General features: G+C 44.6%; 1 protein-coding gene across 2 annotated transcripts; it reads right to left on the bottom strand.

Moving 5' to 3' along the window:
* Positions 1-25,537: 25,537 nt before the first annotated feature.
* On the bottom strand, positions 25,538-106,389 carry PELI2 (pellino E3 ubiquitin protein ligase family member 2). Of its 2 annotated transcripts, none has more exons than XM_075104249.1 (6): positions 106,151-106,389; positions 79,855-79,984; positions 43,499-43,600; positions 35,293-35,490; positions 34,432-34,620; positions 25,538-31,485 (listed from the first exon to the last, which is right to left on the bottom strand). In XM_075104249.1, the coding sequence occupies exons 1-6, from the start codon at positions 106,225-106,227 to the stop codon at positions 30,919-30,921; spliced, it is 1,263 nt and encodes a 420-aa protein (XP_074960350.1). In that variant the 5' UTR covers positions 106,228-106,389; the 3' UTR covers positions 25,538-30,918. The 2 variants fall into 2 exon arrangements, with proteins under 2 accessions (XP_074960350.1, XP_074960351.1); XM_075104250.1 differs by lacking the exon at positions 106,151-106,389 and adding an exon at positions 62,793-62,881 and having other exon boundaries at positions 79,845-79,928.
* Between the last annotated feature and the right edge of the window lie 37,790 nt (positions 106,390-144,179).

Raw genomic sequence — 144,179 nt, forward strand, 5'->3', positions numbered from 1 at the left:
TCCATACCCTGCTAATAAGGGACCATGACAGGGGGCCCAGGGGTTGAGGTGCACGGATGCTTTGCTTGCAAAATGTTTTAGGAAAAAAAGAAGCTGGGAAAGTTTCTTACCAAGGGCATAAATCAGGCTCATGTGCCCTCGGGAGCAGGTCTCTGCTACCTCACCCCTCGGAGAGGGGAGCAGTGATTTTTAATGCGGGTGGCTGGGGTTTTGGTCTTCCCTGAGCTCACAAAAGGCCTTTTCCATGCAGAAAGAGGCAGCTTTGCACATTTCCAGCATCTTTAATAAATAGTGACAATAAAACCAGCGGAGACGGGGGTAATGGACTGTGTCAATGTGCAAACACGTCTTCGGGGCATTTCTAAGCAAGTGGCTTTAGCTTAGTGGCCCTAATTGTGGGGGAGAAGCAGGTGGGTGCATCGCACTCCCCAGGCGATTCAAAATGTGTATTATTCCCAGCCCTAGCCCAAACACTGAGCTCCTTTCTTCCATTTCAATGCAGATTTGGGCAGTCTGAGAAAGCGGGCATGTGTGGCTCAGGGGAAGAGCATAGCACCTCCCAAGCTATTACTCCCAGAGGGTTTGGGGAAGGGTTTTATCCCTGTTTGTGGATATTTTCCTTTCTGAAAGAGAACAAAACCGCAAGACCACTTTTTCCCTCTCGCAGTGCTGGGCTACATCCAAGCCAGCGTTGGGAGATGGTGTTGGTGAAAATCCAGGCCATTGAGATGAGGATCTGCCCCTGAAGTCTTTGAATTTTACACAGACAAAATAAATTAATCGGGAAGAGAAAGAATTACCCAGCAAACTCCCTTGACCTGTTGTACCAATTTAAAGCAATGTTAATGTTGATTTATTGATTTGGAAAAGTACTTACATTTATAAAAGCAGCAAGGGCTTGTCTAAAGCGCCAATAATGTAACACAGACCTGCTGTCTGTAATCCTGCAAGTCCCTTATCAGCGTGTAAAATTCATCATGTGAGAAGGATGCAAAGGGAAAAAAAACAGTCAACTTTATTTTTCCTGAAAAAAAAAATAGGCTAAGCCACGTTTCCAGAAAAGGCCAAGGTACTGTGTAACGAGCCAACTCTCCTGCAAAGAGCCAAGGAGTTAACTAGGCTGGGAATCAAAGCAGCGATCAGATGGAGCAGCAAGATCACTGGCACATCTGAGGCTCCGGGATCAGTTACTTGAACAACACCGTAGATCCCTCAAATACCCCCAGAAGCAAAAAAACAGTTCCCCCAGGGATTCAGCCAAGCAGCTGGAAACAGAGAGTATTTCCCAGGCGTTGCCAGCAGGAGAGGTGGGAGCAAGGAGCAATTTATAGGGGCCTCTTGGTATTGTATGAGGGATGGTGCTTTAGGGCTGGCTGAATAAAAGCGCAGAGGATCTGTGAATAGACTTGGAACGACCTTCCCCAAATCCAGGAGTTTTATGTGTGTATTTAATGGCAGAATTTGGTTTCTGAAAAGCCCAAAGGTGTTAGGTCAGAGCTGCTCAGCAAAAAGATGGTTTTCAGTAAGAAGGGCTTTTTGGACATGGGTTTACTCTGGGCAGTTCGGCAAAGCGTGATGCCAAGTGAAAAAAGGTTTCAGGAGGAAAAAGCCGAGAGATGCTGGATGCCAAGAGCCTGGCAGTGGCCATGGACAGACATCCCTGGGGACACCACGGGACAGGGCCGGACGTGGCTTTTTTCCCCAGGTCACCGCAGCTCCCTCTGCTTGGTGGCTTGTCCAGGAGAGATTCATCAATGGGACAGAGGCAGGAGGAAAATCCCCTTACACGGCAAAGGCAAACCAACAGCCTGCTCCAGGCTTGCTGTTAGGGGAAATGTGGGAATAAAGACATTTTTCAGAATAGAAGGCAGAAAATAAATAATTTCTCGTGGATCCAGCACAACCCAGGTCAAATAGGCAGTGTAGAAAGGACTTCCTTTTCCAAGAATATCCATATAAACTCCCCACAGTTTGGTCAAACTCCTTACCAGCTTTTCAAAGTAAGGGGGAAATTGAGCTTCTTGCACAAATTCTGCCCCTGGGATTATTCCAGGCTGGACAAACCCAGGGAGGATAGAAAAGCAAGAAAATCAGTCAATTTTCTCAGCATGGACATCCCCCCTCTGCATCCCATGGAGCTCCTGGATGGAGCCCCTGTGTCCCCCCCATGCCCAAATACATCCCTGGAGGATGGGGTACTCTGTCTGCGGTGGAAAAGAGGGAGGTTGCTCTCTCGGCAGACAAATTATCCACAAATTGTCCAGGCCACAGAGGTTGTTTCAGTTGCTAAATGATTAAAGCGTCTAATCTCTGGAGCGGCGAGGATGAATATGGTTTAAAAATACAGGATCTTTGGGGAAGGGAGGGGGATCCTCCAGCATCTCTCTGGGGGATGGGGCATAGGAGCCCTCCAAAAGAGCCCCAGATAAGTAAGACATCATTAATAAATCAATGACAGGGAAATGAAAATAAAAGTAGATGAATCAGCGAGCTGATCAGGTCACAGATGAAAAATAGCACATCTGCTGCCGCTTCCAGTGCATTAACAAATAAGGCCACTGGCTCAGGCACACTAATGCTTGGAATAATGAAGCTTCAAGAACGATTAGAGCATAAATCACTTTTTTAAAACGTAGCTGGTCCCTCCCCGACCATCGGGAGACATATTTGCTGTATCCCACGCGTTCCCGGCAGCTGCCGGCTGGTGCAGGAGGCAGCACCGCCGCCCCGTTCTGCTCCCGGTTGCTGTAGGGTTGATTCCCACCAGCTGAACGCGCTGAGCCGCAGCTGATCCATACGTTAAATCCACGCCAGTGAATGCCTGCAACCTCCGCACCAACCCGCTCGCCGGCTGGACGGGACGCAAGTGCCTTCCCCTCTTCCTTTCCTACTTGCACTGATCTGGGGTTTTATTTGGATTGAACAGGGCAGCGACAACAGGCTGCAAAATAATCACAGCACGGTTTGGGTTGGGAGGGACCTTGAGAGGCCATCCAGTCCAACCCCCTACCGTGAGCAGGGACATCTTCAGCTCGATCAGGTTGCTCAGAGCCCCGTCCAACCTGGCCTTGGATGTTAATTGCTCCATGTTATCAGCTTGGATTTTGGAAAGGGAGATGAAACAACTTTTCCCTGGTTACACAGAAAAGCAGAGAGCTGGGAGCAGCCCCAGCATTAACCCACAGGGTTTCACTGGGGACACTGGGTTTGGGTGCAGGGACATGAGGGCAAAAAATTCCAGGTGGACCCACACCACGTCTCGCACATCGTGAGCTGACAGCGAACAGTCACAGCTCATGAACTCTGACATTTTTCATTCTTCTCCCTATTCATATTTCCCTGTCTCCCCACTATCGATCACAGTGACACAGCCCAGCACGGCACCCCAAAGGCTCCCGCTCATACATCAGCCACCCTGGCAGAAACCAGACTCCAAGGGCATTTTGGGGACACAACCTGGAGATGCCGGCACTGTCCAGATACCCACACCAATAAGCACATATGTGGCTGAGGGGTCTCCTCTTGGCTGCTCCCCAATTTCTCCCTAAGCACCCCCACCTCCTCCATCCCCTTCCCCGGACACTGTGGTCACCCACACATAAATGAGGCGATCTATAAGCTAATCAAGCTACTTCGCCTCCAGGCTTGATAGAGAGACAGATCATTATTGGTATTTCTATTTTTAAATACCCGAGAAATGCCTGGATATTAGTGCAATAGGGTCATCTGTGTCCCCGGCTTCACTGTGTCATGACCCCCCCTTACCAATGGTCGGGGTGTGTAAAGAGAGGCACAGCCTGTACGTGGAAATTCAGCACCCAAAATGTCGACGGGAAGAGGCAGGTCTTCCGTCCCGAGGACAACTGGCCTGGACAACTGCTCAGGCTGTAAAACAAAAAAAAACATAAAAGGGAGAAAAGAGAAAAAGAGAAGCCCCAGGCTCCTGACATGGGGACTACGGGCTGGACCACCAACCTGCATCGCCCTCCATCCCACCTGGGGACAAGCTGGGGCTGACCCTGGGGCTCATCCTGACACCGAGCTCCTCCGCTCAGCCCCAGAGCAACGTTCCCCCAAATGATTATTATTCCGCAGCGGCGGCCGCACCGCCTGCCTGTAAAAACAAGAGCAATCAGAGCTTGCTCTTGCAGCCTCGTTAAATCACATTTAAACGAGGGCAGCGCTCTGCTCGGGGGTCGGGGGGGAGCCGCGCTCCGCAGCCATGCGCGGGATTATTGTACGACAAGATTACAGAGCCATTACGATTTTATACGCCGCCGCTATCCAATTACTTAAGTACAAATGCCTCTCCCGCATGCCGAGCGAGCCAGCCCGCTCGCTTCCGCGCTCAGTTGCTACCCCCTGCTCCCACCAGCAAATACAATTCTCCACTCTGATTGCTGCGTGTCGAAAGCAAACTGGAATTATCAATTTACAGGGAAGGCTGGAAGGGCCAATATTGCTGCCGCGTGTCGGCGGCGATGGGAGGAAGCCGGGCTGCGGGTTTGCAAGAGGGTGGTTTAAGATCAGCGAGGAGCTGCTGGGGAATATCAGGAAGTTTCTGATTCTGAATGAAGAGCTCTGCTCTCGCTGCGAGATATTCTATTTATTCCAGCAGCAGCTGCTTCTGTTTGTATTCATACTAAAAGGCAAAGGACCAGCCAGCTACATACATTCATTAGGAAAAGTGTTGTGAAGGAGCCTGCTCAGGCTGCGATTACCTGTTTGCAAGTGATATTAATCACTGAAGCAAAAACTAATTATGTGGTTCACTAGTTTTCCCTTTCCTTCAATGGCTCTGCCGTGAAACCCCGGACCTGATGGGCAGGGAGATGTGCTTTGCCATCGTGATGGCAAAAAATGCCTCCTCCTTCCAAAAAGGAAAGGTACAAGTGATTTAAGACAGGCCTGGAAGAGCTGCAGGAGCATCGCAGGGTTTGCATGGCAAACCCAAACCTCATCTGTGATCGACCGGGAGATTTGCACCCGGAGCCAAACGGCGTTTGCACATCATGAGCCTCCGAGGTGGAGCCCCCCGTCGGTGTGAGACATCGGGGCTGGGCAACCGGGTTTGGTGGGGCGAGGGGGAAGCCCTAGCTGACCCCTGCGCCCCTTCCCCACCACTGGGTCCCCTTAGGGGGGGACCCCTGAAACATCCTCCCTGCATCCTCCACACGAATCAACGCGGGCACAGCTCACACATACCCCAAGGCAACAGCCCTGGTGGCCCTGCAGCAGCCGGGTGCATGCTTACATTTCTGGAGGAGAAGAACTAAAATTAATGTTTTTTTAAAGGTAACTACAGACACCCATCCCAGGGTGACGTGACCACACTTCTGAATTTTTTAACGGTGCATTTTCATGTTGGGAAGTGTTTAAAAATGCAGATTTCAACCTTAAAAAAGCACCTTGGCCATGCTTTCAAAAAATGTCTGTCCTTAGAGTCCAAAAGGCTCCTTTGCTTGCCTGGTGTGGCAGGGCAGGGTGCTGGCAGTGGAGCTGGGGGAGGCTGAAGTGGGGCCCCAGCAAAGCAAGGGAAAGGGAAAGGGTAAAAAAGGAAAGGGAAAAAAGGGAAAGGGAAAAAAGGGAAAGGGAAAAAAGGAAAAGGGAAAAAAGAAAAAGGAAAAAAGGGAAAGGAGAAAAGGAAAAGGAAATAAGAAAGAGGAGAAAATGGAGAGGGGAAAAGGAAAAAAATTAAAAGATCCAAACATTTTGCAATGTTGGAAACAAGGCAAGGATGGGAGCAGCAACAGGGAGCACGGGGGCCGAGCACGAGCAGCACACCTCATGTCACCTCTACGCGCTCGCCAAGGAGCAAACTGAGAGCGCTGCTGATTAAGTGGGTTAATTCCCACCCCTAAATGATTATTTTATCGCAGCAGCTCTCCTCGGCGAGGCGCGGGCCCTGCCTCCGCCGGCTGCTCCCCAACCCGCCTGTGCCAGTGACAGCCTTCTCCCGAAGAGCTCCCAATCTAGGTCAGAGCCGCGTTTCAAACGTCTTTCAATATTAAACAAAACTAAGGCGCTGCAAATAACACATCTGGGGGGGCGGTTCTGCTCCCATCCGTCAGCTGTGTGGGGAAGGCAGCCTTGAAAAAAACCTGGATAAAAGATTGCAGCGCTACCAGGGTCTCAAATCTGGCAGAACCCGAAGCTATAACAACCTGCCCTGCTAATATTTGAAGGCACTTGCAAGATATATTGCTCAACCTTGTGCCATGTGGTGGTGGGTTTGTGTCAATGCTGGAGAAACCCAAGAGTTTGCTTTCTGCTTGAGCTCCATGGGTTGAACGAGGGGTCTGTGTCTTCCCGAGCGAGGGGTGGTGCAGAGTCACCGCCCCGTGCGAAGCTTTATGCTGCTGCTTTTTCATCACACAAGTGCGATGGGTCCAGCGCTGCCAAACCTCCAGGCCTCACAGGTGGGATGAACCCCCATGTCTCCAGGGAGCACACGGGATTTCGGGAGCATTGACCATGCGGAAAAGCAGCGGTTCCCTGAATCCATGAGCGATTGCTCTGAAATTGCCATTGAGGGGCTGCTGGCGAGCGTGGTCGGGGTCTCTGCGGTTGGGGTTTGCGAAGGAGATGGCGCTTGGTTCCGCTGCTGCCTGGCTGCGCCGCTCCATGCCCACTCTCTCCCATTCCAGCTGTGAAAGCGCCTGTCAAAAGGGGTTTCAGACCCGATAAATCCAACCTCAATTTAGTGCCTGTTCCACTCCACAGGGAGAAGGACGCCCCTGTCCAGAAAAATGCACTCGCTGATTTTCATCCTTTTGATTTATAGAGCTTCTAGTTTAAGAGATGTTCCTCTCCTCTCCAAACGAAGCAGACACTGACAGCTCCATCCATCACCCAGGCTGTCAGAGGCCCAGTGCTTTAAATAAGCTATTAAAGTGAGATCTAGCTGGTTAACAGTCATAACAGACCAGAAATCAGAGACTTTACTTACTTGGGCGCTCGGTGAAATTAATTTCCTTTTAATGATCGGGGACTGGAAGGAGAGATCACTCCAGTCTGGGAGATGCAAAGATATTTCTGACCCCGGAGGTGGCTGGAGCATCAGCTATAAGCATCTGCTTGGGCTTGCTCTGGAGGGGGAATCTGCCTCCGTTACTGATGGCGAAGCCTTATTACCGGTCTCAGCCACCCACGGAGCGTGGCTTGGCGGCAGCACCTTCCCTGGCAGCCCTTGGGGACCCCTCCGCGACCTGCCGGGGATGCGCTAGGATGGGAAACAGGTACAAATTGAAATGGGACACGTACAACAACAACTTTAAATAACTTCTGTTATCTATTAACGTTACCTGTTCTGCTTTTTGTTTCCCTAATGTAGATGTTCATTACTTATGAGTGTAGCAGCAGTTGTTAAAAATGAAAGTTTTCTTATATAATTAACCCTTGAACTTGTTTTAGTAAGCCTTAAATTTAGTGTTAAAATAATTAGTGCTGTTATCTGAAGTTTATGGCATGTGTATGACTAAAGAAACTTGATCTAAGTATGATTATCTAAGGAAAAATCCTACAAAAGATTGAAATTGAACATAGTAACTGTAATGATCTAAAACAAAGTCTATTACTGTATGATGAAACCGGCAAAATAATGCTAGGGGCTCCTAAAAGTCAGCAGAAGATCAATAAAGCTACTCCTACGTCATAGCCTGGGAATTTAGAAATTGTATTTTGACCTTAATTCACGGTGGAGCCGTGCAAAACATATTTAATGAACAGGTTACAGTACTTCTTAATTAAAAATTAAAACTCTTCCTGCTGGGCTGGGGCCATGGTGGGGACAGGCCCCAGAGTGCTCTGCCCAGCAAATCCCCAAAGCAACCAACATCAGCGACAACATAACGTGTTCTTCAGCGCTTTGTTTTCCTCCCAGCTCCCTGCAGGAAAATCCCAGCACTTTGTCTTTTTTAGTGAGCTTGGTGTCCTTGTCATCTTTTCCCTTTCGATTTCCACCAGCCCATTTCATCCCCTCCCACCCCACCATCTGTCTTGTCCACCTTCGCTCCTTAATCCAATCTCCCTGCTCGTATCACCTTGCCTCCGTGCCGCGGCTGATTTATTTCGGAGCAGCCAGTTTCTGCGCCGGGTGGGTCGGGACACCTGGAAATTGCTCGGATTTAATTTCCAGACCCGGGAGGGGAGCCGGGGGGGGTTTGCTGGAGATGTCCATCAGGAATAGCTCCATGGGCCCCACCAAGACAGACCACGAGGGGAAAATTGGGACCCCAATCATGTTCCTGTGCTTTTCCCTCTGGATAATGAATGGCCACTGATGCCTTGGGGAAAAACTGCTCTAAACCCCCTGCTTGGCTTTAAGCTGCCCACCAAACCAAACTGCTCTGCCTTTATGGCATTTTTTATCTCAGGCTGACCGGTAAGTGTTGGTTCCCAGCCATTAAAACACTGCTTTTCAGCAGCAGAGACAGGTTGCTCGCTGCTCAGTGAATACTTAATTCCTCCAGAGCAGCAAAGCCCCATCTGAGCTGGTCCATTGGCCACAAGTGCACTGGCGTGATGGGGCAGGGGTGCCATCACCCCCACAGCTAAATGCACGAGTAGTGCTGAGCCCCCAGCCCAACCCCCCTGAGGTTTGGTTTCATGGGCACAGACCCACAAAAGCTCTTGTCTTTATATCCACAGGTGAATATTAGGCTCCGCAGCTTCCGTTCGCAGCCCAGCAGAAGGTGGAGGGCATGGCGCTGTGGGATGCTGCCTCCTTCTTGGACTACACATGGGGGAAAGCCCTTGTGTCCCCTCCCCGGGGGCCCACCATGCTGCCGCAGGGATGGGCGAGCACGCCGGGCTGCGGAGGTGATGCTAATACAGATTTATTAAGCTCAGAAGAGGCTATTTTTGGCAACCAGCAAGGGCTGCGTTATCTCCCAGTTGCTCTCTTGCATTGCCATCAGGGCATGGCCACCCTCCTGCCACTCCCCGCACTTGTGGGGATGAGGCCATGGTGACCACGGATGGGGCTGGTGCCTGAGCCCTGCTTGGGGGGGATTTCTGCCTTCAGATGAAGCATCAGTGCAGTGAGCAGAGACCCTGGGGAAGGACGTGGCCAAGGGACCCCTGCTGCACACTGACCCCATAGGACAAGGTACAGCTGTGCCACAGCCAGGGACCATCTCTCGCCCTCAAAGCAGCCTCCATCTCCATCAAACCACCTGCAACTAAAGGCTTACACCACCAAAGAGCGGCTGGGATGTGCCCGGCGGAGAAGGCCCTGGGGGTGCTGGCTGACAGCCGGCTGGGCATGAGCCAGCAGTGCCCAGGTGGCCAAGGAGGCCACCAGCCCCCGGGCTTGTGTCAGCACTGGTGTGGCCAGCAGGAGCCGGGCAGGGATGGGGCCCCTGTGCTCGGCCCTGGGGAGGCCCCACCTCGAATGCTGGGCTCAGGTTTGGGCCCCTCGGGACAAGAAGGGCCTGGAGGGGCTGGAGCGTGTCCAGAGAAGGGCAGCGGGGCTGGGGCAGGGTCTGGAGCACAAGTGTGCTGGGGGGCGGCTGAGGGGGCTGGGGGGGTTTAGCCTGGAGAAGGGGAGGCTGAGGGGAGCCCTTCTCGCTCTCTGCAGCTGCCTGAGAGGGGCTGGAGTGAGGGGGGGGCTGGTCTCTGCTCCCAAGTCACCAGTGACAGGATGAGAGGAAACGGCCTCAAGCTGCGTCAGGGGAGGTTTAGATGGATATTAGGGAAAATGACTTTACTGAGGCAGCGGTCAGGCCCTGGCACAGGCTGCCCAGAGAGGTGGGGGAGTCACCATCCCTGGGGGGGTTCAAAAACCGTGTAGATGTGGCACTTGGGGCCATGGTTTAGGAGGGCTGGGGGTGTTGGGTTGGTGGTTGGACCTGATGATCCTGGAGGTCTTTTCCAACCTTAATGATTCTGTGATTCTAATATTGCACCAAAAACAGAGCCTGCCCAGAGCTGCTCACCTCCAAGAGCCTTCCCTCTGTGGGCAACAGGCTGGAGCAGCAGCTGCTTCATGATCAGTTGGAGTTAAATGCATAAATCATTCCTCGGGATCCTCTCTCTCATGCAGGCAGGAGTGGTCCAGGTGCCTGCAGTCCCACCTGCTTGGGCAAAGCTAAACACCCCGATCCCTGCAAAAAGGGGTGGTGAAACGAAGCACCGGGCAGAATGTGGGAGAGAGGAAATTGCCAGGGGTGCAGCAGTAAATTCACCCTCCCTTTGCCCCGCGTTGGGAAACAACATTTGTTAACATGGGAATTGGCTCCCCCTCGGCACTGATTACATTTGTTAGCTATTCCACGCTTGCTCAGCGGCTGGTTTTGCAGAGAGTGAGGGAAGTCGCTTCCTTGCCGGAATTAAACGAGACGCGGGGGCCCTCGCCCGCCTTGAAATTAGTTTGCAAACAGGGATTTTGCTGTCATTTGCTCTCATCCAGTAATGCTTCTGGGCAAAGAGTCAAGCCCAGACCTGCTGTCTCACACCAGCGTCCCAGTCCCTTTAATAACTCAAAATCCAGTTTTCCTCCCTCTGCTCCCACCACGGCTTATTCCCGTCTCCTTCGCGACCAATGTCATCCTGCAGTCACATGCAGCCAGATCAGGGAGCTTGTCAGGATCAAAGCCAGCCTGCAGAGAAAAGAGAAAAAGGTTGGTTTAATTCAGATCGGTTCCCGGATCAGGTTTGCAGTGCGGCCCCGGGAAGGTTTGCGCCAGCACGAGGCGGCTGGTGCTGGGCAGCAGCACAGGGCAAGGACAGCTCTGCTAGGCTTAGTTCAAAGCAACTGCAAAAATACAGCTTGATTTACTCTAGTGGTAAAGCTCGCCCAAGATTAAGGAAGAAATAAGACCTGAGGATGATCCAAATCTACCAATATCTCTCATTATAACTATGGAAATCTAATTACAGGTGGGCAGGAGTATCATGGGTGTCTGGACCCCATCCTGCCCTTTCCCATCTCCCTGGGGCCTTCTGCTGGGTGAGACACGGAGCGAGCTGTTCTCAGGGGCTCCTTCTTGCTCTGATGTTTGCTCCATCAAAAAGAAAATAATAATAATAATTAAAAAATAATCAAGGTCACAGCATAAGGCCAAATAGCTCCTTTTGGGTGAGGAGACAGGGCGAAGAGAGGGGTCATGTGTGGCAGTGGGAAGCACGCCCGGCACCGAGGGAAGCTCAGCCAGACAGTGATGAATGGGCAGGACAATGAAAAGATACAGCCATATTTATTACCACTGGTCATTTCTGACAGCAGAATGTTAATAAGAATACTAATAGTCAATATTTCTTCAGGAGAGGCTTCATCCATTTTTAGCAGCTTGCTGGAGCACAGTAGATGAGTTTCTTACGGGCTGTTTCTTGCGGCTGCTGACATGATGTGATGAAATCTTTGCTCCTCGAGCTACGGTACAGCGCAGTGGCACAACTTTATTGGGCTTTCAGAAATCCAATTTTACTGTGTCCAATATTGTGAGTTGATTAAACCTGATTTGAATTGACAAACATCCGGGAGGGTGGGTGGTATCTTACTGTGAAAGAAGGGAGAGAGTTTAATAAACAGGCTTGGGAGATAAAAATCTACTTTTATTCCAATAAAACTCCCGTGTCAGGAAGCTGATGGTAGCGTGAAGGGTAAGAGAAAGAGGAAAAAAAAAAAAAAGACGTCTCCAAGCCAGTGAAGACTGAAAGATACTGAGAGTACAAGAGATTAAAATGGAAAAGCAGACACGAAGGTGATATCTGGGCACAGGATACGCAGGCAGAGTTTGGGGAGGCGGTGCAGAGCAGGGGGTGCTGCAGGAAAGCCCCCTCCAGCACTGACTAAAGCAGCATGGCAGTATTTCATGTGCTGAGGGAAGGGCTGAACCTGCGAGGGAAGAGCCTCTGTTGAACTCAGGACAAGATCAACGTTTCCTTCCACCTGCAAAAAGCCAGCTGGGCTCAAAACTGGGCTGCTTTTTTTGGTTTAAGGTGATGGACCATAGCACCCAGGGCACAGCTGATGCTGTGGAAGAGCCTGGGATGGCAAAAGGGGAACACAGGTGCCCTCTGCTCCTGTCCTACACCTTCACCCAGCCTTGGTCAGGGTTGGGATGCAGCTCTTGGGGTGCTGGGCATCAAATCCCCCCCCAAACCCCAGCTCATCTCTCACCTCCTTCCCAGTGCAGCTGTCTGGCATCACAAAATCATGCATCCCCCCCTGGACACGCCCTTCCTGGTCCCCAGGAGAGGATGGGGTTCCTGGCCATCCCTCACAGCAATCCCCATACCCCCGCATCAGCCCTGAAAGCCCTCAGTCCTGCAGGTTAAACCACCTGAGCTGGGAAGATCCCAGCTGGCTCCTGCCTTACATTTTTACTCCCGTTCTGATAAACCCAGAAATCCTTCACCGCTCGGAGCTTTGCCTGCATATTAACCGGCAGCAGTTGGTGCGCTATAAATTCCCTGCATCCCTCTCCGGTAGAGCTGTTCAGCGCTGTCAGAGCCATACATAAAACCTTCCTCCATGATTTAGATAGCGGGGGGAGATTAAACACAAACTGAGTGCTCTGCGATAGAGCTGCCCGAAAGCTGCGGGGTCCAGGCGAGCCCCTGCTCTGCATCACTTGCACCTTGAAAACCACTGCGAGGATGGGATATTGGGAGTGTGCTCTGCCGAGCCACGGCGAGAGGCTGAAACCATGAAATGCCATCCCTGGAGGTGAGGAGGAGCAGATCAGAGCCCCAGCTCCTGCCAGAGCCTGGCATTGAGCAGGTTTTATAGCCCTGCAAAAATATATTGTCCTGTCCTCTGCAACCGCAGGAGTCCTTATTATTCAGCCTGCATCCATGCCGATGGCTCTCTCCTAGGCAGCTAAAGATCACAGCCGGGGCTGCTTGAGTGGGTCGCTGGGGCTTTTTTTGTAAGGAGTATGTTGTCAAAACCTACAGACTTTTTGCGAAAGGTTTAAAAGAATTTTACAGCCAGGGAGTGAAGCTATAAGCTGTTATTCTCATTCATCCTAGAGAGACAATGTGCAGAGACTGAATCAGTGTCCGAGATGATGCTCACGGCTGTTTGAACAAAAGCAGAGTGCAGACTTCAACCAGTATCTCCCATCAGGCCAGGAAATATTTGGCTTTCCCCAAATTTCTCTGCCTCAACATCTGGTTTGAACAAAGAAGAGGCATTGGGCTGTTCCCACCCCCAATCTCCAGGATTTGGGAACCCTACTCAAGTCCCCCAGTGCTAAGGAAGCATTTTGTGGGTGCGTGGCCATCCCATCCCCCTGGGACCTGGTAGACAGGCACATCTGCCCCCACCCAGTAACCCCAGCACATCCCAGCCCGGCTGCTTGCAATCCCACCTCTGCCCAAATTTTAATTAAATGGGAACATTAAGTACCTTGCATCAACTGCAAAAATCCTGGGTACATTGGATTTCGGTCTCTCTTGAAAAAGATTGCAGCTTTGGCACAAGCAGATAAGGCAAAGCTCAGTATTTGTTGTAAAACTTGCTTTTTGAGCTGCAGCCAGCCCTCGCTGCATGGCTCCCCACCATCGCTGGCTCCCCTCCAGCCCAGCGGCTGCATCTGGGCAACTACCAAGGAACCCAGCGTCACATCGTGCTGCATCTTCTCATTTCCTAAGTGTTACGTTAGCACGTGCCGTCTGTATAAGGCACCCAAACACCCACCTGGGCAGTGGGTGACACCCATCACCATTCCTTTACTGCCTCTGGCTGAAGAACTCACATGTCAGGCGAGGACAGGGATGCAGAGGCACAGGGACAGCGCTGCTCAGCATCCCTGGCCCCTCTGTGGTCTGAGCTTTTTTTTTTTTCTTTGCCTTTGACAGCCGAAGCGAAATAGCAACATTATTCTGGGAGCTGGGGGTCATTTATGCAGCCTTGACTCTGAGTTCGGAGAGGTGTGATCAGTGCAAGCACTTTTCATCGCCACCCTTCCCACCTTTCCCCTTGGCTGGGCAGGAGCCGGCCCACACACCCAAACGGGTGGACCAACCCCTGGGGAAAGAGATTATGGATGTGGGCTCCATCCCAACTTCACGCTTGTTTTATTGTCCTCGTGGCTATCATAACCTAAACATGCGAAAGGGTCAGCCTGTCCCTCCTTTTCCATCCTCCCCCACCCTTTTCCCTCAACATCATATTTTCCCTCCATCACTTCCAGCTCTCTCCCCTTCTCCCACAAAACCAGGAGCATTTCCAAAGCCATCAGCCCAGGAGGTCGTCCCCAATGTCACGGTATCGGCGCGCATCTCATCGCAATGTGTGCACCCCCTGCAAGTGCAAATCCACCCGTGGCCGGGGCTCAGGGTGCCCACGCCAATGTGAAACAGGAGCAGTTATTGCTGGCACCTAAAAGCCACAGCCATGGCAAGGTTAAATGTACATGTGCAAACCGTCCCTGTCTCATTGGTGCTGCGGGTCTTGGAGTTACAGAAATAGGGATAACATGGGGGCACCACACAAAAAAAAATCTCACTTGGGCTTATGCATTGCTAAAGCATCTCTGAACACGCGTGGGCAGTCCGGGGCTGTCCCAAGCCGCTGGCCGAGGGAATAGCTCCCCAGAAACCAGCACAGATATTTAACAGCCCCAGATCTAAGTGTGGCTTTTAAGCACTTTCAAAATAAAACCATTTTATGCTAGGATGACTCAGAGCAATGGCCTGACTCCAGGGCAAACAGTCAGCAAAAGACATTTTCAACCCAACTTTTCAGAGTAAGCAGGCTCACCTCAGCAGCCCGTAGCTGAGGCTCGGAAATCTCAAAACTACTTGATATTAGATTTTGAGACACACACCCTCCCCATTTTCTATAAGATGACAGTTGAGCAAAACCTTTAATTTCTCAGGGATAAAGTTATATGTCAGTATAATTTTGCTGCTTTAAGCATTGCATTTTGGAGGGTCGATACTCAAATCCCTGGCAGGGAAGGGAAAATTAAATGACTCCCCCCAAATTTTAACCACAAATGCTCCAGATCTCGGGTTTTTCATCTCATCTGAGAACCAGCCCCCATCCAACCACATCAGTTTTCCTGGGAAAGCTGCACCTTTCCATGCACCGGTGAGCCAGCAGCCCCTGCTCCTTCGCAGCGACCTCAGAGCCCTGCAGCACACAGAGATTTTGCTCTGCCAGGGAGAATAAGGAGGGAAATGACACAATTAACAGCTCTTTGGCAAGAAGGACCTGTGCTTATTTAAGGAACCGAAAAGCATCCCTGGCTCCAGCACGGGCCACTGCTTGTCTGTGGCCAAAATCCCTGCCCTGATAAGCAGCGATCCCCTTTCCCCCCAGCATCCCCCTCTCTGCAGAGTCCCACCCGCACAGGAGGTCACTTGGTTCATTTTTTGTTTATTCCCTTATTCCATTTTCCTGTCCCCAGATCCCTCAGCATTTTAAAGCCAAATCAAAGCCCCGTTTTGGGGTTGTTTGTTTTTTTTTTAATTACTCATAATTAAGTGATTCTTGGCAGGGAAGACCATGGAAACAGCGTTATCCCACAGACAGGAATTCAGCTAGGAATTTCCTCTTAGCCTCCTAACCCTAAATACATCTGGAAAAATGTATAATCACTTTATTTATTACAGCAAGTATCTCCTTGCAAATACAGCCCTCTCACAGCACCCTGGGACCTGTATCACAACAGCCCCCAGCAAGACCTGGAGCTGCGCCTTCGTTTTGTTACTTTTTTTGAGCTCCACTTTTCCTCCTGCCCAAGTCACTGGGAAAAACCCTCCGGATTTTTTTGGGGGTGGGGGTGTATTTTCCACTGCATTGGCTGGTGCTAGACAGGGGGAGCATCATCTGCACCATCATGGGGCTGTACGTTGCAGGAGCTGAACATCTGCTGAAAGCTCAGTGGTTTTGGCCACTGTCTCCATGGTGCTGATGCTCTCCTGAGTTACAGCGCGGCCGTGACAAAGCCCTCGTTGTCAAAGCAAAGTGGCTTTGGTGAGGGGAGGAAAGCAGTGAATCTCTGAAGAAAATCTCTAGGTTCATCTCTTCTGTGCGGGCCGACGGGGACCTGCAGAACTGGGGATGCTCGAATGCTGCATCTGAGTTTTGCTTTTGAGGGGTGCAGTGACTCCGGCCAGGCAACGCCGCTCTGATGACCTTGCAGCACCTCGCGCGCTGCGGTGCAGGGGCTGGGGCTGCCCGGTTTCTCTCTAGGTGGCTGCAATGGCATGTGGTGACAGCGACAGGGCAGGGTGCGTTGGCACCAGGCTCAAGGGTGCACGGTGGGTGCAGCAGCCACGCAGCGTCAGGGCTGGTCCCCCACAGCGACTCGACAGGACTGTGTGTCCCTGTAGCTCATGGAGCCGCTCAAAGATGCCCCAGCACGAGCTCTGCAAACCGGCACAGCGTACTGAGAGGGGAGAAGCACAAAGTCACTGGGTGTCCCATGCAGAAGCCAAGGAGTCCCCATGGACTCAAACAGCCACAAGCGCTCCCGCCCATTTACACCCACCCTTGGCCCCAACATTTGGTCTCTGCACACACTACACGTTCATACGCTCATGGTAGAGGTTCAGCCTTAAAAAAAGTTACGACTTTAAGAGTTCACGAGCGATGCCTCTAGCTGTATTTCTACCAGCAGCTTAATCCTGGGGGAGTTTTGTCCTGTTTTCAGCTGGGAGTGAGTTTGTTTTCTTCATAGTAGCTAGTATGGGGCTATGTTTTGGATTGTGCTGGAAACAGTGGTGATAATGCGGAGACGTGTATGACGACAAGCATCATACACATGGATGATACCTGCAACTGCATGCCACTCTAGCCCTAGGACATGTGCTGGACCCAAAAACCAGAGATATGCAGGGAGACAGGGAAATCCAGCCTGTTCATCAATCTCCTCCAGCCCTTCCTTTTTATTAAGACCTGCCTACAGTATTGGGTCTCTAAAGCACCAAACCCTTTGAAAGCAGCATCATCCTTCCCCCGAGCTCCAAAGGGAACATAAACCCCAAGATTGCTTTTTTCTCCCATCTCGCAGCATTTAAGGAAGAGCACGTGTGTCTCTTGGGGTAGGTAAGGATGCAGCCGAGGCTAAAACAGCCCCAAAGTCCAAGCTCAGGACTATTACCCAGAAATGTTCAAAGGACAAATGGAGCAGGTTTAATGGGGTGGGCTGCTTCCCAAATCCCCAGTGCATCTCAGGGAAACATCACCCTCCTGCTTAAACCCACAAAACTAAAGAAACCATGTTCACATAACTCCAACATGCCCCACCAGGCTGGGTTGCTTTGAGCTCGTCACACTCACAGCACTGCACTTGAGTTTAGCTCCACTTTTTCAAATAAGCTCAAGGAAAAGCCTGTATCCAGGACTGTCAGCTCTAAATATTCATAAGTCATGAGACTGGCTTCAAAGTCGGCAGATTTTTTAGAAACTCACTCGTATATTGCTATTATTCAAAATTGTCTTAATTTTTTTTTTAATGCTCTATATTTGGCTTTCTTTTGATGTGTCTTCTCTTTGGGTTTGTGTTTCTCCCTGCAACCATATGGGCTTTAAAAAAGAAAGAGAAGAAAAGAAAAGATAGCTGCAATTCTGATACATTCACACAGCTCCAGATGTTAATCCTTAAAACAAAGCAGATGGGGGGGGAACAGGATGAAACCACAATAGCTTGTGGGAAGCTCCAGGAATCTGCCTCCAGACCCAAAATCCCATCTGGTACCCGGGGCACCTCAGAGGTCCATGTCCTATGCTCAAGAGCGGTGGCACGGACCAAGACGGGACATGTGCCAGGTACCTTATTGCTCTGCTGGATTTCCATTTAGATTTGCTAGAAAGGCAGGAGATGGCCATAAACCTGCAGGTAAAATCCTAGAAAAAAGCACTTTTAGGCAATTGGGATGGCTGTTGAATGAGTCAGTGCCGCTCCTGTGAGCTGGATGGGGAGACAGGGTGAATCCTCATTTCTCATGGCCGCATCCTGCACCCAGGATGGGGCAGAAGGAAAATAAACTCTCTGGTTCTTGTCTGTGCTGAGGATATTAGAGGAAAACCCCATGCAGTGACCTGGCGAGCACCCCCGGAGAGTGTACCAGTGCACCCCAGCAGCACCTAGCCCTGCCCACAGGCTTCTCCCTCCCCGACCAGCGCTTGTAGCACTCCCCAGGTCTGAGCGACAACGGAGATAATCCCAGCCACCGTGCCAGGTGTCTGCCTCATCCTGCCGCTGCACGGCAAAATGCTTTGCATAATCCGATTAAATAAAATTGATGCGTTGCTCAGCGTGGCGCGGGGCCAGTGGGAGCACCCAGCTAATCACCGGGGAATAAAAGCTACCAGGACTTTGATCTCTGCTGTAGTATTCTCCAAGGAGCAGCGTTACCTTGTAAATCCTGGAGTACATAGTTTGATGTTATTGCTAGGGAAGGAAAGAAGGAAAAAAAAAAAGAGAAAAATAGGGAAGTATAAAGCAAACGGCTGGGTGCAGAATGCTTGTGCATTAACAGACTGGGTGAAGGAGGGCATTTCTTACTGGTACTAGTGGAAACAGCTGTCAGTCATCCCCACACATCACAGCTCCGCCATGGTAAAAACCAGAGGCGAGAAACCTCCCGGAGCCAAGCAGCAGCTGACACAGTGCAGCTAATAATATCTAATTAATTGTGGATAGCAAGGAAATTGTAGAAAAATAGAAAGACGGTTTAGCCTGGCTCCAGGATCAAATACCACAAGGGGGATAACTACCAGCTGTCTGTCCCAGGTGGAAACCCACCTGCATTTGTGCAGGATTCACCTCAAAGAATAAAGAAATGCAAAACCAACTGGTTCCACTGGGTGGTTGTGTAGGAAATAAGTATCAAACACACACACTCTCATTCTTAATGAGATAATGCTCAGGTTTACTAACAGCCCAGCATGCTGTAGGGAATGCAGAGAGGCTTCCAGGAGGCTTTTGCCTTCAAACAACATGACATTTGAAAGCAGGACTGCAAAATATCAATAAACACAGGCTAAGTGGCTTACGGCGTGGTCAATACCGGACTCTGGCTTGGGGGAGCTCCCCGGGGCGCAGTGGGGATCAGCGCTGAGCCTGGGGACCTTGCTATTAATGAGCTGGAAATCCATCTGAACACCTCTGCTGATTGCATGCAGAGTGTCAAGTAACAAGGAAAGCAAGATGGATATTGGAGCACACGGGCTTGTTTGGCAAGCTGAGCGCAGCCCCGGGAGTGGGGCCGATGGCAGCGGCGGGCTGTGGGGTGGGGGGAGGTTCCTGGCCCCAGGGGGTGGGATCCACAGCCAGGAGAGCCCCAATCCCACCCGGTTCAGCTCAGCGAAACCAGCAACACCCTGTACTTACCAGCTGCCTGCAGCCTTGCAGGTATGAACGTGGTGGTTGCAAGATGGGATATGATCTTACATTTCTGTATCCCACTGAGGAACTCAATGGGAAAGTGCATGCACAGATCGAGCAGAGAAACTTCAAAAAGCACAGAAAAGCACAAAAATGGTTTTAAAGCCAGAGAAAATACAACGTAGAAAGGCTTATAAGGATCTCATCCTGCTTAAGCTTATGGGAAAGAAGACTGACAGTGGCTTGACTATGTCCGTGCACCTGAACAAGAAGAAAAACCTGAAAGTTAAAGGCCTTGTAACCTGTTTTGAAAGAGGATGGTTGAAAAGCAGGGCCAGACTTGATGAAATCAGGAGGTACACATCATTCGTGGGGAGGGTTGAGTAACAGCAGGACAGCCTCCAAGGGAAATTCAGGGATATTCCTCTCCAAATGGCTCAAAAATGATGAGACACAATCTTGGGAGAGAGGGATTGGTCGGACGCCAGCTCAAACCACGCTGGCATCCAGCAGCCTAGGCTGGGTTTTTGATTCCTCGTGTCTTGGACCTGTGCATCCAAGGCAGCCCCTAAGCCCTGATCCCCCCAGCGCTGGGGTCCCAAGTGGTACTCTGAGGAGGGAGGTTTGGGGAGCACCACCACAGCAGGAACGCGCAGCATCGTACGTAGCATAGGCTCTCAGCAGCCATCTCCTCATCCATCTGCTTTCGGACACACCAAGGCATTGTCTAAACGTGCTCTGCCCCACAAACCTCTAGAGCCACCGAAACCCCAGCAAAAACCTGATGATGGTGCCTCATCCCACCTGGGCTCCCATGCGTGTGTCCATCTCCCCTCACTCCCTCCACCTGCAGCACCCGGCCGTGCCCGGCCACCAGCGCCGGGACAGTTACTGCCCTTCCCTTTCCGTACGGCCCTTCGACACAGCCCGCAGGTTGTTTTTTTGGGGAAACCAGTAGATCACCAGAAACATAGAGAGCAATAGCTTGAGGGTGATGGTGCTTTGGGTTTACACCCCGCAGGGCCTCAGGACAGCTCAAAAGGAAAGAAGGAGGCAGCTCAACATCGGTGCATAATCCTACAGCAATACTCTGTCAACAGGAACAAAAACACAGCAGAAACTGCTGATTTAGTAGAAAAAGCACTTAAACCTTTGAGACACACGAGCCAGCCCTGTTATACCCCAGTACAGCTTCACCAGCAGGTGAAGATGTGAGATTTCAACCCTCATCACATCCCTCTTGAAAGAAGAGTTTATACAAGCCCCGGGGCTGGAGCTATTAGTGCTGCTTGGTGCTGTGCAGCTCGGGGTCCCGAAGGAATCCTGTGCTTCGGGCAGGCCTGGCAGAGCGAACGCTGGGCTACAGCATCCATCGGCTACTCCGGCTTCCCATTGCAAATTTATTCTTTGCTTCAAAACTAAGATATTTGGTTTGTTTTTTTTTTTCCCAGAGAAATCCATCAGTGTGAGCATGTCTTCAGTTCAGAAGGGCAGGACTGGGTTGCTTTTGATCCTTGCTTGTAGAGCACAGGAGATCCAGACACAGACAGGGCTGCCGTACACACAGTGACAATGATGCTTTATCCTCCCAGGCTAAACACAGCCGTATTTCGGAGAACTCCTGCCAAAACCCCAAATCTGTTTCCAAAAAACTTTCCTTAAAAAACCCCAGAAGCCAGATCCAGAGAAGTGCAGCGCAGGAGTTTCACCAGCCTCTGCAGGGCATTGGTCTACATTTGCTGAGATGAGGGGCCGTGGCCCTGTTTCCTTGCAGGCTCTGTGATTATTAATTGCAGGCCTTGGATACAAAATATGCCAAGTCCTTCAAATCCACAAACAGCGTCTGGGTTCTCTTCCCAGGCAGTCTGGCATCATGAGTCACTTGAAAAGACTTCAGGCTTTCGAGGAAATTTCTGGTGTATTCGCTGGCGCACGTGGTGTTTCCAGTAACCAGAACTGTGAGGTCATTGGCTTGAACCTCTGAATATTTCTGGAAATGTCACCTTAAAGATGTTTTCCAGTATTTTAATTGATTTTGTTGCTCAGGACAAAGTTTAAAACGCTGAGAGCTGCTGCAGAACAACCCCCTCCCACCACATCTCTTTGTGAGTGGATGGAGGAGTGATTACGCTCATTGCAGAGTTTATTCAGACCAAACTGGTTGAGGTTTTCCAAGTGGGGAAAACTTTTATCCAGATCAGATATTTTTTTCTATTTAAAGCAATCTACAGCAGTGCAGCATTGCGTTTGTGAGCAAAGACCAACAAAACATTACCTCTCCTGGAAACTGGACGAGACAATGCTTCGGCTGAAGACAAGCAAGTTGCTCCTTTGCCTTAAATCCAACAGGCATCCACTGAGGCCTCTTGACTGTAGGGCTATGAATTATTTAAATTTTATATTAAATCTCCTCTTCCTCCACCTGGAAATTCTATCCAAGGGAAAAAAATAGGTTTGGATATTTGTGTGCTTCCGTATGCTGGAAGTCCCGTGCAGAGAGCTGCTTGGCATGCACTTTCTGACCCGATGGCTTGCAGCAAGTCCGCCCTACCCAGGACACACCAGACCTCCTGCTGCCCAGTTAAACCCTGCACGGACAGACCAAACCTGAGGTTTCTCAGGTTCCCCGCGTGTCCCTTGCCTGTCTGCCCAGGCAGCAGGCCCCTGCCGCTCCACACGCGCCCGAGCCCTTTCTGCATGTGCTGCACACATGCACGTCCCTGCCTGGGGAACCTCACCTTGGGGAGGCGCGGGGGCTGTGGATCACCGCAGCCGTGGCGAGGCAGAACATCTGGCCCACACGTGTGTCGGGGAGGAAAGATTTCTCCTCGTACGTCAGGGACCGCCCGTAAAACTCCCTGTTCTCCCCGCTGGAGGCTCCTGGCTGTCTAGACTTGCTCAGTTACATGCACTCAAATCCCCAGCCGCTCCTGATCTGGCTCGAAGTGACCCTCCTGGCTCTCCTCCCGAGGAGGGGCCGACTCTCCGTGCCAGAACCGCTTTCCCCAGCCAAGGCAAAGGCAGAAGGATCTTGATCTGAAGGGCGCAGCCAGGAGACTGCGGTGGTTTATCCTGATGGGAAGGGAGGGGAGGCAGAAAACAAACCTTACCGCAGGGACAGCGCTCCTGGGAGCCCATGGAGGGTGAGGAAGAAGAGACAGGTGAAGGAAGACATGGGTTTCTGCAGGGAACACTCCCATTAAAGAAAAGAATTTATTTTCTGTTTGCAGGGAGGGGGGATGAAACCGTTTTGTCAGAAGCCAGACTACTTTCACAAAACCTTCAAATCATTGCTTTAACCCTCCAAGCAGAGCTGGGTAGCTTTTCTTTAGCTAGGAAAGGGGAAATGCAAAGCGTCCAAGCCAAGGGTTCAGCAGGGGAAAGCCAGACACCAGACCTGCCCTCCCCCTTGACGTGCTGCCTTCCCCTGGGCCCCGTTCATTTTTCGGCTTGAGGTGCCCACACAGCCCCCGCAGCGCAGCAGGGCTGTGGCAGCACTCTACACACCTTTTTACGTGGACCTGAAGATTTCAGCGGAGGTCAAGGTTCCCAAACAGGACAAGAAAATGCGTGTGTACGTGGGGGAGAAGCAGAAAAGCAGTTTTCCCAGGACTGTGAAGCAGGATAGAGGCGAGCCCAGGGCTGGGGACACACCAGCCTTCTGGAACCCACACAGGCAGGGCTTGCTGAATCCCACCTAATGCGGGAAGAGACTCCCCTTTGTACAGCCACTGCTTGGACAAAAGCTCAGCCCAGTCCTTGCCTGGACCCTCTCATCGGGGAATTACTCTGGCCCCATTCCCCCTTCCTCCACCCCTTCCCTTGCTCCTCACTTCTATCTAATCAGAGAGAAGTAAAGAGGGGAGGGGATGCGCCACAGACCTGAGATTAGCCAGCTGTTACTCATTGCTCTCCCCAGCCCGCTGAGCTGGATTTGTGGTCTTAGCTTGACAGGCAATTTGGCCCAAATCCCACACGGCCCTCAAGGCCGAGGCCCGGCCCAGGCTCCTCTCCTTGCTAAGGCACCTGGCTGGGCAGCGGCTCGCAGAGCCGCAGCTGGGTGTCAGCAGCCTGGGAGCTGCCTGCGGCACAGCTCCCTCGCCTTCGCAAGGCGACGCACAGAAGGACCACAGCGAAACCATCCGTGATGAACGCCACCAGCGGCCCTTTGCTGGTCGGTGGGCTCAGCCTGCCCCACACCCACCACAGCCCCATCCACACTCCACAGTTTAACCCCAGAATGAGGAGGGGGTCAGAGTTGCTCCTCTAGAAAGGGCAGCAACAGCACCCCAGCGCCCCACCGTAATCTGAGGGAGCCCAAGTTTAGTTTTAGACTTAAGTATAGCCTTTTCTTCCCTTCCCCACCATCCTCTGCTGCTCTGGCAGAGGACAATTTCTACCCTAAGCAGCCAATTCCCTGCCCAGTTCCAAGACCAGTGCCCTGCCTCTGCTTCCCAGGGCCCCTGCCTCTGCTTCAGCTCGAGTTTTAAGAATATGGCATTTGAGGCAAATACTCCACAAAAGGTATTTCTTTACATATATAATTACATACATGCATATATATAATTTTAAGCACTGATGTAATTGGGGTTCTACCAAATTCCCTGCTGCTGTTAAGTATTTCCTCACGATGAGCCTGCCTTCAGCCATGAGTTTTCAGTGAGTTAAAAAGAAATATTGGGCTCAGACACCTATGTCACCCTTTGCTCTGCCTTAGTTTTACATGAAAGAGATTTCTTAAGTTCCTCCTAAAAATATGCATCCATACAGCGACACCCTGAGAGGGAAAGGAAAGCAGGAGTCTCACATGCTCTGGAGACCTCTCACAAAGATCACTTCACACACTGCAGTAAGAAGTAGTTCTACAGCCGGGTAGTACGGGGACAGGAATACACGCTCTCTTCAGCAGGGGGTGAAAAAAGACCACAGCATCTTTGATCAGATATTGGAAGAATAAGGAGAAAAGGAACAAGGGAAACAGAATCATTAGGATGGCGTTTGGTCCTGTTGTCTTGTATAAAATGAACTGAGAACAGACTGAAGGGTGGAGGTTTAAATTAAAAAAACAAATTTGTGGTGTTGCCTGGTAGAACTGATACAAAATCCACCATTTGTGTAACAAGCCCACCAAAGGTCACTGCTGAGGGGTGCTACGGGGCTGCTTCAGGGTCTGAGCGGTGAGGCTGCTCTTCCCGGGCCTTCGCGGGACACCACCAACCGCCTCAGCTCTGAACGTTCCCCGTTCCTGCCCCGATGCCCATCTCCTGTAGGGATTAGCGGAAGCCTCTCCCCCACCAAAGCCCCCAGCAGAACTACTTCTCTTAGGTCGCCTCCAACTGTTTTAAACAAACTGGGATCATCCCTGCTTTTGGGCAGGCGTGAGCGGCTGTTCTTAACCCAGGCACTGCTCTTCTTCAAGCAGAGAATCCCTACTTGGAAACGCACCTTGCCGGAGACCAGTGTGACCGCATCCATCCAGCGCCACTCTGAGCGCATTTAAGGTGGCCCGAGTCGAAGCTGGTCCCTGCACCGGCAGCGACGGTCCCAGAGGAAAGCGGTTTTGCTCTTCTGTTGGGAGGGGAACACAGTCACACACAAATAATCCAAAGCTTCTCCCATTCGCCCGGGAGCATCTCCCTGGGAAGTATTTAGCACTCTTCAGTGACAAGGAAGCCCAATAGCCAGCTGGCAGACGGCCACATCGACAGGAAGTTGCAGATATCCTTATTTCCCTTTCCTATGCTCACACCAACATTTCTTTTTAATACTACTTACCAAAAAAGACAATTAATTTTAGCTCACTTAAAAAAAAAATAAAAGCTTATGTACTCACAGGAACTGAATACAAAAAGGGACAAATGCACGGATGCAAACAGAACGCTGAATTACCATTATGGAAATTAATTTTAAGAGTCAGAAAGCATATTATTCCTGGAAATTGCTTTTATTTAGCAATTATGTTAACACCGCAAGAAGGCAGTTGGCATTGAAAACAAACAGTTCAATTTAAAAATCAGGGAGGTGAATTAACTGAAATTTCAGGGCACTCACAGCTGAATGCACTCCACTACCTCGAATACTTAAGAATCCTCAAAAGCTTAGGTTTTTGTTTGTTGAGGAGTAGAAGGAAGGGGATAAAAGGGTAAGAGAAACTGTTTATTTTGGAAGTTATTTATATGTTTTTGCGAATCAAAGTGAAACGCTGACAACCAGCCAGCAGGGAAAAAACCTGAAGGAGTCAGTGACAATACTGAGATAATATTTTAATTTTTCTTTTTTCCTTTCCTGTAAAATGGCTTGTACTTCCACAGGTACAACAGCAAAGAAATTTCAGTCCATTTCACACGGTGCATAAAAGACCAATTTTACAAATATACCCAGAAGTTTTAACAGCTATCACTGTTTAAAGGTAAACATCACTTCTCCATCGTACGAGACTTTTCCCTATGGTTGTGCCACGCGAAGGAGCCTCCCGGGGCTCTCCATCACGGAGTCGGTCCTAGAGGAAAGCGACACCCATCCCTGATCACCAGGACACTCACGGAAGGGAGCTCCAGCGGGCTCGAAGACTGGTTTGCCCCCAGGAAAGTATAAATTCAGCCCATTAGAAGGAACTCTTGACAGCCACCGGTCTCATCTGTAGTTTGGTTGTCCAAGCAACTCCTATTTCTGTTCCACTGCCAATAAATTAAAACTCTGATCAACGCAGAAAGTAAAGCTCTGTCTTTACAGCCTGTCCAGGCTGACGCTACTGTTCACGCCCGACGTGTCTGCTGCTGTCAGTGGGACACGGTTTGCACAGGGCCTGCAGAACTACTGTGACTTCATCCTAGAAACTATCCCCTCTCCACCCCCTGCCCCCCAAAAACCCAGCCTTACCTTCTAAGTTTTTCCTTTTAATTCACAACACCAAGTGTGAAGAGCTCTTATAAAAATCAGAATGAGAAAAATCTGTGAAAGACATTTGCAACTCCAATTTATATTTTCCTTGAAGAGATAAGCAAGCCTGAAGGAATCTTTTTAATCCTCTTCCTTGTTTGTTTTCTTTCCAAGCTATGTTTACTTGTTTAGCTGCAACTACATGGATAAATAGAAAATGAGAGGAGCCAAGAACTCACAAGAGGCTAAAAACTGAGCAAATAAGGCGGAATCCTTGGCCAGAGTACTACAGACTAGCTGGGCTCTCCTCACCTATTTGGCTCAAGCACCTAACAGACTTCTGCTCCTACCTGTTCTGATCAACAGCTCTACTTGTCGATTCCACTTCGCATCCAATGCGGCACGTTAACAGTCTCGGGGAAGCCAAGGCTGAACCACCCGTGACAGAGCGCTCCTTTGCAAAGAACAGACAAGCACAGCTCATTTCAAAAGCGTATTTTTGCAGCGCAGCTTTAAGCAAGAGCAGGAGCCAAGCCAGGTCAGTTTTCCTACCACACTAAAAATGCATTTAAATGCCTCCATCAGTTCTCCTGATGGCTGGATCACTACGAACAGTTCCCTGACCCCAGAAGTCTCAGGACCATGCGCTGGATGAACAGAAACATGGCAGCCTTGGAGATGCTTGCTGCTACTTCCAGAAGAATGAAAAAAATGGTGGGCAAAGCAATCAGCTACTGTACAAGCACTAAGGGGAGAGTTACCCAGTCAAACCCCCTTTCTTTTGGGTGGTGTGTGGGGTTAAAAAATAAGGGAGTCCTATTCAGTGACTACTGCAGTTTCTCGCAATGCTACACTCAGCACCTCTGCTCCCCTGTTGGGCTCTGGAGCACAACCCTCAAATTTGAGGAACTGCCAATAAAACCCCGGAGCTTCCTAACAAACTGAGGAGAATCCTTTTCAGAGCATAAACCAGGTCTGACACTGGGAACAGCTAGAATCACATTCCTGATCGGTTCCCAGCACGCCCTTACTTCAAGGTGGGTCTGTCCCTGCTGGAGCCAGCCCGACAATGTCATTTGTCTCTTCTGAGCCCCATTCCCACCCTCACAAAGAAACAAACTGCCTTAATTACTCTACCTGTACAGTACTCTTAGTGTACCCTGAGGCACAAAGTGACCACACTTGAAAAAATTCATGATTAAAGCACAGTATCATGCTAACTCTTTTGTACAACTTGGACCACGATTGAAATCAGAGCAACGCTTACCACCCAGTCATCAAGACTTCAGCACTCGATCAAAGAAGCTGCCAGGAAAACAGAAAGTGTTACAGCTCCAGTATGCATGGATATGACAGACTTTTTTTTTTTTTTTTTAACATCAGACTAGAAAAATACTTTTAGCTATAAGTTATGCACTCAAATCCGGTTTTGAAGCATTCAAATAGAATCAACAGCAACAGGTGAAAAAAAATCCTTACAGAATACATTGCCAGCATTTGAAATGTTATGCAAGAAATATCATAACGCTAAAACCATGAAATAAACTTTCAAAACAAAGTTTGAGGGTGCTTCTTAAGTTTACTCACTCCAAACAGAACCGGTCTTACTTATCCAGAAAAAACTTTCCCCTACCAAGTTACCAGACAGTGAAGGTATGTGTTTACTGAGATGAGGGAAGGAGAAAAGGGTTAAGCAGCCACATGGCCCATCGTTTGATCAGAGCAGCAGATGTGGCAGTAGTGTTTGGGATAAATAATGCTACAAACTCTTCTGCCTTCCCAGTAAATGAAGCTCTGTGGGACTCGCCCTAGATTTGAATACTGGTTAATGGCAAAGTAGCTAGATCCATGCGAAGGAACTGTGGAAGTTTGTTTCCCAGATAAGAGGAGAGTTTTCCTTCCTGCAGTATTTCTTGTCTTATACAGAATTGCTGACAGTGAAAGAAACAAAAGCCTTGCTCAAAACACAGTCTTTTCAAACAGACACTTCCCTTGGATACAAGCCATTAGCTGGTCTTCAACTTTGTGCAAGCCAAACACACCCATGCAGATGATGGTGTGCTAGTGCTTCCAGTGAGGATTCCTCTAACGCTGTACATTCACTTTGCACAGGGTGTAGCTACACGAAGCTGTAAAGCAGCAATTGAACTGCAACAGTGAAGGAAGGAAGTAAAGCAGCTCAGTAACGGAGATGCCTGGGAACCTGCGTGCTCCCAATCCGTTTACGCTCAGAGGGACACTAGGCACACATGCCCTGATCAGCTCAGCTCAGTAAAGCAGTTGCCACCCAGACCTGCGAAGCTGCCGTACACAGCACTCAAGACCTCTGGCCACCAGCCTTAACACACAGCTCACAGCCGTAATGCAACAGGGAACATTCCCTGGGAGTGTGTTTCCATAGCATCTCTTGTGAGAAACAAAGTTAAATATTTCACAGAGTCCACTACGAAGGAGGTGGAGGTGAGACTGCCTCTCACAGATGAGGTATTTACTAAATAGAAATAATGCTGCAGTATGCGTATGGGACCTGAGGAACTTGTACTGAATTAAACAAGGAAGAGGCACCTTCATGTTTATGATGGAAACCATGACAAGGAATTGAAGGCCAAAGGCGTTTCTCCCCAGACTGGTTGGGCTGCCGTTCTCAATGAAGATTAGCCACAAGCTTGTCTTGTGGGAGTAAGGACTTGGAATACGGAATCACAAGAGGATCTCATTGCAAAGGCACTAGGAGGAAGCATACAGTTTTACGTTAACAAGATTCATCCTATTTCCAATCACTGAGTGGGACAAAAGCTGTACAGTTTGGGATTTTTTAGAGAAAATGCTGCAGAAATTTTTTTGTTTTAAAAAGCAAAAGCGTAAAAAGAACATTAAAGCTATTTTAAAATTATTAAAATGCTGGACATTTTTACAGCAAAAAATTATATTAAAACCAGCAGCAGACAAAGTACGTCCCGTCACCATTGGCAAGGGACACGTAAAATGTTTATAAGGTTAACTATAAAACAATTTTACAACCAAAATATGAACAGGCCAATTCAAGTATATATATACAGAATATATTAAAATCATATAAATTATATATTTATACAAAGGGCAAAAATATAGCAAAAAGCTATAATTGATTAAACAGAACTGAGCTTGAATGATCGATTTCATCTAGAGATGTTATTATTTTCTCCCAAATTTTTTCTTTTTTTAAAACCTGGATAGATTGATACCTCAGATACCAAGAGCACAGAAAGCAAGAGAAGAAAAAACCCCCCCCCAACAAATCAAAGAGTTATCATTCTGTAAGTAATGAAACTAACAGTGGGTGGGGTACCTCTCATGAAATTCTGATTTAATTATTTCCATAGTAAACATTTATCAGCTCTCTTAAGTCAGGAATTTCAAGTGATCCACTTCAGATGTACCACCCTGGTACGTATATCTGATTACATTTGAATGTTGTTTGATTTGCAAACATTTGGAAAAAAACCAGATACAAACACATCTCAGTCTGCAAAAAAGGTGACAGATGGCAGCAAGTTGAAAACTGAATAAAAATGCTCAGCTGAACTAGGAACAATGCTCTCCTTACAGCGTTTTGACTAGTAAGTGAGCTTAAAAAAATAACTTATTTTTAATTACTGTTTTAATTTCAAAACATAACAGCGTATAACCACAATCCATTGAAGCACTTGAGAATCTAAACAGTCCCATCCATGGGCTTATATTTAAACACGAGCTAAGTGCTTTCCCGAATTCAGGCCTATGTAAATAAGTTCTGTTTAAGTTGTACCTAAACCTTCTGCCTTGCTGCGGCACTACCCCTTCATTAATGCAGTTTTTAAAGGCTCACTACATCTCAGTTAACCCAATGGTTCTGGGCATGCAAGGAGCAGTTAGAGCAAGCTAAGTTAAGCAGAAACAAAAAGGCCAGACTACACAGACAGAGAACCTTGGCTTAAAAACCAGAACTAAGTATGTAAAAAAAGTAAACCAGATGCAGGTTAAATGGGGGAGGGGAGGGAGGGGAGAAAGGAAAAAAAAAAAATCAGCCATATACCATACATAATGAACAGTGGATATCTACTACACTGAAAGGAAATCAATGGAAACAGAATTTCCTCAGTTTCAAGTAATCCTTGATGCCTTTTTGGCCAGCTGTGTTATATTATAATAGATATTGTAATAGCTGTTACAGTCTACAATTTCGGCAGCTAATTTTTCTCTTACATACCCAATTATGTCTAGTGAACATTCACCTATGGTTGTCCACACATTCTATATTAGCTCCTTGAGAAACTGTTCAAGTTAAATTATATTGCAAATTAAAGACAGTTACATTCTGTATGTTCTTTCTAGATTTGAAAAATAGGTTTTAAAGGCTTGTCAAAGTTTAGAAGAAAAAACCTTTCCATTAAAAAAATCTTAGCTTAAAAAAAAAAAATCATTAAGACACCTTTTTTCTGATTCAGGGTACTAATAAAAAGGATTACAAATGTACTACAATTTGACCAAGACGACTTCATGAATATGCTGCTTTTGAGCATGCAACACCACTGATATCTGTCAAGTTCCAGGTATCAATGTATCCCAATTCCATCACAGTCCCTAACAATTTCCTTGTCAGTTCCCCATCCCCAACTCTACCACCCTATTAATAACATTATAGAAAAAGGTAAAATCTAGAGTTAGTGGCAAAATCTTCACAGTAAATTGTTAAAGAAAATGTTATTGTGGTCATTGCAAAGTGATATCAGTCAACTGGACCCTGAAAAATTAGCTTGATGCAGTTGTGTTCCCCAGACAGTTGTGTTGCACAAAAAGGGCAGGCAGCATGAAATGCATGAGTACCATGAGGCAGTGGGATTTGAGACCAGTATTTTGCAGATTTCTCAGAGCACACATGTCCACAAGGGGTGAAAGCATGAGTTGGAGGACCAGCATCCACATAAAAGCCCGCTTCACAACCAAGCCAGAGAGGCACATAGGGGCCAATGGTTCTGCACATAGGGCACTCCCGCTCATTGGCTTCTGTGTCACTGCGATGTCCCCAGTTGTGATAGCCGTGAACATGACCACAGCTGAGGTACGCCCAAGGCTGCTTCTCTTCTACCACATCTTTACGGTTGATGCTGGGAAATGCTAAAGTGTTTAACCCAACAGGACACTGTGGTCTAGCAGCGTTTATCTCCTGTCGCAGAGCTTCAATGTGTTTCTGAGTTGGAGTGTGAAACAGTCCATCTGCCGTTCTCCACAGAAGGGTGGCTCCACACAGGTCAATGAGAGAGCCATCTTGTAGGATGTTGGTCTCATTTTCTACCTAGTGGTAGAACACAAGGATAAGCAGTTCAGCCTGAGAGCTTTTACAGACAAATGAGTTAGTTCTGTAAACATGTCTTTCTCACCAAATCGCTACCCTCCCTACCATGCTTCCTAATTTTGTCTTATTGGTTTCCTTCGGGCCCCCCATTTGTCTGAAACCCTCTCTTGTCTCTTATCCTATGTTTAATATTATAACAAGCATTGGTCTCTTATTCCACGCTTGTACAGGAGGCTCTACATTTGCAACTGTTACATGCTATGGCAATACTAATTAATATACACGGTCTTCCTGCCTGTAATTCTCTGGGAAATTTATTACATTAGTAATCACCAACTTCTTCACAAATACACCCTGCCTCTGAGCATGCTACTTTTTCTCTCTAATATTGATTCTCTGTGTGCCTTTGTCATGCTGAAGGTAAGTCATGATAGACTGAAGAGGAAACTTGCCATTCCCTAAGGGCGGCGTTAGCAGATTGGTCCCCTGGCGTTCTTTGCCCATGTAGACTGGCAGAGGCTGCTCCCGCAGCAAAAGATCCTTTTTGGACTAAAAACTGCCACCCAGGACAGACCAGCTGTCCTGCCACTCAGATACCATTGGTTTTGGCTTGCAGCAAGTGTAAAGCATTTCGCAGAAGCATGAACTCCCACAGTGTACCTCATCAACAGTGAGACTCTTCCACAGATGCATGAAGGATAAATGGTGAACGCAATACTAGCTACACGCACACGGATTTGCACAGATTATCATTACAGCAGAGTGAATTACCAGTTGCATTTCTCAAGTGACAAGTTCTGCAACTGAAGCCACACAGGCTCAACTTCCGAACAATTAACCACCCCGACTAGGTTAGGTTCTTTATTTAATGAGGTACTCCATGCAACTACAGCCCCAGCGCGCACTGCCTAAAGGCTTCTCTGATCTGACTAAAAGCAGGTACTTACAACATTTTCAAGGGATTATGCCAAAAAAACTTTCTACTTTGCTGAAATATTCTTTAACATCACAAACATACAAGCAATTTGTGCTATTGCTACCAGTCCAGTAGTGATAAATAGATATTAAAAAGGTTCTTTATGGAATGAAAGAGGAGAAACAGACCTACTGCCTGGCTTTATACATAGGAAGTGTGTAGAAAATGCCACTAGGGCAAAACAAATTCCCTGGACATTAAGTAGGTCACATGAAATCATTGCGTCTGCTAAGAGTACTATGAATGACAACCAATTTGGCATTTGCATTTTAATCCAGGTTAAATTCACAGATTAACTGTGGATCATCCTTGCACAGAACACCTAGATGGTGCAATACAGACTACAGATAAAAGGTCACCAGTGTAAAGTACTTGCAGCAGAAAAATTCAGCGGGTCAGATAGAGATGATAGAAGCCTTGATGTGATGCACTTTTCAGATAATTCCTTTAAAAACAGCAAAGCAAAAGCTTCCTCATATGCAGCGTGTTCAATTAATTATACAGTGTGCATTTGGTTTTATGAACCAAATCAAGGAATATGGATCACATCAATACCAGCGTGTCATGTAATTTTATTTAAATAAGAATTTGAGTAATTTTGGATGCAGAGAAGGTAATCTATTTGTTGTAGTACTGCCTTGCTTCAACAGCACTAAAAAGGTGTTTTGCTAACCAGGTACAAAGGGCACAATTGCAACATCATTTGTCCCAGTCCCCAAGGCGATGTTTGCCTGCCACCATTGAAGTGACAAAGCAATTTATGTACTGCAGGCTGTCTACCGAAAGCAGAACAAAATATTCAAACTCCATTTTCCTAACTCCTTTAAGCAGTCAGTATTCTGCAAAGCCAATGGCAAAGCTGGAAAGTCAGTTCAGTACGAGTGTGTGGGATACCTCTGTTACACCATCAAGCTACTGGGAACCCAAGGTAGCTGCAAGCAAAGCAACTTCTGCATGGAGAAGGATAATCCCCCCTCTACGCACACACCCTTTCTCAGTCTTTAAATTCTAGCAGCTGGGTGATAAAGGTGATGGGGCATCTTCAATTGCCAAAGGATGCCCCCGAACATCCTCTCACATCCCGAATCCTAACAAAGAGCAGGAGTGAACCACAAAGGCTTTTCCAGCGCTGCAGGCAGCACAGCATCTAACCTACCCAGAGACAAAGAGGACTTCTGGGAAGGCGCATCTGCCTGAGTGGGAACATGGCTGTCCCTGTACTTCGCTGGACTACTTCTACATGGTGGTGTTTGACTGTTTTTTTTTTTTTTGCTTTGAGGGCCAAGGGGAAGAAGGAAGAGTGATGGTGGCGTTCTCCTTCCTAGGCTCCACAAACCTTGGGAGGGGGAAAGAATGAGTGAGCTATGTGAATTCCCTTCCATCTTCTATGGAGAAGTGGACACATTCTTTCATGGGAACCTCTCTCCTGACTATGCATGCCACAGGTCCCTGTGGCAGCTGAAATCTCACTTTTGGTAAAAGGCAAAGCCCATCCTGCTTCATGGGATGAAACAGGAATACACTTAGCAGGGCTTCTCTTATCTTCCTAGCAGCAGGTAAATCAAACAGAAGCTGCATTATCCAAGCTTGTTTTGCATGCAAGTGGACTCTTCCTTTTAAGATAGTACTGCAAAAGACAGCTCCCCACGCAGTAACTTCCAGGTGTCCCCATGTCCCAGGAGAACATTTCAGAGATGGAGATTCAAGAGCAGTGTTTATTTAGCTTTTACACTCTGTGCTGTTTCAGTTGGAGAAGCGACATTAGCAGAAAACTTAGTGCTCTCCTGTATAAGCAGAAACAGAATAGCAATACAGAATCTACTCTAACTCACACCTACTTAGACTATTTCAGTGCCTACTACCCAGGGACAACGGCATTACTCTGCAGTCACCCTATGACTGCCTCTGTTCAAAGCCAGGAAAACAAGTACCCCTTGTTTGGTTTTAATTACCAGTTACTTTCAACTTACCAGCTTCCCCCTTTGTTGAGCCGATCTGGTTTCCCGCAGAGTGTACACATCACCACAGACTGAGATTTCCCGCCAAACTCCAGGTTTAGATTCCTCAGTGAACCCTCCCTTTGGATGCATGACCAGCACCCCATTAGTTGTCAATCCATCCATGTGGCCATCAGGATTTTTCCACTTTGCTGCTTTTTCCTGCATGTGACAACCACCCCAGGAAAGAGTGAGTTTGTCTAAAAGTTTATGGACTAAAGTTTTACACACTGAAGTTCTACTAGCACTGTCTAAAACTCAACATTTCTTCACCAGCCAGCAGTGTTTAGACTTAGACTTACTTAAAAAAAAAAGGCGTTTTTAAGACTACCTTGTGTCAGAATGGTAGCATCTATCTTAAGTATTATTATTTTTAACTCAGTTGAGTGCCTCTGACTGCAAGTCAGGTAAGAGTTAAGGCCTCAAAGGTCAGTAGCATACTCCTAACTACCATAATGGAATACCACTGCAGTGGGCACATCCTTTTCCACAACGCAGCTGATGCGCTCCTTGGTGCTCAGCACTCAGAACTGCGACAGCGGCTTATTCACAGTGAGTATCAAGAAATATCAAACCAACCTAAAGAAAATCCACTAACAGTTACTAAAGTAGAGCTTCGTTGTTAAATACAATTATGACTGTGAGCCCAGGGTGGTAGTAAGTCTGGCACGTAAAATTGCAGTTTCTACTTAACACTGCAGCTGGGGCACTGGAGTAATAAAGTCTAACAACAGTATAAGTTATCAACTAGTAAAAGGGAATTTGGGGGCTTGAAAATAACAGAGAATGAAAAACAGAACTTGCTCGTACATAACAATCACCAGTAGTACTTACACCAAGAAATATATTTTTAGAAGAGTCAAATCCAGCTGCAAAAATCCTTGCTGTGTATGGTGGGCTTCTGTCACAAACAATCCTGCATGCAAACCGGGATATGGTGCTTTGCGTAATCTGGGTTTCATCATTATTTTGACTTCCAGAAATGGTATCTGTTACTACAAAGTCTATGGGGCTTTCTGTTGACCTCCCAACCTGCAAAAAAAATTAAGATAATGGTAAAATTAGAAAGAGCCATAGATATATCAAGCATTATGGACACAATTTTGCTAAGTTCATGTTGATGACATCAGTAAACTATCATCTACTGAATTTTTGGATGGCAAGATACAACCAGAGACTAATCTGTATTTTCACATTTGTCCTAGGCACAAGTAGATCTGCACTGGTTTTGGCTGGGGTAGAGTTAATTTTCTCCACAGTAGCTAGTATGGGACTGTGTTTTGGATTTGTGCTGGAAACAGCCTTGATAACACAGGGATGTTTTAGTTGCTGCTGAGCAGGGCTTGCACAGAGCCAAGGCCTTTTCTGCCCCTCACCCCACCCCACCAGTGAGGGGCTGGGGGGGCACGAGGGGTTGGGAGGGGACACAGCTGGGACAGCTGACCCCACGGACGTCCCACACCATATGGCGTCATGCTCAGCACATAGAGCTGGGGGAAGAAGAGGGAAAGGCGGGGGACCATCAGAGCGATGGCGTTTGTCTTCCCAAGTCACCACTACGTGTGACGGAGCCCTGCTTTCCTGGGGATGGCTGAACACCCGCCTGCCCAGGGGAAGGGGTGAACGAATTCCTTGTTTTGCTTTCCTTCCGCACGCAGCTTTTCCTTTCCCTGTTAAACTGTCTTTATCTCAACCCCCGAGTTTTCTCACTTCTACCCTTCCTGTTCTCCCCCATCCCGCTGCAGGGAGCGAGTGAGCGGCTGGATGGGGCCGAGCTGCCGGCTGGGGTTAAACCACAACATCATCACTGATGTGGCAAGACAAATTTTCACTTGCTACAACTGATGTACATGCTTGCCCAACACGGCTGCAATGAATTGTTTGCTAGAGTATTGCCAACAGCATGCAAGTACTATCACCTTGGTATTTCATAATCCAACCACAGCAAATTACTTACCACTATATTCTGCCAATTAAGAAAATGCTAGCTTGAAATGACAAGTTTTATTCACATATCTAGTTCCAAGTTAATTTGCCATGTAAATAAAGGACTTTTTTTAGACCCAGAACATGGCTATTTTGATACATTATAATAAAAAAGCTACACACCTTCATGTTTTCAGAGTTTGTAGTTCCAGAATAGAAGAGTTTTCAGGTAAAACCCACAATATTATTAAATTTATTCCTAATCATGCATGTGTATGACTAAAGAAAAAAAACTGTCTTCAGCAGAAACAAACCACAGCTGATCAGTAGACAAGAATATTTTTCTTATCATCTGTGAATTTTGATTCTAAACTTGGAGATATCTAGGCATCTGGAACAGAAACCTTCATTACAAAATGGACAGAGGGATCTGACTGACAACCAAACATACAGCAAGACTTTATCAATACTTCTACAGGCAAATGTGTTACAACAACTTTGAGTATCACTGGGAAAGTGGAGCTGAGGAACAAGGAGTGGAACAGAATATTAATTTTATAGACACCTCGTGATCAAAACAAGAAAATTAAGAATATTCTTCACATGAAACTACCTTCAATATCAGGAATCTACATTTATATAAAATAACCTTCCCACTAAACGTGACCTCGCCCCCCAAGAAGTTACATTCGGCTTAGATTCTTGTTCTTCAAAGCCAGCTATGGGAAGACATGTATGGTTCCATCATTAACAAACATCTCTGCAAACTAAATTAGCTGTAAAGAAATGTTGTTTAAGAGTTAAGAGAAGTGATATTATCAACACTTAACCCTCGTCACAACTGAACCAACAGCAACAAGTACAGGGATCTCTCCCGTAATTCTCTTCTGCTTCCAGTTCTACTTGCAGTGTTAAACTCAAACATGTGTCCACATTCATGTCCTAAGTGACGCATCCAGTTCCCTTCTCCATATCCTGGGTCTCAGTGTGAGCATATGTGCTGGTGTTGGCTGAGAAGGGGTTAATTCTCCTCACTGGGGGGTTTGGCTGCCTTTCCAGCTTCCCGCGCCGCGTGGCGGGGGGGGGCTGGGAGGGGCAGGGCCATGGTGGGGGCGGCTGACCCCGACTGGCCAATGGCAGGTTCATTCCATACCACGTGACACCATGACCAGGATATTGGGGGGGGGCAGTGGCAGCGCGGGGGCGTCGGGTCGGCGGGCGGCTGCGGCGCGTGCGGTTTGTTTCGGCGGTTCGTTCCCCCTCTCCCCTCCCTTCCCCCTCCCCCGGGGCTTTGCGCCTCTCGTTGTTCTCCTTTACGTTGCATTTCTACTGTTGTTTCTTTTAATTTTAATTATGAAACTGTTCTTATCCCAACCCACGAGCGTTACCCTTCTGATTCTCTCCCCCATCTACCGGTGGGGGAGTGAGCGAGCGGCTGTGTGGGGCTGAGCTGCCGCTAAACCACGACAGCATAACATGTGATGAGCTTACCGCAGAAGCACCAAGGAAATACCAAAAGGCCAAAAGTATGCACTTTGATTTTTTACAGAAAGTGACTACTAGAATACCCAAGACAGAGCTTAGAAACTGTTTAATATAATATGGGACATTCTAATTTATATAATTTGACTTGTTTAAGCTAAAACTTTAAGAATATAGCTTTTTCTTATTAGAGGATTATTTCTAACAGGCTTCTATTTCCCATCCAGTGCAATTCCTGCTAAGACTCAGCACCAGCCAGCAGCAGGAAGCTTATTCATAACTTGTGACTATTATCTATATGTATGTGAAGTCTCTTAAAAGGATAATCAATAATGAACGTGAAATAAATTTGTTCATAATGAGTTTTTGCCTGTTGCAGTCTCTCAAACAGATTAGTCTCTCAAAGCTTTATAGACGCAATTAGAGAAAAACCTGCCTTTTTTTCCCTTAAAGGATGACAAAACATTCAAGTGCTTGCTTCTGGTCTTCCTCACATCATTCCCACCAGTCAACACGAAATCCAAATATGATTGGATATAAGCATTAAAGTCTATATACAAAACTTATGTGTTTTTTTAAAACCTCTGAAATGATGTGTAGTATTTTAAGCAAAGTAATTATTTAAATATCTCATTTGTGTCACAAGTAAGTCTATACAATGTCCAGTATTTTAAGTGTTTGTTTTTCTTTTGGTCATGTGTCCCCACCCTTGAAAAAGCCTTCCAGAGAGTCATCCCAGGTATCACGCTACATTGCAACACTAGAAGTTATTTTAAGAAGTGCCCTTCAAAAAACGGCAATTTCTTCATGCTCCATATCAATTTGAAATTTTGTGTTCAAGATCATCAGAAAAGCCCCATGGGAATAAATGAAGAACTTGATGCTACCAACACTTACCCACCAAAACTTTTAGCTTATGTGATGTTGCAGTCAGGCTGCAGTCACTACAGACCTAGCTCCATTATTCAAAGCTACTTTATTAGTCATTTTTCTTCCATTTTCCTCTACAGCACAGAAGACTATTCTTTTTAATAATTTTAGGCTATATTTTGGGACTTTTCTTGTTAACCATGTCATACTCAATATTAGTTCCCTAAGTTACTAAGTTACTTAATAACAAACCATAAATCTTCCAACTGATGCATAAGACAGCTTCTGCTGTCTACACTATAGGTTATTGTTAAAGCTGTGTAAAAGCCAGGCAGTCAATCAATTTGCTAGTGTCTACCGTCAGTCAGAGAAGTGCCATTAAAAATGCTCACTCCTGAGACAACACAAAACCAGATAACCTGCCAGCAGATAATGTAATAACTGCAGATTCTTGGACTTCAACAGAATTTCACTCTGATGATAGGGAGAATTGGACCATTCATCTTCTGAAGGCCTGTTCTTCGGGGGGGGGGGGGGGGGGGGAATATAAGTTCTTCATATTGAATGTACCTGATTCTTGTATAAACTTGTAGTTATTTAGGGTACTGGCTACACATTCTGTTTCCTTGTAGTGGTACAAACAGGTATAATCAACCCATTCTCATCCAATCAAACCACAAAGGGACAGGTTCCACTCCAACTGCTGCACAATCAACAGAATGGTTACTAAACTCTGAAAAAAAAAAATCTTAATTTTAGCTGCATATAGATGCTGCAGCATATAGGCTTTAGGAGATGCCAGACGGAACAGGTTAGTACATTCTTTTTGTTATTCATGAAGAAATCTGATCTGTATGCCACTAAGACAAAGCTATATAGTAGCATTCACACACAAATTTCACTACAGAATTACATTAAGGAAATAAAAAACAAGAAAACACACACACAACACAGCAGGACAAGTACAGCGGGGTGGGGGAAGCCTATTCCCAAAACCAGGTACAGAACATCAAGAACAGAATCATACGAGATGCCCAGGACAACCTTCCAAAGCAGCTGGACACCTGCAGGTTTCAAATCCCTGTAGCAGGAGGTTGTGAAGCCGTTTTGTTAAAGTGATCCAGCAGGAGATGTTTGTCAAGTAACTGAGCAGGATATAAGGAAGCAGGGAAGACAACAGCACTCATTTCTGCATTGTTTCCAGCTTTCAAGAAACAAGAATATTCCTGGTTATCGCTTTAAGTAATAATATCAAACACACTTAAAAGAGTATGCTTACTTGTAAATAACTCTTCATGTTATCTTCAGAGAAGAGCTAGTAGAACAGGGAGTAGGACTACTCCTATATGAAACTTCATCATGCATCCATTGAATGTGCATATAACCTGCGTGGTGAACAAGTGATGTGTGTCTGCATGGGGAGGGGAAATAGAGTATGTGCCTGGGGATTTAAACCACTTATTAATTCCTAAGTTATACGCACGAAAACATGGTAATTTTCATTTTATTATGGAAAATGTCAAGAAAATTAGAATTTAGACAGCCTGAACACTGCTCTTCAATGCATTCTGAATTTCTTTACTGACCCTTGTATAGTCTCCCCACATTTTTCCATGTGTGCCTCACTTCTGATAAATGTCTGCTCATGCTTCTGCTTGATTATAACCTTGGAAAACATAAAACAAGAAGCTCTTCTGGGTTTGCAATCTTCAAAAAAGATCTTCAAAAAAGATCTCCAGTTTGTATTCTACAGTTTTTCCAGAAACAAATCACCAACATTCTCACATTTTTCTTTGAAGAGAAGGACTGACAACAGTATCTCAGTGGAAGAAGGAAAAAGGTGGCAGCTTTTTTACAAACTGTGAATCTCCCTCATTTTCAGAGGAAATCAGCACTAACCCAATGGATTCAGTCCTCACAGGTTATAAACGGTACCGTGACCAAGAAAACAAAGGCCTCTGCCCTCCCTTTTCCCTATTTCAGATCCCACTGACTAAGGTGTTACTAACAACTGCCATTCTAAGCTTCTCACATTCCTTGCTCTGGTTGCCTCAGTGAGGTCATGCAGTGCTACTATCCCATTTTACAGAGGGGAAGATTGAGATTAAAAAAAAAAGGCGCTAAGTGATTTGCCCAAGATAATACATGTTATCAGCATTCAAGGAGGGGCCTCAAGATAATCTTGTTGTCCAGGCATTATCTTTTCCTTTTCAGGTTCCACATCCTTGGCAGTGTTCTACAAAAGCCAGGAAAACACATTTGAAAGGAAACAGCAAACTCCAAGGACTCTCTATTCAAGCATTACTTGATCAACAGTAAGGTTTTACTCTGTGGATCAATAAAGACAATGTGCAATTTCCCATCATGTACCACAGGGCAGCAGAAAACAGCCCTCAAGTAACTCCCCTGACTGCCTACAATCAGATTACTGAGAATAATTAAAACCTAACGGCTTATCTAAATAACGGCAACCTCTTCAGCTGCTGTCTGGCATCACTTGAGCAGCAAAATATTGCTGCAGTCTACCAGACTATTACTTTTCCCATTCTCATGGCTACCAGACCCTCTAGGCCAACGCTTGCAGTGCGATTCTCAGAAGACAGCTATGGAGTGTGGAACATGAACCAGGACACAGTGCTTGAAGTGAAGCTAAGATCACATCACAGCATGACAGTCTACACATCGAGACAGAAGAAACAGACTGCACTGAAAAGAGGAATTTTAACAATATGGAAGCCATAACCCTGACACATTAGCCATCTGAGGGGACACCAGGACTGAGGCACTCTACCAACACAAGATTCAGCTCAAAAGGTTTTATTGTTATTAAGATGGAATAGTTTGACCTGTTACAAGCCAAACTAGTCACGTAACTACAAATGTATGGCAGATAATTGCCTGAACCACAGGCAGCCTCTCATCACAGGTGTATTAGTACCTGGGCCAAAATTAGGGCTCTTGGGACATTTCACCAGGCACCCGAGAGCTGCTGGAAGGAGAAAGCATGATCTGTGCTTGTAAAACACCAGTAAGAAACATGCACACCAGTGCCAGCTGTAGAAATGCAGCAGGTCTCTGGGTCAGGCAGCGCAGTCCGAGCTGCCTCAGTGTACTACCCTGTGCAAATTCCTCCTCTACCGAGCATCAGTGGATCCTGAAGGGGAGCAGGAGAAGATACGTTGTTCGCTGGGCTATGCGGTGCTTAACCAGCCTATTCCTCACTGAGCCAAAACCCTGCTTTAGATCAAAGCATCCTTAATTAGCTCCCTTAACCTACTGCCTTAGACAAGGGTCACTTGAACTGCAGCCTGTGGAGCACTGCTTTGCCTATGCTGGATCTCCTCACCTCTGGCTGTTAGATTTCGTTAGAGTGACAGCTAAGCAGCTCAGCCTACCTAATTCTTTATCAACATCCCACCCAAGTGAAAGCTGTAACTAGTACTAGGGTATTATGCAATCAAGAAAAGTGCTGTCTACACAATATGACCAGAAAAGCAGCTGTTCTGCAACTCCTCTTTATTCATTTTTTAGTGTACACAAGTGGAAAAATTCCAGCTTTTGAAAGTGGTTTTTCAAAATTTACATACAGAAAGATTCACTGGAGCTACTCAAGACACAAGAGCATCTTGCAGAGATAAACACGTATCGCACAGTAACCTAAAAGGATGGGTTACATTTTCCTCTTAAGAGTTAACACAGAAAAACTTATTTCAGTTCACTCTGGCTACATGATCCTTTCCTGACTACCTATTCATGTAGCACCACATGAACAAGACTGTTTTTTAATCAATCCTTATTTGGACCTAATCATTCCAAAGTCATACAAGGAAAAGTTTTATGTAGAGCAAAACCCAGGAGCCACACGAAGCAGAAACATTTTCATCTTGACAGAGCCATTTCCTCTTCTGTCAACAACACTCAGCTACTGACCCTTCTAAATATGAAAGGCTGAATGAGGAGGGATAAATATTCACGATAAGATGCTCTAATTACAGAGGTCACTCACAAGACAGACCCAATTAGTCTACATCAGAAAAGGTTGTGCATGTTTGTTTTCCTCTGAGCTTGAGGTTTAAGTTTGTACTGAATTTCTGTTCTCTTATTAAGGTATAAAAATAAGCATTGCACAAGAAAATAAATTAGGTTAGCAGAATGTTAGATGATGCAAAAAACCAAACATATACATGGGAGAGTGAAAACCTATTGGATAGAAGGTAGCTTAGAGAAACTTGTCACAGCCCCCACACCGTTTGATACATTTGTACGCCCTTGAGGAACAGTTCTCTCTCATTCTATGACCAGTTTCTTTCCTTCAGTGCACAGCTCCCATACTCCCCTCCCTACCTTCCCTTTTATCTTCCTCCTTCCCCACCCCATGTCCTACCACTATCCACTTTCTTTTTTACCAGCCACGTGATTAACTGGAAGGTGGGGGGTGAATTCTTGTGTGTTCTGTCTGGGTTCATGAATAAGCACATTTCTTTCTAGTACTATTTGTACAGTTGCTACACTGTCCTTGCAGAAAAAGCAAAGCACAGTGAATGCACAGATTAATTTTATTTATTAACAGAAATTAACAGATGCTGGCGCCAGTTTGAGAAGAGCAGACAAAGCAAAATTTCAAATGCTCCCATATTAAAGCAACGGGGTTCAACCACAAAAATTCCACAGATCACAGCGAACACCCAGAAAAATACAATGCAGAACTGTGATTCCATATGTTGTTTTTAAAAAGCAATGCATATATTGCATAGAGTCTTACCTGAAACATGTCTGTATCTTTATCATGAGTATACTCCACTACAACAGTCTGGTTTCTGGATAATGTGTAAGAGATGCTGTGCTGACCTTTACAGCTGATCGCCTGTTGAATAAAAAATATGTCTATTATACACAGCTTCCACATAAATATTATAATCAAATTCATTTCACTACATACACCTTTACTGTGATCAGGAAAAGCAGTATATTGTAACATTTTATTACAAGGCTGGGGAAACACATACAAGAGGATTTTTTTGTTTGTTTTTAATGGAAAACCCCAAGCTGCACCTGCCAGCTCGGAAGTACCCAATACCTACCAATTTCATAGCTTAACACTCCAAACACATGGTTCTCTCTCTGAAATTATACTAACTTCCTAACCCTCAGAGGAACTTGTACCCCAGCAGAGACCTGGGGTTTCAGGCTCTTTGGTTTATTTGCTTTTTTTTTAAAGCCAATAAGCAATGCAATTGATTTCCAGTTAAAAGTGCCAGGATTTCAGAGGCAGGGATATCATTACAGTTGAGGAGATTTCTAGTTATATCAAATAAAGCCCAGCAGGTTTATATCAATTGTGACAAAGACAGAGCACTTTCAACCTGTTTTTCTTCATTAAAGGGTACTTCTTACTACCTGCCAAAGGAAACTGATTCTCTATAGATATGGATGTGGCAAAAACTAAACAGCATTTCAGTATTTAAAACAAGGCTAGAAAAGGACACTCGTCTATCTCGGTTGTATCTGACTAGGACCAAATTCTTTACTTTTTAAGACTTTCCAGGGCTACATCTCTAGGTTGCCTCTTTCAAGAAGGTTTTACTGGACCAGCAACTACTTCACAGAAAGGAACAGAGGCATCACCCCAACACAGGAGTAGTCCCAACTCAGAAAGAGAGAGCTTTCCTTGACAAACACAGAGCACAGCTGCCCTAGCAGAGAGCCATAAGAAGGGGCAGGGCCCAGCAACACTTTCAAACCTGAGACTCAACACACAAATTTTTGTGGCACTGATGATCATTTCTCAAGCTTGAAGACTAATGCTCACTTCAAATGATGAAGCACTGTCAAAGTGTAACTGTACTAGCTGTGCAACGTAAATGCATAAATGCACTAGTAAAAGCTTTGCAACACAGAGAAACAACTGAGAAGCTAAACCTATTGGCTAACAGAAAATACTCGTAAATATAAGGCCCATGTAACCACACGATTATGAAAGGTAATGACTGTTACAGCTCAGAAAACACTTGCAGGCACTTCAAGTATTGGATTAATAGGTTAATTAAAGCTTTCCCCAGTTTGCTGCTAAGGGGGGTAATTTTCTAGAGGAGGTTCCCCCACTAGCTCCATTCCTTCATGCTGTTCTTCGCCTACAAAATTCACAGATGGGGATGGTTAAACTAAGCAACTAAATATATTCTACTCATCTGTCTGTCATCTCTCACAAAAGTCTAAATGATCTCAAAGCTACAGATCAATTATTAAACAAATCATTAAAAATCTTACTGAATGTTAGAAGGACTAAACACACCTACATGCATACTAAAAGCCTACTAAGGGTTAGCAAAAGCATTACACACAGAATTATTGAAAAAACATAACAGAAGAATTCTTTTTTGTAAGCCACCTGCATTTACAGCAACAGATTAGGGACTACTTTTACAACATGCCTCTTGCTGAAAGCTCTTAGCAGCTCCAACACCTGCTCAAGATTTAGGCCTAGGTGATAATACCTGGAGGCAAAGGATTGGGCAAGATGACCTTTCCCAGTCCCTTCCAGTACTTTTTTTTTTCCTGCAGTGAAGCTTTTAATGAAACTTCAAGCCATAAAGTCAAGTTTCCCTGATTTTGTTCCAACAGTTGTAACAGCTGAAAAGTGAGGTAAAAAAATCTTTGGTAATCAGCGGTACACAGATTCTGATTTTCCCAGTTGAAGTTTGTAGTGTTTTGTAATAACCATTATGCTGGCACACAGTAGGTTGCAAGAAAAAACATCATCTTGAGATGCAATTCAAATGAAGTCCCTAACACTTTGTGACCGATGGGACACTGAACTGTAGGTCTAAAATGTATATCAAGACCTTTTCCTCCATGCGTGTTTGACAACTAACAAGGGGATCTTGAGCCTTGAGCAGGTCTCAGGTGTTCCTAGAACACAAATGGAATAAAAGTGATGAACAGGAGACCCTTACCCCTTGAGTTTTAAGCATAACATGGCAAAAATTAATTTAAGATTCCTATTATCAGATATCATAATTTCAAACTTAATAAAGTAATAGCTTTCACGCACAAAATTTTCATTTGTTTCCACAAGTGAGTTGCAGCCGAGGTCAGAATGGAGGACAGGTCCATCAGCAACTGTTAACACGATGGTCCTGGCTTCAGCTCCAGCCAGCGTGCACAGCACTGACCACCAGCAACCGGGTACAGTTCCTGGCACAGATGTGTGCCCTAAGCTTATGCTCTTGTCAGACAAGATACTGCATCAAATGGGAACTTTGATGAGACCCAAAACTGAAAGTTTTAAGGTCTGACAGAAAAACCAAGGGGGGGGGGGGGGGAATATAAGAACTGCCAGAATTACTTCATAAGGTCATGTCCTATGCCTCCAGAATTTAGGGCTTAGATATGTTAATAAACCCCATTAGGTTGACCAGGATCAGTGTCTCCTCTGAAATATTAGGGTAGGGACATAATCTTTCTTTTCTGTGTGTGCTCCTTTCCCCTCCCAGCTTTTCTTCCTCATCTGATTTCCCCTCCCCTTTGTTTTCCACTATTTAAACCCAGTTATTTTCAGTATGAAATGCTGCATTTCATTTCCTGGAATTGTGTAATAATTTTTCAAAAATGCTAAGAACATTATGAAAAATGTTTCAGCTTGTGTGCTTTCTCAGTCTGCTCAGCACCAACAGTTCCTCCAATTCAAAGATATTTTATAGGCATTTTAATTGCTGATCTCAAAGCAGTTGGCCACTTCCAAGTAAGAAAAAAGTAACAGTGTTTCAGAAACTACACAAAACAGAAGATGTTTGAACTATTCACAGTGACTGTAAGTGAAAGGTAAGTATGTTAATGAAACAGTATTTAAGCGGAATGCAGCCACAGGCAAAATGAGGGCTTTTGACAGCTTGAGGAGCTACAGAACCACACAAGTCCCAGAAAAGTCTGGAGATTGATTGCCCCAACCCCCTTAAAACTGGTTTGTAGCAACCAAAATAGCAAGTTTGTCTTTTGACTGCTTTTATCATTCACATTTACAGACCTTTCTTCTGTCAGTAGGATTTCCCCCAAAAAAACCCTTGTTGCTGTGTTGGGGTTTAACCCCAGTCGGCAGCTAAGCACCACACAGCCGCTCACTCACCCTAACCCTGCCCGGGTGGGACGGGGCAGAGAATTGCAGGTGGGAATTAAAACCCGTGGGTTGAAATAAAGACAGTTTAATCGGACAGCAAAGGAAGAGAAAAAAATAGTGATAATAATGATAAAAGAACATACAAAACAAGTGATGCACAGTACAATTGCTCACCACCCACTGACCGATGCCCAGCCTGTCCCCGAGCAGCGATCGCTGCCTGCCCACCTCCAGCTCCCCTCCAGTCAATACACTGGGCATGACATCATACGATATGGAATATCCCTTCGGCCAGTTGGGGTCAGCTGTCCTGGCTGTGCCCCCTCTCCCGGCTCGTTGTGCACCCAGCAGAGCATGGGAAGCTGAAGAGTCCTTGACTGGTGGAAGCACTACTTAGCAACAACTGAAACATCAGTGTGTTACCAATGCTATTCTCATACTAGATCCAAACCGCAGCACTGTACCAGCTACTGGGAAGAGAATTAACTCTATCCCAGCCAAAACCAGGACATGCTGTCACATAACTGCACTGCTGCAGCAAACGAAATTGTGAGAAAAGCCCTGACTCTCAGGAGATGTTCGGCAGCATCACAAGTTGTAGCAGATGACTTCGGAGTTTCAGACTGGATACCACCACATCCACCTCCCAGGCAGGAACTAAAACATGAAAAAAAACCCAAAAAACGGGCACTAAATCATACCTCTATCTCTTCACCCTCACCTCAAGGCTGCCAGGATCCACCAGAGCAACAGTGCTTATTGTCAAAGCTTGTAGTCAGAGTCCACCAAACTTGAGTGTGTGGGCCAACTTCAGCTTAATTTGAGAGCAGTTTTCTCATACCTCTTAGGTTCTTGAAAGTTTAATGAAAGTCAGCAGTTGAGCACAGGAAAAAAAAGCCACTAAAATAGTTCCCGACAGAAACAAATGCTGGAAAAACCTCACTGATGTATATAGCCTGAGCCTGCCAAACAAATTGGAAACATGTGGCTCCAGACTGGCCATACCATATGCCACCTCTTGTCCAGTAGGAACGCTGGTGGGGAGATACAGGCTAGATTAATTCAGCCACCTACACAGTTTGTTTTATATAGTTAACTGTCTCAGGCTGGTAATGTCAAGTAATTCCCTTTGGAAGAAACAGCAAAGTGGAGACTAACTGAAAAAAAATCCTGTGGAGGAATAGAGGGGACAAACAACTGCAGCAAGAGAGGTTTGGTTTTTTTTCCAGAATAATTCCACTGCTAGTGACTATGTCCACACTGGGGCTGAGGGGTTTTAAAACCTCCAAATGCAAGCAACAAGGGAACCTGAGGTACCATATTCCACTTGGCACGAATGGACAGACCTCCCCGGCACCTTCCCAAGTCAGAGCTCACGTTTGCACAGTAATCCATCTATGTCCATAGAACTTTCTCATCGGAGGACAGTGTGCAGCAGCTCCAAGGCCTCACTATATGTTGAGCCCATTTACCTTAGGAGGAAGGCTCCCCTCCTCCCCATCACTCAAAGTCACAGCTACCCCCACTGCATGCCACTCTCACTGCCTTGAGATGTGCATACCAGTGATTTAAGGTCATCAAAACTGCCATGTTAGAGACTGAGAAGCCTCATTATCTCACCCCCATGGTAACACGGCCTAAGCATTTTATAGTTTAAAAAAAAAACAAACCCCACACAAAAAAACCCCAACCAAACAAAAACAAAACCAGAAAAACAATTTACTAGTAGCTCCTCAAGTTTTCAGATATATCCTTCCCGCTGGCTGGAATTACACTTGGCCTTGTTTTTTCCCCTGCCTCCCTTACACACACTTTTCATTCTTGCTCCTTTCTCTTCGTTTTGAAACAAAACCTCGTTCCAGCACTATGCACTCACAATCAAAGCAGCAGCTAAAGGCTACGGCTTACAAATCTGTCAGGTCTCAGAGGAACTAAGATCAAACAGAGACTGCCTTCCCAGCAGCAATGCTGCCAAGTCAGCCAGTGCCTGGAACATCCCAGCCCACCTGAATTCTTTGCTCTCCACTCACTCCCCTGGAAAGGTAGCTGCTACCAGTTTTACCACCATTTCAGGAGATGAGAAAGTAGAATTCCCTCACCCCACATATAAAAACACCTTGCAGGCAAGGGGAACAAGAATACACAAAGGTTTCATTTGAAACCCAGTATGTCTTCGCACTCTGCTTTTTTAACAAAGATACCGAAAAAAGGAGGGAACACAAAACTTAAAAATAAGTCTTGAGCAGATTGGGCGTCGGCCCAACCGACTGGCAGCGATGCACATCATCGTATTTGCCAACGTACAGCATCACTCGGGAGCGGGCACTGCGCTGGGTGACACCACTCCACTGAGAGTGCCAAACCACAGGTAGCATAGGTGGCTACTGTCCTGGAAACCAGCAGAAAGGTCAGTACATCTGACACTTTAGCTGTTTCCTGTTGCACAATGACAGATTAGTGTCAAACGCATCTCCAGAAATGCTGTTATCGACCAGCAAGCTACAAGGATGCGAAATGGCTGCAGACCACCCATTCTGCAAAAGCGTACAAAAAAGCCTGTAAAATAATTTGCCCTAAGATGGAATTCTTTATCAAGAGGTTACCTACGCTAGTGAGATTTCTCCAAGTGGAACAAGAAAACCCACATTTTCCTTGCACTCCTTTCTTACAGGCTATTCTGAGAGCTCTGAAAGCCCCTGTTTTGCACATAGTTATGAACTAGTGTATATTCTTAAAAGTTATCTTCTATAATAAGCACACCATTGTTTTGACCACCAACAGACAGAAGGGTATAGCAAACATTCTTCTGGCTGAAGGCTCAAACCTGAAGAAAAGGCTTGTGATGTACATGTAGGTTGGGGTTTTTTTTCCTTCCCTAAAAGTTATGCTAATTGTTTTAGTGAGGGATCCTACATTTATGTACTACACAGACTTTACATCTACGCTCAGCCAGATGCGCCCTATCTAGGAGCATCTTTGGGTGTGTTGCAGCTCTCTCCCTCACACAGACGCTGATAAAGTTGCTCATTTACCTTGGTCATCTTCAGCCCAAGAGTGCAAGAACAAGACAGGAGCTCGTGGCACACTTACATTAACTTAACACTGTTAGGTCAAACCTTCTGTATAAGAAGCATGCCAGTGAGCTAAAGAAGCAGATCCCAATATTCATACAACTCTAGGCCGCTGCTTACATGCTTGCACAGAGCACTTCTGGAAATGAAGGTTTTGCTGCTTTCTTCTGGTCCATTCACAGTGTTTCCAAGAAAAATCCCCAAACTCTGCCTTTGGAAATTTAAACTTCAAGGTCACTTGTGCATAGCTAGCTCCCCAAAGATCATGGGAGGGACTTACCATTATTATGGTTACCAACACTTCTGCACTATAGCAGTAGTGAAGGCTAAAATCCATTAAAGAGGCAGATGTCTCACAGGAAAGGTTGCTCCAATAGCAAGGAGTTTTAGTTTAGTTAATTAGGTTGGATTAGGACAATAAAATGATTTATGGGAACACTTTAGATTTCTTTGTTGGTAGTCAAGCTGACCAACACCACACTGCCGTGTTTAAATTAATGACAGAAGCGCCTTCATGAGTTAAATGCTTTCTTACTTGGCCGTCAGCCTCCAATTTCTTTTATAAAAAAAGAATACAAGCAACACTCAGGAATGTCAGACAAAAGATCTTGCAACTTAAGAGAAAAAGGAAGCTTTAGCTAGTGAGGAAGGAATCCTTTTAAAGCAAAGAACACAGCACGTTTCCACTGGATGCTTAGACAGACTGACTGCCAGACATTAGGTTACCATAAGAAAACAGAACAAAAGCTCATGATGATGACATGCTGACATTTTGCCTGCATCAGAAAAGTGTGCCCACTTACGAAGTTTCCCAGCAGATTATAACAAATGTCAATTCATATAACATTAACTAAAGACTGCTTGCAATTTTAATCTGTCTCTACTTAAACCTAATAGTAATTGACCAGAACTACTGCTTCTGTAACACTAGATTTCACTTACACCAAAAATTTACACTGACCTCTGGCTACTGATACAGCTATTATATACAATTTTCCTCTAGCCTTTTGTGAAGAAAATAAAGGCACATTATCATGGGAACCTTACAGGCTTCATGTGCCTACAAGAGGGGCTGAAATGACTGCACCAACCAGAATCACAGGCCCAGCTGTTGAACAAGCGCTTCCTGCACAGCTCTGTACAAACCCATCCTTCAGTGTTCTTCTTTCCTTGCCTCATAAACAAGTGTCTACATTAGAACTGCAACAACATTTTTTGAATACTGATGCTAAGTCCTTGTCTGTCTCTAATATTTCAGCTGTCAATATTCTCTTGACAACTAAGTACGTGTTAGGGAATGGTCAAAGAATACCAAGACCAAGAGTCAGCAAATGCAGGTAAAGAAATACGTCACCATAAAGAAATTAATTAAATTTTGTACGCAGCACTTGGTGAGCATTCCTGACAAAAATGTTGAGTACATATATTGACGTTATGACTAACTACAGGCAAATTATTTTTTTTAATTCAATACGTGGTAAACTGAATAGAACAATGCTTGCCTTCTGAAAAAAACGCTATTTAACTGTAAAAACATTACAAATCCCTTACTGGCTTCAGATAGTTTTGTTCATTTGTTAAAAGATACCAGCACTAACAAACAGACTGGGGGAAGTTAAAACCACATATGTAACAAGCAATTGGCCAACAAATATTTGACATTTAAAGAAACAGTTTAAAACTATGTGTGTGTGGCACTGCCTGCAATGCCAGCCATACTAAACTAGTTGATGCACGTAACTTCCAGACCACCTCTCTTCAATCTGCTGACTGTGAATACCCTCCCCAAAACTCACGGTACATGGGCTTAGTGCCTGTGCAGGAACAATTTCAGCAGCCTAGTTTATTTACACTTCAAGATTTTATGGCTTTCAAAGCATTCACAAGTTTGTTCTTATGGACCCTTTTGTGCTGAGCTTGGAGATTTGAGGGGGAGGGGGCAGAAGGGACAACACATTTGTCCCTTGCATACATCAAAGCCATCTGCTACAAGTGCACCTCAGGTTCTGTGCTACTACTCAAGCAATTTACCATTTATCACTCAACAGGCAGACGTTAAACAATTTTATCCATTTGCTGAATTTGTGTTGGTGTGCAATTTTAGACAACCAGCCGCTATAGTGCGCCCCACCCTTTCTCCAGAAGGACCATCAAAATATGCCATTCCGGTAACTCTCCATTTTGGGTACTGTAACAAGTCGGCCACAATCTAAAAGTATTTCTAGATAAGCTACTGTAAAGCTAGGCAGGGCTTGGGAGGCCGCATATTGGTATTCCAGGGAATAACACAGACCAGGCTACTCCTTAGACAAAAGTGAGTATTCGAAACACATCTTCAAAACACATGGTGGGTGTTCACTAAATGGTGCAGATTAAAGTTAGGTGGCCAAAACCATCATTGTTGCAGCCAGTTACTAGACCCAAGCCCTACCTAGGACTCCTGACCAGCTCTGGTAAAGCAACCCGTTGTTGTTCCACTTAATATCTAAAGCAGCTCAAAATTATTAAAAGCAGCTCATAATAGGTGCCAGTTTATCATAACAGGCACAGCTATATGATACAATAGCTCAGGAATTGTTTTGTAAGTCACAAACATTTGGTGGCTGTGAATCAACACTTTACCTAACCTATGAATCATTTTCCTCCCAATCTCACCTTTTAGCTTTTCTAACCCTTAAAACCTTTATTTTCCCCTTCCATTTTCTTCCATCCATGTTCAATAACATTATATTGCAAGTGATCTTTCATCTACCTTTGAAATAAAGCCTGTAGTTTTCCTCCTTTTGTCAGCTTGCTAAATTTCCTCCCCCAAGCAGACTAGAGCTAGAGACAGCTCAGAGGCATAACACAAAGCTGCGGCGGTGTCAGATACATCAACTACCCACAGAATAAATCATTCACCCCAAACTCCTGAATGCTCCTTTGGGCAAATTGCTGCCTGCATATTGCTGCTACACTTTCTATGGTAACTGCTCTGGAGCTGCTTGCTGCAGTCCTGCGTTGAGTACACATTCCACCTGCTTTGGAAACCCAGGAGGCATGTTTATTATCACTGTCCTGTGCTGAGCTTCCCCTGTTTGATATGTGACCTTAACTGGTCTTTGGACAATTGTTTCAGGCTGTCAATATGTGCATTTTCCTCTAAATTTTGCAGTTCATGTATTGGTACTCAACAATAATTTATCCATACTTTATAAAAAAAGAAAAGAAAGAGAAAAATAAGTCATACTACAACTTATTTGCTCCACCAGGGATTCTCTTCTCATTAACTCAGCTAATCACTATGGAGTATCTAGAGATCCACCCACTGTATTACAGGTTAGATTTCCATGTACCTGTCGATACAAACTACAACCAAACGATTAAGATACTTTTTGGAAGACACATCTGTTCCTGTTTCAGCTTCAACCCACCATGCAGTCCTATCACTATCTAGAAGAAAAATGCATACGGGCATGAATTTGCAAAGTGTTTTTGAAGATAATTTTATAGCCATTTGTAAAAAGGAATCAAAACAGCACAGAAAAGGAGGACCAAAAAGTTGAACATACTCCTGCTGGGATACTGCTTTGCACCAAGACCTCTTACAATAAACACACTGAGCATTTGAGGTCCCCTATCTGCAACAAACGGAACAAAGGAAGAGCTAAGCACTTGAGCTCTGCTGAGAGCTGCTGGTCCTGCTCACGCTGCAAGGGCTTGGGTAGTACTATGGCTTACTACCTTTGTATAATGGAGCTGGTTCTCATCACCTCCACAGTAAAGAAGCCTAAGAAACCTTGTTTAAAAGCAAGAGAAGCTGAAGTGACTAGCAGTCTACTAAACGAGACTTTGCACCAGAGACGGTTCAGCTACAGCCACTTGAGGGAGAGAGGGACTAAATGGTTGACTGGAAAAAAGCCTACTATGTCGAGAGCTGTGTTGAATTATGATGCTCGCTGTACTAAGACTGTGTACCAAAGATCAGTAGGACCTTCCCCGATGTGTGACCCTCTGAAAGCAAAACTTCTGACCCCAGAACTCCTGGCATTAGATCACTAAGGCTAGGATTTCTTCTGGAAGATTACAAGCCTATAAATTTAAACATGAAGGCATAAACATGATTTTGCCACTGCAGCTGGAGCACATCCCCCAAAACTCTTGATACTCCCACAAAAATATCAGTAATTAGAGAAGGATGCAACAGTGTTTGTAGCTGAACATTCTGGTGCCAACAGTCTACAATTCATTTATATACACCAGGAACAAAAGCAGCAGATGCCTGGCTGCACTTATGTATTTGGATACGCCAAGCACACAAAATAGCCACAAATTAGAATCCTTAACTAAAAAAAAAAAAAAAACCAGACAAAAAAATACAGTGATAAAGTCCCCTCAAGGGCCTCTATCAATACACAGACTGAAAGATTTGTATACTCGGCGCATCAGTAGTGAATGTTTCTGTGAATCAAAGCACCCATGAGCACCAATCTAAGCCTGCCTGCCAAAGGAGAGCACGTAATAACAAGACGAGAAGCTGCATATCATTCTGTAGCTTCCAGAAACCATAAATTCAATCTGACACAAATCAATTTTACATTAAGACAGCCAAAGACTCTCCAGACAGTTACCTTAACAGACCTGTTAAGCAGCTGCACAAAAAAACAATCTCTCAAGAGAAAAAAGTGAACTTCCTCTTGCCAAAAAGCCATTTAGTGCTTATATAAAGCCCAACAAGGGACAGAAGCTGCTTTCTAGACTTCCCACTATAGCTAAAGTATTGTCCTGATAGAAAGCACTCGTTGACAGAACACACCCAAAAGCAATCAGGTTCTTTTTTTATTGGCCTGTGACTGCAGATCTCAGAATTTGCAGAAACCTACAGGAATTGCAACAAGCCATCGCAACAAATTGGACTTGAAGCATTTTCCTTCCCAGAGACTACCAACAAAAAAATTCCTGCAGAACAGTTCAGCTGGGACTTGAACCAAGTTGGACAAATATTACTGACAGTAGCTCTTGGGAATAGCAAGTTAAGCCCACCTTCTGACCAGAGCATCCTTACTGCAGGATATCTCAGGGGCAGGAAGCACAGAAGGGTACATTTGTAGGGTCTGTCTCCTGTATGAAGGCGATAGGTCTGACGAGCAGGCTCGCGGTATGCTAATACTCAGAAGTAGCAGCATGCAAGCTAACAGTACACACCTCACACGTGGGAAATGATCACTTTTAGTCTTCTGAGAGTCCTACAAGTCTACAGTAAACAAAAGCATTTTAGCCTTTCTGCTTATCATTTATACTTATCACCAAGCCTCTTCCTGTGTAAAGTTCAGAACTTACATTCCTTATACACAACTTAGTATATTTAAAAATACACACACACTGTTTCAACTCTGCTTAACTGAGCTACTCAAGTGATTTAAGTCAACAAGATGACACACTAAACAGCAGCCAAAACGCAATCCTAATTTATGTGCTGTACAGGAGTTGAAAAATCAACTTGCTAACAAGTGGGAAGCAATAAGCTTTCTTCACTTTATATGCAGTTGCCAAGCTCATTTCAAACTATAACTGACTGGAAGCCCCTCCAGTGCTGCCTCTGAATCTGTACAGAACTGCAAAAAGTCTGGCCTTGATTCTCAGAGTCTTTTTTTTTTTTTTTTAAATTATCCAGGAAGAAAAAGACAGACCATCTCTTCATGCAGGAGACCACGTGCCTCCAGGAGTACGCACTAACTAGTCCTGCCGCTCGACCTGGCAAATTGAGAAGGAGAGTGAGAAAAGAGCAAGCGTGTATTCCATTCTTAGTCACCCACCTAAACTATGTAACAGAGCATTAACAATCAAATCCAGGGTTCATTTATCAGAATTTTTCCCCCTGGCTGTCACTCCAAAAATTTTACAGTCCAAGCTAACAGCTAGGTTCACAAAATACATTCCATACTAGTACAGGGAGGTTCAACTGAAAGCCAGGTATTCAACGTCAGCATCTTTGTCTATTTACTACTTCAGTGTGGAATACCAGACCGGGGAAGATTTCAATATCAACGGTACACTAAAGCGAGTACAAAAGAACTGTGTGAGAGCACTTAAGCCAAGATATAGGTCGTGCCTGCCACTAAATAGCTCTGATACCAGAGCGGAGCCAAACAGAACTTTTATAGGTCAGTCGGACACAAACAGTTCCTGCTGCAAATGTGCCGCACCCTCAGCCCCTGCCCGCAGAGCTCTATCTACCTGATCACTGAGTTAAATTTCAAAACCCAGGATGTGAAAGAGGGAGCACAGGGCAATTAACACCCAGAAAAACCCACACCTGTAGACGGACATTTGACAGTGTAGCCACATCTGTTTCAATTCTATCACAAAAAGACCACCACAGGCCATTCCTATTCTGAGTTGGCAGCAAAATCCCTCCCTCTATAGCTTCGGAATGGAATAAATTTAGCTTACACTAGATTGCACTGAAGGATATTCTGCAGCACAATTCCCAGTGTTCAGAGAAAGTAATTAGAGGATTAGTTGCCTGTATTGGTCTCAGTTCCTGTTATTGTCATTGTGTTCTCAAATTCAAATCTTCTGTCTTTTTTCAGTGAGATTGATGCAGACAAATGAGAGGAAGGAAAATTTATGTCCCCAAAATTCAAGTCTGTCGTGCCAGCTTAAAAATCCAAGCCACAAAGATTTGTTCTGAAATTTATAATACTGGAATTTGGTTTTAGTAGGCTGTGCTAGATGCGCTCGTATCCAGAAGTTACCACTTATCTCTTTGACAATTAATTTAAATTTAAAGCAAGTTTTACAGCCAGCTTGCTTTATATTTGTATACAACATTAGATAAGAGAATGGCTCATCAAAAGCTATGCAATTCATGCAACATGATTTCACCACTGATATGACCTGTTTGCATCCCTCCCCCAAACACATGTACAGGCTCTCCCAGAAATAAGCAATGCAGAACTCCATCCTGCATTAACAACCATTTTTTCCCCCAATATGTACCTTCAGTAATGAGGCCCGATTTATCTGAACATATGGTCAAAAAGACTTTTTTTTACAAGGTACAGCACAAGACTAGAGTTGCAGTAGCAAAATTACGGGATTCGTTATTATTTCTATTAAAAATACAGACTAGTATCCCGTCATTACGGGATTTGGGGTTTTATATTGAATGAAGCAAACTCTGAGAAGCCATATTAAATAATGACACAAATTACTTAGCAGACCCACCGCAGAAACAAGGCACGGTTTTAACTAGGGCTACAGAATACCAAGTGCATGTGAGGGTAAAGCAGCCTACATTTATGCAAAGAATATAGACGGCTTATGAAATTACATACAGCAAAAAGCACTTCAAGTACCTTTCTCTTCACCCCAGCATGCCTGGGTACAAGTTCTTTACGTAAAAATTCATCATGCTTCTCAGTATTAACTGATTTAAATAATGTTTTTAATTTGGTATCTTAAAACTATTTGATTTCTTAAATCAGTTGATGAAACCAGGATTTAACAAGTTGGAAAATCTTCGCTGCGTTGAACTCTTCTCCTGGTAGAGCTTCAAATCTCAGCCTTGAGACAGTTAAGAGTATCTAGCACTCAGTACTATTAGGCTGCCCACAATAAAGATGATTAATGAGTTCAAGATTATTGCTTACATTTAAGAATCCATAAATTTACATACATGTTTGAGAGTTATAATAGCAATATTTGACATGTTTCAGAGTCTAACCACTTCACCAGCCACAGTTTTACACCCCACCAATATTTCGTTTCTTAACCTCTCTTGCACTGCAGCACAACACACATGCAACACGAGGAGCCTGCAAGACTCCCCTGTACCACACCACACAGCATTCAAGTTACAGCTCTGAACTTCCAAAAGATTTTGCCCCAAGTTTAACGTTTTTGACTGCTGGTGAGACATTCCATGTTCTCCCTTGCAGGCAGCACATGAGCTGGAGATTGCCAGTTAAAGCATTGGTACAGACACCTACACATTTTGCATCCAGCTGAAGAGATTGCTTACTCACTCTTTGCAACCCATGACCACAACTGTTGCCAACATAACAGCTTGGGTATAACTTCCCAAGCCTGTTTCGATCTGTGAGCTGAGCTAGCTGATACCCACCATTTAATGTATTTTTGACAAACTAAGCAGTTTTAAGTACAACTTCTTTCATCCACACAACTGGGTCTGAAGCTTAGTCTGTTGACTACTCACATTACCCATTACCCATTTTCAAGCTCATTTGGCACATGAAATGAACATACACTAACTGCTGTGTATTACAAACCAACATTCATAGAAGGTTCTGAGCTTTGATGAACCCAGCATAAAAATGAGGCTGCAGATAAAAACAAAAGCCTCCCTTCTGCAAGCCCTCTGCCAAGAAGCCCCATTCCCACTTTCCAGAGAGCTGCTGCGTAAAAGCATTCCCAGAATCATCTAAACAATTTGCACTGTCCCTTTCTTCTGCACCCACCTTCACCCCCAGACTTACCTGCCCTTTATGTTCTCTTGACCAAATATATAATGATGGTTGTTGCATGATTTGGAAAATATATATATCACATGATAGATATATATACACACACACACACATAGAGAGAGTATATATTTACAACATTGAAATCACATGGCTTTGGGTCAAATTTTAGTCAAATTCCAGTACACTGGATGTACAAATGGCAAGTGAAGTCAACTGCATATGAGTGAATTAGGAAGCCGCTATCTACAAATGATCAGATTATCTAATGCAGCAGTAGAAAAATCATGAATAGGCAATGACCGTGAAGATTAAATTGCAAAAACTGATCAGCCACCTCTCTGCTGAGCAAAAAAAGTAATTTAAGAAGAGTTAATGTGGGAATCTGCACTGAAACAAATTGATTCTTTCACAAGGTATGAACTTAAAGCTAAAAAAACCAGCAGGAAGCCTAATTAATGACAACAGATGAAAATGGCAATCCAGATCACATGCCAGATAAAAAAAAATAAGAACTTACATATTTTCAGAGCCAATAAAATAAATGGAAATCCAAAGGAAAATATCATCTTTTCAAAGTCAATATAGCTAAAGAATGTATTCAAATTCACATTTAATATAATTATAACTGAAAAAGCTTATCAGTTTTTTTAACAACCACCCAACAAGCTAGTACAGATTCAATGATCCTTAAAAAACAAGAACTAAATAACAGTGTTGCTGGAGAAATGCAGACCACACAGAGCGCAATGCCAACACAAAAATTCTTTTTATGTACAAATTGTACACAAATAGTTAGCTTTACTTCAAGAATTACTTTCAGAAAGCTGTAGTGGAACCCCTGTTTGGTTCTGTAAACATGTCAGAAAGGGTGTGAGTCTGTCTCAGTAACTGAATGCACTCCCCACCTGCAGCACAACTTTGAACAACTTACTGTCTCAGCATGTCTTGTCCTATCAAAACATTAATTTTTGCACTGACTCTCCCATGCTTTATTAAATCACTGGGATAATGGCATTCATTAACAGAAAGCCTAGTAAGAGAGGTAATACGTACAAAACATTTCACAACTAAACAGTTTTTTTAGCTACATTAATCTATCCTGCTGTATCAACCTCTTATTATTATAGCTATTATATACAAGCAGTAATTTAGAACACCTTTTAAAATATTTAATTTTGGCCTTTTAGTTTCTCTACATGGCAACTGATTTAAAACTATTTTCACTCAAGAGATTCGCCCTCTGACTGTTAAGTCAGTGAGTAGGGATAACAGAGGGATTTAAAATGATAGTGAAAGCTATAAACCAAAATTTACCATTGATAAACCACTTCTTTACAGCACAAGCAGTATCATTCCAAATTTACAATCCCACAGATTAAATACGAACTTCAGCCTGAGGATTTTTTGGTACCGGATTTTGCTATTGAGCTTCTATGAGAGTAGCAAATAATCTCTTAAATCCCAACTCTGTTAAAGACAGACGGCATCTGCTTTGTCTAATGAAGCACCAGAATCAAAAAGCCCCGACAGCTGAGGAAGTTTCTTGACATCCACAAAGACATGGGCTTTTACCTCCTTCCCTGCAATATGATGCCTCTGCAGACAGAGCTGAAGCTACAAATCACATAAGGGCAATAAAGCTGGCATCTTCCTTTAATCTCCCAAGACTAACACTTCCCAGGTTTCTTAGCCACATTGTTTACACAGATACCACACTCTCTCTCTAGGCACTGTCATTTTCTACACCTAATAAACAAAGTCTCAATTTTTGCATTTACTCACAAACAGCCCTGCTTTGTTTCTACAACATCCATTACCCTCCACATCCAGTTGCCTGTACTGCAAGCAGTGGCTACTATAACATACAAGAACATTTTCCATCATCCTCCAAGCACCATGGCTTCCTGTGACACAACCTACCTCACCCCATCCCCCCCCCCCCCCCCCCCCCCCCCCTTTAAAGAAAACAGTGAACACCTACTTCAGAATAACCAAACACCTTTGGGTACTTAAAGTGCCCTTTCGGAGAAATTAATATGAAGTAATTCAGAGTTAAAAATCTTAATTATAATTTTATCAGCTCCAATTGTCCCCATAACAGATATCTTCCAGTATCATTCAGTTGTCCCCATATTGGTTTTTAAGTACACCGTGTCTGGCTAAGATCTTTCAGTCTGCTCTATGCTAATTTGATTTCACCAAGATATTAAAAGTCATCTTTCTTACTAGCTTACTCCAATAGTTAACTATTAACCTAAAAAGCTTTCCATTTGAGTTGGTTTGGCTTCAGCTTCTAGCTCTCATTATTGATTCTCCTGCTAGAACAGAATGCCCTTTTAGTACCCTGTATTTTCACGGCCGCAGGATGCACACTAACAGAGCTCAATGGCCTCTGAGCAGCAAAGCAGACTGTTCTTCAAGGGTCTTCAGCTTTCATGCAGCAGCAAGTTAAAATTGCTAGGCAGTTGCTGCAGTTCAGAAGCAAATTTGTGAGCCACTTTCTGCCATGGAAATGGCAGTTTCTGGAGTAGCTGTAGTGAGTAACTTGTAGAACAGCTACTTTAAGCTGACAGTTTTCATTTGATGCTATACAAGTCAGAGCCTCTCTATTCCCTCCTTCAAATCAGTTTTGCAACTCCTGTTCGCATTCTCTTTAGTTTTTCAAAATCCTTCTGAAAACTTGACAGCAGAACCACACACAATATTTCATTAAGCTGCCTCATCAACACAGACTACACATTCCCTTTCCTACTCCTTCCCTCTTCATCCAAGCCAAAAATTCTATTACTCCTTTTTACTGATTGTAGAAAACTCTGGTTTCCAAGATACACTCCCTGTTGCAATAGCTATAGACCCTACTGAAGCCCTCCAAATATTTAGCTTTGTTAGTATTTTGGATATAGTTGGATTACAAATAACACTTTTTTTAATATAAAAACCTATATCACCAAGCCAACACTATGCAGCCACCTTTATTTTATTTATCCTTCTGACAGTTGAACTGCTACGCATTTTGGCAAATTAAGTTTGTGGGTTTTGTTTTATGGAAAGTGGGGGGTGTTGTTGCTTTTTTAAAAGTTTTCTTTCATATGACACATTTAATGCAGCAAATTGCTTACCTCTATGGCATCCCAGTAGTAATCAGCTCAGGAATTTAAATTTCCTAAATATTTTCTTGGGATTTAAATGAATTAATAGCCAGCTGATAATGGTTAAGATAATACCATATATTGCTCCTTCCCACTTCTCTCTTCTTGACTTTTCATACCAGAATATTATTTAATTAAAAAAAATATCTTAACTTGTGTATTTTCCTCATTCTTTATCACCAATCAACTGTTGTACCATCCTCGTGCACAATTCTCAACTCACAGCATCACACAATACCCTGGGGCACTAGCAGTAATTTTAGCCCTCTCAGTTAAAAACAAGTAAGCTTCCTCACATTCACCATAGTAACAGCACAGAGACTGTTACCGCCAGGCAGCTGAACCACAATAACGTGGTTAGCATTATATGCAACGGGGTATCGATACTGTTAATCAGATGAGCTTGCCTGCCAAGGTCCTGTATAAACCAGTGGATTGACAAAAGCATGTTACGCACACAGCAATGTTCGCTAGCCCTGTATTCCCATCCTGTACACAGAGTTACAAGGAATTCAACTCTAGTCCCTAATCATCCAGTTTACTTTTTCACGCTCTTAGCGGACCATTAAGACTCTTCAGGAATTCCCCCACTGCTCTAATACCAGCAATTACCAAGCCAGCATGCACTCTCACTCTCGCTGGCCACTTAGGATTCTTGGAAACACACCCATTTTAAAGTGTTTTTTCCTAGTACTTACTCAATAGACCAGGACTCACTTTATAACCCTCCAGCAAATAGACACACACTGTTCTGCTTTTCTCCCCAAATACAGGCAACAAATGTGTGTGAACAGGGATGAAAAGGCACTGAAGAGGCGTTGTGCAAGCTTTATCATGCCCACCTACCTTTGGGAAGGAAACGCAGCCAGGCTCTTGTGTTCCCAAACTTAGAGAATGCCTCATGGCTTTCACTGTAGGGCAGACGCTGTAAGGGGCCCAATCTAACTTAAATGGATGAGGAACTAGATCATGGCATTTATGCTGTGCTCCTGCCCTCTTCCTCAACAAACAGGAGGATAAGTAGGTGAGAATACCACATTCCCCCTTTCCACTTCTCTGTACACTTTCTGCAAGTGTCCTTTATTACATCAGCACTTCATTTACACAAATTATCAGCGAGTTACAGAAATGCCAAAGAGAGCTTCTTCTCAAGTGATGAGTTACAGAGATCCCTTGCATTGTATGTAGGAAGGCAAGGAATTTCTTTGGACTAGAACCTACCAAATGAGTTTCTCACATGTGCTACTTAAGACACCATAGACAGCTCTCCTCGGTACTCTAAATTGTCTTCAACCCAGATGACAATCCCACTTGCAAAAAATTAGTGTGATCTTTCATATAGTCCTATCTCCCATTGAAATGAAACAAAGTAATGCAAAACACTAGAACATTTTACACTCACTGGTCGCGGTACATTTTTCCCCCCTCCTCCTTGATGAGAGAGTCCGAGAAAGCCAGGATTTACATGGTGCCAAACCTATGTATTGACATACTCTCTTTGAAGAAAAATATTTTTGATAGACCACCCCTGCCACCTCTATTTCTAAATATAAATATTGAACAATAGTTAACATTCATTTTCCAGGCATAGGTAGAGTACTGTGAATTGCAGATAGCGACTTAAGCACATTCTTTTCAAAAGATTATAGACATTCCCTTAACAAGGGGCAACAAATGCATGTATAAACAATTTGTTTCCCCTGACTTGCACTCAACACTTAATGCTGGCAAAGATATCACCACATACACTACAGAAGAATTACGTCCCATTAAGATACATAAGCAAAAAAAAGAGCATTTAATTGCAAGTAAAGAAATTCTAATATGAACTATATAAAGCTTAATCATTTAAAGGATCTTGAAATATCAGGTGCCCAACTGACATAGTCTTACACAGGGGAAAGTAAGCATCAGACAGTTTTTGTGTCCATAACCTAGTGCATCCTTACTTCAGTCCTGCACTGAGGCAAAGACAAAGCACTACCTGAAGAGGACGATGGTACTACAATGCATAACTAACAGCCTGGAAGGTCTGAAGTATTAAATACTTGTCCTCAGGGTTGATGAGCAAACCAAAAACTTCAGGAAATTCTGCTTAAATACACACTATCCCATCATGAAATTGTTGTTATAGCATATGATTTTAACTGTTAAAGTATTAAGCGCCTGTCAAAATGTATTAAACAATTAGAAATACCGCAGTTTAAAGCCATTTCAGAGATGCAATTGTCCCTGCCATTAGCTGATAGCAGTGAATGAGCTGACGCAGCAAAGCAGTCAATATTCGCTACATTGCTATCAAACAAGTAGGTTTAAGTACTAGAAGGTCTGTCAGAACTCACACAGATTTTCCTGTTGCTACAAGAGCAGCAAAAAAGGGTGGTTACGTGTTCCATCTGCAGGTATGAAATACTACACACAAGAAAATATTTGTTGTGTCTGCTGAATCCTGAACCTCATTTTGCTGGGAAACAGATGCAGCAAAAGAGGAGTCACTTTAATGAAGCCCCACGGGAGTACAAACAGAGATAATTGCAGCTTTGTATCACTGCACATCAACCTGACTAACTTCTGTTAGCAAGTTCAAACGCAATTTCAACAAATTAATGCAAAATTGTATTTTACTTTATTTTTAGTTAAAAGCAAACAAAACCCCCACACAGCACTTACGGAAAAGGCATTCATAAAAGAACAATGTGCTTAAGGTGTAAGAACAAGACAGACAGACATTCCTCCTGGAGGAAAAAAAGCTGAGTTGTTACTATAAAGCTACTCCAGTGCAAATGCTACAGGAAAAACTAGCTGAAATTCTGTCTAGATCTGGAAAGACTAATTTTGTTTGTGACACTAGGAGATCACAGATCAGTGTTGGGCTGCTAGACAGGCAGATAGAGGACTGACACTTTCTGCTCAGACTACCTTCCAAGCAAAATAATAGTTTTGAGGGAATGATAGCTATGAAAAAACAACGCGTATCCTACGTTTTTCCCTTCAGTAGCAAAAGGCCTCCATACCAAGGAAAATATGAAAAGAGCAGAACAGTTTGAAGTCAACTGTAACATGTAATTTTTAATGCTTGCCTCTGTGCATCTCACTTAGCAAAGCATATAAAGTACTGATTTTCAGGATGAAATAGTAAAACGAAGAGATAATCTAGTGTAACTAATATCCTAATTATAGAAGCATGTTTATTACTCCAAGATTTCCCTTCAACCCTCACAGAAACATGAACAAACAGTAATGCAATAAAATCCTACAATTTCCTGCTTTACAAAGTTAAGACCTATTTATTCAGGAAGATTCAAAACTAGGATTCAGTGAAGATTTTAGGATTTAAGCCAGAACCAACAGTGTTCTGAACTACTTTCATGAACACAGGCAGTGAAAACAAATGATTAAGAGAACAATTTGCAGTTCTATATTTCAGACTATTAAAATATCTTTTCCAGATCTAATGTTACATGTGAATATTCTGTCAACACATCCCCTCCCTTCCTGTTGCTACACTGCTACAATTTGCATTCAGACACAAGGAAAGAAACTTGCTACTGCAAAAACAAGTTTCTCATCTTGCCAGCTTGAGAGGAAAAAATATTAAAATTAAATGCTACCAACATGGAGCGATGGATTGATACGGTGCAAGTGTTAGTGGTACGAATGAAAACTGGGACACATCGAGTCTCAATTCCAGAGCATACTGGACTATTTTTACTTTATGTATTCCAGTAGGAACAAGGCTCTACAATAGCAGTGAGTGCTAAGCAGAGTGCATATATGTTTTATATATTAAATGCAAAATGAGAAGGAAAATTCTCTATTAAAAAACCCATGGGTACAGTTTTAACATTTTTCTTTCTAAAAAGAAAGTGTTTAGCAATGTTTTTATAAAAAGCTCAAAGGCAACTCACCGGTGCCTATCATAGGCCAACTAGAAAAAAAGCCCCAAGCAACCTCAAGACTCATGGTGCCCCTCACTACCCACGGGCAAAAGAGCACGGAGTAGAGGAGCCACACAAGATGGGTGATTGGCAGGGGATGGGAGAGCAGAGGTGTGTCGGGAAGGAGAGTAACTGCAGGAGGACTTTAAGCCGTCCTTTCAAACCAATTCATTAAATCAAAGGCCCACTTCTTTAAGCTATGTATTATATCTATTTTCATAAGATGCACAGGAGATTATGCATAAGGGAAAAAAGACAAACCGCACGTTTCTTTATCAGCTCATTTCCACATTATATGTCATCTTCTCATAAAAAGTTATTAGAATACATTCTTCCAAAACTGTGTCACAGCCCGATCCTGTATGTCAATTATTTAATAGTTTAATGCAACCCACTCAGCCACAATTTTTAATGCTTTAAAATCTTGGCAAAGTTAGAAACTAACTCCCAACCTAACAACTTTACAGCAATTCCCCCGAAACGCCACATCAGAGAGCAGGTCTTCACTCTGTTTACACATACAACCAACCAACCTGCATACCTGACAAAACAACAACCTGCCCCAGAAAAGTATCAATCTTAGTTTCTGCCAAAAACACTTTAATATAACCACAGTCCCTATTTTAAAGGGAAGGTGTTTCCCTGCCCCCACCCAGCATGAAGCAAAACATACACTTAGTGTAACAATCTATTAATACAGAACTACTACAGCAAGGGACAATCATGAAATAGACTAATATGGCACTGACAATGCCAAGACATTTAGTACATTTTTGGCTTTTCCACTTCACATGCAATTGTTTGCTGTTGAAAAAGTTATGTTAGCCAATTCCATCACATGTGAATCTTATTCCGCTCCAAGTCTTCCACTAGCCTGCATGAAAGAGCATTCAAACACCATACTGGCTACAGTTAGCAGGCACTGAACAGATTTCAATGTATCTGAGATGCTTCATGAAAAAGGGTTACACCTGTGAACTGCACGGCCTCCCCAATAGGTTGTAAGTTTAACACTTAGTTGCAAGAGGAGTGTGGTATCTAGGCCAATGCGTAAACAAAAAACCAAACCCCAAAATAAAGCGCATAAGCAGCAAACCATCATGTCAAATGAACATGAAGACTTTGGCCAGTCACTGAAATGAGACTGAATGCTTAATATTCGAATGAGGTTTTCCATTGTAGAGGAAACCTACTTTTTATCCTCGTTGTCCTTCAAATACATACTAGTACACCACAGGAAGTTATACAAATGATACAGAAGAGACATTATGTCCCTGTAACGAGCATTCTAAGTGCTCTCTCCTTCCTGTTAATCAAGCCTAAGAAACACAAGACAGACAATCCTGGAACACTAAACAGGCTGATGAGACAGCATCAAGGTATCTGTGATTTATAAACTTTTCCTAGTACTAACAACTCAATTCACAAGCTGGCAAGCGAAAGCCAAGAAAGTACTACCTTTAAGACAGAGCATTCAGGGCTAATAAAGCCAGCCCTAAATATGAGCAGAGCTATGCACAATTAACAAAGGATTCCAGGTATGACATTTCCTTTAAAAAGTCTTCCTTGACTTTAAAACAAGGAGTACCTGAACCTTGGCAGTACAGAAAAAAAAAAAAATTTACTTTGCAGACACTCATTGAGTGTTTGCCAGAAAAATTACTCAAGGACAACAGATGACATGAGGCTCCCAAAAAGTCAAATATCCACTGAACACAAACTTGCTAGAGTTCCTTCTAGAGTAATCTTCAGCTGGGGTTAAATCAGCTATTAAGATACCTGAAGTGGTATGAGCTACCGTACACATCAGATGTCTTAGCTGCTACTGGGTCAATGGAGCCTTAACCAGATCAATTTGCTCTAGAACATGCACGTGCTGCTCAGCTGAGCCACCTTCAAGACTCCACTGATACATAGGCTAAACCTGCACAGACAAGGCAGAGGTATCAGTCTCAGACTCAAGCCCAGCCTTAATGGCCCTGACACTCCTTTCACTGATCTCCATGAGTAAGACCTGCTGAAACAGCTCAGCTGCCAGAGGGATGGACTGTCTCCACCGTACCTTCCTTTGAGCACTGTTGTGGTGTTTTGTTTTTAACCTAGGGCAAAGTAGCTTATTCAGAGCAATTCTAGGCAGGACTGTTACACTTACAGCTAGGAGCAAGAGTATTTGGGTATCAGAGATCATCTAATTCACATAATCAACACTGCAGCTAAGCAGTGTTGCATTACCTGGCGGACACTAGAACAGAAAGGATACCGCATTGTGAAAGCTGTAACATTTGCTTCCTGAGGCATTTGCATGGCCCCCATCCTACCTGAGGTGGAGGTACTGTTTGTTACAGTGCAAAATCACCCCTTTTTAATAGATTTGTCTGAAGCCATCCAATCCTCTGACCTAGGAGGGTCCCTCTGCACACCTCTAAGTGGTTTAGTGCTTTAAAGGCTAAATGTGGTTACCTTCACTACCACCAGGTAAAACAAATTCCTACTTCAGTCTGAAAAAAACCTCAGTACATTCGTACTGGCACACTATATGATGGTGTTCCCTCATCAGCTGTATTTGATACGCATCTGTGTCATTTTTATTTATCATTATGGCTAAGGTTTAGTCAGAGTATTTTCTATGTAGAATTCCTGAGCCTTTACTCACGTATTCAGAGGAGAATCAGAGCCCTACTTTTTCATCTTAGCAAGTACATCTTCATCTGTAGAGAGAACGACATTGCAGAAAGGGAAATCCCTCCTTAAGGTGATGGAATCAAGTGATGCAATGCCACTGCTTCACCACCACCACACAAATGTCGACTTTCCAAAGCATTAGACAGTGTTCTACATCAAGAGTCTACAAGACAAGGAAAACTGGAACTAAAGCAATAGCAGACAGGACAGCAGGAACTATGCAGATACTGGTATACAGGGAGATTAATACCAGGGCACTAAGGATTAGAAATAATCTGGGATGTTACAGAGGTTTGTAGGGGAGGTACAGTGTGATCTGTCAGGGTTTGGGGATGTTCCTCACACCCACTCCCCAGGAAAAAGTCTTCTGAACTTGGAAGGTCTGGACAATTAAACCCCACAGCAAACAGGAAGAAAAGCATTCTGCCAAAGGGTTTTAATGACAGATTGTAAATAAGCAGCTGTTGTCGAACATCCAATATTGTAACAAAGTACAAGGTGTAGAACATATAATCCTGTTTAGACTTATTGAATGAACTCTGTACCCAAGTTTTACTGTAACAAGTTTTACATCCACTGGTATAAAGCTACAGATTCTTTCTCTCAAAAACATCCAGCATTCCTTAAATAACAACTGGAATGCTTTCTTTTTGCCAAATCCCTAAAATATTTCCATGACAAAAGCCATAAAACCAGTTCAGAAAAACATCTGTAAAACATACATTGCATCACCTAAATATGGACATTACATAGATATTTGTCAAAAACACTCTGGCAAAGTTTTGAATTAGAGTAATGAATGGGGCCACCTTAACTCGATAGCCTGATCTTTTCACAGTCTACTTGAGACCTTGGGGAAATTCACACATCCAAAGGAACTTACAGATATGCAACTTCTTTCCTTTATGAAATCCCTTTTTATTTTAAAACAACAACAACAAAAAAAGAAAACCCCACAAAAAAACAACCCAAAACCAAAGAAGTTCCTCAGGAAGAGTCCTGGTTTTTTATATGCATCACATAACGACATAAGAATACTCCACACTCCAGCAGTATCTGCTACTATAGTACAAAGATATTAAGATACAACATTAAATAACAAAGATTTTTTTTTTTTAACCAAGGAAACTAGAGTTAGACCTTCCCAGTAACAGTCAAGATAGAGTGGTATTTTAAGATATTTTAACATGGGCTGTCTCTTGCACAAAACTGCAAATATTTTGGTTTGACTTACAGTTTATTTATTACACTCAAGCAGAATAGAGTAAATTTTTGTGACAAAACACCAAACAGTAAGATTTGAAAAAGCTTTGAGGGGGAGGGATGAGTTAGGAAGAACACTTTATGAGCTATTAGAAGTTTCACAATCCAGCTTTCCAAGGCCAGCTTTTAATTTGGAACAAAATAAGAGCAGCTGCCCATTCTGAAGCAAGGTCAGCTTTGTTCCTGCCTGCCTCCCACCTGGACCACCAAGGCTCTGCCTTATTGCTGACCTTCAGCAGTGGAAGATTCTTTGGTGGGCTGAAGCAGAAAGAAAATGGTGTGGAAAACCAAATGCTAGCATAAGAAAACAGGGAGGAGGAAAAACTTCTGCGTGTCTTACACAGTAGTCTTTTGTCTGAAGTTTATAGTGTCATTATGAGTGCCAGAAGTCAAAAGTAATCCACAAAGCCCCCCCTCAAGTTGCTTTCAGTCCTCCTTCCAGTTTCTGTGGGTTTGCAGTCACTGTCCTATTCAATTTCCTCCAATTTTGAAAATTCAAAACTAGTAAGGTTTGGATATACAAAGTACAGTGCCATCAAATGTGCAAATCAGCCCATAATTGTCGAAGATTTTTTTGACCACTTTTTGCATTCATGTAAAACAGAGAAAAGATTTTGCTTTAATAGCACTCACCAAGCACCCTAAAACCTCAAGCACAAAAAACACACCTCTCCCTCACCTTCTCTCAACCACATGATCTCCCTAATTACCTCTTCTGGAATTCTGGACTCAGGAGACTGCATGTTAAACAGATGTGATGCGAAGGGAAGTTTCAAAGAGAGGCTGGCTGGTCGGTTACCCGAGTGATCAGCTTACGTCCACCCTTACAGTGAGAGACTCCAAGCAAAACTACCCTTAGGACCCAGTTGTGTAGAAAAGTCTCCAGAAGTCCACACTCAAGCCAAGGACTGAAGGGCAGCTTTTTCCAAGTACAGCACCCAGATATTTCAGCAGTAGCATTACGTTACGCTGGGAACACGTAACTAAGGCCAGTCTCAGGAGCTGAACCATTCTCTACGAATGGTTCCGTCACCGCAACGCAAGAGACACCACAACAGGTCTCAACACAGCTAGGAGAAGACCACCAAACCTTTGGCCATTTGTGGGGGAGATGGGGAGCTGCTGGTCCTATGAATTTAGTCATACCATATGAGAAGACAGCATAACTCATTCAAGGATGCACACACTTTATAAAGACAGGGAGGGAAAGGTGAATTCATTCAGCTGAAAAAAATCAACCTTCAGCAACAGCAGCTGCTTAGGAAGAACACTGCCAGGGGAAGGGAACAGCAGCTCTAATCCTCAGAGGCTGTAACCCCTACCCAAAGAACAGCTTCTACAGAGAATTCCCCAAAGAGCTGGAGAACAAGCACACTGCTACAGGTTCAGAAACACCCTGATCATCAGGGATGTAAATGTGTACACTCTGATCCCACAAAGTCCCGACTCCCAGAAGTCTGATCTTACAAAAGTATCTCGAGTCAAACTTAACTGGGATTTGAGATTAACTAGCCATAAAAACCAGAAGTTTGCCTTGCTGCAGAGCAAGCGTAAAATGTGGTTTATACCACCAGGGAAGTTCCAGGTTCTTTTCAGATTCCCCTGGTCAAGAACAACATCCCTCACTGAGGCTGAACAGTACTGTTTTAGACACAAGAGATACCCAAGTTGCAAACTGGGAGTGCTTTGGCATCCAAGCCTCCAATCAGTTGAGAACTCTGGGAGGAAAAACAGAATTGTGCAGCTACAGGTAACTACACAACAGGCCCTGGAACTGATGTTTCTTTGGTCACATGGGAGCCATGAAAGAAAACTACATAAAAATCAAACCTTTTTGCTTCCCCTTTCCTTACACTAGGTTTGGGCAAAAGAGAAATAAAAGTATGTCTCAGTATTATAAACCTAGAAAACAGAAATGGTTCCCAGAGAAGTCTCTGGAACCACAGAAGTGGTACTTGTTAGCATCCAAGGCTGATCACTGTTAAAGACACTTTTTGTTCGCATGAGCAACGAGTCAAATGCCAGGGCAGTGGTGACTGGAGTGAGAGTTCCAGAGGGACTATGTGAATCTGACCTCAGTGCACCAAATCCACAGGTTTTTCAGCTTGACTGGGACTGATACCCCTCCTTGCTTGCTGAGAAGCAGAAGAGAAAGCATCCGTCACTCCCTGACTGTGGTGAAGTCGGTGTAGGAGAGATTTCTCTGAGCTCACACTGATATGGAGCTGGAGGAAAACTTGAGAACTGTGCAATCAAGCAAGTTCGCAGTGCTGGGCCTTTAATGAGCTTCCTCAATTCAAAGCGATAGGCATCTGCTGTTTCTGAAGTTAGAAGGCCAAAGTATATATTACCACATGCATTATCTCACACCAGGTATCTGCAGAGTCCAGAACTTCCTGAAGTACTGGCAGAATCACTATGGACAAGAGACATCTGAGAATTTAAAGACAAGCCTGTATACAACACATGCTGTCTTGCATGGAGGTCATGTAAGTACAACCTCTCATGTAGATCCAATAGCTAGACAAACTTTTTTCATGCAGGACAGCTTGTGATATGATAAAATAAAATAAAAAAATCTTCTAGAAGCAAACCCATCGTGCTGAAGATTTTGAATTGCTCTTATGACTGCCAAACACAGATAACAGAATTTCCGCACCCAGCGCTGAAGAGCTGAGCATTCAGCATGAAGCATCACCATAAGCACTTTGCTGGGGATACAGCCCTTCAAAACGGATTATCCTGATAAAGTACTCCCTGTTTTCTTCTAAAATCTTTGTGAGGTCTTTGGTGTTGAGTAGGAGCAAACCAGCAGGATTCCAAAACTAAGTAGTCCTACAACAAAAAAGTATAAACACATGTCTCAGACAAGAGACCTACAAGCAGTGGAAAGAGCAATCTTGTAGTGACACAAGTCAGTCACCCCTCTAGTACTTTGCCTAGTGAAGAGAGAAAATTACTCATTTTACAGACATAGTCATAAAGGACTCCCAAAGAGAGCAATATTTAGATTTTGTTCTTTCCATCAACAAAATCTCAAAGCACTCTGGAAAATAAGTATTTTCTAATTTGTAAAACAGGAATAGCAGCTGTTTGTTTCTTTGAAAAGTTACTGTTGGCCGATGAAGCTCTAATTGCTTTTTGTGTTTTCAAAATAATTGCCCCTCTCAACAAAGCCTTAGAGCACAGGAGTCTCATCTACTCTTTGATGCAGTTCCAGCTCCTCTGTTCCAGGAAAGCTGTTCTATACTGCTGTGACTGGGTATATGCTACCTGATTTTTTCCAAAACACAACATTCCATCCATTTAAGACAAATTTTTTTGGACATTACAGTTTGAGATAACAGGAAAAGTGCGTACATCATTAGTTGCATGTTCCTCTTGTCACCACTTTCTTTTGAGCACAAAAGACCTATATACATATCATTAGCAACAAATACTCCGCGAACCTTCAATTTCAGTGAAAGAGGGTAACACAAGAATTAGATGCACACCGCCTTCCGCTTCTTCATAGTGCCAGAACATCTGTCTCCAGTTCTGTGGTACAAGTCTTAGTCAAGGACAGGCTCTGTGTGTCACACGGGCTATAAAAGACATTCTATACAGCCTAGAATCCAACTGTATCTCTCTACAGGGGCTTTGCAGTTCAAAGCTAACGTGAAAGTCACACGTCAGACTTGTGTGAAGTCCCCGCCATGACAGAGGTGATGAAGCATGTTTCCAAAACAGTAGCTAGGAATTCCTGTGTTAGGGATGCTAACAGTCCCAGACTCTTCTAACAGTTGTATACGAGCCCCTGTAGTCATTAGGGTGTTCATAACTGTGCTGCAGCACAGCCCACCCAAACACCTGGAACGCAACTGTAGATTGTCATCACTATTTAATATTCTAGGGAGGTTTTCACTTAGTAACACCAGCTTGCAATGCTGTGTTGTCCTCAACAGCAACTTCAGAAGGCAGTACCACCATGCAGGCAGAAACAGTATGCTCAGTCCATACAGCTCCATTTGATCCAAAACCAGTTTCAAGTTTTCTCCTAAGTTTTAGGAAGTTCAGACCAGCCCAGCTCTCAGGAGACATGCACTTCTAAGACCAAATCCATTCCAGCCAAGTAAGTGTCCGAACAGAATAAATGTGTAACAGGACAGAGCTTCACCACTACAGTAGGTGGTCTAAAGTTTCCACTCTAAATCATGAGGAATGGTGGGGAGGCACGCAGAAACGAGTCTCACTGGAAAAAGTTTTAAACAAGTCATGCTACACGAAGCTAGAGTAGTGAAATGGTCATCTTCCAGTGAAACAAGCGGAACTGCTGCCTGCAGTACAAATTCTACTTGTAGCTCTTCCAGCGGCAAGAACAATAGACGACACTCCCTGATGGGCAGCAAAGGTTTGCAGCATCTGACCGTATGCTGCAGCATTTGAAACTCAGCTGAGACACAGTCACTACTTTACCAAGCTCTTCATTTGCACAAGACTAAACTCCCCCAGGTTATTTCTGACAGAGTACAGGAAGTTGCAAACTGATAGATATTGCACAGTGGTGGGTTACACAGCCTGGCTCCCTGAGGGAAGTGAAGTGGAAGCGTATGGGGAAACACAATGCTCCTGAGTTCCTTAACACTAGCCCTGGCAATCACTGCACCCTCTCTGCTTTCAAAGGGCACCCAAATTCAAGTAGAATCTGCTCTAAGTATTGAGTTATAGCAGATGTAGTTTAAACAGAGTTTAAAAGGAAGGCATTTTTTGATCTTTTGTCTACCCTCTGAAGGAGGGCATGAAAACAAAAAACAATGTTAAGTCATAAAAAAAATAATTACTGTACTCCTCAGCCATTTTTCATTCCCCTTCCTTCGCTAAAACATCTGTCTTTTGTTAGAAAACACTGTAAAGTGATTTTCCAAAGTCTTTGACATGCATTCTCCTCAATAGGTCCCAAAAGCTCAGGAAGGAGAGCTTCAGAGTAACAGTTGTCATTTATTAAGCCATACTAATGAAATTGGTCTAACCATTCCCTACTATTCGCAAGGGCAAGGGTGTAGGGACTTAGCATGTTAAGAGGAAGCTCATTTAATAGAGGAAAAGGACATGCTACACGGAGGAAACTATTATTCAAGTAGACTCGGTCTGGTGAGCCAAGAAAAAGCTGCCTCTGCACAACTCAGAACTCTCAAGGTACCTATGTGATTAAGTTACTTCAGAACAAATTAGTGCTCTGTGAACTGATTATACCATAAATAAGCCCAATAGGGAAGAGAGAAGCCACTGACAGACACAGTCCCCTCCTGACAGCAGCCAAGCTCTACAGCTCTCATCCAAAATGAACACGAAAAAGCTGTCAGTGCCAAAAGGATTTCTGGTCTTTTTACTCAAAATTCACAAAGTATGTCAAAGCACATGCAATATCTACAGTAGATAACTAATCACAAGAATCCTACACTTTCATTTTCTCTCGTCACTCGAAGCACAAATTGCAGCTCTTTCCCCGACCTAATAATTATTCGTATGGCTGCACTCTGTTCTTCTCCAGTAGCAGCATGAAACTTGATTTGAGCTGCAGGAACCCAGCCAGTGACTACACAAGCTGCTGTTGCGATAGCACAAAGCAGAAGCCAACTCGGCAGGTAACTGGACTTGAAGTCGGAAAGATCTTCCCCAGTCAGCTTGAAACAGTAATTTCATAGGGGAGAAAATAGGTTGTCTTTATCTACCGCAGGTTACCAAAGGAAAACTTTGATCCCAAGAAAGACAGGCATAATAAATACCAAGACATAGCACCATAAAAAGGTATTAAAGGTGGGATTTTTGTACTCTGCGGCAATTCAAAAGACATTTGCGATCTTCTATCAAGTCAATATGAAGAATGCAAGCACTTAGGTATCAAACCACAACATCCACTTGTTAGAAAGGAGTACTTCGAGCGCTTGCTAGTTATGTTCTCTTGCCCACTGACTCAATGCTTTGGAAGGTCTCAAATACCTTACATGCTGTTACAGTAAAATTTATTCATGCTGCCAGAATAACCCTAGGGGATCCTGGAGGGCTAATGTCAACAATTCATGCTTGCTAACACCATACTTCAAGTAACTCAAATGCATGTGAAGCTCCTTCATTTTTCTAACCTTCACACCCATGGAAGTTATTCCAAAGCATCAGAAACCAAAGAACTCTAAGCGCAAACATAGCTAGAGTCGTAGGGGATTACATGACTCGAGTGCTTAGTATCACCAGTAACCTTATTGTTAATGCCAGCTGCCAGCATCCCCCTCATATGGAACTCAAGGAGTTCTCTCCTACAGTTCCACAAAAAGAACTCCTCCAACAAGGAGTTAGTGATGGCTATGAAGACAAGGAAAGAGGAATGAAGATCCACCTGTGCTTGCACACGGGGAAGCGTTAACCCAACAGCCCACTGAGCCAGCAGACTGTATGTGTACAGGAGGATGAACATCTTTGCTTGGCAGAAATTGGGATCACACAGATCTCTTTAGACGGGGCATATTATTCACCTACTTAAGATCTGTAAGAAAGACATACTGTCCTGAAATATTAATTCTACAGAGGTATTAAACTGGCTTTGTTTTCAGCTACAGACACCTCTTTCCATGTCAGACATGTATAACCCAGATCAAAACACACCCCACAAACCCCCAAAATACAAAAAACCTTTAAAACTCCTCCCATATTCCACTCCACCCCCCACTCCACCCCCCCACCCCACCCCCAAAAAAAAAAGAAAAAAGAAAAAAATACTAGTAGACTCCAGTTTAGCATCCCATCAATTCCAGGTGATTATTCTGAGAACTTACATCCCCCTCTCACTTGAAGTTCAGCACTCACTGGAAAATTTCTGCACAAGTAAACCTTGTAATCATCCCAGACACCAGCACACCTAGACTTGAGTTCCACAGCATAAACTACCATGCATGAAAGCAATACTTAAGACAACTCAACCAAACAAAATAAACATTACAGCTAACTTTTTATGTTGTTAAATAGCTCTAATACCTTGAAAATAAAAATCAGCAATCCTAGCTATGTCATGATGAGCTAGCAGCAAACTTACACCTAAGAGTTTGGTAGTCAGAGGAAGGTTTGCACAGATTATGTGATCATGACTGACAACAGTCATCATCTTCATCATGAGAACCAAGTCAGTGCAAGGAATGGCCTCTCCTGTGACTTGACAATTTTGAAAAAACTCTAGTCTAGCAAAAGGGATTATTAAAATCTTGAGTAAGGTTCATACACAGGTAATGAGCAGTCTCACACTTCCTCCCACCCCAGACTCATACACACCAACAAGAGACAGCATCAGAGTTTTAAGCTTCCTTTGTTACAGTAATACCATTTTGACAACACTAGAAAAAGTCTGTCTCAAACAAACAGTCCAAGTTTTGTAAAACTGGGGACAGCAGAAAATTCCCTAAATGGTGCCTAAGCATAGACTTACTAAAATAGGTTTTAAAGTTGAGTGTGTAACGTTGAAGAGATGCATGCATATTTTATTAGTACTGTGAAAAAACTTGAGACTTTTTACCCCATGCAGTGCTTTCCCCCCAAACATACCCATATACCCTCAGAAGGCCAAACAACTCTACATTTTCTTCAGCACCTCCAGAAGGCTGAGTGGCAAAAATCTAGTGCTCCAGTGGAAAAAAAACAAAAAGGCACTGATTCATATGCAATTAGCTCAGCTGAATTTACTACTGATACCATTGCTCCTCCAGCTGTCCTCGACACCTGCATAGCAGGGACAATGGAACATGACAAGCATCCTCTGACAATCTATTGCAGCTCTCAGGCTGACACACTAACTTATAACTGGTGACAGTTACAGTTTTGAGCTGCTGCATTAATGGGATTAGCACAAAAACAGCTACACACCTTATCCAAGCATCCATGTCACAGCAGTGACAAAACAAATGGAGCCAGTCAGCGCTTTACCAACCTCTCCTAAATCCACCACCCTAAAAGCTGAAGTATTCTGAAACTAACGTATTTCTTCCTATTCAAAGATTCAGTTTACACAGTAACAGACAAGCAAACCAAAACAGAACTGGTATCTGAAAAGTTAGAAGGAAGGATGTAAAGGGAGGAAACTTGTTAATATCCTGTGCAGCACAAGTTCCCACTGTTTTACCTTCCTTAAATAAGGGTTAGACTGAAAGACTCAGAGCAGAGCAAAACTTCTAAGGTCAAGTTGCACATTATTTTCCAAGAACAAAAGCAGCTCACTTTTCTCTATTAGTCAATGTTTCTGGGATCATTTACAAAAGTTGTATGCAGAAGCCATTCCTAGTAAAACATATTTAGGCTCTGGCGTTTAAGATGTTAGAAAAGCCTACAAAAGTGTCTTAAAATGTAAACATCCCTTCTGTGCATCTGAAAGAGCACTGAAATCCACCGCATCACTATTCTGGCACGCATCCAACAGTATAAATACACAAAACCTCTTTTATAAGGGTTCAGAGAAAGTGCAAAAGAACACATTCAACCTGACATATCTACCTGACTCCAAATCCTCAAAGGAAGGGCTTTAATGTCTCAGACCCTGTGCTGTCTTTATAAGGTCACTAATTTGTACAGCACACATTTTATCTGCACTACAATAACAACGCAGATGAACATTAACCAGATACCTTGTGGCGTCTGCCAGGTGTTTAAATATTTTGCAACTCAAAAGCTGAAATACTATCTGCGGTCCAAATGCTTAAGATTATCCAGTGAGAACATGTGTATATTTCCATCAGCTATGTAAAACACTTCTTTTTCATTTGTTACGTTTTAAGCAACCAGAGTTATCAACATACAAACATATACTAGTGGCTTTCTATTTTGAAGGCTAATTTAATCAGTAAGGTTTAACTCACAAATGCTTTCATTTTGAGAAAAGGAACACTGAAAAATATTTACAGAAACATTTAATCCAGAAGACTATGTATTTATCTGCACTAGGCAGGCCCTACACAATCTTTTTTAAAAAAAGAAGCTCCAATATTGCATATTTTGATAAGTTTAGGTGTATACTGTGTATGGTATGCATTACAAAAGAAAATATAATCCTATACCATACATTAAACAATATTCTTCTCGTGGTCTAATTTAGACAATGCACTTAAGAATCATGCAACGGTTTGGGTTGGAAGGGACCTTCAGAGGCCATCTAGTCCAACCCCCTACCATGAGCAGGGACATCTTCAACTAGATCAGGTTGCTCAGAGCCCCGTCCTGCCTGGCCTTGGATGTTTCCAGGGATGGGGCATCAACCACCTCTCTGGGCAACCTGGGCCAGTGTCTCACCAGCCCCATTGTAAAATGTTTCTTCCATATATCCAGTCTGAATCTACCCTCTTTTAGTTTAAAACCATTATTCCTTGTCCTATTGCAACAGGCCTTGCTAAAAGTCTGTCCCCATCTTTCTTATCAGCCCCCTTTAAGTACTGGAAGGCCACAATAAGGTCTCCCCGCAGCCTTCTCTTCTCCAGGTTGAACAATCCCAACTCTCTCAGCCTGTCCTCATAGCAGAGCTGCTCCAGCCCTTGGATCATTTTTGTGGCCTTCTCTGGACCCGCTCCAACAGGTCCATGCCCTTCTTGTGCTGAGGGATCCAGAGCTGGAGGCAGTTCTAAGAATGGTGGGTCTTCTCTCCCTCTCCCAATATATGTTTTGGTAAAAGTGATGTACACCTCTTACAAACCATCCACTTTTGAGAGTGTCACCACAGAACTCCCCCTCCAGTGTGGCCAGAAATCTAGTCACTTTTTGCTTTCAGGAAGAAGGGTTTGAGAGAAGAGATAGGATGACTTTTTGCAGCTTGAAATACGTTCCACCACCAGAACTTTAACCTGGACAGTGGACAGTTCTATATGTTAACGTATTTACTTTACTACTTTTCCTCCTTAAATTACTATGTTAATATATTTACTTTACAGCTTTTCCTCCTCTACTTACAGTAGACTAAGTGAAAACATACTATACCATTATTAGCAACAAAAATTAAAGCCCCAGAGGGATCACTACATTTTTTTAAATACCATATCAGTTATCTTCCTGAAGAGGAAAGAGACATACCAATCTCACAGTCCAGCAAGAACAAAATCAAAACACTTCTTGTATTTGCATCACATGACTGCTCTATGGCTCAGATGAAACTGTCAGCATTGACAAAGTCAGCTGTCTGAACAGGGGCAAAAAGGTCAGATTAAAATAGTCTTTAACCTCAGCATAAGATAAATAGGTAAATGGGTCAAAATTAAAGATATACACCCCATAAAGAAAATCCACTGCAGACTTTTCATTGGAACAAATATATCTGACCGTCACAGAATGAACTGGCAGCAAGGTAAGTCAGCAGTAATCAGCAGCTGTTCTCCACCCAGGGTCATAAAAAAAAAAACCACAACAACCAGGATTTGCCCCACTGCCACATACCTTCGATGCTTGGGGAGTAGAAATCACGTGAACAGTGCTGGGCTTAACTCCGTTTGCCTTAGGTCGCTTATAAAGGGCAAATCTGCTTTTCCTGCGTCCTCTGTCACCATTAGGGAGGGATCCATTATACCTAGAAATAAACAAAAAAAGTTTGGCATAAAAGACCACCAATTTGGAACACAAAAAAGGAGAGCAGCAGTTTGGTCACAGTACCTTGATGTCATCAAATGCATGGTCAAAAACAAAGAAAGTATCACAACCACAGTAAATTTTGTTTCCTGAATTATGAGCATTCAAACATTCCTTCCCTACCAATGGTTGAAATTTTATTCATCATTAATACGGTCATCAACTACAAATGAAATACTGAGTTGTTCAGCCACAGAAATACTTCTTCAGCTCTAGAAGTAAAGGAATTTGGGAGAACAAATCCTAAGTCTCCTCTGTAGTTTCAGCACATGGGGAATTTTTAAAATGTCTTTATCCTACCATCCCCTTCCCCGCAGCTCATGAGGGAAATGGAGACAAGAGGAAGAACAGGGCGATTTGGAAAAACAAAGTAATTTAGGGGCAAGTCAAACTAAGTGAAAGGGAATTTACTCTATTCACATAGGGTTTTTTAGTTGTTTTAGTCCTTTTCTTTTTAAAACTCTAATCCTAAAGGCTTCATCTATTATTAAGAAAAGAGGATGCAAGTGTTTTTAATTTATGCAAATGTATCTGAAGACTTGCTAATGACTTCCTTTATCAGGTGTAACATGGTAGCCTTCGACACTTCTTTCATCTGAGGACAGAGACCCAACAGATTAATTATTCAGAGAAGTCTTAAGCCTCAAGGGGACATAGCTCCTTCCCTGGGGAAGGAATCAACTGGAAATTTCTCTGCAATGCGTAAGCATTGAATTCACCACCACCCTAGCCTGAAGGTTTAGGACATAAAGATGCTTCTCATCCCAGCACTGTCACCTGTAACATTCTTGACAACTCTCAGCTGGTCTATGAAGATGTCTCAGGGCTTTACTGCATAGAAGCCTCTTACATTCCTGATCCTCAGAGATTTCAGACTTTTGCCTGAAGAACTACAGATGTTATTCCACTTACAAATCTCATTTGTCTTACTGGTGAGGTCTTTTCTATACTGATCACATATATCCCTCTCCTACAGTCTTTACGATTCAAAGCTAACATTGCAGTCAGGAAAAGAACCTGAAAAGGAGAAGAAAGAAGATTTAAAAGGTGACTAACTCCCTGCAATGCCTGTAGAGATACACTTAGAACTAGTTCAGATCTGTATCCACTGCATTATCTGCAGCTCAAAATCATTTGTCTGCAGCCCTGCAGAAGGCTAATAGTCACTCACTGTAAGAGCAGTCCTATGACAATCGCTGACAAGGAAAAGCAAGGCAGTAATCCAGGATCTTTTTTTATTTTCTTATCATTACGGCCTGTACATGTAACTAGTTTGTGTAACAAGCGAATGCACTTGAAGAGCCTTATATCCTTTTGCAAACAAGTGAGAAATGGGTAGTGGGTGAAAGCAAGCGGTCTCGTCGTTAGGGCTCTGGACCACTGCCCTGTGGAAGGCTTACCACTTTCTTCAGGCAAGGGTCACCTGGTAGCATGCAGGAGAATAGTTTAAAACTTCACATGCACACTAAATACCAGCGATCTGAACTGCAGGACTGCTGAATGTTTGCGAGCACAAACAAGAACAGATTTAAGACTGAAAAAAATCTCAGATTTAAGTACTTTAGAACACAAAACCAGACTTTTTAAAATATGCATTTAATATATGATGCTAGGGATGCATAATAAGTTAAGAGCTTTTCAGCTGGGCTACAGTTGAACTTGTTCTCTCACTCCCATTTTCATAGGGAAGACTACTGTATCTTTCTGGAATATTAAGAGAGAATCCCCAACACAGCAGAAACCCAACAGGAGTAAGTCACAATTCTTTCACGCCAGGCCTACTCGGATCTTGGAAACTTGTTATTAACCCTACACAAGAGAAGCAGCACTCAGTTAACGCAGCGGATCCTTGTCACAAGAGAACAATTCCTAGAAAGAGATATCAATGCAATCCACAGGCAACTTAAATACCAGCCCTTAGAACAGGAATGATTCTCCAGCTTGAATCTTCCTCAATACATACACATGCTTTCTTTCAAAGACATTGTACTACCATGAATATGCCAGCAAGTTTTAACTTGCCTGAAGACAACATTCTTTCTACAACTATTTATATCTGAAAACCTGACAAAGCAATAACTCCTTCAGAAATCATATAACTAGTATCACCACTAGCTTTATATTCTGAAAATATTTTTTTTAATTTGTGTAACTGTTAGGCAGTACCAAATTTGGGTAGTTCCACTGGAAGTTAGAATCAGGCTAGTGGGGTTATTTTGGTTTTTTTTTTTCCCCTCATGTTCACAAAACAGTTGTAACTGGGAAAGGCTACTTGATTCCATTTCAGGTCTCTGTGGGATTTAATTATCTTTAAAAAAAAAAAAAAGAGAGAGAGAGAAAGAAAGAAGCCACCCAATGTTAAAAAGCCTTTTGGAAACTTTAAATAGAAAGGAAAGAAAAGCAAAGTGAAAGTTTAATTCATTCATCCTCATTGGCATCAACAAGTTTTCATGAAGGTTTTCTTTGTACCAATTTCTAAATTTTGTTTGCACAGAAGGGCAGGATGAATTGAGTGGTAGTTTTACTATTTGTTATGCTTTTATTATAGACCTGCAAGTTTTATTTTGATCTGACACTGGTAAAAAGAGCTAGGACAATTACAAGGCATACATGTGTTTTACAGGAGGAAAAAAAAGAGCGTCAGAGAACTTGCCTCCTTCCTCTCCACAGCCGAACGCCTTCATATTTTTTTCCAGGCCAGGACACTCAACTTGTTCACCACATACCAGCCCTCCCCATGGCACCTGGGCCACACCTTTCCTTGCCACTACCTAATCAATCTGCAGACCAAATGAAGTGTCATTAATGCCATGGGATCTTGTCGGCTGCAACAGGACCCACCCCCACCCCCAGCATCTCTGTCGTGGTACGTGTGCAACTAAGACTGCTCTCAAGGCAGCGGGCCCATGTTCACTTCTTGGCAAGTCCCTGCCTTTCTAAACTAATCTGTCCCGCAGGACGCAGTGGGTTTCAGTATTCAGGAGGAGGAATACAGGCATGTCCACCCACACCTTGCGAGTCACATTTTCTAAGCACAGGCATATGGAGCTGTAGCAAGAGAAGCAGCCCTCTCGTATTCTTAATTTTTCTCAACTGTTCAACTGAGCAGTGCCTGGGTGAGCAACAACCAACTCCTCCTGGGCAGCAGCAGGATGGAACTGCAAAGAGCGAGAAGTGACATGGACTGAGGCCAAAAATTCCCCATCACTGAACACTGGGAGACTCCAAGCTTCCCCAGAGCCAATAGGAGCTTCATAAACAAAACAGAAGCTCCTTGTTGAATCCTCTCACAACCCCTCTCCACAAGCATCTGCCCATTTCCCTTCTCTCAGCACTCTTCCAACAGCTCCAGAAACCTGATGCAGCTTAGGGACCAGCACATTCACATGCTAACGTTTTGCTTTGCAGAATAGCCAGCACTACCAGAAGACGGCCTACAGCTGGAACTCCCTTCCACCAAAAAGCCTAGAACAAACATTGTTTCCAACTAATAAAACAAACTAGGGGGGGGGGGGGGGGGGGAAATCAAATTCCACAGAGACAGAACGATCATTTCTGAGACCATCCAGCTCACATACAGATCTACAGGGCACTTCTGAAGTTCTCCAGATGTACCAAAAACATCAGAACAACACACACTAAGATTTTTCCAAACTCTTAGTGACAGCGATACTGGGACGACCAGCATTATGAAACCTCATGGGATAATTATCTCTGTTGATAGCACTATTCCTTGCAAATAAGGGAGTGGTGCTGGCATAGGCTATGGGCACCATAATTATCAAAGCCAGTTTCCTACAGATTTACATCAAACAGTTGAGGACTTTGGTGTATAATGAACTGCAAGCTCTAATTAAGTTCTTCCCATGGTTGGGATATGTAATGAAAGCCTCTCCTCTGCGTGGATCCATGGTTGTCTGGAGAGCAAGACCACACACGCTCTCTCCCACAGTCCGAGCACTGTGGTAAGTTCCTATTTTCTACAAGTCTTGTAGAAACCTACCTGAGTACTTTGGAGATGATCAAGTTTTGAATCATTTGTGGGACGGCTTGTTACACAAGCTTTTTTTTTTTTCCCTTTTTTTTTTTTTTTCCAGGAATCAGGCTTAGCCAGTGGCAAAGACTAAACAAGATCTCTGTTATTTAGGACAAGAGTTCTAAGAAATCTTGACCTGCACCTCAAAGGGTTAGACTTCACCTCAGGGAAGTTATCCCCAAAATTAAGGGGAATATCTACCAGCTACCATACACAGAAGCTGCTGCAAGTAGCTGATTTTTTTTTTTTAAAAACAATACTGTGAAAATACAAACTACCATAAAACTTAAATACTTCTCCATACCTCCTAAAAGCCTACAAACTGAACAAGCCATAATTTTCACAGGTAGTATCTCCTTTCGACAAAAAGGAGTAATTTCACTTTGCTTTCCTCACCTACTGCTAGCAGTTCTATTGCCCACCTCGTCATTTTTAGATGCAAACCATCCCATTTCACAGACTTAGCTTGGAACAGATGACATGCTACAGTTCAGTTGTTACCATAGCTCTAATGGGTGACAAAGTACATCTTTGCTGCACTAAACAATAAAGCTGCAGAAGTATTAGCAACAGCTTTCACTGTGAAGTCAGACTTGAATGCATTTTTTCTTTTAAGTACATTCCAATTCCATGTTTGGTATCGTACAGTAGTATATACTCAGCACATATAAAAAATTCAGTTTGTGCTTACGCTGTATTTTTACCATCACTGAACTAGTGTGGGCCAAAACTGTTGCCAAAAGCAGCAGTCCCACCTTTCATTTGCTATTTTGTTCCTGCTACTTCGCTCCCTGGTTCACGCGAAGGGGAAACAAGACCAGCTCTATGCTTCAAATTTAGTTTTAAGCCACATCAATTCCTCACTCTCCAGTTCCCTGCAAAGCCACAGAAGCACTTACATCAGCAACCAGGGAAAAATGGCACAGAGAGCAGGAGAGATTCCTTTGGAAGTATTGCAAGTCTACAGTTATCATGATATCTACAACACTAGAAGTCTAAAGATGCATTATTCACCGTCACAATATCCAGCCCCAGAGCTTTTCATGACTGTATGCTGAAGTCCTGACTAACCGGAAAGGCCTCTTCCACCAAAGCATCCAACATTTACTCCCTTGAACACAGATTAAAAGGAAAAAAGCCACATGCTAGTTTAGATCAAAATGGAAACAGAGAGCTTCAACACATGCAACGTTGACAATAAAATACGTGAACTTGTGTCTCCTTTTATAGAATATCACTGCCAGTATTTCACACCCTTTACACTACCACCCCCTTGTATCATGCTGAACAATTCATTTTGTATCGAGGAGAACTGATGTACTGTTTCAGCAAAATAACTTGAGTGGTTTGGTATTTTCTTTCTTTTTTTTTTAAAGACAGTATTTATTCCAGATATGTTTTTCTGTCTCAGACCTTCATAAATCAAGCAGTTGCTGTCTGCCAATCGCCTGAGAATTTCAGTGAAATAGGAGAGCGGAGTTATTCTCCAACTTAATCTTATTGGGAAGTATTGCCAAATAGGAAAAGCAAAGTACTACTTGTGTACCAACAGGACAGGACTGGTTTATTTTCTCCTTTGAACTCTATTCTCTGGTACTGTGAATCAGTATTAAAGATATTAACTCAATATTAATGTAAGTCTAAGCTTGTCTCCAGCTGATTACTACATGCATCAATTTCTGTCTCAGAAGCAGCCTCCACCAGAGGTACTGTTAATCATCAGACTGTTCCTGTGGTGAAGTTTTGGCAGTGAACGCTTCTTGAACAGTGTAGTGCCTCACAGATGACTACAACATATTACAAAAACTTTTAACGTTGAGGTTTCTTGGTGGTTGGAGGAGGATACTGTTGTCATCATCATCACCCAGCACTCAGAAAACTCATTCTTCAGAGGTAGCTCAACACACCTAGGCTGATCACAAGGTTCCTTTCTGTCTTCCAAAGATGCACTTTCCCCACTGCATTGTATGTGCCTTTGGCAAAGTGTACAGTTGCTTCCTGATCACAGAATAACAGAACACAGAGCTAGGTGGAACTTCAAGGAGTCACCTAGTCCATCCCCAGCTCAAAGGCTTGATCCAGTCCATCCACAACATTTCCATTTCAGTTAGCCTGGGAAATCCAGGCCTCCCCACGTTGTTTCAACACCTTCAGATTTAAAACTCTCCCCATGCACACAGCAAGGGAGATTCAGGTCAAAGCAAGTCTCCTGCACTTCCTGCCAAATCCACCAAAGAACCTAAACAACCTGTTTCTATTTTCATTTTTGCAGCAGGCTCATGCACCAGAAGATTTGATTCCCATCCGATTTTTTTCTTTCTGAAATAAAACATTTTACAGCAGCAAACTAAACTACCCTGAGGTAGAGTTTTTGTTACTATAATAACTATAGCAGTGAGTAACTTGTGGGTAAGCAAAGGGTTTCCATCCTTCGAGTAGTGAGAGCCACTGATCCCAGACCTTTGTCTTACGCAACCTTGGAGGAAGCCCTGCATGAAAGCCACAGTCCCACCTCAAACTCTGCTGGGTAAGACACTTCTATAGGCATAAATGCTTCCTAATCACTACCAGCAGTACAGCTTAATAAAGCAGTCTTCCTGGAGAGCCAGAAAATCCAAACCAGCAAGTTCCAAAGTCCCAAATAATCTCATCTCTTTCCCCGACTAAGAACAATGTTTTTGCATCTGTGAACTTGATTATCCTTGAGAAACGTATGTTGGAGAAGTATGTTGAACATATGTTCAAAACTGAACATAACCAGGTTTTTTGGGGGCTTTTTGGGTTGATTTTTGTTTTGTTTTTAGTTTTTGAGACAAGTGTTCTTACAACTTGCATCTGTGAAGTCATTTTACTCTCATTAAACAGTTCAGGAAGTATTCCCCTCTCCAGTACTTTTGGAATACCCACTGGCATGGCGATCAGTCCTGTGCATTCACCACAAGCTGCCTCTTCCCCAGCACCAAATTTTAGCACTGCCTGCATAGTTTACTGCTACCTGTACAGGCCCAGAGCCTTCAAAGAGGTTGCAGTAGTTCAATGAAATGCAGCCTGACCTGACAACCCCCATAGTTATTAGGCAGATTTTTCAGAGAAGGCTGATTTGCATCACTGGCTAATGATTAGGATTTGGGTTGTTGTTGTTGTTTTTTTGGGTTTTTTTGGTGGGTTTTTTTGGGGCGGGGGGGGGGGAGTGGGGGGGGTGGGTTGGTTTTGGTTTGAGGGTGGGTTTTTTTGTTTTGTTTTGGTTTTTTTAGCTACCCTTCAAAAGTTGCTCTTAATTGCTCTTGCTACCATTAGGAACCTTGGGGTCAGCTTGACCAAAAGCTGTATACTATGTTTGTGGTGCTTTTATGTTCAAATACAGCCAGCCTCTTTGTGATCAGAATCAGAAGTGTGGATTAGCTGAACACATGGCTAGAAGTTTATGCGCACCACAAAAAAAAATAAAACAGTCTTTCAGAGGCACCTACAACAGATCAGATAAGCCACAACCAACTGCCCTCCTTCACAAGGTATACAAATTAAGTAGAATCTTATCTACTGAAAACACCACAAGAAATCACATGTGAAATAGCTGGGGTTCTCCAGGGTGACCTTATTTCCCCCATAGTGTGCGGGAACAAAACTGGTTGCTCTTCTCGTTCACCGGGAAAAAAGCCTTTTTCGGGCTGCTATGGCCTCTTCCCGTTTTCCTTCTCAACCCCACCACCACCACCCCCCCCCACCAAGTGATGAAAGGATCTGGTACACTAGAGTTCAGATTAATTCATAAGCTGCTTTTTGAACTGTTCCACTCCATACATTCCCTCCGCTGTCAGTAGGACTACCCCACTGCCGTAACAACCAGAACATAATAGTTTAAAAAAAAAAATCAAGTTTGTTTTAGGAAGAATATTTAATAGAAAATAAAGCTGACTAATCCTCATACGTGTTCACCTTACGTAATATAGGCAATTCAAAAAACTATACAGCTGATCTACAGTAACTTCATCCTATATAAGAAGTTAAAAGTTGCTGTTGACTTGCAAATACCAAACCAATTGTGTAAGAATTGTGCTTAATCAGATTTACATCCAGTTTCCTTCAAAAGTTCTGAACCATTCTGCTGTTTTGATACCACCACCACCACCACCACCAGTGGGGGTAGAAATTACAGAGCAAGAAAATATAGAAGCAAAGTAGCAAAAGTAACCAGTCTCCAGGAGTCGGGACTTTATTACTCTGCCTGTAACATACGATGACAGAGATCCAGTTATGAGCATAGTTTTGACACACGGGTAATTTGACACACTGGTATTTCTTCTGGGTGGGAGGAACTTACTACAGAAGATTCTTGTAACTCTCTTTGACCGTATTTTTCTTAGCAAGTGGTTTGTTACTCACCCCAGATAATTTTTCTGGAAAGTAATTTTTACTCCTGCTTTTGTGAAATCAAAGACAGCAGACCCTTGCCACCACTTTTACAAGGTGTTTCTGTAGACATTTCAGTTGGCATTGTAAGCTTAGTTTCACTAAGGAAATTCAGGATATTCAGCTGAATGTGTTAATGACAACGTGGAAGTAAATATTTCAAGAGGCAGTAATGGAGGATATTCACTGCACAGGCTTCTGCAAGGCAGCTACATCAGCAGCACAAGAGTTTGATTAAAAGCTAATACTCTAGAAGAGCTTAAAGGAGCATACTGATGCAGACTACTAGAGCATCAGGATAAGCTTCAATTAAAGCAGTTAAGTAATCTGACAGTTCCAAACAACTTAATAGATGAAAACCTATATAGGTAGCCCAGTTAAGCCCTACAGCCAGAGAAAGGAATGATTATAGCCTCACCTACAACACAGACTTCTTAGGAGTCATCCATAACCATGACACTAGTAAGGAAAAAGAGCAGCTGCCTTTAACAGGAAAAAAACCCACAAACACCCCACATTTAAGATACTATTATACCAATTCCAATATAAGTAATATGCCAAAAGAGCATTAGAATGCAAGGAGGGTTCCTTTTAGAAAGCAAAGGGTAAAGGAATCTGTTCTTTCACATAACGACTTCCTGAACAATCCTTATTTCCAACATTTTACTGCTCCCCCCAGGATTCATTTAACAAGGAGGCAATTTTATTCCGTGCTTTAAGCCCATCTCCAAAGCTGTCAAGTAAAACCATTCACCACTGCATAAAACCAACAATGCTAGTGCACACAAAATACAGGGTATAAAACTAATCAAGTTCATGTCAAAGCATGCTTTTTACTCTAGCTAAAAGAGCATAAGAGGTGGGCAAAGCACCATCTTTAGAGAATCATCTTTGCAACCCTAAGCCTCTCGTACTACAGAGGAAATGCTATTCATCTGAGAACTATCTATAATCTAGCCAAATGCCACTGAAATTGTTTGATACGGCATTTTGTTAAACTAAATACAGACAGATACGATAGAAAGCCAGATCTAGCTTTTACCGCATTCAAAAGCAAGTCAGATAAACACAAACACAAAATCTCTTTCAAAGGAAGTACTATGCACAGCTGGGTTTTGATGCAAAGAGAGAAAGAAGTGAAGGAGGACGACTGTTTATCCAACACACCAGAGCCTTAGGATCCACACACTTTTATTTGGAAACAACTTATACTCCTCTCCTAAATGCCAGATTTTTTAAAAAGGCTGAAAGTTTCAGAATTAGACTTCATAAAACACAAGGGGACAAGAGACCTCAAAATACACCTGCCCTGACACACCAAACACTCCCAACCCAGCTATTTGTGCTCCATACATGCTTGAAGGTACAAAAGCAAGCTGCTCAAACTCTAGCCTGAGGAATAAGCAGCAACAACACAGTGTTACATCTGAAACTTCACTACATTAAACGTTATGGAGAAACTACGTTTGATTCAAAGGCCCATTTGGGCCATCAAAAAACCACATGCACAATTCAGACAATTCATTTCCTAAGCTATCAAATGCTTTGCCTAGAACACTATCAAGGACTATTTGACAGCTCACATTGTCATGACAAAAAGTGGTAGCTGTCTTATAACTTCAGTTATCCTCCAAATACAAGCAGTTGTAATGCCATTTTTGTGATTCCACAGACAAGAAGTTCCAGGATATCTGTTACTTACAGCTGTTTCATACTCGAGGATGACAAGAATCTTCTCAGGTTCGTTCCAGTATCATTTAGCACAGAGAAAGAAAGAGAATTTGCACCCATTTTGTGGTTATAGGTGATCTCACAAGCAGTGTACCGAATAGAGAGTGAAGCGCTCAACTACTGATCCTGACCTGCAACATCTGTGTCAAATCCTATCAAGTTTAACATCCCTTTCAGTTTCCCAGAGAAAAGACAGCCTTACAAATGCACAGCTCCCTGGTCAATCTGCTTAACAGAATCCCAAACGTTTGCCTCGGAAACAGAAAATAAAGAGTCAGGTTTCCTTCTTTGTAGCACTTGCAAGCATTACTGCCTCTCTGAACACAGCAGCTTCCTTAATATCACTGGTGCTGTGCTATCATGGACTGCTACAGTGGCACGAACAGTCAAAGGCTAGATAATCTACCACACAGCCTGCTCCAAGCACATTTAGAGCAGGTAAGTAATGAGAAAAAACAAAGAGTTACCGTTCTGCCTCCTAGCACCCACCAACATCTAGTGGTTAAAAGTTTCCAGATGGAAGTTATTTTAGAAGGTTGCCGCACTAGCACCTACTTGGCCCAGATGTACCAACCTAGCTGAGAATCATTCTGTGGTTATGTTTAGCATGTAGTATTCAGTGTGACTCATTGTCAGAGGTTCCTGCTTTTAATTCTTATTCTCCAAGCAATATAAAAAAAGAATGGGCATTCTCTGAGGTAGACGTAGAAATAAAACCAGAGAGACATAAAGAAGGGACAGGGAAGGATGGAAGAACTGCACAGCACTAGAAGCCTGGAGAGCACCATGAAGCAATGCAGCATCACAACTAGAACAGCTAGCAAGGAAGCTAAACAGTACCTGTCCTTTGGTAACAAGTGTGTTATGTACCCTAAAAACCATACCGGATAAGTTATTCTTCATACCCAGTTTTAAAGAACTACCTGAAACCTACCAGATCAGCAGGCGTACCGTAAGTACACAGTGCAGCTGAAGCTGTGGGGTTTTTTTAGAAGTCTTAATAAACCAGAAATTAGGAGTGCAGCAATGCGGAGAACTAGACTTCAATGTATCTTCGTCAGACTTAAAACACCCTGACAACTTACTAATTCACAGCAACCTTGGGTGTTTGCTTTTATCATAATCTATAACAAAGTTAATCAGTCACCTCTAGCCAGGAAAAGATTTTGCAAGGCTGTGAAATGTTTACTGCTGACCAGCAAAACTAATTCTGATATATATCGCTTTATAACAGCAAAGGGTTTACACTTTCCTTAAAGAGGACTTCCCAAAATGTTACCTTAAATAAACACTGGACCTTTACACATCTAAGAACACCATCACAAATATTTAAGAATTGTGAGGTATCTGCATGCAATTATTGAGAATGAATCAAAGTCACAGAAATAATGTATTCTTGAAGTTTTTAATTTCTAGATGCTCAGAGATTCTCATCTCTAGAAAAATCTGACTTACACAGCTTCCTGCAGCAACTGCTTGAACAACAGATTTTGCACTTCTGTTTTCTTCAGACAGGGAGGTATGCCATTCTCCGTGATGCAGCAAGGCACATGTTTTATGCAAAGTAACTATGCAAGACTGTGTATATACAGATGCAACCATCGAAGCCCCAAAGCCACACTGAAGGCTCTGTAGAGGTCAAGTTTCTCCGAGCACCAAAATTTTCACTCACTAGTCTAGCCTGCCTACTTCTGGTTACATACTCTACAAGCCAAAGTTTCATAAAATTTGCATTTACACATTCCAACAGATATTAAGTAATGCGTACAAGTCGCACAATGGTTTGTAGTACAGAAAACAAGTTTAAAACCACATATAGTTCTCCCTCAAATTTTTTCCTTTGGAAATCCAGCTCTTTTTTCTTAGCCAAAACCCACAAAGACAGTCAGCATACTATAACTATTTTTGTTCACCAGCTTTCAAAAACAAGCGACCCCATATGCTTCTCTTTATTTATCTTGATTTCTTTGATTTTAAAGGCAAGGAAGCTCCATGGGGCAAACCAGACCAAGAAAAGAGAGATCTGTTTAAAGCAATGTTTCCCAAAGTTCAGGCTATAATTCCAAACGGTATTACAGGACATCGAAGTAGCATTTGCAAGTCAAATAGAAATTCAGCTGTAGAAATAAAGCTCATGAGCCCAAGACTGAAATTGGAAGTGGATTCGCCAGCAAAGCATGTCTGCAAAAACCTATTTCAGAGACACAGAAATCAAATAACCCATTACAGCGGGCTGGCTCAAGAGATTCCCTTTTGCCCTCAAGTTCTTACACCTGACACCACTCTCCATAAGGCCACCTTGGCCACAATACACTGTTTTCAATTGAACAGGGGAGTAGTATGACACAAAGAAATTTACATCCCCCTCCCCTGCCAGTGGATGAGGATGCACAAGTACGAACAATCTACTGTTTATGTGGGTTTTGCAGATATGCAAATTCTTACCTCTTCTCCCTCGCCCAGCTAAAGATACTGCATAAGCATTTTAGGAAGTAAGTAGCATACTCCCTTGCTACTCTGGTAATACTTTGGCTTTATACCCATAAGAGTATCTGTAAAGGTCTCCCACAACTGTCTAACTTTCCTCCTACAGCTCTATTAAACAGAGGAAAGAGCTATAGCATTTGCTTCTATTATGTAGAAATCTCTCAGGCAAGAGATGCCATCACTGTACCACCATGGAGGGTAGCAGAAGATAAGAATGATGTACACAAACACTCATACCCCCTCGGTCTGTTTCAATATCTTTGTAAAACTCAGAAGTAAGTCTTCTGGAAGTGCCCATTATAACAGAACAAGCCTGAAGTCCACTAGAAAGGCATTCGTTTCTGGACAAATCCCAAGGAAACTTCTTCTTTCAGAGTTTTAGCCAAGGACAAAAATCCTCAACTAGGCTATTTTGCAACCACCCAGAAAGGGGGACTTCTCACATCCAGAAAATTTAACATTTCAGCTGAGTAACAGAATACTAGTCTAAGTTCTGAACTGAGCTCATACATGAGTGGCAAAAGTATGAGACTGCTAAACTACATGGGACACAATTTGCTATTCCCCCCAAAAAAATTCAGGTTGCATTCAAAATGCCTTCAAAAAGCTGTTTTTCCAAGAAAACCGGACATCAGAGTTATTCTGCAGGGACCTTTTTTTGCACTGAAAAAGCAGAGATTAACTAGTCCAAACCAAAAGTACATACCACCACAAGAGCAAGTGCCTCACAAAGCATGCTCACTTAAGGCTTTTCTAATACCCCAAAAACAACCAGGAAATTCTTCATCCCAAGGCACTGTCCTGACTTGTACATACAACACATCAGACATTTACTATAGCAAAGTCTTCTTCACAAACACCTGTGACAGACCTTATGGTGTGGCTCAGGCTGCCACTAGGAGCATACACCACTCCTACATCCAAATCCCTTCCCCACAGTTAGCTGCAGTTCCAGAATGTTCGCGTCCATTCCCATTCACTCAAAGCTGACATCCCACCATCCCTGCAGGCAGCAGAGGTGAAGCAATCCTAGTGACAAAGAGAACAATCAAAAAAAAAGGAGTTTCATAAGCCAGAGAACCCACAAAGCATGATTTCCTCTGGGTACATGTCTTGCAGTTGGATTACTTCGTTGTCTACTAAGATGACAAGCTCCAATTGAAGTTTTTTCCTCAAAGGTGAGAAGCACAGTCACATGGATTCCCCAATGTCTAACGAGGTGGGGGGGGGCAGGCGCAGCTCATTCATCTCACAGACTCTCCTCAAACAGCATTGGGAGGCTTTGCAACTAAATCAGTTCAATGACATACTTCATTTCCAGTTACAGACTACAGCCTCACCTGTCACTACATCCTTCTGTAAACCATGGAGTATTCATCTGAGGCAGATGGAAAATGACTGGAATAGGGAGCTGATAGTGCCAGCAGAGCTGAGGATGTGGTGTCCTCCCACAAGACGACTGCCTAGACAGCCAGCAGCAGTAACTACCTCAGATATCTGACTTCACTCCAGCTGTTTGGATCATCACCCCAAAACCGGCAACCTTGTTCTGCCCCTACCCAACATCTGCCCTTTACAGTCTCAAAGAGGCACCAGATCCTTAAACAGTTTATCTCACACCACTTAAATACAAGCAGTTCTAGAGGCTACGAGCAGCTACCATGATCAGTTTGAAGCAGGGACCTGTTCAGAACTTCTCTAGATTTATACTGGGCTTAATTTATGCCAAGACAAAATGTACATCTGAACAGTCATTATCTGGATTTTTCTTCTAAAGTAAAGAGATTAACCACACAACAGACGATAGAGAGCTAAAAGATCCTATCAAATACTGCATGCTACACCACTTTTTTTTTTAATTTTGACAACAGCTGCCACACTCTGCATAGGTGTGTACATCAAATAAAACACTTCTTTCTTCAAAAAAATGGGTAACAGCATATGTAAAACCTAGAAGTAGAAGAAGGAAGAAAATGAAAAATTTAAATTATCCCTAACCAGACCACTCCTGAGACTTCATCACGAGTATCGGTGGGAAGTTAACTTCATTTAATTAAACAAAAAATTGCTTACAATTGCTCACATAGGCTTCATTTAGTTCAGGCCCAAGTAAGAACGGTTGTGGGGTGGGGGGCAGGTCACTTTGCATAGCTGGTTTTAGTGAACGAGTTGGGTTTTTTACACACACACACACACACTCTCATTTTCTGGATATTAAAAGAGTATCATACATGCTTATCTACCAATACTTCTTTTAGTTCAATTCAACCAAGTGTTTTGCTCCCTTGACCTAGGCATGACAAACTGATCTTTAATGCATTTCTCCAACTCCACATAGCACAAGGCATCACACTTTTACCATCTGACACATTCATAACAAATTTCATCAGTTCATAAAACTGAGACAGCTGGTTTTTCTCAGCTGCCATCTCTGGCCAAAACTTACAAATCAGCCCCATACTCTTTGTGGCTTGGGTCTGAATAGAGTCTGCAACTGGAATCTGTCCAACTCCAAATCCAGTTCCTTCCTGCCTGCCTGCACTGGCTACAAAATGCCCGGAGGAAAGAGTGCGAATCATTTTTGCCACAGTAAGATCTGCTTACCCTTTAAAAAAAGTACTATTTTACAACTGTTCTCTCTATGCTGAGAGATTTCCACTAGGTAAAGCTTTAACATAAACCAGACTCCTCCAAGGAGTTTAAGGTGCAAACTAGAAATATATGATTAGAGGCCAATTCCTGAATTGAATTTAAAGTTACATTGCACATAATAAACTAGGAGGATATGCTGAGCTTGACTTAGACCCAGCTAATAACTTAAACCCCAGCTTTGCTTACAGAGGTAACTGTACTTTATATTTGGTAGTCTTCCTGCATCCTTACATGGAAAGGTATTCGCTATATTATACCAGCCTCTGCATGCTGCAAACTCAAAACTTGCAATAACACTAGATATATGTCATTCAAGTTTTGCAGCTGGAAGCGTGATTGTGCAACCAGAGAGATAAGGCAGGGCTGAGCCAGCAATGTAACAGCAGTATTTTGTGCTCAAACACTGAAAGTAAGGCACAAAACGAAAAGTCAAAAGTTAAGGCTCTTTTGCTCTGACAGCAAGCAGACTGTAAAAATATTGCAAAAAAATGGCTTATTTATCTCTTGAAGGCAAAAGGATTTAGAGCTTTCCCCCAAAGCTCTGTCAAAGTTTTTAAATGGGTACAGAGGCTCACTACCAAAAAAGGGTTATTTAAGAAATGCTTCTGGAATTGTGGAAAAAAAATACCAGTGCACATCCCTAAAAACAAGAGAGTAGTTTGCAATCTCTACCCTGGCAGCTTTAGCAAGGCATCTTACCTAAGGTAAGAAAAATATTTAAAAATCTCACTGCAGCCAGTAAGACTAAGGCATTGCAGCTTCCACAGACTCTGCCCATAGAGGCACCTTCCTGTAACCTCGAGGAACACCAGTACTGCCCCGAGCGCAGCTGGCTTGCCAGAAGTGTTTAAAGGCGTCTCATGTTTTAGGCTTTTCATTAGCCCAGTGAAGACCAGCTAAAGCCAAGAGAGGCGTAAGAAACCACGCAAGACTCATTCGTTTGGCTATTGCCAAACTTTCTTCTTCAGATTTAGCTCTGGCGGAAGTTACTCAGCTGCTCATGTCAAGCATGTCCTCACAGATCTGCCCTAAGACCAATTTGTTCTATTTGCCTAATTTGCTGGTAGTTTTTTGGCAAAAATCACTGAGGTACTCACAGCTTGTTTAATGAAACCTTGTGGCAGAATCAGATTAGGGAACATTCTTATAAAGAAACCCTCTCTCTCCACAGCTGTTCTACCAACCAGAGAGGGTACAGACCTGCAGCAAGGCCTTGTAACCTCTCCCATCACACACATGGTTCTGGAGTAGGACCTATGCCCACAGCCTATGGCAAAAGGCCACATGGTAAACTCACGAATTCAAACCTCACTCCCTGATGCACCAGGAAACTATTCCAGGAAATCTTAAGATCTAGAAAATTATTCAAAGTAGGTTTTACGCATCTGCTAGCAGAAAGGTTAGGACAACTACAAGATAATGAATCCTACCTAGTCTGAAAGATTCCTCTCTAATGTCAAAATGATTTCTGAACTGAAGTATTGAGTTTCACAGCTGCCTGCTCTCAAAGGTCATGCGTGGACAGGAGGAAAGCAAGTTGGAAGTACAGCAACATTTTGGTTTATTAGTCTACGTTCCATAAAAAACACGGTCATCTGTGAGACACAGAACCCTGTCACAGGATGTGCAGGGAAGCAGGAACCGTACAGCTCTCAGTATCTTTCACCAGCGCTGCCTTTCCTATGAAAGAAGGACATAGACACACTACTCCTGTTTCAAAGGCTACAACTCCACCGTTACTAAATCAGACATCAACTATCAAAATAAAGTCATGCTGTTGCACATGAAGAAATGCATCTGTGATTATATCAAAGTTTCAGCCCATTAACTTCTGTGTCTAGACTAAACAGTTCTTTCACTCTTCCTAAAGGCACGTGCTAGAGAGTTTGCACATTTGGTCTCCAGTTTATTTGTAATGTGCAAGAGGAGATTTAAGCTTTTATATGCTTCAATTTGTTTAGTTTACTTTCATACAGAGACTGATTGTCTTCACAGTCAGTACCACTTTGTCTTCATCCATGACATTCACATGCATTAAGAGGATACACCTCATAAGTTTGAAGCTTACCTGTTGGTTTAGGCATTACTAAAGCTCTCCAGTTTGAAGAATAAAATTGTTTCATGGCAGTTTGTGAAACTACTGGATTCTAAAATAAAGATAGCATACATATTGAGGGTGAAGAGTAATTTGAAAGCCTACTAAACGCATCACTACAGTTTAAGATGAAAATTGGCTTCCAAAAGTGCTTATCAGTTAGAGAGAAAGACTATGCCAGCACTTCTCTTTTGTCCTCATACCCCTGAATGTAAAGGGGAAGGAGGAGAATTTTGCAACAAGGGGGATCAGTTAACAATACAATACTCAAGGAGAAGACCATAACGCTTCTTGGCCTTCTCCTTTTTAACTACGTGCCAGCCATCTGTAACTTTTCTTGCCCATCCCCGTTCCTTTGGGGTGACAGTGCAGTGAACTGACATTTTAAGTTAGTCTATGTCTCACTGTGCAACTGGCCGTTTTTGACTCTGTTTAATACAATTAGTTGCTACACAGTAATGTAGCTATATCATAGTTAATATAAGCAATAAATATGACAGATGAACCTTTGGTCTTTATTGCCAAACACTTCATAGGGGAATGCGTGGCCTTTGTACTATTCCCTAGCTTAGGAAGCCTTCTGCTACATTAGATTAGGAACAGCCTAGTTCATCCTCCTTGAAGCATGCTAGTTTTATCTACAGTCAGGTCAGGATATGTAGTGTGCCTAAGCCCAATATTAAAGATTATATTGTTAAATGGGGAAAAAACCCACCTAAAGAAAATCACTTGCAGAAGCACAGAACAGGTCTTGCTTATTTTCCTTTCCTACAGGAGAAACAAATTGCTGTTGATAGAAGCACCCCTAATAGGTTCTTCAGCAATCGGCACCTTCATATCATGCCTAATCAAATCAAGCTCATCTCAAAACCACTTTGCTTTTAATACAACAAACTCTTGAGCATTGTAGATGTTGTCTGTATCCATTTTCATAACTGCTGTTTATAATATCTTTCATCTATATGACATTTCTGTTGTGAAACAGCGGAAAGCTTTTAGCTGAATTATTCTCTCTTCACCATGAGCTAATAGCCACCGCCACTATGAAGCTCCATGCATGCTTCTGGCTGAACTCACAGGACTTCGTATTCCAGCCTTGGAGGAACTGAACAAAACTTCAGTGCAAAAGAGCTGATAGTCACTATTTTTAGGAACAGATGTTAAACTCATCAGAACAAGTAAAAGCTACATCTAGACAATGCAAGTCCAGTGTCACCTTGTTCACTTCTCATTCATAACCAATCATGTTAAAACACCATGCCTTCCTGGCACACAGCCCCTCAGTAACAAGTTTTCAGAGACTGAATGTTTAATTACCACTGTCGAAGCTTTGCTGTGCAAAGATTTCCTGCAAGGACTGTCTTCTCGTATCTTAAGCTCTGTTAACTCTAGCCAACAATGGCTATTTGTGGGAAGGGCAGTAGAAAGATGTCTATTTTGTAGTCAGTCAAACCCAAAGACAGGTTACTCTTGCTGCTGAACTCCCAGCACCACAATGCCTACTCGGACACTAGGAAAACCCCACAAAGAGGTTACTGCCTGCCGCCCTTCCCCTCCCCCCATCTCTGTTTGGTTTTAAAATCACACAACCAGAAGTGCACCCGCTACACAGTCATCAACAGTACACAGAGTCCCAGCCAGCAATACTTGCACAGGCAGGAGGTCACATTACAAGGTTAAATGTGTGAGTCCTCGCAGACGGGGCACATCCAGTCATCCAGAGAGGATGCACAACGGTGTACCACAGCTGAAAAGCTGGGACAGCGTCGCTCCAGCTATTCCCCTGCCCTCAAAGCACAGTGATCTGCTGCTTTGGAAGCCCCTACTGTTCTCAACTGTACTATTTGCTCAGTATGATGACCAAGACCTATTCTAGGCCACCAAGTAATAGGATTAAAACAGTCTAATCCCAGAGGTTACTTACAGTTTGCTATAGAAGTTACAAATTGGTCCCCCAAAGTAAGTGAATGACACTGTGATCTCAAGCCCAGTACTAGCCCGCATAAAGCTACACCAGTAGACATCTAAAAAAAAAAAAATCAGGCAAATATGAGAGGCATAAAATTCTGAACTGCATCTTGCCAAGAAGGAAACAATCTAAAAGAAAAGCAGAACCCCTTCAACACAGTATTAGCATACGCAGGTGATAAAAGTGAAAAATGTGAGGACAGCATTTAGTGATATGTTTATAAAACAAACAAAATGAGAAGCTTTGCCTTACAAGCCTTTCTGGAAGCAGGCATGCTCTCCATGCCAGCATCCCTATTCCTGCCCCTCAAGGTTTAAGCTTGTGACAAGTCACATGGGAGCTTTTCAGTGGTGACCTTGGGCCAGAATGAGAATAAACATAGGATATTTGTTGATAAAAGGAAAAGCATCCTCAAAACAAATGAGATTTGGGCTATCAAACAGTACACGCAGAACAGGATCTGACAGCACAAAGTACACCTAGAAACCAGCTACAGTTTCTGCTTCAAGCTGGGGGCTCAGACTGAATCCTCCTCTACTTCACTCCCCTTGCTGAGCACAGGACAAGTAAGCCACGAGCATGATAGCATGGAAGAACCAAACACAACCCTAGATGACATCATGAAAAGCTCTTCTACTGACCGTGAGGTAAGACTGCAACTGTACAACATGCTAGAGGAGCCTCCTTTGGAAAGTTTCATACCCATACTCATCACAGATACTCAAGACAAATTCAGAACCAAACCATGTGCCAATAATACCAACCGGAAAAATAGCACAAGACAACAACTGGTTCAGCCTACCTAAACAGCTGTTGCCTACGGGCATGCCTGTAATATTTTGCAAACAGTTGTAAAACTTCTCTGCTGGCACTCTGAGCTAATAAACCCTATCTTCAGCAAGGCATGCCGGCTCAGGCTCAGTGCCATGTTGCGCTCACCTAGTTCCTCATTAGCTTAGAGTACAGGAAAAGAAGGTTCCATCTTCCTGAAGTATCAAGTTGATACGTGCCACCACTACTGAGGAATAAGGACCAAGCAAGTTAAGAGAGCAGCACTAACTCCATAATAAATGGGTATAAACCAGCCATAATTTAGTTTAAACTGGGTAATAAGAAGTTCCTGACGACTTAGGAAGAATCTGTTCTCAAGCAACCTTGTAATCATAGGTGAAAAACAGCCTGCTGTTAAGATGGAGCATGAAATAGCTTAAGCTTTCAACAAAAAAACCCAAGTCTTAATAGCCTAGAAAGCAATTTCTAGTTTTATATGCATATTTTTAAGTAGAGTCAAGTGGACTTTCACAGTATCTACTCATGTATAAATTTCAACTGGAAATAGAAAACTATGCATCCCTGATTCTGCCAGGATAGGAAAGGAGCAGCTATTTGGTTCTACGAGGGGAGTGCATCGGTCAAAGGCAACAAAGTCTTATATTCTCAGACTTGTTTACTCAGTAAACAGTTTGTTTCCCATATTTTAAGAAAAAAAATTAAGTCTTCCACTTCTACATGTGTGACCTACTGCCTGTACATGCACTCAGTTTCCTTTTTATAACAAGCATTAAATACGCTGATGTTTGCTTCAACAAACAGATTTTTAACTTCTGGAGTTTGAAGCTTCTGTTCTCTGATTTTACATCGGTATCAAGATGCCGTGAATAAAGCCTAGAGCTGGCTACAAATCTGCACTCTGAGAAAGTCAAAAGTACTCCAAGGAATAGGACAGTCGCTGAGAACCAACTTGGGCATGTTTTCTTTCTTAGCCTAAATGAAGCAAAACCTTTGCTCTATCCAGCCATAGACAAGCTCTCACTGAAAAATCCACAAATCTTTCCTCAAATATAACCCTTTCTACTATTTTTTCTACACTGCAGTTCATGTTCTATTCAGACACAATACTTGTGGTGTTTGATTAATCTACTTGCAAGCTCTGAACTGGCACCGATCACATATTCTCAATATGCAGCATATAAGATCCATCATAAACTAAGCACAAGACATAAAGGTCTCCAAGAAGCCACTGTCAATATCAAATAAAAGAATAAATCAGTTTTTCCAGAACAGCAGCCTCCCAGCTATGACTGTTGAAGCAAATGATTCTCAGAGAGAATCATGACCTTGAACGTATTTAACGGGTGACTACCATTATTTGCTATAGACACTCCTTTAAATGAAGCCTAAAGTACATTTTTAAATAAAGCTCAACAGCAGAACCGGAGTTATCTCGGGCAGTTTCACCAATATGTCTACACCATATAGTGCAGGAAATTACAGAATCATTAAACAAAGCTTCATCTTGTTATCAAACAGCAAATCCACGTGAGTGCAACACAAGTCCCCAGTTTAATGTCATAACCAGGATGACCCTCCCTCTGCCTTCGGCCCATAAACAGAAGCAAACGCTACCAAGAACAAGCAGAGATAACAGACCGCATCTGCATTTGCCAACATTACCAGGAAACGGCATTAGCTTCTTCCTGAACTGCACAGCAAGAGACTAACAAAAGGGTTCCATGAAAAGCCAAACAGGTAAGTTGAAAACTGGAAAAGTAGGAAACACTTCAGAAACTTTATTCAGCTGATCAAGGAGGTAGTGGTTGAGGAGCAACTCTGATCTATTTGAGAAGACCTGCATGAGAGTCTAAAAATGGAGGACCCTTCAGATTAACACAAAAAGACAGGTTTCAAATCTAAATTTGCTCCAATTATAAAGTGGTCCATCAACCAGAACAACTTCCCAAAAGTTACTGTAGAATTTATCACTCTAAACATAGATGAGAATTTTACTCTATTTTTTCAAAAGGTTATGTCTAAGCAGAACTACAGCCTGTTTATTCGAGGACGTCCAACGGTCCACATTAAACAAAGCTCACATAACAATTCACAGTGCCTCCTTAACAGATTCATTTATTTTAATGGTTGACTCTGGAAAATTTACACATCAAATGCTGACCCGATTTCAAAGTGACCACTGTAACAACACTGAGCAACAGTTTTGTCTAGTTAGATAAAACAATTTATTAGATTTGCAAAATCCATTAAGTCTATAAGACAAAGTCTTCCTCAGCTGAGGATGCACCAGGCTGCACCTCCTTACTAATCTGAAGCAGCTAAGGGAAGTCTTTGGTTAATAAGGAATATTATACTTACATGCACATACTTACTAGAAAGCCCATCCAAAACTCTTTAGAATTGGTTGCAATACACAACATTGAAAGTATCGCATGTCAGGGACAAAACCCCTTCATTGCTAGAGAACTTGGCCATTGACTAGAAATTACACTTCTTTGGCATTCCTCCTTCAATTTATATCATTTTAATCAGTGACTTTTCTGAGAAGGCACCCATCGACAACATGCCATCCCAAAGGACACAAGATTTAATGGCACCAGGCCATCGACACCTGCCTGCAGTGAAAGCTACCCCATGCAGCCAGGGGCCAGAGCACAAAACAAAGCCACGCCAGCCTGAATGCCATTATGCCAGAATAAACTCTTCAGAGAACAATTCAAAGCTGGGGGAAAGAAGGGGTACTGGGAGGAACGGGACAGGACATACACCTCAAGACACTAACCAGGTACCAGACAAGTCAGATGAAGGTTACTGACAAACCGCACACCAATACTGTGACACTCTCCTCAGGTCCTTGTTACTGTATTCAGCATCTCCCTCAAAACTCCCTCCAGCCCCATGTTCCAATAAATATATAACAGACCATTACTTTGATGGGACTTCAAATAAAGTTCCCCTGCCAAAAAAAATTAGAATATGAATATTTCTGCTTCACCAAGAAAACCATCACCTTCTGTGAACAGATGATGCTACGAGCAGATGCACCCAAGCAAATTCCACAAGCAGATTCACAATCAAGCAGATGATCTCTTCTCTACCAGCCATCTTGACCTGTCTGGCTTGATTTACATAAACTGGTTTTATTCATTACAACACTGATTACGTAGACCTCTACAAAAATCTTAACCAAATATGCACTGCCACATCACTGACAGAAAATATGTAAGGGGCTGCCAGGAGAAGGTTATTAGCAATGTATTTGTTGCAATGACTGACTTTGAATGTCTCAGGCTTTACCCTCTCATCACATTAATGCGCAGACAAGCAATCACAACTATTCCGAGACAATACAGGAATATGTTCTGGTGGGAGAACTACCTCCTGCCAAAAGAACGCCTTCCTCTCGATTTAAAGGTCAGATATAAAAAAAACCCTTACTTTAATGCTGCTAAGACCGAGGAAGAGCAAGAGATAAAGGGAAAGTTTTGTCATCTTAAAAACAGGACTCTCAGCAGTTTGCCAGGTATGCCAACACCTTCGTTCATCATCCTTTTCACCATCTAATGTAAAAGTCTCACAGCTACAGACAGAAGTTATCCATCAACATCACAATCAATGCTTTTTTTAAAAAAACAAACAAACACAGGGTGTCTCAAAAGAACTTTTTTTTTTTTAAATCCAGCTGTGAGGTCACTCTATCAATTTTAATCAAGTGGTTGTAACAAGAGCTGCGATGCTGTGCTTCTGCCCGTCCACAGGTCTTTGTTTCACTATGGGGAAAAGAGCAGATTTACACTGTTTTATTTTAAATGAAACTTCAGATTACAAGATTTTAATACAAAATAGGTATTAAGAATAATTTTTTTAGAATTCTGAACAGATGCTTAAGCTGTTCCAAGAGTTCCTAGTCACAAATGTTGAGTCACCAGAGAGAGAGATATGTTAGTATTATTTATGGCACTACATGCAACATTTACAACATCTCTGATAGGAAACACAGTAATGAACTCCTAAAGCGTCAAATGGATCCTAAAACCCCAACCTTCAGTCCAAACAATGGAAAATGTAGTTACTGAAGTTGCTTCCTGCATCACATCCACCACGCGGTGACAGCCAAAGCCCTATCGTTTCCGCGTAGCCTACAGACATATACTGACCAGAGATTCAGCCGCCCGTTTGCAGACTTCTTGTTCACAACTGTACTGCAAGGACAAGAGGGTTTGTTTGCTTTCTTGGTACACGTAACACCCAGAAGATATAACATCAGTAGCTTCAGAGAACAGCTGACACTCAAATACAAACTAAACTCAGTCATATAAAGTTTATTTAAATTTTATTGGCATGTTGCAACACACAACAGTGAAGATCAAGACCTCTGGCAGAACGGATAAGCTGAGATCAATGCGTTTCCATATTAAAGGAAAAGCACACCAGACTTTGCTAGGTTAAGATCAGAGCCAAAACATTTCATACTTCTGTACTTTCAACTGCTGCTAAAAATAGTAAAGCAACAGAAAGGAAAATGCTTCCAGCTGTGCACAAAAAGCCTCTGCAGCACAACATCAATTTATGCACTCTAATTTAATTAAAGATTCAACATTATACTATGACTTTATTGTCAGAGACAGTGTTGCACAGCTGAGGTTACCCTCCATTTCCACAACCAAAACAGTAAGAAAGGTTTCTTTATTAAATTTCGTTTGATATGGATACTTCTCCCAAAATCAAGTTACCCGACTTTAATTCAAGTCTTTCAAGTGCCAAGCTATGCCACATTCACGGTAATAGCTGTATTTTATTCCACAGTATCTTGACCTCATCTCGTGATAAGAAATATTTAGCATCCCTTACGGAAAAAAGGAACGCCATTGGACACACGAGTACCCAGTCTCAGCTGCTCTTTTTACCCAGAAATTCAAACAGTTATTCTGCAGAGGTGAACACAGTTCTTTAGGAAATGCCTTGACCAAAACAAAACAAGAATGTCCCTAACCAACCAGAATAAGGTTTTCTACGACCTTGCAGCATATATGTAACAGATTCCAGGGGAGGCTGAATAACGCAGCAAGGCCGTAACTGTTCTACTTCACTGCTGGCTTGAAACCTTTCCATTGTATTTATTACTAAAAATTATTCCATTAACCATATGTTTCTGCATATTAAGCTATCAAAATTAAGCATCTTTTATAAGGTTCACAAGGGCTCTCAGCAAGCATGGCTTAGATGCTTCTCCCTCATCTGCTTCTACGGCGTTCAGCAGAAAGGCTTCCAGCTTTAACAGCAGGGCAAGAACATAATACCAAGCGGATTACTTCAAGATCCGTATCAAGCTGAGAAAATAAACATTCCCACTACGAATCTGAATCTAAGTGCTTCATCCCCCTCCCCTCCCCTCCGCCTCCCCTCCTAATTCCAAAGTCATCTCCCCTGCAATCTGCACGGAGGACGCCGTCTCTCGGGGCGAGGGGAGAAACCGCCGGGGAGAACTCAGCGAGCGCGGAAGGTGCGCGTCTCCTCCTCAGCACCTGCCGGCGGCACCGGCGGCACGACGGGGCCGGGGGGGGGCCTCCCCCGACAGCCCCGCGCCCCCCACACACCCCCACACGCAAAGTTTGTCTCCATCCCGCCGCGCTGTCCCCGCGGTGGCGGTGCCCGGCAGCCCGGCCGCCCCCCCCCCCCCCGCCCCGCCGCCTCGGCGACCCCAGCGCCCGCCCCGCGCGCTAGGGCGAGGGGGGGAAAAGGCGGGAAGTAGCGCGCGCCCTCCCGTTCCCGCCGCGGGGGGGGGTCTCGCGCCTCCCGGGCGTCATCTCAGCGGGGAGACGCGGCCGGCGCTGAGGGGAGGGAAGGGGAGGGGGCGCCCCCGCCGCTCCCCCCGCCCCAGGACGGGCCCCACCGCCGCCGCCACGCTTCCCACGCGCCCCTCCGCAGCGCTCACCCCAGCACCACCAGCTCCCCGTACTTGACGGGTTCCTTGTTAGGCGCGCAGTGCTCCTCCTGGCTGGGGGAAAACATGGGTCCCGCCGACAGGGGGGAAAAAAAAAATCACCCGGGAGCCGCCGTTACAATCCCATCCGCCGCCGGTGCGTGTGTGCAGGGGGTGAGTCCCGAGCGGGCTCGGCGCTGCGCCCCGCACTGAGCCGGCGGCCGCCCGACAACGGCCACTACACCCGGGTGGGGCGGAGCGCCGAGGGGGACGTACCAACTCGCCGCGGCAGGGGGCGGGAGGAGCAAAGCGGTGCCCGCCTACGCGTGGCCACGCCCCCCTCCCATTCACCGGCTGCGAAAGGGGGCGTGACCCCGGCGGGGAGCTCCGCCCCTTTCCTCGCACCCTCCCCCTCCCCGCCCGCGAGTGGTACGGCCTCGCCGTGTTATGTAAACATAGAGTAAAGGGGACGGGGCCGCTCTTAAAGGGGCCGCGTCCGTCGGGCGCAGTGCGGGGGGGAGGGGCCAGGGGGCGGGGCTCTGAATCACCGAGGGGTCCCGACCGCTGCCTGCTGGCGGGGGGGGGGATGGTTCTAGGTCACCTGACCGGGGGGGGGAATCCTGGGTTCCAGATCACCTGGAGCACTGTGTGGGGTTCTAGACCACCTCCTGCCCCTGGGGGGATGTCTAGAACCGGGGGGGGGGGGGTGGGTGCCTTTAGACCCACACCTGCCCGGGGGCCTGGTTCTAGATCACCCGGGGGTGTAGGTCGTCTCCTCCCCAGGCTGGGGGTTCTAGATCACCTCAGGGTTCTGGATCATCTCAAGGTGCTTCAGGCCACCTCCCTGTGGCTCTAAATCGCTGTGGTGCTCTGGATTCCCTCCAGGGGTCTCCCAGGTCACCTCCTGCCCCGGAGGGAGGGGGCTCCAGGCCACCACCCACCTCCTCCTACACCTTCCCTGCAGTCTCCAGCATGGTGGTCTCAAGCAACAAGGCCACCATCAGCTTCTGCACTTGCAGCTGAGGAATGGCTGCTCTCCCATCTCTCATCCCCAGGTGAGGAAAGGGCTGTAGAGCCCACCTTCCAGCCTTTTATCTCCATTGTCTTCTTCTGAGGCTGCAAAAAAGGCCCACCCCACCTTTGTTCTTTGGGAAGAGCTTTACAAAGCCAATGCTTTTCAGTGTTCTTACTCATCTCCACAGGGGTGACCACCATCTCCAGCGTTGCAGGTTTGCTCCAAAGCTGGGCCCAGGCTGCTTTATTCCTTAATAAAACTTATTTTCAAAGCAAAAAAAAAAAGGAGGAAAAAGTCCGGAATGAAAGCAGGTGACCATGGTATTCCCAAGCCCACAGCCCCTCCCTGAAAGCCCACCCCAGCAGCACTCAAGCACAAACACATTTTCACTCCATTTCTGACAAATTTGGGTGAGATAAGTCATCGCATCAAAACACTGGTGGGAAGACAGGTGTCTGGGGGCACGTGCACAGAGAGCAAGGCTTTGTGCAAGGCAAAACCACTCTAAAACATCATCAGGGTGCAAAAAACCCCCAAACCCCAAACTTTTCTACAGCAACTTCCAAGGACTTTCCCCTCCCAGCCCACTGCTGCCTCAGTGTCTCTCCCACCAGTGAGCTCTGCTCGGAGCTTCATTTTCTTTCTCCTCGGTACCTGGCGCAAGCACAAAACCAACAAAGATTAGCTCGACATTGATCCGCGTCGAGGATGGAAATTCTCATTAGCCGCTATTTGAGGTCTCCAACCCCGGAGCCCGTTAGCGAAGGTAAAAGTAATTGCAGCAGCCGCCACACTGCTCCCAGCCTTCACCAAAAATCATCCCCCGGGCCGGTGCAGTCAGACTCAGGATCGAGCCCTGCTCCTCCTGCCTAAAGCTTTCCCTCTGCCTGAAATTGTATTTAGCTATTAATTTTCCCAGTAATGTTATTTTTCTGTCATTTCTGGTGGAGAGGTGAAATGGAAAAACCCAGCCAATCTCGCAGGGATGCAAAATGGAGAACTTCCCAGCGGCTGTGTGAAGAAGACAAGATTTTATTAAAGACGGAGAGCTGAATTATTACAGATTTATCTTATTTATTGCCCTAACAAAATAGAGAAGAAAGCCGGGCTGTAAGTCACTGTCAAAGAAAACAAATACGGCCCCGAAAACAGTGTGAAAAACAAACCTCCTGGCTGCATCCTCTTCAACTTCTCCCATTTCTCCCCCTGAAAGCAAGACCTCTGCGGCAGCTTGGATTTCACATGGCATAAACAAACTTCACTACTACTCAAAAAAACACTCCCAAACAGTTCAGCTCAGCTGGGCTTCCCCTTAGTCAAACCTCCCGATACTGTGGCTGGATTTACAGCATCTTCTGCTGCTCTCCCAGCCCTGCATGGGGGTGGAGGGAGGAGGAAGGACCTTCAAGATCTGATTTTGCCCCTTTTCCCCACTTTTTAATTTTCTAACACTGCAATTTCTGCGGAATGGGCAAAAATTGCACAGAGCCTTGCATGGCAGGGCTCCTAAGTGCAAGGTTCTGCACCCTTTAGCCAAGCCCACGCATTTTTTTTTTTGAGCATGCAAACCAGTGCATTTTGCTGTATTTAAATACAGAACCGCAGAAATTATCAACTACAGAAAATGCACTGGTTTGCATTGCTGAAAAATAAATGCACAGGCCTGGGAAAAAAAAAGAGCCCAGCAGGACTGATGAGGCAATATTTGCACCTGATGCATTTGTAGGAGGTAGATGAGCTGCACCGGGTTGAGGAGGCACCCCTCGCTGTGTACCTTTGGTGGGAGGCAGTGAGATAACCCCTGCCACTTGGGTTCGTGCGTTATTTCTTTTCCTTGGAGATGTGCTTCTTCTCTACATGTGCGGTCTCTTCATTCTGCTTCTCCCTGTGGGGTATTTTAGGCTGGCAAGTGAAGAGGGAAGCTCAGCCCCACGAGGTTTTTTTAAGGGCTGCTGGGTCTTTCTTCCCAAACTGTAGGTTTTCTCATTGCAATTTCCAAGGACCTATTGCTCCCAGCACTGGAAACCTGCTTTTAATTTTTTAATTCTTGATTTTTGACTGATGAAGTGGAGCCAGGAGCAGGGAGCAGCTTTGCTGAACATTGTGTGGCTCCCCATCCCACACAGATCGCAGCCTCAAATCCCAAAAATTCCTTTTGTAACTGGTGCAAGCAGGGCTTGGCTGGCATTTTTCCCCAAATCCATTGAAATAATTGAGAAATGTACCCACAGCTGCATTCCGTTATTTTTCAACTCAAAAATGCCTTGTGGTCTCAGATTTGGGATGGTTCAGCATGGGTTTTCAGGGCGGTGAAGGGAGATTTGGTTGCTTTCCTCCTGGAAGTGGGAATTGCAGACAACTTGTCGGAGCTCTTTCCCTGCAGCATCGGTGCTGTGAGAGGGAGTTTGCTCCCAGGTTTAGCATGAGCAGCTGCTTGGCTGGATGGAGGAATATCCAGCCAAGCCAGAAGAGCCTTAAAAATCAGTGTTTGAAAAAATCCCAAATATGAAGAAATAGTACATGCCCATTTATTTTTAAAATGTAATAGAAAGTTATGTTAAATGCAGGAAGATTAATAAGGCTCTAATTCAGCAAAGTACTTACAGATGTGCTGGACTCTAAGTAAGTACTTCAGTGCTTTTATGAATCAGGGCTTAGGGACCGGGCTTGAACTACAGAGAAAGTATTGGAAGATGGAAATAGCCCTCACATCATACCTGTGGCTTACACTGCACGTGAAGCTCAGGGTACATGGGATCAGCGCATAAATAGGGATAAAGGTTTCCATTCCAAGCCCTCTATTATTGCTGTTAATAGAAAGGTTTCCAGGAATGGGATCGGGTTTATGTTCAGCCATCGGTGCGGATGGTTGGGGCTGGCAAAGTTGATCTCTGGGGTTGCAGCAGCCTGGCTTTGGTGACCCAGGGCAGGGAATAAACCCCAGAAAAGGAGAAAACCTGTCTCAGCTCCAAAGTTAAGATCAACCAGGTATCGCTGGGGTGGGTGCAAACATCTAGGGCTGGAAAGTCCCCAGCTCGCCAGTGATTGAGGCTCTCGAGCAGCCACAAAGTGGAAGCAGCAGAAAAAAGATCTGTAGATGTTTTAAAAATAGGTTCTATAAATACATTACAGGAAAAATATAATGTCATCGCTCACAATGATGCTTACACACTGAGCTTAGTGTGTTTTGGGGACCATTTCAGTCCTTCATTTCAGGGTTTTAGTGCCTAACACAGACTGGGTGAAGATAGATTTGCTGGTTTTTACAGCACTTGGGAAGCTGTCTATGTGCTTTGGACCTACTATTGTCTTAATTTTCCACCACGCCACGTCATTACATCTTGATTCACAGTAACACCTAAAATTTAGAAAGAGGGATTACATTAAATAATAAATGGAAAAGCTAAAAGGATAAAATACTTTCAAGTATCATGGCAGCAGCTTAAAGGTATGTTACGGGCTTCAGCTCCTTATTAAAGACCCTAAAGGATTTTTCAAAAGCAGAGAAGTCAAGTAACAGAGCAATGAAGGCTATTAAGAACAAAAAAGATAGCCATCAAAAAGCTACATCTAAATGAGGAAAATAGAATATAGCATAAACACTAGCAAATATAAAACCACAATAAGGCAAATGGAAAAGATATTGCAGAACAGTTTGCCAGAGGCATAAAAATGCACATAAAAACATAGCAGAGACAGAAAGTCTACCAGTGACTCGCTGGGGCCAGCAAGCAGTGGAAGTGTGAAAGAAGTCTTGGGTGAAATACAACCCTGGTGGGTCAGGTAAATGAGCCCCCCATGTGTCTGCAGTGGGAGGGGGGCCCGGAGACTCCCACAGACCCTCTGGAATGCGTCTGAAATACAAGTGTCATCAACAGAAATTTTGGAATAAACAGGTAAATTGAGAGAGGAGCAAATAGCCGGGGTGAGCTGTCACTGGCCCAAGACTTGCAAAGAGATTCAAATATAATTTTATGAGTAATTAATGGTATTTGTCCCCACTGGGTGTGAAATAGCAAGCTTGACGCTGGTTTCCGAAGAGGCAAGTTTAAGATCTGTGGCCCAATCGATCTGACCTGCACTAGGCAAATTCGTAGAAAATAACAATCAAGTGTAGGTACATATGGATACATAGCGATGATTTGGCAGATCTGATACACCGGGGAAAGGGCAACAGGGGGCTTTTGCAGTAAGAAGTCAAAGTTTATAACGCATTCACATCCTTCGAAGCACTCAATGAATATCATGAAAGTGATTGAATGTGTATCACGTACCTGGGTTTCATGAAAGCTTTGCCACTGTAAGAGCTGTCAAAGCAATAAAAGTAGCATGAGATAAAGAAAGGGCTTCATGGATTAACAGCTGAGTACAAGAGAAACCAAGGGCTAGAAATAAGTTCTCATTTTCACAGTGGGGAGAGGCTATGGCTGGGATTTTGTGGTATTGTGGGGCCCTGGCCAGGCAGCTGACTTATAATGGGAAAGTTTGCTGAGAAGCCAAAAATTTTAAGCTGACTGCAAAGAGTTATAGAAGGACCCAGCAAGAAAATGTCCAAGTAAAGTACATAAGAGAAGATGACCTTAGCCATATCTGTCTAATGACTGGCTCTAATTGAGCTATTATCATTCAAGAAAGACATACTGAGGTTTTACAGTCTCTGTAGGTCCTTTTCTTGAAAGATCAGCTCAGAGATCAGCCTAAGTCGGAAAGACAAACAAAATGTGCCAAGAAGCTTCTGTACATCTTTTTCAGCGACTTGGGTTATTCTGGGTGGATGGTTGGTATCCCTTTTCCTATGGGAAATCTTCCCTGGAGTGCTGGCGCTGTGCACCCGTTTTGAAGATGGAGACAGTTTCCCTATAATTTACTTATACCTAATTTAGGGGAAATTCTGCTACTCTGACCTTCATCCCAGCAGACAAAGCTGGTTCCCCAGGCTTGGACCACATTATCCTACTACAGGAACCATCCCTGGCGATGATGCTCGCCACCCCGCAGGAGAGCAGCTTCAAGAGCAGATGGCTGGGTCCCCATCCACAAAGGGATATTCAGCCATCCCATAAATCAACCAGACTTCCCCCATTGAACATGATGAAAACACCCAAATCATTGCAGGATATAAGGTAGGAGAGGAGCTCTGCTTTTCAAGTGCTGAAGCTCTGGCAAAGCTCGGGCGCACAGTCTCAGCCTGGCTGTGGTTTACCCTACACCAGCCTTTGTATGAAAGACTCCTGTTGTGAGGGCTTGTCAGCTAATTGCACTGATCCCTGCATGTGCTGAAAGCCTCATCTAGCTGCAGCTATCACACAGCCATTTTTTATTAACCAAGGAATCTTCTTTTCAGAGTGCTCAGGGAGCACTGGGACAACAGGAGCTCTGTTGTGTCAACACCGTGAGCCCCAGAACCAAAACTTTCCCAATTTGCAGGCGCCGAAGTATTTCACCCACCAGCAAAGCGTGAACACCCACAAAGCCACTTAAAATTAAACATCATTTTCACATATTTCCGCTACAGAGAATGAAATGCATTTTAGAAATTATTGCATATTAGAAATGAGAGATGCTCCCCTGGCTCCCATTCAGCCAGCAGATAATCAGCGGGTTACAACAGCATCCTCCACATCTCCAGTGCGATCCAGCCCGTGCTGTTCCCAAGCAGGATTCAGCTCCGAGGCCAAAAGCACTGAGCCGGTGAGGGCCCGTCACCTCATCACCCCACATTCCTCAGCACTGCCTTTTGCATTTTTTGCAGCACTGATACATGCGTATGATTTTAGAAGAGAAGAAAACCACTGTTTTGCTAAGGACATAGGATCTGTGGTTAATCACTACTTGGGAATTCAGAATTCACCGGCAATAAGACCTAACAATTAATCAGTTTGCTCCTCTATATCTTGTTAGAGTAAAGAGGGCTGGGTCGTATCTGAATATGTTAAAAGCAGCATTTGGCCTTCAAAGTATATACATTAGTAAAGCCTTATAACTACCTCCTAGCATTTGACATTTTTTTTCATTACTATAATTTACTAAGTGCATTGCCAGGTGCTTCTGGCAGGCTTCCAGGCTGCCTTCAGCCAGGGGACGGATAAACTCAGAAAAAAAGGCTGTCTCTGCCCCTGAAAACCTGAAATCTGAGCATAAGGAAAAAAAAAAAAGAAAACAAACCTGACAAACACCCCCACCAAAAAACCCAACCACCAGCTGGGCGCAGATGTCAGGAAGATGGAAGCAAAAGGAACAACGTCCTGCAACATCCTGCTAAGCCAATGCTCAGCTGTAGCTCCCGAAACCCCGAGCACTGCTCTCCTCCTGGTCGTGGGAGCTCTCGCTATATAGATGGGTATAGAGGGTCCCTTCTCCTACGCCTGTCTGTTCGGTATGGGCAATTAGTAAGTCGTTAGCTTTGTAAACCGAAAGGCTCGCTACTGTCAGGATCGGCGAGATGCTGGTTGAGTTGTCATTATTATGGGCTCTTTAGCAGATGGATGGCCAAAACTGTATTTCACAGCAATAAGGTAATGGCTGAGAAATGCAATTCCGGTAGCCCCCTGATTGCTACTGGCTTTTGCTGGAATCGTTAGGAGATGAAGATGCCTCGTACCTCAGCAGATAATGCCTTTCTTTAACAAAGGATCTGAGTTATCCTGGAAGATGTTGAGAGCTCCTCACCTTTTGGACAGGCACTATTATGTGTTGCTGAGATTTACTAGTTATGTTAAATTAGGGAAGATTTTGTATGGAAAGACTAGAAGAAGCCATTAAAAGATTGCAAGCCTTTTTTTTTACAAAAAAAAGCACACATATACCTGCTGTTGCCATTAAGAGACAGAAGATGAATGAAAAAAGCCTTTGAGCTGAAAGAAAATCAACATGAATTCATTGCTAAGTGTTAGCGATCATATATATAGCATATATCCAACTACAGCAACAGAAAATACATTACTGAAGGAATAGAAAGAACAGGAAACCACTCGCTAATAAAAATCGCCATCTGCCTTCTGGAATGAACGACTCCCCATTTCAGATGTTTTAGTCAAATCAAAGCATCCAGGAAAGAAAACACAACCTTATAAATCCACATCTGGATAGTAAGGATCCATAGAGCTTGTGGCAAAATCTCAGTGTCTCAACAGGGGAAGGATAGGGTCTTACAACTCCGGTTCTCCAAAGGGTGGAATCAATGCAAGGTGGCCCTGTGTCCACATTTACAGCCCCTGCCAAGCTGATTATACGATGAACATCACAAACATGCTCTGAAAAAAAGAGACACGTACCATTTTCTTCTCCACAGGCTGTTAAACCCACTGATTTCCAGGCACGTGATGAAGCCAACGGTAGGAACATGCTGACATCTTTATGAGGAAGAACAGGCTGTGACAGCCCTGTGTGCGAGCAGGGAGTTATTTTGTATTTTGTTAGCCTGATTTTTGGGAACAGATGGGAATAGAGCCATAGGAAGCCTACTCCTTCAAGAACTGGCCTAACTTGCAACTCATTAGTGAGGCCCTACACAGCTAAACCCTCTGCTTGTCCCATCTGCAGCAGCCAAAACCTCAGTGACCTGAAAGTCCCCCACCTGGGACCCCCAACCCTGCCATCACTGCTTATAAATCCTTACATTTGAGACACGCAGCCGATCGATAATTTCAGGATGCAAATGGAGCATATGGAGACTACAGCAAGGAAAACAAAGGCAGAAGCCACGGGCCATTTCCATGATCAGAAACAAAAAGAGTTTCTAATTATGCAAAGGTCATTGACTGAGCGTGGTCCTACATTTAAGTATTTTAGTGTGCGTTTGCCTGGATCCTCTCAGAAATGTTTGTGTGCGTGTGGGTAAATGCACCTCTATGCTTTTGGTAAGATAAGGGAGCACAGAAAAAGTGCAGACCTCTCTGTTTTATGCCACGCCAGATCTTTAAAGCAGACTCAAGCATCTGGGGGATTTGGGCTTCTTTTTTTTCCCCTGTAGTTATTTATTCATGCTTTCACTCCTGGTTACTCCGTGCAGTTTCCAGGATGAAGTAGAGATAAACACTTCTGCCTCCCAAAATTCGCTTCAGCTCTGTGCAGCACTGACAGATGCACTGGCAGGAGCTCGGTGCTGCGGGGTGTCACCTCCACCCTGGCCACCCCATCACCTCCTCTGTGCCCACAGGGCACGGCTGGCACAGTCAGGGCGAAGGAGACAAAGTTTGACTTTTTTTTTCCCCTCCTCCTTTTTGCAAATGTGTAACAGTAAGAAGAGACATTGTCTGCAGGTCCGTGGGAAGCACAAAGCAATGGCTGTCCTGACCTCCTTATAAAAATTCAAGGCTGTCCTCATTTTTCCTGGAGGTTTTGGTGGTTTGCACACACGTATCTTTGTTGTCCCCCCTCCCCAGGCCCAGCGCTGGCCAGTCCCAAAGCCTCCAGTGCCAGCCCAGCCCTGCTGCCCACACAGAAACCAGCAAATTCTGACATACCCAGTCAAAACTTCAACAATTAGGGACAATTTCTGAAAACTCCTTCTTGGAGAAAAACTCTGCTTTTCTTTCCAGCAATGCTGCTAGTTCACAACTTCAGTGAAGCTCAGTTGCTAGCACTGACAACTCAGCTTTTCCCAAAATGAAGCCCTTGAAGCCTCTCCGGCTGGTTCCTCATCGCTGCAAGTACAGGGAAGGGTGGGGTGCTGGGCTTCCCAGGAAACTACTTTACATGTGTAATTTGGAGATTTTCATTTAAATATATTCTCTGTGACCACTGAGGTCCAGTCCCTGGCTGGAGTCTGTGATTTTTAAAAAGGATTAATGCTGTGGGAGCCTTCATCCAGATGTCCCCTGAAGAGGTTTTGACCTGGTTGTGTGCTGAGTACTTTGCCCTCCTAAACCTACTGCTTCAAATCTCTTTTGCTTTTCTCATTCTAGCCCTACTTTTTTTTTAACCCTTTCAGGCATTTAAATGCTGAACTTCCTACAGGTATAAACAAATTTTTAAAGAGTCCTCAATTTGACAACCTGACAGCTTCTATTATATTTTGGGGGGGAGGATGGCCACCTACGGTAACGCAGGGGAATTTGTGTTCATGGGGAGCCCCAAGCTCGGTGGCTGGGATGTGTATGAAGGGTCCTGGCCTCTCCCCATTACCCAGCAGTGTTTTTGGATTGATGCAGGGTTGCTCTGCTCTGCTCACCTCTGAAAATTTGGGATTTAAGCAATATTTGGGAGCGAAGAATTACGCCGTTGGTAAATACAGGGGATGTGCTGGGTTTCTTCCTTTAGCCACAAGCAGGATTAAGGCCAAAGAGCTCCTTCCTGCCAAAAACAGGGAGAATAATCCTGTCATAAGCTATTAATATGGAGCTGTATTGGCGCTTGGCAGCAAACCACCAAACCCACAAAGTTGTGTTTAATTTGCTGTTAGAGGACAGACTGAGTCTTCTTCATTCAATTATACTGAGCTGATATTTCAGCACCGAGCCCTGGAAAAATGCCACCACTCAGCTTGCTGCATCCCCACATCTCCATCCCAGGGTTGCCGGCATTGCCCATACCCTGCTACTTGAAATTTCAGGAGCTCCTCTTTGCCAAGATGGACCACGTGATTTATTAATCAAGGTGTTTGCCATACATGCTGATGCTGCCACGGAAGCAGAAGGTGCTTCACTCTCCACCTCCACTCCACCAGCCCCGAGAGCCAGCCTGAGCCCTGGCCCCTCTGCACAGCAGATTAGCAAGAACAAGCAGAAATAACCCCAAGTTCCCCCAGAAAAAGGGCCAGGGTGGATTTTTGACTTTCCACAGGGGTTTCTTCACCCTCCTCCCATCCCAGCCTGGAGGTCCCCATGTGATCCAGGGTCCCCGCCAGTGCTGGGCTTTGCCTGGTGCCTTCCTGCCTTTCTTAGCTCCCCACCGGATGCAAAGCCTTCCTTCGTCATCCAGGATGTCGTTTTCTATTTTTACTCAAATTTCTTTAACTTCTTGACATTTTTAAGGCATCAGCCTGGAGGAAATAGATTATCCAACTGGTGGTACTGCACAGCTCCAGTCCTTGTTTAAGATGATAAAATTTCTTTTCAGGGTTCATCACATTCTTGAACTGGCCGCAACTCCTAACTCGCAAAATAGGGAATACAATGCCTGTAAGATTTTGTTCTATGAAACTTTATGATTAGTCATCATATCTTTCATGTAGATGGGAAATAAGAAAGGAACAGCTCTCATTTTAATATATACAGCCTGGAAGACAGCTATAGCCTTTTATCTCAGTTTGTTGAATATCTCTTGGCTTGCTCAAGTCCCATTAGAGTTAGGAAGCTGGTTAGCTGCCCCGATAGACAGCCTCCGTTGTGTGGTGACATTAAAAACAGGACACAAGGATGCAATGAGGTCTTTTACAGATGGCAATGACTGAAGCAGGGATTGCTGCTGGTATTATTTCTGCCCTACGCTCACTGTGTAGAATATGAGATTGATATTTCCTTCTTTTTGTTTTGCAACTGCAGGGTCTAATCCTGCTTTTATTTTTTGCCTGTTTTGAACAAAATTGCTGTTAGGTCCTGCTTTTCCTTTGTTTCCTGCACATGGAGATGTGCAGAACAGCCACCGCCTTAGGAGTATTTCAAGGCAGCAAGAGGAGAAACTCCAGAGCGGCTCCGGGGAGAACGCTCCCACGTTCCTGAGATTCCTCTTCCAACGCGCCACAGGCAGACTCACAGTTTTATTTGCAAAACCTGGGAAAGCTTCCAAATCCCAGCCTGTAAAGCCTTCCACTAAAAAAAACCCACAGGAAAATCACATTTTCCCCTGCTGTGGAGCAAGAGACCCTTGCAAACAGTGAAGCCCCTGCAGATGTGCCTCCATGAAGCACAGTATGCTGAGAGCGTTCACCACCAATGTGCTGCTTCCCAGCAAGATTGCAGGGCCCGAGATTTTGATTTGCAAGCACAGCTCTGGGTTGTGTCTCCAAGGATAACGTGCTCCTCGTCTGCAGTAAAATTCAAGATGGGAATAAACAGCGCTTGCTGGGAGCAGGGTCCCTTGGCTGAGCTCTTGCACCGATTTTTCTTGTGTCTTGGTGCCTCCAGTGCGAAGCAGTGACTGAATCGTGTGCACCCAGGTGACAGACCTGCACTCCCCCCCATTTTCCCAGCAAGTGGAAAAAAAAAGAGAAAAAAGGAGTGTTTCTGCTGGGTGAGGGTAGGACACATGTGACCCCTCGCATCTGCAGCCAAGACAACGTGGGCAAGCACGTCCCTGCAAGGTTTGCTGCCTTGATAAGCAAGGTTTGATGCCTTGATAAGAACAGTTGGACTGATGTAGGCAGTGGCCAAGGGACTCCTGCAAGTGGCATGATTTTGTGACGAGGGCTCAGGGCTTTGTAGCAGAGATTTGACTTCTGCTCCTTTGTGTTTTATTATCCTGCTGGAGCTCAGAAAATCCATTGACCTTGAAAGCACGGTTACCCTTCTCTCCAAGTGCTCCACTTTGTCTTGGTCAGTTACTGTTAGAGGCACCAACAGAAGAGAAATAAAAACATGAACCAATGGCTCTTACATTGCTTTAACCTAATTTGGCACGTCCTGAGCACTCATTCTGCAGGCCAGGGAGATGGGTGAACTCCACCTTTCCAGATCTGATCTACTCCAACTTGCTGTAGCCTTCCCTGAAGCCACACACTCTCAGACCCAGAGGTGACAACTCCTCGATCAAAGCGAGTTAGATGGGTGTCACCAATAGACAACTTGTCTCTCAAAGACAAGGACCATCACAGAGGAGCTGGGCCAGGGCCAGAATCATCTGGGCCTGTCTGTTGGGCTGCGCAGCCTCACCACGTATAAGCCAATTAGCCTTTGTGCAGAGAGGTCTGACCAACCCTGTTTAGCAAATGAAGTGCTGACACTTCACACCAAGATGCATCTTGTGTTACTGGCAAAAAAGAAAATACTCTGTTAAATTCACAGGGTTTGCCCATCAGATCTTCCCATTGCTCTAACTCAGAAGTAGCCCAGCGCTGATGTCCATGCTCATATCTGCGATGAATCTCGTTCATTTAATTATCAATAAGGCTACAGGCTGCTTGCAGATAATCCAAGTCAGCAATGGAGAGGGTGGACAGGCCTGGCTGACGTGAGCTGTGTAAGGCTGGACTTCGTGGGCCCTGGGAAACGCCAGTCTCCAGACCTGGCTTTGGCAGCATCAACACCTGGCACACCTCAGGTCCAAATGCTGATATTGTTAGAGGGCCCTATGAGCAGCCCAGATCCACAACACAGCCAGGAAGCAAGATGAAAGAAATATATTTTCCGGTCCTGTGCCTCTTCCCCAGCCCTCTCCACACCCAACCCTTTGCTGTGTCTGGAGCTGGTACCCAGGCACTACCCCGCTAAGAACCTAAATGCACCCTTCATCTCTTGGTTATCATCTTTCCTGTTTGAGTGCAGACTATGCAGAAAGGGTGAAGGCAGGTGCTGAAAGGTCCCCCAGGCACCGATGTGCCCGTCTCCTGTGCAAAAACCTTGGAGCCTTTGAAAGCCTCCCTTCCTGGGTGCATATATTGCTTTTGCTTTGAATTTGAGCTGCCTGCCAAATAACACGCTGGGGTCCCCCCCCTTCAGAGCAAAATCTTTGCCATTGCACTTGCACGTTGCAGCCAAGCCCTGCTGAAGATGTTATCAGGAAAGGGAATTATTTGCTACTGGAGAATGTACTTGTGCCTTGCAGCTATTCAGCTGCACAAATACGTGGAGTGTTGCCGATAACTCACCAAGGGAAGTCTGGAAAACGGATTCTGCAATGAGATAATTCTGCTTGTAGACTCTTACTTTATGTATTTCTGTTTCCTTCCTCCTTCTCCATCCCCCCACCTTTTCCATTTACATCTAAATGGGAGCTTTGTTATTTCTGAGTCAATATTTAGTCACTATTCCTCATTCAAGCATCCTAGCTCTGTTTCTCAGAGCAGAGGCATTCCCAGGGGAGAGCCAGGCCTGAGTGAGGAGCCGGATCCGGTGCCACGCAGCTCCTCCAGGTATTCACAGTCCATTTGTAATTACATTTACATAAGGATTTGTAATTGAGTGAGCCAAACCTTCTTATTACGAGCACCCAAAAATAAAAGCTGCATCCTATATATTGATATCCATGATATCTGATATGACAAAAATCCAGGACTGAGTCCACCTTTAGCGGTGACTTACATCGATGTCACCAGCAGACTGGAAGTTCACATAACTTTGAATAAAGAGACACTTCGCAAAGACTGTTCTCCAACTAGGATGTATTTCTAGCTAATCATTTTAGATCCTCTCTTGCAGAGACTTGTGTTAACTCTAGGAACAGACAAGGAAACCTGTCCATTAACGGATTGATTTCCACTGAGGTATCGGCTGCTCTTTGTCCAACTATTGTCAGACCAGCCAATGGTGCTCAGTTGATTTACAAGGCTCCAGCACTCATGGTCATTGCTTTTTCTTGCTCTTTACACTGAAGCTACAAGTATAGATATGTTTGCTTCTGGTCTTGTCTATATGCAAAAGTATTATGGTCTTATCTGCAAGCTCAGCTGGAACACAAAGCCTGCTGTATTTCAATACGAGACCCTTTTACATCATATGCTCTAAACTATATTTAATTTATGTCTGTAAATAGATACCTTAACCAGGAAAAGAAAAGATGTTTTTAGGCTTACATAAAGATCTGCACAGACCTATACTTAAATAAATAAAGGTTGAGTTACAACCTATAAACACGGTAGTTTTTCTAACCAAAGACGCAATTGTAGTTTTTCAGTTCCACCACATGGAGAAGCCTGTAAGGCAAGACCTCAGACTGATTTCACCAGACTTAATTCGCACAGCTGCATGGACTTATTGGGTTTGTTTTGTTTGCTCCAAGCCTGTTCTGCCTCTGCACAAGTCGGCTGGGAATGGAACTTGGCTGTATGGCAGGGACAGACTTCCCAGGGAGCAGCAATGGCTGAAAACCCAGGGGTGCAGAGATGGGTGCAGCTCCTGTGTGAAGACAAGGTTTGAGCCACCATCTTATTTCCTTGCCTGCATTTCTTGGCAGAAGTGTCCTCACCTTGGGAAATGCCAGGAAAAATAGAAATACTGGAGGGGTTATGCAGAAAAATAGATTCATCTTATCTGTGAGAACACCAAGTGTTGTCCAGGCCACAGATAGTCCCAAATTATCAGCCCACATGATGAGCAGGCTGGAGGTGGGCTTCACTGTGACCAGAAAAAAGCAGGGGAGAGCTTGTGGGGAGAAAGGGAGAGGAAGTGCTGCCAAACACACAAGGGAAGCCATTGGGGGCAGGCTACGTGTGATGGTGACCAAGGAGCTCAGGAGGATTTGTGAGGTTTCAGAATCTTAGAATGGTTTGGGTTGGAGGTACCTTTAAAGATCATCTACTTCCAACCTCCCCACCATAGTCAGGGACACCTTTGGCTTTCTTTGAGCAACCTGACCTTCAACACTTCCAATGATGGGGCATCTGCAACATTTCTAGGAAACCTACTCCAATATCTCACCACCCTTGTGAAAAATTTCTTCCTTATATCTAACCTAAATCTAACCTCTTTTAGTTTAAAACCATTACCCCTAGTCCTATCACTACAGCCCTTGGTAAAGTTTCTCTCCATCTTTCTTATATGACCCCTTTAAGTACTGAAAGTTCTCAATAAGGTCTCCCCGGAGCCTTCTCTTCTCCAGGCTAAACATCCCCAACTCTCTCAGCCTGTCATCCTAAGAGAAGTGTTCCAGCCCTCTGACCATTTTCATGGCCTTTCTCTGGACCAGCTCCAACAGGTCTACGTCCTTGTGCTGAGGGGTCCAGAGCTGGACACAGCACTCCAGGTGGGGTCTCATGAGAGCAGAGGGGCAGAATCACCTCCCTCCGCCTGCTGGCCATGCTGCTTTTGATGCAGCCCAGGAAATGGTTGGCCTTCTGGGCTGCAAGCGCACATTGTCATCTAATGTCCAATGTTTCATCCACCAGCACCCTCAAGTCCTTCTCTGCAGGGCTGCTCTCAATCCATTCACCCCCCAGCTTGTAAGGCTACCGTGGATTGCCCCAATCCAGGTGCAGGACCTTGCACTTGGCCTCGTTGAGGTTCATGAGATTCACATGGGCCCGCTCCTCAAGGCTGTCAAGGTCCCTCTGAATGGTATCCCTTCCCTTGAGTGTATTAACTGCACCGCTCAGCTTGGTGTCATCCACAAACTTGCTGAGAGTGCACTCAGCCCCACTGTCTGTGTCATTAACAAAGATATTGAATAGCACCAGTCCTTATACAGTCCCCTGAGGGACACCACCAAATGATCTCCATTTGGACATTGAGCCATTATCTGCAGCTCTTTGGACATGGTCATCTGGCCAATTCCTTCTCCTAGGGAACAGCCAAATTTGCGTTGGTAGATGACTGTTGGAGACAAGGTGTGAGCAAAGAGGAGGGACCCATGTCCTGAGGCCTCTTGCTTAAATAGCTGGTGGAAAGAGGATTTTCCAGATGTGCTCTGCACTGGCATGCCAGCCCCTGAAGAAAAAACCCATCCCTACACACTCTTCCCATGGTGAGATTTACAGCAGACCGGAGTGAGGGCCACCCATTTCCTTCAGCTGTGCTCTCCCAAGCATACACACACAGCTTTATAGACACACATATTTAATTCTGACCAAAAGTAACTTGAATGGAAGCGCTGTGATTTAAAAACATTAGGCTGGCACTTGGTGCCAAACCCCTTCTGCCTCCTCAGCCATTGACCACAGCAGGATGATTCTGCAGCCGGGCTCGGTGTAATTCCTCTGCCTGCTGTCTTGAAATCACACAGAGATTGGATTGTATAACAATACTGTTTAAGCACTAGCAAAATGCACAATTTGATTAATCTCAGCAATGCGCTAGCTCCGAGATCTAAAAAGACAGCCATGTGCATTTTAACAAAGTTAAGGCCCAAAGCTTTTCATTTTGCCCTAATGGATAGCAAAGGTCATTCTCCACTTGATAAATGACAACAGCACTGCTGCGTTTGTTTTCTGGCTGGCAGTGCTGGATTCCTCTGAAGTTTGTGTTAATGAGCTTCCTCTTACCACAGAAACAAAATCCTCCAGTGAGGCACTGGCACTGGATTTATCACGACGATACCTGTCCTGCATGCACAAACAGGATAAATGCAACTTCCTGTCTCACGGGCGAGGTGCTCACAGCAGCTACGTCCTGATGGAATGACGCTGTCCGTGACACAAATCCTAAGTGGCGGGAACAGACTCTACAACTAGACATATTTATTCTCCCCATGACTCAGTGGAGCAACATTTTTCAGAAGGAACAGGTATCAGCCAAGAATTAAAGGGCAGATTCTATATTTCCCCCTTGGGGAAAAAATGCCTAAAATAAAGCTATCAGCCCAAATCCTGGAGGGATGGTATTTATTTTGCTTGCAAAAGCACTCAGCAACATCCAGAAGCCACAGAGTTCCCAAGGTGGACTGTAAATTAGCAGAGATGTGTGCATGTGCTTAACGTTGCTCTTGTGCCTTGCATAGTGAGAGGTGGACACATTAAAGCCGTAGGAGATGTAGGACCTCTCTTCCAAGAGTGAGATAGGAGCTGTGGGGGAAGAATGAGACCAGACAGCTGCACAGAGAGTGAGATCCCTCTGCAGAGGAGAAGGATGCGGTGGCAAGGTCAGGGAGCAGGCACGAGTGCTGTAAAATCCCCAGAAGAACAAGCACTGTGTGATAGCCCTCCTCCCTCTCCTCCTCCTCCTCCTTCTGCTTCTCAAGGACCCCAGCAGACCACCAGGGAGGCAGTGAGAGGAAAAGCCCAGGAGACATCTCTGAAGAAATGCTAGCTGGAGCATCAGCTGCCAAACTGGGCATGACTAACTCGATCCCTTGTCCCAAGTCCCTACACTTTACCCCAATACCATGGGTTCTGAGGGCTGTTCCAGCAAGGAGACAGACTTTCCCAAAGACATGCTGTGTCTTCACAACCATGCACAGACACCTGATTTCTTGGGCACTCAAAGGTACACACACAGAACCCTTCTTTGGGAAGGAGGCACCCACCTGTAGTTTGGCTCTGGAGACCCCTGTTTTTCCAGTTGCCTCCCCCTGCAAAGGCAGGACAGTCCTTAGCACTGATGAGTGACTTGGAGTGATCAGGAATGCTTCAAACACAGGGGTTTGTCCCTAAATTACACAGCCCCTTGATGAGCCCAAATTAAAACAACACTATTGGCAAGAGATCTGAGGGAGAAGGTGGCTTCAATTTTCATACAAATGACACATAACTGAATACCAGAGATTTAATATACAGATAATAGTCCTTCAAATCCCATCTTACCAACTGCAATTGTTCAAGTATAGACCAAGCCCCCCAAAATCTTGAGACTGACACTGAAAAAATTAGCAGATTACAGAAAGCACTCCTTTTTTTGAAATTTGACATTAGGGTTTTGAGATTTCATATTTTGAAACCGCTCAGTACCGACAAAAAAATGAACTTTACGTTTAAATAACTCACGCAGGGCTGTTTTGCAGGTAGTGGAGGAACTGAGTTAGGTAAGAAACTCTGGGCAACCTGTTGTCCAGGTACCCAAAAAGCTTTTTATGTTTTAATGTATCAGATGGCACCTGCATTATTCTCCCTAACCAGGACAGCCTGTGGGCAGTGACACAGAGAGAGGCACAACACGACCAGCATGTGCAAGTCATGTAGGAGCAGGAGTGGTTTTAAAATGGCTCACCTATGGCTATCGTCTTATCCTGCTCTCTTTGCATCTGCTTTTTCATCATCTGTATCACCACCAACAACTTTCTAGGCCCTTTGTGCAGAGAGAAGACCACAACGGCGGCCTTGCACTGCCCTGAATGATCACACACTTCTGCAGAACCCCATGACTTCAAAGCCTGAAGCATCCCTGGTATATATGATGACCAACACAGGGCTGAGCATTACCCCAGGGGCTCAAACAAACCCCTCAGTCCCAAAATCAAAGGGCAGCAACTGTGCTCAAAGCTGACACATGATGAGCCCTGCTGACCACCAAGCCCTTCCCATGCCGGGCAGCAGATGTGCACATACAACTGCTCCTTTCATCCTGACCTCCAGAAGCCATCTCCTTCCCAACAGCCACACAGCCCTCCCTGTCCACATGACTTTGCCACCCACCTTTGCCTCCAGACAGGCAAAGAAATCACCAAAGCAAAGTTTAAAGTGCTGCCAGCACCCAGAATTCCTACTTATTAGAGATAATAATAATCTTATAACGCCAATATAGTACATTATAATTTGCAAGGTGAGGGGAAATCTTCCTGACACAAATGGCTTGCCTCTCTGATTCATCAACCTGAGCGCAATTATGGCACATCAGTTACGCGGTATGGGTACTTCACGTGCAAGTCAAAAAGGGAGAGGGCTTGCTATGAGTTTTGCTACACTTGGCTGTGGTGCAGGACCGGCTCAGGGAAATCTCAGCACCCACCAGACTCAAACCATCATGCTTCGGGTCATTATTTGCACCCCAGAAACATAAAATGTCCCACCTCTCCAAATAAAAGAAGCCAGAAAGCAACCTATGCTGCAAAGACTCCACAGCCTAAACCGAGGGACCAGTTTTCAGTCAGAAACGTGCATTTTGGTGCATGCTCTCTGACCAAATTGCTGCAACCACTGCGTTTCTCCAGGGACAGGCTGCAGCCAGACCTCCCCTTCCAGGCACAGCCCCAGCACCACAAGGATCAGCTCAGCAAAGGCTCACTCTAGGTGATGCAATACTGCAGCAAGGGCTACAGAGCTGCTGGAGCTTTTAAGCATTAAAACACAAATAAGATTTACTAGAAGTTGCTGCAATTTCAGCAAGGCTGAGTTACAGGGCTCTCTCCCCAGTGAACGCAGATGCTGCTATGAGAACTGAATGCATTTCTTGGGGGGTTCCTTTGAACCCTCAGCAGACACTCCACATTTCCTACACCGGCACTTTGTCTCCATCCTGGGCTGTGCTAATAAAACAAAAGGCTGCGTTTAAATATGAAGCTGTGACAGTCCCCAGGACTCGTTAAAGGTTATCATGGCTGAATTACTCATCCTGGAGGGGAAGGCGGAGGGAAGCAGCTGACTCACATCATGGCAACGTGGAGAAGGGCCGGCGAGACCTGAGCCCTGATTTTGCCCTGGCACAGGGCTGCTATATGAGCATGGGCTGCGATTTTCCTCCATAAATGCTCTTTCTCCTGACTGCTCTCCACAAACGAAGCTCTGACAAGCACAAAAGAGGTTTAATTTCCCATACGTGTGCGCGCACGCGCGTGTACCTACATGGGGATACACCTCACCTCCTGAACATATAACATCTCTGACAGCATCTGCACGCCTTGCGTAGCCTAGGGGGTCTAAGCCTCTTCCCAAAACTTCCCCCGCGCACTGTACATCCCATCCTTACCCCAGCTCATTTCCTGCTCTTTACTAAGGGAAAAGCCAGCTGACAGGCATGTACATAAATTACCCCACAGCCATGAAGGCTCTTATCACAGCTAGAAAACCCCTGTCACCCTAAAGGACATGCCAAAACCCTCTCCCTGCCACAAGCAGGCTCAGCCCTGCTCCCAGCATGGTCCAGGGGAGCCTCGGCTCTGCTGCATGGTGGGGAAGGCAGGCTGCAGGCAGGCGTGTTGCACAAAGGTCATTTCTTGGCATGGCACTGAGTCAGAGCTGTATTTTATGCCTTCTGACAGCATTAGCCGGAGCATCCAGATGCCCAAGGTATCTCTGGACAAATGGACCCATCAAACAGACTACTTCTTCCATGGTTTAGGGCTTGGCCAAGGTGTAAAAGCAGGTTCCTGGGAGATGCTTTTACCCAAGTGTGACCTTGCAACCTTGATTACTTTATAGCAGCCATTTAAAAACATCCACCACGTTCATGCAAACACCCCAAACCTCCTGGGAATGGTATGGCTATTGGAAAGCTGGGAGAGGGCTGCAGAAAAGACACTTCTTGCTTTCCCCATGCAAGGCAGCAAATCCCTCCCTCAGCAAAGAAACAGTTCCTCTTTTTTCCAGCCGTCTGTGTTATTTTTGTGTCATGTTGCTAGTTAAAAATACCCCTTGACAGCAAGAACAAAGTTATTTGGGGCACCCTTGTTTATCTTTGTTTGGAAAAAATGCATGCTGTTGTCAGCTGCTTCCTTCCTCCTAAAAATCATTTTCTGCAAAAAACATTGATCCTGGTCCTGGTCCATGGCCCTGGAGAGATGCTCGTGACCATGGTGGGCTTTCAGCCAGGCCTGATGTCACCAACAAAAGAGAAGAAGGGCACAAGTGCCCATCAGATGTAGGGTATGGGGGAGATCTCCCCAGACTCTTCCCTGGACATCAAAGTTTTGGCTCTTGAAGGGGTTCCCTTCACAGCCCTGGCTGCAGAAAAACAAACAAACAAACAAACAAACAAACAAACAAACAAAACCACACCAAGAAAATAAGGGTCTGGACATCAAGTCAAGAAGGCTGGGAGGCTTTTGCTCGCTGAGCATCTCCGCAGCACCACATGCCCCAAAGACCCCAGGAGCTGACTGCAGTGGGAAGCCAGTAATGATCACAAATAATTTGTGGGTGAAGCTGTAACCAGCCACGGAGCCAGCGCAGCCCCAGAGCCCTGCCTGCCCACGCAGCCACCACTTCAGAGGGAGAAACAAGACGGGAAGGGTCTTCCCGACCCCTCACCATAGGCGTGCGGGGAGGGGGGTGCCCAGGAGACCCAAAGTCCCTTCAGGATCCTGAACAAAAATAATTTGAAAGAGCTGTTTATCAGCAACCACAACTGATTGCTAACTGCGGCCACGGAGTATCACCCAAACGGCACCCTGTAACACATTAGGTCAGGCAAAATTATCTCCCCCGCTCCTTAGCAATCCTTGGTTGTTTTTATTTGTTACAGGGCATTTTAAGACCCAAAAGCATTCCTGAGGAAACTGTAGCGCCCTGTGTTCAGCAGTGCTGTGCCCTCATCAATGAATCAGGCCTTTCTTTTCACCCTCCGACATACTGCTTTTTTTTTCTAGGCTAAAGTAATCAGGGACTAAGAAGTCTGGAATCTAACCACAGGGAGCACAAAAATATTTAAACAAGCTGGTTTAAATCAGGGCTTTGACTTGCATTTGTAATGGCCTCTTTGGTCAAGGCCTGAACGTGCTGTTGCATTTTGGAGCAGAAAGCGGAGGATGGGTTTGCTCCGTCCACTCCCAGAGCGAGCACAGAGGCAGAGGCATGGCCTGCTGTCTCTGATATTCCAGAGAGAGAAAGGAATTTCTTTAATCCTCCTTTTTAAAAATATTTTTTTAATTAACCTGCATAGGTGTGACTTCAATCCAGCCTATGATCAGCCAGGTTCCCACCGCTCATCCCCCTCCATCCCACGGCTGCCACCGCACATGGGATGGTGCAGAGGAAACCCTGGAGCACCAAAGGAGACACCAACCTCCCAGTGCCTCCTATTTCTTAATTTCTTATTTCACTTTGCCCCCAGGCACCTGGAAGAGCCGCATGCCTCCGTTTCCCATCTGTCCTCCTTTTCAGCATGCTCAGGAAACACAGTAAATCCAAGCCCTGCACCCAACAAGGACTGGAGCAGCCCGGTGTCTCTGCTTTCCAAGGTAAACAATGGCTTTAATTAGGAACTATGTCTAATTAACCATGCAGAGTTGATGACTCAGCTGACTGTCAAAAGCCTTTTTGCTCTGGTTTCGAGGTTTTGCAACTCGACCCACATCTGCCCCCGTATGCATTAGTGCAGACCTTGAAGCTCAGGGAAACACGAGTTACGCCAGGTCCTTCAGGCTGGCCTTAAGCTGCAACATCTTTCTGAGAGAGGTGGTAAACCCCCCCTGCAGGGGACTGCCAGCCTCCTGGAAAGGAGATTATTGTTGTCCTCATTTGAATTTTAAAAAGCAAACAAGCTCTGTTGATTCAGACGTTACATTTCAACTCAGGGTGGTAAATAATGCAAGGTTTGCTCTTTTTATCAGCTTGCTTGGCAAATCAATTGGAGGACTCAAAAACGTATTGTCATCATAAACGAATGAATTCATTAATGCCTGTTATTTACCTTCATGTTTTAATCTAATGCAAAGCAAATATACATCCAAAGAGCGTTCGCTGAGACAGTCAGCCCGAGTCAGGCAGGACTGAGATCTCCTGCCGGTTTTAATTTGCCTGGAAGAAAGATGAGATAGAGATGACGAGGTGGGAGGACCTTGGTGAAGATGACTGGCAAGCTTGGGACTTGCACCTCCTCTCCTATCCATGTCCCAAGAGAAAGAAATTAATCTTCTGGATGTGTTATCTGAGACCCCCACTCCTTGGGGGACATCTCAGGAGAGAAGGGATGTGTCCAGCTGAACTCCCACCCCTTGCAATGCCCATTGCCTTATCAGTGGGAGAGATTTCATCCATTTAAAACCTCTGGACAAAGCACTACGTGTGAAAACCGTATTTCTTTAAATACTCTGTGCACCCCCTGACAGCCCTCGCTGTATTCCCTTTCCGTGAATCACCAAGACCCAGCCAGAGCAGCTGTACTGGGGGTTATATGAATTCAGCAAATATGTTCTTTGGCACCGAGCTGAGCGGTTTCTTCATAGCACTTTTGATGTGCAAAAGGGGAAAGATGCAAAGCATCAGTTCTCTTGCCGTTACACGGTTTCAGAGGCAATTGCCCATGGTCCCATCCAGGCCCACGAGCCCATGGTGGTGGCGGGCAGGCTTGCAGGAGCCTGGAGCATGCTGAGAGGTTTGTGTGTGTCCCTCCTTGAGCAGACCCTTCTTCCAGGCATTGGGGAGCAGGGGCAGATCTGAACACAGCGCGGGATCCAGCTCTCATGCCCTTCTTCACGCCCCATGTGTCCTTCTGGGACTTCAGCAGTGGGAATGAGGGAAATTCATGGCATTTGCCAAACATCCAGGTACCTGCAACCACAGCTGGCTGGAAGGCATCACAGATATTGCTCTTAACAGACTTAACATATTAAGAGTTGCTTTCGCCCCACTTGCTGGGCAGCAGAAATGTCCCTTCTGCCATCCCTGTGGTAAGTCATCTTGACACGGCCCCTGCACAGCTACATAGGGATTAATCTGGCCCCATACAGTGCCTGCCTCAAACTGAGCCGCCGCCAAAACCAAGCTCATTTGCACATATTTATCGTCAGAAAAAAATAGCCGCTCACTGATCCAGAACATTCATCTCTAAATATTTACAAAGCATTATTTATCCGAACGAAAGAGACATTTTTCTACTCAACAAACCAGGCATATGGTAGCAGCGTGCAATAGGAGATGAATTGCACCGGGTAATTCTAAACAGATTTAACGCCAGCAATAATTATTTTTAATCAGACAGAAAGTTCCCTGGGTGATAACTGAACATCTAGCATTTTAAAGTAATTGCATCGGCCTGCGTTGTTGGATACTATTTGTTCAAATATACTTGTTCTGCCTTTGGATACTTCAGTGCAACTTCAGCCTCCCTCTCCATCTCCCTTGGGGATAAAAAAAAAAAAAAAGGAGAAAAAACCCCACCCCAACCCCAAGCCCTCTGTCATTTATTTCAAGCATGTCTTTTAATTACAGTGCTGCATTTAGATAGTGTACAAAATATTCCAGGCTGGATGCCTATTTAACAGACTCCCCGGTTGCTGCTTGAAGCTGCTCAGCAGAACACTGTGAATCATTATAAAATCTCCCACTTCAGTACGCGCCGAGGAAAATGGAGAACAAAATGTACTGGCAGAAAACATTTAAGAAAGAATGACACAACAGGAGGTATTTTGCCAGGCTTTCGTTTTTCAGAGAAGTTTGATAGATGCCACAGATGAACCCACCAGGTTCCCAGCCCCGAACGGCTCTTTGCTGTGCTGCAGGTCGAGGCGGTTTGTGTAACTTGCCTGTCCTCACGCCAACATACTGCAAAGCTCAGAAATACCTTTCCAAGGGCTCTGAGCTCCCACATTTTTTTTTTAATGCTAGGCAAGCACACCTGGAGAAGCTACAGAAACCTTTGGCATCTCTTGCAGTAAAATCATAGAATGGTTTGGGTTGGAAGGGACGTTTAAAGGCCATCTATGAGGCAATGAGCAGGGACATCTTCCACTAGATCAGGTTGCTCCGTGCCCCGTCCAACTTGGCCTTGAATGTTTTCAGGGATGGGGCATCAACCACCTCTCTGGGCAATGTGGTTAATTTGTTTTTAATGATGCTCTCTGCTTGTCACCTCCCAGTTTCCGCTGCAGGGGAAGAGAGGAGGTGTTAGTCCATAGAGTCGCTGCCAGTGCAGACTCCCTCTCACCCCAAGGCACATCACCCTGGGCTGCTCACACCCTCACCTGGGGAGGGGAGGGCAGAGCCATGCTCTCGCACTGGGACCAGTGCCCTTCCCCACAGCCTTGGGACTGTGACCCAGTGCTGCACTCGGGACCCATCTCAAGCCCCAGGCAGGCTGGCACGGCCATAGCCAGGTGGTCCAACCTCCTTTGCCACATGCTTTCAGCTGGGGAGGTGAGGAGCAATGGCAATGCAATGCTAAGGACAGACTGAGCTGGAAACACAATCTGTCCGCCAGATAGAGGAAGGAACGAGATCTGGGGAGGTGAGCAGGGCACACAAATAAGGCTAATGGTATATTAATGAAAACTAAGATCTACCTGGGAACGGCTCGTCCATCTGGTGAATAAGTCCCTGTAACAAGCTTATGTGCTGCTCTTACCTGGGCTCTTTGTTATGCACTGGCAGGGTGCAGCAACCCCCAGACCCTCCCCGCTGGTCCTGGGCTCAGGGTTGTTTCCCTGCCACTGTGAGAAGAGCAAATCCCCATGCTCAGCCCCCAAAAGCAACATCTCAGAAAAGATTAAGTTATGTTTCTGGCAGGGCTCAGGGTTTCCAAGTCCCCTACAATTACACTGACAATTACAGGGCTGCTAACTGCTGTAGCAGGCGGTCAGGAAAGCAGCGCAGGGTTTGCTGCAATTTAGGGGTTTATTTGTGTCGTTTCCATCTTAAGAGAATTTCGATTCCTGCTGAGGGGTGTAACCATCACTGGGACCTCATTGCCTAAACCTGCACAGACACACTGCGAGACGTAGTCCTGGCCCTGACAAACCTGCAGCTAAAGATCGAGGGCGCAGGAGAGATGAGCATGGAGAGCGCTTTATATTTCTGGTGTAGAATATGAGTCCAAAAGGAAAATGCTTTGGGTATGATATGCTCAAAGATGCTCAAGGCAAAGTCTCCTTGTCCCAGAGAAAATTTTATCCAGGAGAACCACGAACATCTACATCACCTGGGGACATCTGGCTGTAGATGTGCCTCAGAGCCTAACACCTCTTCCAGGAGAGCAGAGGAGTTCAGGAAACCCTTTGCAGCCTTGCTGCAGGGATCCAGCATGAACCCTATGAACAGATTTACTCCATTAACCCCCAAGGCTCTCCTGTCTGTTAGCATATTTCTGGTAAACCCAAGGAGGTGACTACCGAAGCCAGGAATGTGGCTGATGAGGAGCAGGCTTTTCATCTTCAGTTTTGGAACTGGTAACAAAACCCATCTTATTCAGCAAAATCTATCCCCTGGATGTGAGAATTGCTCTAACCTGCTTCTAAATGTAATGGACATTTCTGATCATCCAACCATTGGCATTCAGAAAAGATAAATGGGATTTTGCTTATGTCCCCAGAGCCTTTGCGCTCAGCTGGGCTAGAGCACACCGCTGGCACGCACAGGCTGAGCTGAAACACAGTTGTTCCAGAAAGTAGGAAATTCAAGAGGAATCATCTTGTGCTTCTGAAGAGATACCAGCAGGCTGAGAAGGTCTAGGGTCTGAGGTTTAATAGTTGAGATTATTTTAGGCAGGAAAAAAACAGCTGCTTCATCCCAAGGACTTAGCCAAGTGCAGGGACATGGCTCTTAACTCGTCTCCACCATGGCTGGCAGCAGCCCTGGGCACTGGGGTGCTCCTGGGGAGAATTTTGGGAGATGCTGGGAGGAAATTCCCATGAAAACTTGGGTTTGACCATAAATACACCCAGGAGAGACTCACTTGCCCATGCTGGTCCCAGCAGGACATTAAACATGAGGTGTGCCTAAAACCTCCACCAACATTGACCTTGACTCTCAGACAAACCTCAGACCCCAGGGCCTGATGGTGGGTTTTGCCACATTCCCAAGCAGCTGGGCTAAACTTTGTGATGATGCAGAGATTTACTAACAGAGGCAAAATGATTGCTCTTTATTGCCAGCATCAAAGCTGCGCTCTCCCAACGCGCAGCGTTATCACCAGCAGTTCATTATCCCTCCCGCCCTCCCGGCTTCCTTGTCCTGCCATAATAAGACGGGCGACAGAAGTCAAAGGCATCATTCTGGGGAAAGCTCTCAGGAACTGTTCATCAAACTTGCCCTTTTATAATGAGAGCTATCTAATTTACATGCTCACTTAATGCTATATCCTACATCTCACAGCACATTCCAGGTACCTTCTTTCCTTATCTGAAACCCAGCCCATTTACAGAAACCGTATCTCCCTTAAATTGTAATTAGGCCACTGTGACCCTGCACAAGCTTCCGCAAACCCCTTTGTGTCCAAACAGCACAGCCTCCCAAACGCTTTATCCAAACACCCTCATCACGAGGTTAAGCATATTCCAGTCCAATGAATTAACAGATCTGCAAGCCTCGTCTGATTAACAAAACCGAAACGCCTAGGGGTAAAAGCATAGGGAAGTCACTCCTAGGTCTGTTCCTGCTGCAGAACAAACACCCCTTCCTCCTGCAGAAGCCTCTCATGCTTCCCTCGCATGACCCTTTCCAAAATCCCAAACGTGGCTGGCAGCCCACAAACCTCCCTGTGAGGGCCTATCCCAAAAAGCACCAAGAGGACTTCATGATTCATCCACCTTGAGGCTCTCAGCTTGCAGGAAATATTCAGACTAACTGGGGATAAAAAGTTGATTTGCCCCATTTCTGGGCTGCTGTTTTATAAAGCACTAACGCAATCGTGTGGCTCCCATAACAGGAGCAGCACGCAGCAGCTCAGAGCAGTTTTGCTGTGCCCACACTCCCCTATGCATCCTTCTCTCAGGCAGAGCTGGGCATCCCCCACTACGAGCATCCTCCATCCCGGTCCCTCCAGGCTCCCGCTGCCTCCCCTGTCCCCAGGGCACAGCACCACAGCCTGCAGCACTGCTTGCCCCACTTTTGCAATGCCCAGATCCCATCTAATCTTCCAGTCCATGCCTGCCTCACCAGTTGAAGCCATGCTGGTTTTATCACCCTCTGCATGCTCCTAAAAACAGCCCTGGACTTCCCAGCATTGCTGGGGCACAGCTAAGCTGCCCAGTGCAGCTGAAAGGAGCTGGCTCAGGCACGGCACGCACCCAAGTCGAGGATGGGCTCATTAACTCTGCTGAGCATTCAGGGGACTAATAACAGCATTTCTGTTACCGCTCTGCTCATCAGCACAGGACCCACAGAAGCTCATTTTTGGGTGGCTTTGCATTACTGCCATTTTTTATACCTATAGCAGGGACCTTCTCAGGAAGCCCATGCACCAATCCTGCCGTCCAGCCCAGCGCATGGAGGCATTTTCAGCTATTATAAATCTTTTGGGTTTTTTTTGCAAATAGTATGGGATAGGCATGGAAAAAAAAATTTCTAAAAATCATGTGGTGCTATTAATAGTCACTACTAATATCACTGTGAGCCCGGGGTCACCAGAATGCTGTGGATGCGAAGACAGGGAGCTCACAGTGATACACACCGAAAGGGATTTCCCAGCTTAGCCCCCAGTTTGCTGCCGGCAGAAATGGCCTTGTCAGATCTTTCATCAATTTAACAAGCTCTGCCTCAAAATTAGTTTTCAGGTCTTTCACCCCCAACAATCCTATTAGCCCCAGTTATCCCAGGATCCTATAACTGTGTGCTTATCTCCTTTTAGATTTATTCCTGCCCAGTTCAGAGTGATTTGTTTTTCTGCTGACATTGCCCTTTGAGTTAAATCAGTTTGCTTCCCTCCCTGGTGTTTACATTCCCATTGTATTTATAGACAGGCATCACGTCCTCTTCCAACCTCCTTGGCCAAACACAGAGGATATTTTTCATCTCCTCGCCTAAAATAGGCCCCTTTTCCCCTGCCCTTCCCAGCGACCCTTTGCTGCACCTGCTGCAGTTACAACTCAGCGTTACTGGGGCAAAGACCAGAACTCCACAGCACATTCCCAAAGAGGTTTCCCCAGTGTTTTGCAGGGCACTTAAATATTTCGTCACACCTATTTTGCTTATTACAGTTTAGGGTCACTTTTGCCTTTTCCCCAGCTGTATCGCATATAAGTTGCACACAGCGAATGCACCAAGGTCTTTCTCCTCCTTTTAATTCGCACTCACGAGCCCTGAGTGTAGCGGAAAATCTACTTCATCGCCCAAATTCATGAGCTCAGCCCTTGCAATATGGCATTTGCCCTATTTTATATCACCTCTAACCCATCCTCTTGCCTTCCCAGCCCTTCCCCAGCCCACAATAACAACGTTGACCCTTAAACTCCTGCTGTAATCTCTCGGCACACAGACGATGCTTTAGGGAAGGCAGGCAGACTGCAGCCGCTGTGTTTTCCTTGACTAGAAAGTCTGCTCCCTTTCAAAAGAAAGAAACTGGGTGACAGCGCGTTGGCCTGGCATCGTCTATGGTGAAACCCATGCCACCTTGCATCCCGTTTTCTAGTACCTGCTGACAGCCAGCAAGAAGAAACGAAAGGGAGAGCATCTTCATACAGGGTTCTCTGTCTGGGGATTTAATTTTCATATAGCTCATTAACTCACCCAGCAGCAAGCTTGCTGCCCACATTTTATAATTCCAATTATTCCCTCCTTCCCCTTTCATCCCGCATCCTCCCAGCCTTGAGAGCTCAAGGAAGCAAAATCATCTCAATGACTAGCCCTTTTTTCTCCCTTTTCAAGTATTTTCTGTTCTCCGGTCAGCTGATACCACCTCTGACTTCTCTGTCCACAAAAGGCTACTTTAAGTATTTGATCTAAACGCTGCAGGGAGAAATATTCACTCCATTTCGGGTTATTATCTCACTAGAATATCATATATTATCTAGCAATCTCCAGCCAAGCAGGGGGTCCACTGTATCATCGCATTATCTTGTTTGGAGCACACTTTTGCTCACTATGTAGTTCTGCCCACAAATAAGGATACATTAAAAAATATAGAAAGCATCCATTTAGGCCACTGCTAATATTCTGGTGGGGAAAAAATAAAATGAAGCAATTGCTAATGGCCCCGGATTCATCACAACCACACAGGGTCTCCCAAAGCCTGGCTTGAAACTGTAACACTTGGTGCCTGCAATACTCTCTGTGACTCTGCACACATGCGTGTCAGCCACGGATGCTGAGGTTCATGGCAAAAGGCAGAGTTTAAATGTCAGAGCTGTTTGAACGCATCAGGGGATGGCACCTCTCATTGTATTTCCTCCTGGAGCTCAGAAACTTTGCCCAGTTTAAAATACATGTTTAAAATATTAAATGCATCTATTAAAATACATAAAATCTTTTCAAATAAATTATATTAGATACCCGGCACGATGGTTTTTTGCTGTGACAAATATCCTACCACCAAGTGTATCTCATTTTTTTCACCATGTTTAGGATTGGCAGGTCCCACGTGTTTCAGGCCGGTGGGTAACAGCAAAGGAAGGATGAACGGCACCAGTGAACTGAGACGTACCTGCATCAGCCCCATCCCCAGTGAAAAACAAGCTGCCTCCATGGTCTCCACTGCTATGGCCGGGGAAAAGTCCTGTTGGTTGGAGAAACATGGAGTCACTTGAGACAAAAATCACAGGTCCCCTCTGAAGAGGCATCAGGCAGCGGGGTATCACTCCCTGGATTTGGTGCTTCTCACAGGAAGGGACCCCCCAAGCATCTCTGCTCTCCGGCAGAACACACCACAGGGACTTTACAGGGATTTCATAACTAAACTGGTGTGAGTCATTTACGGATTTAAAGAGATAAGAAATTTTTCATGCCTATGGTAATCAATTCCTCTGCTCAACTAGTCTTGCAGATCTAAGAAAAGAGAGGTCTTATTTCTAGAGGGAAAAGAAATCAGCATCTTCGCAGCATGGCTGCACTTGTGGATGCTCAACACAGGATGCATGTGCAGCAGCATGGTGGGCACCAGCCCTTTGCCCTGCAAAAACCAACAGGATCCAGGTGTCGAGGAGGGCAATAAAGCAAGAGCAGGAGGAGATGAAGCCAAGGCCCTGCCATAAGACTAAGAAGGTGTTGAAGTTATCCACTGAGGCAGGGCACCCGTTGGGGACTCAGTGCCTGTCCCTAGCCGACCACTCCTGGGCTTCACCCACCATTTGTTTTTGCCAGAGAAAATAGCTCAGAAAAATATGTATGTCCTGTGTCCTCTGGGACCATGGCTGGGGACAGAGCTGGGGCTGCGGCTTTGCCTCCAGCGAGCTTAGCGTCAGGAGAAGGAGGCAAAGCGATTTAACCTGCAAAGTATTAGCTGCTGGGGGACAAGGACAACTTCAAACACAAAGGAAATGCTGCAAAATGTTTCCAGTCACTGCCTTGATCCCCTCCCAGGAGCCAGGTCTGGGGGGATGGAGCCCATCTCCACCCACCAGCTACCAGCACTTGCCCATCTCTGCCCATCCTTTAAGTCCCCAGGGTTTTCTTCACCAAGCCAGGCCTCCCTTCCAGTTTCTCTCTAATAAACTGAGCTGGCTGGACTTTCTAAGGCTGCATCTGTGCTGCTGGATGAAAGGCTGGGACACTGCAGTGTCCCCAGGAGGAAGCAGCGCAGCCCAGGGCTTGGGGCCCGCTGTCCCCACCATGTCACTGGTGCCTTTTGGCAGGGTGTCGTGGGTTACATTGCGACCTCAGCCACCGGCCACAAATGCAGCAATTTCTGCCACTTGCAATGGTGATGAATAACACCCCCAAAAAGAAATTCAGAAATCCCTGAGCACACAGAACCTGTCCCACAGCCCAGAGCAAAGCAGCCATCACAGTCCCCTTTGCCTGGCAGAGAAATAGGGCGGAGAGGCAGAGGAAAAAAAAGAACATTGTGGGGGGTTCTGACTTCTCTTGGACTTTCTTACACCTTCCCCAGAAACATCTGGCCATAACCAGTATCAGTGCAAGATGCTTAAGGAAACGGATGGGGGCTTAATCCAGCGCAGCGGTGTTCATGTTCCCGTGCAGGACTGATTTGATCCCTGCGGATGTGTGCACCTCTTATTTGACTAATCAGAGATGATTCCTTGCTGCTTTCCCTCTCTCCCCATCTTCAATAGCAGCTCTCTGGGAGGACAAAACCCAATGTGTGGCACAACAACCAAGTCAGGTGTTCCTGCAGGAGCAGAACATCTGTCCTCACTCCCTTAATCTCCCGCATTAGCTGTGCGGAGGTCAGGGATTAGAAAAGGTCTTGCTCTGCAGGCGCTGCGCAGCCCGGAGGTTTCTATCCCTATTGTGCAGCCTGGCTTTGTACAGTCTTAATACCTTATAAGAGCTTAAAGCAGTATTTCCCCTGGACCAAGCATATTTTAGTGCATCTGCTCTGCAGCTTCTACTTGACTATGCCAACCCCGAGAGGTGGTGGAAACCCCAAATCCCCATGCCTAGCAAGTTTTGCTTTTCCTATTTTCATCAGTCACTTCACCATTTGTATCCTCGGTCCGGGCTTGGGAAGGGAAGACGGGGATCCCGAGGGCTGCTTGGCTGACTGGGCAGGTACACTACTGAATCCCTGGGCAAGGCTGGAAGACATCCCTGTTGCTCTGAGGGATGGAAACCAACATCTCTCAGGTACCCCATCTCTCCTGCGAGGCTTCATCCTGGCGTCTAATAGTGAGAGGTTAATTAAGCTTAACCTTGAAAGCAGGAAGATTAATATCCCCACCAGCTCTCTCATTACCAGTGACCATTGCAATTCCAGGTTCTCTCATTTTCCATGACAGACACATGCAGCTCCTTCGAACGGGCTAAATCTTGGCCTCTGGAAATTCTGACATTGGCTGGTTTCTGTAGCAGGTCACCTTTTATCAGATCTGACACCACCTCAGCGCCCAAAAACCTACCTAATAAGCAGGTGATGCCCTGCCCATGTCCCTCTCCCGGCTAATCAGCAGCAGCCCCATGTCCCTACAGCTGGGCTAGTGGGGCATTCCCGTCCCCTCGTACGGTTGGCTTCAAAATCCAGCCTTGGATTAAATAATTCTGCATTCAATAGAGAAATAATTGGTGCCACTCCAATTGCGAGCTATCGCTTTCGGTAATGAAAGCCTCTCTTCCAACCCAATTAGCACGATACTCCAAAACGGCAAAAGACAGTGCTATTATAGCTCAGGGGAAAAAAAGCAGATAGTGTAGTTGGATTGGGGGAAAAAAAGAAAAAATGTCATGAGGACATCATAACCTTATGGCAGACCTCACCCCAGCTGTGTAATTCTGGATCAGGCGGCCAGCGTCTGAGCGGAGGGAGGAGTTGCCAAGGTCCCAGGGACGCTGCAAAAAGGCATCGCACCCCGAGAGAGGGATGCGCCCCCCATCCATCCCCACCGGGATGTGCCCCAAGAGCCGAAACACCACAAACACCTCCCCCCAGATTATGGGCACCCTGTGCTGAGGGTTATTTGAAATGGAAAGCTAAACACCACGGGGCCTGAGCCTTTAAACACCTCCACGTGCGAGCAGCCTCACATCGGTAACTATCACTCAATGGCTACTAAAGACAGCTTCGGCTTCGCAAAGCTTCGCGCTTACATGGAGTTTATCAGGCTGTAATCCAGGCTGCATTGCATAATGGCTTGCATTACATGTAATCCATACGCTAATACGTTCTGAGCGGGAGCCAGCGCGGATATTAGACTGTTTACCTTGGAAAAACAGCACGGCCTTCTGCAGGCTGGAGGTTGGTGTGTCCCTGACACTTAGGGGGCTGCCTTTGTAAAACAAGCCAAACCTGGGTGATTCTAGGCAAAACCTACTAGTGCATACAACAATCACTGTATGGAAGTGTATTTGGAATGCTAATATATAGCTATATGGCACATAGACCATGTATAACACACACATAGTGAACATCCAATATATAGCACATAGGCAATATGGAACATGTCTGTGGCTGTGTGGAAAGACTTGTGCAGAAAAGGAGTAGAAAGGCAAGAGGGCAACAACAGATGTGGCCCCTAGAGCAAACCCTGACCATGGGTCTACGGGGATTCAGAGCAGAGACCGCAGAAAAGATGCAAAAGCAGCAAATATAGCTGAAAAACCATCCGTGGCAAAATAAAGCTGACCGGATTTATGGATAGTATTTTAAATTAAAGGCTTTGCAAAATGCACAGGGTTTGTGTTTTATTAGATTTGCAGCCAGAAGGAGGAGAAAACCATGGCAAGCAGGAATAAAGAGAGGATACCGCACAACTTCCCAGCCCCATGCACCTCCCATCACAGGTGCAAATGTGAGCAACACCATCCACATACAGAACAAATGGGCAGCCACCAGTGCTTTCTTATAGATCACACAGTAATGAAGAGCAGGAGATTTAACCTGCTTTGAAAGATATGTTACAGCTGTGACAGCTTTGTGTTTGTGCCCTGGGGGGGCAAAGAGCTTATCCCGCCCCACCTCCTCTGCAAGCACGACCTCGGCATCCAGCCTGGTTTTCCCCAGGTTGAATGCAGTTGTGTGTCTTAATGGTAAACGTATTTGCAGCCAAAACCACCCAAACAAATGGTTTTGCAATCCCAGAAGCTAATTAGCATTTTACAACTTAAATTATCTCTTCCACCCCCACCCCGGTTTTCCAATACTCTTGTTTCATCTTGCTAAGATGGGCTGTGTTGGCTTTTTTTGCCGTTCCAGAAGCAAGTCAAACTTTCAGACTAAAGAAAAATATATTCATTAAAGAGTTCATTTGAAAATAACATTCCCCATGATTTTTACTGAGTGAATGCATTTCATGTGACATTTCACACCCCATTAAAACTGAAGAATTTTTGACCAGCCTGCTGACGGTTTCTGTTAGGGGTACCGATGTTTTGCTTATATATGTGTATACTCCCATATACCAGCTATTACCATCTGGGAACAGCCTTTTACTACAGTAGATTTATCACACAGAGAAATAAGCACAGTTGTCAACCTCTCTAATAAAGATGAGAGTTGCTGTACAGATCTAAGAGCAAAATACTGCTCCAGATTCCCTACTAAGCTGAACACTGTCAGGTTTCTCCCGTGTCTATATTTGTGTTCCCTTTTCCCAGACATAACAAAAAAAAACCTGCGAGGCTAAAGAAAAAGGAACAACGTTGCTTAATCTAGAAAGAAAACCGATTTTTCTTTGCAAGGAAACCCACTTGCTGAGTAGTTCAGAGATGGTCACAAGCATGGAGCTGCTGGCACCAGATCTCAGCCCACGTGGGGCTGTGCAACACCTTCTCCACAGCTGGAGAAGGATTTTGGGTCCAGAAAAGCGTTTCCAGGCTGTTTCTGGGTAGCTCTGAGTGTGAACTGAGTAGCTTCTGGGCTCCAAATTCACACCTGATGGTATTCCCAGTTGGTTTGTAAGTGCAAATGAGCCCTAAAGCTTTAGGTCTGCTCTTCCCATCACCAACATCTGCCAACCAACCATGAAAGCAGCATCATGCAAAAGGGTATAGTCTACTATCAGTCTTCCTCTTTTTTATTTTTCTCTTTCTTTTTCTTTTTCTTTTTCTTTTTTCTTTTTCTTTTTCTTCTTTTACTTTATGTTTTTTCTTTTACTTTTGCTTCTGCTTTTTTCTTTCTCTTTCTCTTTCTCTTTCTCTTTCTTTTTCTTTCTCTTTTTCTTTCTCTTTTTCTTTCTCTTTTTCTTTCTCTTTTTTCCTTTTACTTTTTCTTTTACTTTTTAAAATTTTTCTTTCCCTTTCCCTTTTTTCTTCACCCTTTGCTAAAAGCAGATCAGCATCACATTCCCTTTTTGTGAAGTGCTGTGAGATCCTGGTGAGAAAAGCCCTTTGCCAGGTGCTGATTTGTCTGTCAGTGCCAGGTCTCAGGCTGCAAAATGCCTAACCTTAAACATATATTTAAGGCAAACCTGTTCAGCAAAGCACCAAAGCACTGAAATCACTGGGACGTTGGTTTGTGCTCCAATCCATGCTCTAGAGCCAAGGCTTGCACTGCCACGGAGCCAGAGGAGTCCCTGGAAAGGGTATTGTTTTCCTCCCCTTCACAACGTGATGCCTGAATATTTCATAGCCCTGGGATGAAGCTGTGATGGCTCCTGTGTTTGAAGAAAACATCTTTAACGCTGGGAGGTTTGTAGCTCAGGGCAAAAGCAGCAGGAACGCTGCCTGCTTTCATACCCCTTGCCCAACTTCAGGCTGCTCAGAAGGTGCCAATATCACAGAAAGAAAAAAATTGTAATAGAAATATCCTCCCTCTCACACTGCACTTTGCAAGACTCTGACTGTATGTTTAATGGCCACTGTTTATTTAACAGGCTTCCAGTGGGCAGCTGTATATCTTCTGGTTTGCTGCACAGAAGTGTTATTCTTTCAACAGTGTTTGCCCTTTGTATTCCCAAAGCCGTGAAGTCCTCTCTCCCGCTTCCCACAGCTCTGTGCAAACAGGACAGTGGCCACAAACATCACATCGTTAGGGCACTTAACACCACTGCCCGCTCTTAAAGCTGGTGGAAAAGTGCTTTACACGCACTTTCCTCTTCTGCTGGGCTAAAGCAAGCCAGGGCGGGAACCAAGGGTCTGCCATGAACCCAAGCGGCAATGGGGAATATCTGCCGTCAGATAGGCAGCGTCATCCGATGGTGGCCCACAATCACATCCATGTCTGCCTTTTCACACAGCCAACCTTGCCAGAAATGGCATTATAAATTCAGTTTAATAATTAAACCTTCTCTTTCTCTCTTTTTTCAAATTAAAAAGGGTTTTCTTAAACTCCCCAATGATTGTGCTGCACTGCGGCCAATATACTGTCCAGTGTCTTGCCCACCTCCTGCCGCTGACTTCAAATATGACATGGCTCAATCGGACATGACGTAACTCAACATAAACCCAGAACATATGACTAGAGGGATAGCTTGTTTTTTTTTTTTTTTTAAAAAAGCCATATTTTACTGGTCCATTAGTCACACACATGTAAAACAGGCACATTTCTTGTGACTGGTTAGCAGCATGGGTAGCAAATTATCTGTCCTTGGCTAGCAGCAACAGCTTTTTCTGCCCAAATTTATGCCAAATTGGCAAATCTTCCCATGATTATTTCATTTCTTGAGCTTCTGTAGCTGAAAACACAAGGAGTTTTGTGAAATGTAAACTTCTGGGGCATGGCATAACTCTGCTAGAAAGACTAGAAGGATGAGCCACTTTTGGATTTCAGCTTGCCTTCCCTCCAGGTTAACCTTGGAGACCTCACCAGAGACCCCAGGAGGAACCCTAACCCCACAGACGTGGTCATCAACTCCTCTTTGACCTCAGTAGGGCTGGGATATCATCCCACATCCCTTATAGATGTTCCAACCTCTTCCTGAATTCTATATCAGCTTGATTTTGGACTCCTCTGGTAGCCCCACAGCTGACCTCCTGTAGTACCTACAATGGAAATGTCGTGAGCTTTTCCAAGGATGAGGCATCCCGTTTGGCATGGTCTTTCCAAAGGGCTCTGGCACCCACGGAAATCCAGCTTCCCATGAGGGCTCAACTCACCTCCACTAAAGCTCGGAAAGGCCATCAAAGACAGAAATCAGGCTGCTGGGGCTGAATTTGGAGCTGATTCCCCAGGCACAGGAGAGAGAAAGCCAAGCACTCGCTGGTGTGTGTAACTGGCTTGCCAGCTGAGCTCATCTGTGGCAGCAAATGGACAGAGATTTGCGGTAATTGAATGGAATAATATACTGTACAGTGATTTTAAATATTTTTAATTCAGAGATGAATTAGGCTGTAATTAAATGGTGTCATTTAATGTACTGCCCAATAGA

The sequence above is a fragment of the Phalacrocorax aristotelis genome, chromosome 9 (genome assembly GCF_949628215.1).
Source record: "Phalacrocorax aristotelis chromosome 9, bGulAri2.1, whole genome shotgun sequence".
NCBI lineage: Eukaryota > Metazoa > Chordata > Aves > Suliformes > Phalacrocoracidae > Phalacrocorax > Phalacrocorax aristotelis.

Coding starts and splice junctions, on each gene's coding strand:
- PELI2 (XM_075104249.1), bottom strand. CDS start 106,227: ATGTTTTCCCCCAGCCAGGAGGAGCACTGCGCGCCTAACAAGGAACCC. Junction 79,985..106,150: donor GGGGAGCTGGTGGTGCTGGG/GTGAGCGCTGCG, acceptor GTTTATTTCTAG/GTATAATGGATCCCTCCCTA. Junction 31,486..34,431: donor CTCAACAAAGGGGGAAGCTG/GTAAGTTGAAAG, acceptor TTCTACCACTAG/GTAGAAAATGAGACCAACAT.